At 45.1% G+C, this 144,179-nt stretch overlaps 3 protein-coding genes across 6 annotated transcripts; all 3 read right to left on the bottom strand.

The window, feature by feature from the left end:
* Window positions 1-23,587: 23,587 nt before the first annotated feature.
* On the bottom strand, window positions 23,588-41,531 carry MAP1LC3A (microtubule associated protein 1 light chain 3 alpha). Its single transcript, XM_036395612.2, has 4 exons — window positions 41,418-41,531; window positions 31,610-31,665; window positions 25,324-25,430; window positions 23,588-24,790 (listed from the first exon to the last, which is right to left on the bottom strand). Exons 1-4 carry the CDS (start codon window positions 41,455-41,457, stop codon window positions 24,628-24,630), a joined length of 366 nt encoding a protein of 121 aa, XP_036251505.1. The 5' UTR covers window positions 41,458-41,531; the 3' UTR covers window positions 23,588-24,627.
* Window positions 41,532-47,260: 5,729 nt separating this feature from the next.
* Window positions 47,261-53,072, bottom strand: DYNLRB1 (dynein light chain roadblock-type 1). The gene is given in 5 exon segments (XM_036395696.2): window positions 47,261-47,758; window positions 48,839-49,006; window positions 50,304-50,379; window positions 52,888-53,028; window positions 53,031-53,072. Coding segments are annotated over 5 exon segments (471 nt in total). The 3' UTR covers window positions 47,261-47,714.
* Window positions 53,073-55,785: 2,713 nt separating this feature from the next.
* On the bottom strand, window positions 55,786-114,020 carry ITCH (itchy E3 ubiquitin protein ligase). Of its 4 annotated transcripts, none has more exons than XM_036395601.2 (24): window positions 113,956-114,020; window positions 88,466-88,556; window positions 85,655-85,793; window positions 83,673-83,797; window positions 82,359-82,496; window positions 80,251-80,293; window positions 78,050-78,219; window positions 76,710-76,944; window positions 75,366-75,461; window positions 73,936-74,110; window positions 73,016-73,082; window positions 71,471-71,555; window positions 69,866-69,994; window positions 69,157-69,229; window positions 67,689-67,760; window positions 66,954-67,042; window positions 66,158-66,317; window positions 65,745-65,878; window positions 63,450-63,590; window positions 61,629-61,749; window positions 60,578-60,682; window positions 60,262-60,358; window positions 59,823-59,895; window positions 55,786-59,171 (listed from the first exon to the last, which is right to left on the bottom strand). In XM_036395601.2, the coding sequence occupies exons 2-24, from the start codon at window positions 88,533-88,535 to the stop codon at window positions 59,072-59,074; spliced, it is 2,637 nt and encodes an 878-aa protein (XP_036251494.1). In that variant the 5' UTR covers window positions 88,536-88,556; window positions 113,956-114,020; the 3' UTR covers window positions 55,786-59,071. The 4 variants fall into 4 exon arrangements, with proteins under 4 accessions (XP_036251494.1, XP_036251492.1, XP_036251493.1 ...); XM_036395599.2 differs by lacking the exon at window positions 113,956-114,020 and having other exon boundaries at window positions 55,786-58,252; window positions 59,033-59,171; window positions 88,466-88,638; XM_036395600.2 differs by lacking the exon at window positions 113,956-114,020 and having other exon boundaries at window positions 55,786-58,194; window positions 59,033-59,171; window positions 88,466-88,638.
* Between the last annotated feature and the right edge of the window lie 30,159 nt (window positions 114,021-144,179).

Raw genomic sequence — 144,179 nt, 5'->3', positions numbered from 1 at the left:
GGGACACAGAACTTTCTAGAACAGGGGAGTTATATATCATTTGAGTGGCAGGGCTGTTTTACATAGAAGAAACAGAGGGCTCTGGGTAAAATCCAAGTCCCTCACCCTGAACTACATGGTAGAGTCTTCCCAAGGCATCCCTGCTTCAGTGTCTGGCCCATGACCTCCCACACCTTCCCACTTCCTTCTTCCACATGACCAGCCAACCCACTCTTTTATAACATACAGCCTTATTGGACATAGCTGCGACCTATTAAGGGCAAGGCTGTTTGCACGCTTTGGTAATTAGTACAGCTGGAACTCATCAGGGCAAGATTGCCTGCCGCACTATCTCTATTCATTGTCCCACAAACCATCAGTGTTCCTGTACTAGAAATGGGGGCCATATCTCAAAAGGGAAGAGGAAAGTTTTGAATATTCCTTCTTAATTGCTCTAATTCAGCAGACCGAGTTCTCTGTATTTTTTAAATCAAAGGAGCACGAAGACCTGACATCTCATTTCCTCTATGTGATCAGTCCCCCTCCCCCCCATCAGCCTCCCCTTCTAAAGCTATGGCCTTCAGTTCTCCATCTGGTGCATACGGAGGGAGTGAATGACTTAAAGGGTCCCACTTGTCCCTTTTTCTCTCCTCCTTACTCTCCTTAAGATTCCTAGCCACAAAGAGAGAACAGCTCCCTTTCCAACAGGAGGCATAATCACATTTGTCCTGATTGCAAGGTCTCTTGGCATTCATATACTAATTTAATGCCTTACAAATCTAATCCTCTGATGACCCCCGTTTTGGTCAATGGGTCAGACCTAGCAGGTCCCCTAGTCCACTCAAACATACTATTCTGTATAATTTTCTTTTTGTCTTTTCCTTGGCTGCAAGACACATCCATTTGCCTCCAGCCCCTGAACATTCTCCTCAAACAACTGCCAGGAGGTATGCTCGGACTGAAGCCTTTTGACATCCTCTCCTTTCTTTTCATTCTACTTACTAGGCTTATTTCCCATCTCTTAAGATTCTGCAGGACACCTTCCATCTGAACAGTTGGTTAGAGTCATAGGTACAACTAGAATTTGGGGTAATTTGAACATGACAGGCTAGTCCATCTTCAGATTGCCCTGAAAGGATTCAGTTTTATTCTTTGGATCTGATTTTAAAGAGATGGGGCTCAGGAAAGCCAGAGATACAGGCCTGCCCATTGGTCCCTATCATTTTTTATCTGACAGAGGGGGTAACTTTTCATCCCATCTAGATTTCTGAGCTTTCAGAAAAAGTTTTAACAGACTATTTGCACACTCCACCACCACATTTCCCTTGGGACAGTGTATGAAAAACCCACTCAATACACTTGTTTCTGACCCAAACCAATACCAGGACACTGGTGACATGTTATCCATTATCGCTTTGTATATTATCTGAAACAGGTGAAAAAGAGACCCCATTGCAGAGCCCTGACAGAGCAGCTTTGACAGTGTTTTGGCAGCCAGGTAGACCTGAGGTAGCGCTTCCCCTTCGGTCAGTATGTGCTAACACCTCCTGAGGGTCTTGAGAGCCCATGGAAGACACCTAACAGGCTGAGTGGCAGCTGCAGCCTCAGAAACCTTCTTGCCCACCACAACAGAAGATCAAAGAGAACCCCCTGAAATCAGGGAGATTCAGAAGAGGGAAAGGAGCTTTGGACAAGGGCCAAACCAGCTCCACAGCTAAGCTGGGTCAGGAAGATGCCAGCAGAGCTGCTGACTCCCACAAGAAGCCAGACAACACTGCTGACAGCCTCTTTAAAGCTGTCTTTGAGCAGCTGACCGCAGCAGAAGTGCAGGAAGCTCCAAGAGCTGGTTGAGACTGTTGTGCACAAAGTCTTTGGGAGGCTCAGGGTTCCTTGGGATCACTATGTCAACTTTTTAAGGAGGGCCGCCCGGAGGATCAGAGGAATAGCTTTTGGCGGCTGTGTGAGAACAGAGACACCTCTAGACCACCACCAGGAAATAGAACTGGTGGCCAAGGAGCTTATAGCAACAGCATTGGAGATCTTGGGGGACTGTCTGGAGACCAAAGCTTCTGAGACAGGGAGGGCAGCCAGGCAGAAGGAGCAGCCTGTTGATGGAGGAGCCACCCAAGCAGACACATTCAAGGAAGCTGAAACAGACAGAGCACGGTTACACGCTTGCCTTGACAAACTCACCACACAAGTTGTTAAGAATGTTCGCTGCCTCTTGAAATCCATGATAGCTTCTCAGTTTGGAGGAGACTCCAGCTGTGAGTACACCGAAATCCTGAAGCTTCCCAAGGGTAATGTGTCCAACAGACAGATGGAACCAGCAATCTCTGGATCATCTGATGAACAGAGCAAGAAAGCATAGGAGTAAAGCTGCCTGCCTTAGGACCACAGCTTCATGCAGAAGGGACTAGCTATGCCAAAACCATGGAGCCTGTGGATCCTGCAATGGTAAAGGAGAGCTTGGTGAGAGAAGCAAATCCAACAACCCCAGGGAAACTTTGGATATAAGGACTATGACAAAAACAATAGTTCAGTCTGAGCTCCTGCAGTTCTGCTCTGTAAACTTCACTGTGATATGTGGAAAGACTCTAAAACTCAAAGTGAGTTATAAAGTAGGTATGTATTTTCGGCTAGGCTCATGCAGGATACCTCCCCAAAGATATGCACATCTACCTGTTCTCAGCGTTCTTTTTTAGCTTCTAAAATGTTACATATACATTAGGTTTTGCAATACATCAATTCATATTCATTTCCTGGCTCCACCTTGTCCCGCTTCATATGTTAATTATCTTATCAGTTAATTATCAGTCCCCTGTGCCTGCACACTTGTCTCTGGTGGTCATCTTGGGTGTCACAGGGTAATGAAGTAAGTACTCTTCATCAGAGTTGACCTTTTCACCTCATCTTCTTGCACATGCTTACTGATTCTTTGGTCACAGTTCAAACCATAAGGATGGTTTGATCTATTTGGGGGTCCAGAGGAGCCTTGTTATCTTGGTAGCCTTGTAATTTTGTCCTGTTTGATGAATATCATCCTTCCCTTATCACACATCCCTGCATTCTTTGATGTTGCTCTCGCAGGTATACCCTGTCCTCCATATCCCTGTCTTCCCTTTACAGGCAGTTAGCACAGTAAAATGCAGCAAATATTAAACAATATTTCATCTAAGTATCTATTTCTAATCAATACCTCTCTAATTCCTAACCCCATGTCCCAAGTTCATTTCCCTGCAGGGATATCCACACATTCGCAAAATCACCATTTATTCCAGCTGACATGGAGATGTCAGATCCATCTCGGGATCCTTACTGCAATCCCAGCACACTACAAGGATGAACTAGTGGGGAAGAGAGCTGAAGGAGGACTTTAGGTAATGGTGTGCAGGTCTTTCTCTGGCTCTAGTGAAATATTTTCAGGGAAAGCCTTGAACAACTGACACTTAACAACTCTGGAGAGCTCCCTTAAATGCAGCTCCAGGCCAAAAGCTGGGCATGGGGAGCTGCTTCTCCATGTCGAGGCAAGGGGAGGCAACATGGGCTGGTTGGGATTTGGCATACAAAGGAATGCAACAGGTGAGCAGAGTGATAAACCCAGCTGAGTTTTGTTCCGAGGGCTGAACAGCAGCTGCACTGCTGGTGCTTCTAGGATGCTTCCTGAGATGGAGGTTTCTGAAGAACAGCTTTTGTGGTGTTTGAAATAAGGGAATCATCTCCTCTCTGAACACCCAGCAGGCTGTTGGAGCAGAAGAGAGGCAGTTGTCAACTGTCTCAGAGACCATTCTGGAATTTCAGCAACTGTTTGGCAGACCAGAACATAAGACAGGCCCAAAGGCAATGCTGAGCCCAGGAGGACTCATGAGCAGATTAAGTGGTGTTATTAATAAAGTGTAGTGATTGGCTCATGCAAATGAGTAGGGGTTATTAAGTATGGTGGGAAGAAGCTCTGTTGAGGTTTACAGTTCTTTTGACATGCAGTTTTGTTGTTTCAGTTAAGTTGTTTGGTTTTGAACCCTTTTTCTGTTCTCCCTCCAGTCCTCTCCTCCCGCTGTGGTTGCAGCCTGGTAACTGTCAGAGCTCTCAGAACACGTGGGGAGGGTGTGTGCTGGCCCCTTGCAAGAGGCACCCGGGAGCGGGGGTCACGCCTTGCAGGAAGCCTTGGCAGGGTAACACCTCACCCACAATCAAGGTCTGAGAGGGGCTCCACCAACGAAAAGGAACAGAGAACTGGCTGACAGACCTTATAAGGATGAAGCCACAGACCCTAGGAGGAGCCAGGTATACATATATGGGAAAACCACAGTACGAGGTGCCAGGAGAACATATAAGGACTGCTTGCAAATATTAATGTATCTGATGCAACCTGTGACTGTCTATAAAAGGCAAAGACGCCATTTTGTGAGCTGAGCCTCTGGTGAGAAGAAACTGACTCACTATGCTCCCAGCTCTGTGCCCCCTTTGTTTTGTAACTTTAAGGGGTTCTAATTAAATTTTATTTACTCATTTCTACCCGGGGTCTGAGTTGTCTGTAACACTATATCAGTTATCTCTAACACCAATCAGGATCTGCAGATACAGCTGAATGAAACTTGGCTAGGTACAGCTTCCCTCTCCCACCCATAACCCTGTCCTGTCTCACCAACAGGGATCTCTGATTCCATGCAGAGGAGAAGTGCCCAGACATGGCAGAGGGGAAAAACAGCCAGCAGGAGATTTATCCATCCAAGTGCCAGGGAAAGCTTTTTCTTGAGAAAGATGCTGTGGCTGTGCTAGGGCTGATCCTGTGCACAGCTGGTGCCTCTCAGGTGCCGTGTCTGTGCTAAGGAGCTGTAGCTGGATGCCTCAGCTCCATTCCCCCCAAACTCCAGGCCCTGCCAGAGCCTCCAGGCTATTGGCCTCTCTAGAGCAGGGCTGCACAGGCATCCCCTGTGCTTTGTCTCTCTTGGCTTGCTCACTCTGCACAAGGCCAAGAACAAACACACTCTCCTATCCCTCTGAACCCTTGCCCCTTTCATTCCTGCCTTTTTCTGTGCCTGGAAGTTTCCTTCATTTCTGTCAGCTTTGGAGCCTTTGTGTGCTTAGGGCCTGGCAACCACAGGCAGGTAGAGAAGACAGTGCTGTTGTCTCTGCAGGATGCACATCAGTTTGCCTTTGCTTGTCCCCTTCTTCCCCTTCCCTGCTGCAGCAATGCTGAGGGCAGAACACCAGAAGTCCTCTCTAGAGGCCGTTGCCCTGAAGGAAGAGACTGTGGCTCTTTGTCACTCTCTGCCGAGGAAATTAGAAAACCTGCAGAAGGAAAGGAAAGATGTGCTGGTGAGATTAGCACATGCGACAAAGAACCATTTCCTTGCTATGTTTGGATCTTGTGTTAATAGTTCTAAGGAGCACCTTTTTTCCAGTAAAACTTTTCTAATTGCAATCTTCTGAATAAGGAGGAAAAGATGTTGTAGTCATGGCAAAGCCAGTTAATGCTGAGGCTGCTGATTTTCCTCCCTGCTGGGCTTCTGTGCTCTAGAACCTTTAGTTCTCAATGTCCTCACTGTCTCTATTGACATTGCATGGTTTGGGGAATTCCTGGTGTCCAATGCCATGTTCAGATTTCTAAATATCTGGATCTGGAAGGAAGGGGGAGAGTCCCAAGTTTGCTGTTAATAGAAAGGTGTTTGGCCTTGGCCATGGGAGAGCAGCCAGTGGGGAGAGAGGAGAGGAAAGTCAAGTGCTGATCCCCATCAGTGTGGTGAAAAAAGGGCAAGGAGACCTGCTCCTTTTTAACCCCTTTATTTATGAAATCAGCTCTGGGTGGGGGCCCGAGGGGTCATGCATACCGCTGCTGCTCCCTTTGGCGACATGGAGGAGGAGGCAAACAGCTTTGCTATGTAGCAGAACCGTTGCTTCCATCCTCACGAGTGTGCCTAGAAAGACAGCTCCAGGTTCACTGTCTGAAGTCTTCATCCTGGTCCTGCTCTTGTAAGGTTATGGTGACAACCCAAAATCACACAGTTGGAATAGAGCAACAGTTCCTGAGCAGAACATGTCACTCAGTCTCTTACACCACAAGTTGGCTCATCTTTTTAGGGTGTTCTTCTCTCAAATTGTATGTTGTGTCTCAATTTACATGTTACGCATGTGACGTCACCTTCTCTATGGCTAAAGCCATCTGGGAAACAATGGAGGCAACACTCAATGGGGAAAAAAAAGCACAGGCAAGGGGCTGCTGGGTAAGGTGACCAACAACATTGACAGTTAACAGAATTAACACATTTAACTGGGTAATGAACATTTAACAACCAACAAACAGGGCAAACATTGATTTACTGAGTTATCCCATAATCTTGTTCATAACAATCAGGACATGTGCCTGCAAGGGGAGAACTGGTCTTGAGTGGCAGCAGAGAATGACAGACTGATCTGGCCATTGCTGCTCCCAGAGAGGGCAGTGGGGCTCTGGGGCATGGAGCCTTGGGAACTCTACACAGGAGAGGTGGAAAAGCACTGCTGTCAGCCCAGCCCCAGGGAATGAAAGGCTGCGGCTGTTTGCTCTTCCCTTCCTCCCTGATGGAGAGCACATCCTCGTGGCACTGCCTGAATCCTGCTTAGCGGGCACTTGAAATCCTGGCTGCAGTTCTGGCAGCTCCTCCCCAAAGGAGCCCTGGAGTGGAGCTGCAGGAGGTCAGGCAAGGGCAGAAGGGAAGCTGGGATGGGCTGAGTGAGCTGGGAAAGATGCAGCATCAAGGGGAGGGGGGCCCAGCAAAGCTCTGCAGCATCCTGAGAGGCTGAGAGAGAGGGGCAGCCTGTGCCTGCCCCTGCAGCAGGAGTCCAGATCTGGTATGAAAAGCAAAGTGAGAGAGGGAATGAGTGACCCTTTTTCTCCCTGCTTTGGCAGCATGAATGGGAATTGTACCAGCGGCAGATGAGATATCTGGAAAAGAAGAATGAAATGCATGCACCTGACACACAAAGTCAGCAGGAAAACATCCATCAGTTGGACACTGAGAGGGAAGCCAGGCAGCACTAGTTGGAGCATCACACTGCTGCTTTAAAGGAATTGTGAGAAATAACTGCTCACTTGGAAAACTTAAAAAGGTTTCTTAAACCTTAACAAAAATACATCAAAGGACTACATAAGGAAAAAGCTGCCATTTTTTCTGGGAACTGCCCTTGTGCATACCAGGTGGCAGGTTCATCTTCAAGATGGATGCTCAGTCTTTTATACGCCTGGGGGTTGCATCAGCCAGCCCTGGCCCCTCCCAAGGTCTGTCAGCCCGCTCTTCTTTGCCATTTATCATTGGAGACTGCTTTCGTGTAACTGGATTGGAGATCAGGTGTTGCCATGCCGCACCCCTAAGCACCAAGCTTGTCCATTCCCAACTGCCCCATGCAAGGGGCACATGTGCAGCCTTCTTTGTACCTGTCCTAGACAACCCCGGCTGTCTGATGGTAACAATACAGGGGGGGAAAAGGGAACTATGGGGAGAGCAGAGGACATCTGAAGTACAATAGCATTAACTATACATCACTAAAGCTTTTCTTAATATTCACACAATAGTTATCCTTTAATTACAAGAGCCAATCATTTCATTTTCCGTCTATAACAGAATGGACAGAGAATGCTCAAACTGAATGAATGCCTGTCTTAGTCTCTTTTTCGCAGCAGGAACCTGGGACAGGAGATTAGAGCAGCTCAGAACAAGGGTGTCAGCCGCCACTTCTTGACCACTCCACCAGTGCTGCACTCGCAGCTGGCCATGGGAGCGGCAGCGCTGGCAGGACAGCGCTGAGCTGTGCAGGGAGCAGCCAGGAGCCCTCCTGTGCCTCAGCAGCTGCTCCCCTTCTGTAAATACTCTTAATATGTGAATGCTGTAAATATATATAAATAATACCATACATGTAGTAATTTTAATTGTTGGGGTTTGTTCAGCAGCAGAAGTAGAAAACCTCAGCTCAAAGCTGTGGGAAACCCCTTTGTAATCAGGTGAGCAAAAGGCTCACTCCCAAGATCCCTCTGTTCAGTTATGTAAATTGTTGCTAGAAAGTTCTGGGTTCTCCTTGTTACTATTGGTTACTTTTTGCTGCAGAAATTGTAATATTCCTAATCGTTCTCTTCCATTGGATCATTCCTTCAGATCCCGCCTTAGCCCCCCCCCCCCATACTCAAGTGTATAAATATTTTTGCTCTAGCTTGGACCTTGATCCTTTCCAGTTTGTTCCTGATACAGTGCACATCGTCCTGTTTGTTGTTTTTGCCGTATTAAAGTTCTGTTTCCAAACAATCGGATCAGAGTAGTCTCTCTCCATACAGTCACCAGAGCTGACTCCCGAGGAAGCCACCAGTGAGACCACCCAGGCAAGGGCCAGGGAGTTTCACTTAAGAGTACAATAAATGCAGTAATTTTGCAAATTTTTTTTTAGCTGTAAATATACCAATACTTGTTAATAAATTTTCTTTTCTGGAAAAGATGAGACTCGCTTTTCACTGGGCCAATGAGGCTCTTGCCAGCTCTTTTGCCATTTTCCCTCCAGAGGCTAGAGCTGTTCCCTGTGATAAGAAATGGGAATTTGGGGTGGTACTGAACCAAGGGATGCAGAGAGGATGGCAGGGATGGGAGATGGGTGAAAGACAGCGTTTTTTCCTTTCCCTTTTCTGTCTTTTTTTTCCCTTCTCACTTTCCTGTTTTGCCCTCCAAGGCCATGGCACTCTGCTGGGATGGGTACCTTGCCACAGCCAGCTCCCGGGACAGCTCAGCTGCTCTGCACAGGCTGTCAGTGCCCAGCTCCAGCCCTGCCACAGCCCGAGGCCAGGGGTGTGTGGAAAGGGTGTGCTGGGCAGGGGGAGCTGCTCTGCACCCACCAGTGGCTGCACAGGGCTAGGCCTGTGGTCTCTGGCACCTACAAGTCAGTAGCATTGAGAGTCCTGGCTGAGCTAAACAGATCCTGAAAATGAAGTAGCTCCAGACCTTGTGAGGGCCTGGATTTTTTGTTCCCTCTTTGGGCTGGGTCTGCGTTTTTCCTTTCTTTCACTTTTTTTGTTTGAAAATCTCCCTTGAATCAATGAAGGCCATGAAGAGTGTGCTGATTTTTCTTGTCTTTTCTTGTCTTGTCTCTTTTTTCTCATATTTCCTTTTCTTTTCTTTTGTCTTTCCTTCTTTTCTTTTTTCTTCTCCTTTTCCCCTTTCCATTTCCCTTTTTCCCTCTACTAGTGCACACTGCTGCATAGCAGCTGCAGGCTGGTTTTAGGGCTGGAAAGGGGCATGGTTGCTGTGCCATCCTGGTGTTTATACTGGGCCATACTCGCAGGTATTCCAGCTTTTGGGCTGGAAGGGGGGTGATTGCTGATCTATTCTGGTCAATATTGGTTTATATGGGTCCATAGTGGTAGATGCAGGGGGGACATTAGGGCTGGAAGGGAGGTGGTTCCTGGTTTATACTGGTGCCTACCGGTGGCTGCAGGGCCAATATAAAAGGATATTGGCAGGAGCAGTGTCCAAATGCCAATATCCGTTGGCCCCCTGGACATGAGGGCTTGGACAGCCAGGACAATCATCAGCATGAATTTCTTCTGCTTTGTTCAGCTAGCCTAAGTTGTGAGGTGCTTTTTCTGATGCCCTTAGTGAGCCACTTGAGTTTTGAAACAAGTTGTCCATATCCTTTGTGAATCTGGTGCTCTCAGGACAGGGAGGAGTGGAAAGTTGTCCTTTACCTTTGCTCACAGCCTGTGCTGTGGCTGAGTGTGAGAAGCTGTGGCTGTAGCCTCTGACTGCTTTGTTCTGTTTGACTGGAGGTGGCAGAGTTGACATCTCAGCTGGCAGCCTCCCGAGAGTGCCAGGAAAGGACTGCGCAGAGAGCCCAGCAAGAGGGGAGGGAGACACAGGAAGAGTCCAGGCAGAAGCTGTTGGAGCTTGAGAAGATCCAGAAGATGCTGGAGGAGGCAGAACATCAGAAAAAGGAGCTGCAAGTGCATCTGGAGTACTTGGACAGGGAATGGATTCAATGGGAAGAAGTGGCTCAGCAAAATTCAGAATTGCAGGTTTCCTTGAAGGACCTAGAGTGGAAAAAAGCCCTGCAGAGGTTTGAATAAACCTCCTTGGGGGTTTGAGTTTAACTTGCCCCTTTTCCTTTCCTGCCTGCCTGGGGCACTCTGCTGTGCCTTGCCCGGTTTCTTACAGGCAGAGCATGGCCTGGACTCTGCTCCAGCTCTCAGGCAGCCCTGTTGTTAAGGAAGCTTCCCTGTCTGAGCATCCCCAAGGCACTCTGGCAGTCACACTCCCACTACCAGACTGTTCCTGCGGGGACCCAAATCCCCTCTGCAGTGGGTGGCTCAGGTGAGCTGAAGGGGGGGCCCCCACTGACTCCCCGCACTCGCCCCACTCTCACAGTCAGACCAGGTTTCCCACAGCAGAGTCTCACGTGTCTCATTCCACAAAACAATTCATTTGCGGTGCAAGAACACAGAAACAGCTCGAGCCGGTGCCTCCAGGGAGGGACTTTGAACCCCTGGGCTGTTATGCCTTGACAGTCTGAGCACAGCAAAGTCTCAGCTCTTCCTCCCAGGGCTTGGCATCTGCCCTGTCTCTGAGTGGCCGCTGACCTGGCCGTGCCACAGGTCCTCGGGCTCTTTGTCCTGCCAAGGGTCAGCAGGTCATGGGCTCTTCCCTCGAGCTCCTGCCAGCCAGAGCTCAGGCTGGAGCTGGCAGTGCAGCTGCACCCTGAGCTACCTGCACCAGGTGTATTCCTCAGCACCTGCACTGCACACAGCACTGAACTGCACACAGGGCCTCCTGCTCGGCCTCCAGGACCGCACGCTGGAGCTGCCGGAGCTGCCTGAGCCCTGCCCCAGGTGCGGGTGCTGTGAACGCGCCGGGGGCTCACGGCCCCGGGGCTGAGCAGGACCTGGGGCACAGGGAAGCTGGGGCACAGCCGATGCTGCTCCTCCCCTGGCCAAGATGGAGAAGAGCTGCAGCTGGAGCGTGTGCCAGAAAGGGCTTTGGGAGCCCAGGAACACCGTCCCTGAGCTGAGCCCCTCGCTGTTTCCCAAGAGCCCCGTGGTGATCAATCACTGCACCTCCAACAGATTGCTCTGCCTGTCTCTTGCCTCTGTGCAAAGAGCGAGGCTGGCGGGGCTCTGCAGTGTAAAAGCTGCCCCAAGGAACCAGACAGGCTGGAGGAACGGGCACTAGAGATCTCACCAAATCCAGCCAAGAAGGGGTAGGAAGTGATAGTAGATGAGAATACAAAAACCAGGGCAGGGGTTACTGGGAAGGCAGCAGAGAGATGTCTGTGCTGAAGGGCATCCTGAGGAAAGGGGAGGAGACGGCTTTCCCTCAGCCCATGCTTCTCTTCTGTTTCTCAAAACATGACCAAGGAATTTCATGTTGCCAGGTGTGACGGTGTTCACAGGGGTTTTCAGATTAGGGAAGAGATGAGGATCTGACTCCATGTTTCAGAAAGCTTGATTTATTGTTTTATGATATATATTACATTAAAACTACACCTAAAGAACGGAAGATTTCATCAGAAGGCTAGCTAAGAATAGAATAGCAAAGAATGATAACAAAGCTTCTGTCTCGGACAGAGAGTCCAAGCCAGCTGTGATTGGCCATTAATGAGTAACAGCTCTATGAGAGCAATCACAGATGCACCTGTTGCATTCCACAGAAGCAGATAACCATGGTTTATATTTTATTCCTGAGGCCTCTCAGCTCCTCAGGAGGAAAAATCCTAAGGAAAGGATTTTTCATAAAAGATGTCTGTGACAGCCAGGGATGGGCCAAATATGCAGTGTGCTGCAATTTCCCCAGTTGTGGCTGCTTGGCCATGACAAGGAAGAAGGTCTAAAAGGGGGAAAAGCAGCCCCCAAACTGGGCATCTTTGGAGAGGCAATTCCTCCCATTCCTTCCTGTTGGTGAGGAGGCTCTGCCTGACAGAATGACACAACAGGGGAGGGGGGAAGGGGCCTGTGGACAGGAGCTCTCACAGCAACTGCAGCCCTTCAATCAGAAAGGGCTGGGCAGCAGAGGAAAGCTGCAGGCTCCCCGGAACACACAGAAGAACCACTTGTTTGTTCTCTTCATTGGTTTCTGGCAGCGTTCACAAGTACCGCGTGGCACCTCTTTGCTGCTCTCTCCTGCCTCCTTCATACTTTGGGAAATGTCTCTTTCAGCTTCATGGGCTATCTCCTTCTTTCAATCTGGACGACCCCTACATGCACCACCTGAACCTGCAATACAACTGCCTGCATGACCCCCACCTTCAGGACTACCACAAGCGCAAGGACATCCTGCGGATGCTGAAGAAACAGGGCTGTGTCACCAGAGAAAACAAGGTAGGTTTGGACATCAGGCTGATCAAGAGCAGCCCTCTTCAAGCAGGGCTCCCACAGCCCTTGCTGCAGCTGCTGCTGCCAGAGGACAGGGCTGTGCGTTGGTGTCCCTGGGAGCAGAAGCAGCGCCAACATCTCCCTGGCAAGCCCCAGTCCTGCCCTTCTCAGCCTGCCCCACGCTGCCTGTTCAGCCCTGGCTGGGGGCACAGCAGTGGCCCCAACACCAGGGTATGGAGGGAGGGCTTGGGGGCAGCTCCTCTCCCACTGGGCTCGGGCTGTTGTGGGGAAGGCTGACTGCATGGCTTGACAGTTTTTGGGGCATTCTGCCCTTGTCCCTCCATAGGTGATTTGCACTGTGAAGGAGTTCAACGAGTACAGGCAGTACCTGACCAGGACCAAAGTGCAGTCAGAGCAGATCTTGGGGCAGCAAGAAGTAGGCAAAGCGTTGTGTTCAGGGGCATGGGACTGTGCAGGGCGGTGCTGCTGGGCCGGGCGCTGTGGCGGGGAAAGGACTCCACGGCTGGGAGCTGAGCCAGCACAGGGCACTGAGCTGGGCACGGGCAGCAGGGCCACGTGCAGGCACACACTGTGCTGAGGGAAGCCCTTCTCCCCTGCCCTCATGGCCCTCGTGGCCTGGCTGAAGCAGAGTTCCGGCCTGGGCCTGCGGGAATCCTCAGCACGCAGGGGCTGAGTGCTTGTCCAGACACCATGACCCACAAGCTGGTGTCACCTTTCAGGAAGGGTTTCTGCCACTTTTGGCCACATTAAAGGATGGCTCCAAACTGCCGAGAACCACTGACACTTCCAGCTGGGCAGAGTGGCAGCTGCAGCCTCCGAAACCTTCTTGCCCACCTCCACAGAAAAGCAAGGACACCTCCCTGAAATCAGGGAGATTCAGAAGAATGAAAATGCCTTTGGATGAGGGCCAAACCAACTCCACAGCTAAGCTGGGTCAGGAAGATGCCAGCAGAGCTGCTGACTCCCACAAGAAGCCAGACAACACTGCTGACAGCCTCTTTAAAGCTGTCTTTGAGCAGCTGACCGCAGCAGAAGTGCAGAAGCTCCAAGAACTGGTTAAGACTGTTGTGTACAAAGTCTTTGGGAGGCTGAAGGTTCCTGGGGACCAGCACGTCAAACTTTTTAAGGAACACCGCTCAGGGGATCAGAGGAAGTGTTTTCGGCAGCTCTGTGAGAACAGAGCCTGCAGAGACACCTCTAGACCACCACCAGGAAATAGAACTGGTGGCCAAGGAACTTGTAGCAATGGTGTTGGAGATCTTGGGGGACCGTGTGGAGACCAAAGCTTCTGAGCCAGGGAGGGCAGCCAGGCAGAAGGAGCAGCCTGTTGGTGGAGGAGCCACCCAAGCAGACACATGCAAGGAAGCTGAAACAGACAGAGCACGGTTACACGCTTGCCTTGACAAACTCACCACACAAGTTGTTAAGAATGTTCACTGCCTCTTGAAATCCATGATAGCTTCTCAGTTTGGAGGAGACTCCAGCTGTGAGTACACCAAAATCCTGAAGCTTCCCAAGGGTTAGATGTCCAACAGACAGATGCAACCAGCAATCTCTGGAGCCACAATATTTGAGCATGCATATTCCTTGGTTGTGATTTCAGTCCATTCTTATCATAACCTTCAGTTTTTAGGCCTTGGTCCACACTGTCTTCAGATGGTGAGTGCTGATAGTTGGCATATCTGTAGCAGGTGTCCTCATCATATGTTCATTGGATGTTATCCCATTCAAGCAGGCATTTTAACACAAGTATACTTATATCAGCTATTTCACTACTATGTCTAAGCTTAATTAACAACAAAAATAAAAACTGTATTTTTATGTGAGAAATGACTGCTCACTTAAAAAATTTTAGAATATTTATTAAACCTTAGCAAAAAATACAACAAAAGGACTAAATAAGGAAAAACAGGCCTGGCAGCCCCGCCCCATGGCTGCCTTCCACGTGGCTCATTAACAAAATGGCTGCTCTACTTTTATACCTTTGGTGTTGCATCAGGTAACCCTAGCACCTCCCAAAGTCTGTCGGTCAACTCTTCGTTGCCACCCATTGGTGGTTTATCGCCTTCCAGGGGTCTCTGTACAAATCACAAATGGGACGGGACTGCTGTGGAATGTGCCTTGAGCTGTTTTATTTTTCAGCATCAGTCTCATTCCATGGTTATGACAATGGGAAGATGCCACCAGCTCACATCCCAGGCAGCAGACAAAGAATGCAATGTTAAACTTACTTTATAAGTTTTTTGATCAATCACACAAAGCAAAAGCACATTGACAGTAGTTCTATCCAACCACTATAAGCACACATACCTTTGGTTAGAACAATGCTTGCTTATTTTGAATACAATACCTACTTGTAAGCCTTAAAACACAACGCACAGAGCTCCATTATTAAGCTTCAAACTTCCTAATATCTCGCTAGATAAACTTCTCTGTAGCTTAGAGAGTTATTCTAGACAAGCATTAATACACCGACCATTGTTCTATTTGTCCTTGCTTTTCTACTTTTTAAATAATTTTTCTGCTGACCTATCTCATGGCTGCTGCTTAGGTCTAATCACAGTTCTGCTGTCTCTGAGGCCTGCCTTTTGCAGCTTTCCCAAAACCCTCTAATTTTGTGGATTCCCACAATGGAGACTGCTTTCTTGCAACTTGATTGGAGGTCAGGTGTTGCCATGCCATGACTCTTAGTAACAAGCCTGCCCTCCCCCTGTATGTCCCCACTACCAAGGCCATTATGGGGGACATATTACAACAACATCACAACACGTCTTTACATACACATAACATTTATCTCGTAATTGTGAGAGCCAACTATTACATTACTTATCTATAACAAACCCCTCTTTTCTTTTTTCTATAAGTCATTTGGCTTGAGCAATTAACTCTCATTTTTGACTCTGATAATCTATCCTTAGTTTTCAAAAAAAAAAATTTACTAGGATCTGTTGGTGATGGTGAGGATAGTGGGAACAGGAGAAAATCTTTGGTTTCTTAGTGGTGAGTACAGAAGCCAATTAGTCTCTGTTGTATTAAGAGACAACTGAGGAATGATAGAGGTCTGGTATGGCTTTCTTGCCCCCACCTTACCATGACTACAGGGTTGCTACCCACAGCAGGGTTATAATCTTCTACAGGCCTACACTAGAGGCCTACACAGGAGCCAATCACATCTTGCCCTCTTAAGTGAACCACCCCAGTACTTCTCATTGTTCCTCATGTCCTTCCCTCAAAAGAGACTTGTAATCTTCATCTGTTTAAAATAGGACAATTATATTAATTACTAATACAATATACATCCTCTGCTAAAAATGTTACTTAAACAGTTATCTAAATCATGCAGGGTAGCCCTGTGAGGCTTTCACTTGTCTTTCAGAAAGCACAGCAACAGGGGGATAACGTTAATCCATCAGTCTACAAGAATGAGTAGGGAATCCAGGAGAAAAGAAAACTGCTCCTCTGGGAATCCAGTGGGAAAAGGCTGGCTGTGGTGTTCCAAACCTCAGATTATATCCAGGTAGGAATGCTTGGCTCCTCCCTCTGGGCAGAGCATCTCACAATGGGATGATGTAATTTTATCTGTCATGTAGTGACACTCAATAGCCCATGAACAGAAGATATTTTCCAGAGGGAGGATTAGTTGTGGAAGAGATAAAGAAAGCTGCCCAATTAACAAAAGATAACTGCCCCAGGTCAAACAGATGGCAATAGAATACACACCCCCAGCCACATCTTGCATCACACATTTGCAAGTTCTAACAAGTCTACAGCAAAATTAAGGCAAAAGGTAAGAATATATAAATAGCAGCAGTTTAATGGGCTGGTTTGTAGGCATTCTTGTCTTCTCAGAATGGCTCAGTGGAAGCAGTTTATGATCTGTGTCAGTACCCACTCTCTGGGGTTTTGCAGAACTTCTAGGATTTCTGCTCCTTTGGAGTTCTCTGGTGGGTGTACTCTCACTTTGCAGTCAGTGGTGGAGACTTAAGAGCACTTTTGATTCTTGATCTTGGAGTCAGGAGGCTACATTTTGTACTTCTGTTATATACTAAGTTGAACTCTAGATAAATAGAGTGTACACACAGAGCTAGGGGCTACTCTGGTCAGGAGAGCTCAGTAGTGATACATCCACATTGACACACACAAACACACACGTTTGTTTTCTCAGGTGAGACAGCAGCTGGATGCACAGAGCTGTGCATCCAGAGCTGAGTCTCTGGGTGTGCTCAGCTCATGTGTGCACCCAGGATCTGCTCATGTGTGCAGAACTAGTACCCACACACACACACACACACACACACATCCCCGTGCTTACCAGTATGGAGCCCTGGCGTACAGAGGTCCCTGTTAGCAGCACACTCTTGCACACACACACACAGAGCTGTGCATGCTCTGCTTGCATACACCAGCACACGTGTGCCACAGAGACACTCGCTTACACAGAGTCTCTGCTAATGCACACGTGCTCACAAACACGACACTTGTACATAGAAATTGTGTACATTAACACAAGCATATAAATCTGTGCACACTAATATGTGTAGTGTCATCAACACACATATCTTACACAGGGCAATGCTCAAACTTGTAGAGCCTGTGCACATTCACAAACAGAGGACTGTACACAAACTTAGTCACACCTGAGAGGGGGTAGTTTAACACACATGAACATAGTAGTGCACACAACACATGTACACCTTGGCACTTGTGTGTGCACCCAGGGCTGTGCACAATGGCACACACAGGTACCGTATGTGTAGACTCACACACCCTGCACATGGACACACACTGGCATTTACATGCAAAGCACTCCCCAGAGTTCTTCTGGAAAGAGAGTAGTAGGACATCTACTGCCTGCTACCACCCTGCCACTTCTAGGCAGTATTTTACCCTCTGTGCCTTTGGGGTGGGAACAGTGTTGTCTTAAAGGAAAGGTCAAGGAAAGACTGTTGGATTTTTGCCTTCTGCCTCTTACTGAACAATGGCAGGAGGGCACAAAACTGGGCACTTTTTGTTATTAAGTCTTTCCTAGGGGCTTGATCAGCACAAAGGAGAGGATTAAAAGGTTTTATTAAGGATCACTGTTAGTGTATAGCACATATGGCATTCCTCACCCCTTACACAGCTACACTGTTATGTTTTGTCAAGGGATCCTTCTTACCTTTTAACTTAAGGAGGAGGAGGTACTTGTGGAGGGCAGCTCACAGTTCATTCTAACTACAGAGTCTCTAGACAGAACCTGCCTCTCTGATAGACTAACTGCAGGCTTGCCTGACAGAAGCTGCCTCCCAGGAAGGAAGGAAGGAAGGAAGGAAAAGAAAGAAAGGAAGGAAGGAAAAGAAAGAAAGGAAGAAATAAAGAAGCTTTGCCTTTTTCTTGGAAAATAAATCATTAGCTGACACTCTTGGAACACCAGCGGAAGCAGCTCATGTGGTGCGGCGTTTGTGCGGCTTTATGCCAACAGGAAGGAGGGGAAATCTGTGCTCCCAGCTCCCCTTCTCATCACACTAGCGCCAGCACCTGCTGAGCTGTCCCACTGGGCACCACTGCTACTGGAACTCCTGAATCGCTGCAGGCAGCCCTGTACAGACAAGCCCCCAGTACTGGGGTCCCTACTAAGAGGTGTCGATCGCCTGTTGGGCCACCCACAGCCATGTTCCCGTGCCTCTAAGCTGCCACCCGCTCTCCCTTCCTAATGCCTTTTGGTTTGTTAGCATGGGGCGACTGCTGAAAAGCTGGCCACATGGCGCCGTGGCCCCGTGGCTTTTTATGCTGGTGGATATTACAGGGAAGCTGCTGCAGTTTGGGTGCCCCCAGGTCAGCCCTGTTCCTCAGAAGCACCGTGCGTGAACTACGCCCTGCGCTGCTGCCACCCCCGCCTGGTGCTCTGCGGCAGCGCCGCCTCTGCTCCCCACTCCACAGCAGCGCCTGCTGCAGTCCCTGCTCGCTGTGGCGGTGGCTCCGCTCTGGCGAACGCCGCAGGAAGCTGGCACAGCCCCGCACTCTGCTGCCCCTGCTGTGCCCTGGCACAAGCAGCCGGTGTAGACTCACTTTTCCCCTCGGCTTCCTTTGGGCCGGGGGTCAGGGAGACCCCGTCCAGCTTCTCCCCCGCTCCTGGGCACTCCACCACCAGGTGAACCTGCTGGACTGCCCCCCTTGGCACCACCAAGTCACCGTGGCTAGGCGTACGATGCTTTTCAGTCACTGCCCTTAGCGGTCACACTCCCTCCCACGCCTCAGCTGGAAAGCTCTGGAAGTTACTGCGCTGACCGTGCACCAGAAGCTCACCGTGCTGAGCGCGCCGCTGCTCCGTGTGGATCAGCCACACCCGCTGCCCGTGGGTTGGGAAAGCCGCCGTGACAAGCACCGTCTCTACTGAACAGTGGTTTTCAGCATCACTCTAACACCCTCTAAATCCAGTGACCCTCAGTCTGATGTTTCCAGATGCTCTTGGGCCTCCATAACTCTAACATCTTTCTATCACATGCATCCTGCCAACCACAGGGTGCTCCTTCTACAGGATCCCTGCTTTCATCTTCTACGCATCCCACCTTAAATGTCTAACTGTCCACTTGTCCTTAAGCTCCAATGCACTCCCGGAACGGGTCCCATGTATGATTTGCCTGGAGATGGCATTTGTACATCCAGATTACAAACAATTTGGCCAGAATAATTAAGAGGATCTTCTAAGTTCCGTATCTTCCTCAAGCACACTCCCGGAATTACATCACTTATGCTTCAAGCATACATGCACCAGGACTCACAATCTTCTAGATCCGAAGTTTTCAGGGTTTTTTTCTCCCCCATTTACTTTTTTGTTGTTTAGTCCTCTGTTGTGCTGGGTGCTGACCTACAATCACTGATGGTCACAGAACTCGACGGAGCTGCTGAACTTGTAGCAGGGTGCACTTCTCCTTTGAGATCCCCTACAGCCATGGAGACAAGGTGTTGATCCAAGATAACTGCCATTGTGAAAAATGACTGCTCACTTTAAACATTTTAAAGGGTTTATTAAACCTTAACAAGAAATACAACAAAAGGACTAAATAAGGAAAAACAGGCCTGGGAGCCCCACCCCATGGCTGCCTACCATGTGGCTCATTAAAATGGCTGCTCTACATTTTATACGTTTGGTGTTGCATCAGGTAACCCTAGCACCTCCCAAAATCTGTTGGTTAACTCTTCATTACCATCCATTCGTGGAGACTGTGAGAGCTTGGCTTACCCATCCTGGAGACCAGGGGGCTCAGGTGGCCCTGGCAGCAGCATTGTGTGGGTGATTGTCGAGAGGGGACCACACAGGCCAGCACCAGTCACAGCCTGTGCTAGCAGTCACCAAGTGACATGTTACAGTGTCATGGCTCTGGTTGCTGGTGGGTGCAGTGTAACTGTAGGCACAAAGTTTGTGGTAGTTGGGAATGGGGCCACGGCAGAGCCTCTGCTTTTAGTGTTAGAGCATGGAAAGAAATTGGGGAAAGACTACGGGACATGGTATCAAAAGGGGACAAGACAGCTGCAGATTTGGCTACTGCCTGGAGATTGTGCTATGAAACTTTAAAAGAATGGAAAACTGTCCAGAGCAGGACAAGAGAGAGCAGAGGGATTGCAAGAGAGGCTTGCAGTAACCAACTAATGCAACAAAAACTGTAAAAGGAACAAGAGAATTTATTAAAGCAGCAGTGGGAGCTGGGGACAGAATAGCTCTATTGTACAGTACCATGTGGTTTTTTGCTGGTGAAACATGTATTGTGTTTGTGAATTACAGCTATTGATCTTTGATTAGGCATAGGTATAAAAGTTTATATTCCATAGGCATAAGTGCACTCAACAGATACTGGAGTTCAGGGGGTGCCTGCTTATTTCATTTGGTTTGTGTTGGAAAACACCCTTCGGAGCAATGAACCTCGCTTGACTCCCAGAAATAAGCAAAAACATGTGGGTGATGGGAACATATAGACTCTTATCCTTATTTGTTACTTTATGAAGTTGTATAGTTATTGATGTTGTTGTAAAGCTATTGATTGTAGCTACTGATTTTGTTAATATCTTAATATATAGCCTTTAGCTTATTCTTGTGTGTTGCCTTATAAAGTACAGGTATTGATATTCTCAATGTTCTGTAAGTGTAGGTATAAGGATTTTTGATGATGTGTAATGTAAGTTTGGGGAATGAATCAAGGTCAGTACATGGACACATTCCAGAGTTAGTGGAATCTACACAGGGGATACTTGTACCATGTTTGCTATTTCTTCTGCAAGGGCCCTGTAGAGGGATGGTAGACATGGCATTTATTTACAAGAAAAAGAGAGGGGGAATTGTAGGCACACAGTTTGTGGTAATTGGGAATGGGGCTGTGATGGAGCCTCATCCCTAATGGGCTCCAGCTGTGCAGGACAGGTGGCCAGTATTGAAGGTAATGAGACATGGAGTGCTGAGGTGTACTGACCAACCACAAAAGGGTAGAGAGAGCACACAGGTGCAATGCATGTAAGATGAAGGATATAAAAGGTTGAGGAACAAAAACTGAGGAACAAAAAAGGGCTGATGCTTGAAGCCTTTTTTGGTGTCAGTTGTACCCTCTACAGCAACATGTAACATAATGTCCTAGGGTGAATTTATGATGCTGAATTGTATCCCCATTTAGCCCAGAAATAAGTTTTGCACCTTTAAGACTAGATCTGAGAATGAAGGGGGAAGAAGGAGAAGTGGTGGAATGTCTGAGGCTGTTGTATTCAAAAACATATAGATAAGAGCTTCAGCTTTTCTTCTCACAAACTGTGTTGTGTGCAGCACAGACAGCAGGAGCTCTCCTTTGCTTTTTACTTGATCTTCTTAGCTGTTTTAGTTATTTAGTTTGTTTATTTTAGTTATTTTTTCTTAGCTGAGGCAGAGAAGTTCCCCAGACTGTGGCTTTTCTTTTTCTTGGAACTGATTGTCCCTGCTCTGGACCGAAAACCCAGAAAAACACCTGGAGCTCACACCTATGGCCCACCAGGACCCAGGACGTGGCATTTTCCAGTGCAGGAGGGACTGATAGGAGACTGAGCAAGCCAAGCTACACCCTGTGAAAAGGACTTTCTGAATTTGCCATCTCTTCAGAACAGTGAGAGGTTTTATTAATATTATTCATTTCTTATGCTTGTGAATACTTTGCTTGTTATAGAAACAGTTTTTTTCCAGTTTCTCCAAGGAAATCTTTTCCTGAACCAGTAGGGGCCGCTTGAATCTGCTTTCTAGAGGGACCTCTTTGGAAGTTTCCTCCCAAATTTACCCTAAACCAGGACACATGCAGAGGCTTGGCTGAGGTAACTGAGTGATGCTGTGAGGCACAGCCCCAGTGCAGTGCAGCTTCACCCCAGGCTCCCGCACAGCTTCACTGTGGGGTGCCCTCAAGATGAACAGACCAGCATCAGGATGTGCAGCTCTGTGCTGAGACAGATGGGGGACTGAAAGTGCCCTCTGAAACTGTCACACTCATCCTCAGGTCTTTATCCTGTCCTCTGTCATGAGGGAAATGATCAGCATTGCATTTGTATCTTTCCTTGCTAGTGCTCTGCCCTACCTACCCTTGTCCCAGGCTCTCCTGTGTTCCACCATTCCCAGAGGAACCTTGGCCTCCTCTTACCCTGGTGGTTCCATCGTGTGGCATCAGTCATACAGCTGTGCCACAACAGCTGCATGGCTCAGCTCTGGGTCAGGCTGGCTGCCTCCATCAGCTCTGGTCAGTCCTTGGAGCCAGGTTGGCACATTATCATCCACTAGTCAAGCAATGCCCAGAGGCATTGCCCACAGAAAGCCCGGGCAGGTGGTTGTGTCAAAACACTCAGCACTTCCTGAGGGTTGCATATGAAAGGACAGCAGAGCGGGGTGGGGGGGACAAGGAAAGGGGCCCACTTTCATCTCCCCCATGGAGAGGAGGGGACAAGACAGCAGCATCCCCCTTCAGAGACCTTTTGAGAAGCTGCAGGAATGAGAAGCCAGGCTGTGCAGATCCAGCTGAATGCATAAACACAGCTGTGTAGGGATGAGCAGCGCTGCTGGGTGCCCCTGGGGAGAAGATACTCACCTTAATTTCCAACTCACTGGGAGCTAAGGGCAGAGTGGAAGAACAGAGAACAGCAAAGAACTGTCTGGAAAAGAGTAAGAGGAGAGATCCTGGAAGTGGTCGAACCTCAAAGACAACATCACATGGGAAGCAGCCCGGTGCAGCCGAGTGAAGGACGTGGGGATGCTGGTGGATGAGAAGGTGGACACGTCCTGGCCATGTGTGCTGGCACCCAGAGCCCCCTCCGTGTCCTGGGCTGATCCCCCAGTGTGGGCAGCAGGAGTGGGGGGGTTGTGCCCCTCTGCCCCACTGAGGGGAGACCCCACCTGCAGAGCTGCCTCCCGCCCTGGGGCCCAGCCCAGGACAGATGTGGGGCTGTTGGAGCACATCTGCATCTCCTTTAGCACCTCCCAGGGGCTGACCAGGTACAGCCCCATCAGCTGCAGCACCCATCCTGCAGGGAGCTGCATGGGAGAGAACCCTCGCAGGGACTGGAGTTTAAATATCATGAGGCTGGTGCAAGGGGCAACATCCACAGCTGCTCCAGCTGCCAGGACCAGCAGGGCAGCTGTTCTCACCCACTCTGCTGGGAGCTGTGCTCCAGCTGGTTTCCAGCATCTTCCTGCAGTGCTCTGTTGGACCTGTCCCTCACACCAGCTCCTTTCCTGGATAGAGGATTCCCTGCAGGGGTAGGACAGGAACAGCACAGTGAACTGCAACTCGGGCAAGCCCTAAGTCTTTTCAGTGCCCAAACCCTTTTCTGCTGGGCAGTGCAAAGGAAGAAGAGTGAGCTGAGGAGCAGGGAGACACTGACCAGCCCAAGGTCCATCAGCCCCTGCCTTTGCCTGGAGAAAAGTCTGATGGAGGGCTCGGGATAAGCCACGATTTCCTGCACTGCTCAAAGCTTCCCTTAAAAACAAACTTTACAAATGCCTCCAACTCAAGTTTTTGTTCCCAGATGAGGAAGTTTAATCAAAGGACAAGAGACTCTACACAGGCAGGGCTAGGACAACCATGTTTCTCTGTCTCTGTCCAGTGCTCTGTTCTCTAAACCAATCTTCCCCCTTTGTCCCAGCCCCTCGGTCCCAACCAGCTGCTCTTTTAACCAGCTCAGAAGCCTGGCCACGTACACACACACACACACCAGGGAACATGGGGAACACACATCACATTTGATATACCAGAGACATTAACACAGACAAATGAGATGGGAACAGAACATTCCTACAAGACACAAATTGAATTTATGTTTATTTTATATATATATTTATATATATATATATATATACCTTTGTATAGATTAAACTGGGGGGGATTTTATCATATACATTTTTTTGGTATTATACATGAGAAACAGGGACAGGAACATAGCAAATATAAATCAGTACATTCCTTCAGTGAACTCCTTGACACAGTGAGAGTGAAAAATTGCATGCAATGGGGAGACAGAGAGAAGGGAAATCAATTTTATTAGGAAAAAAAAAAGTTTGAAACAAGATAATCTAGGTACAACTGTCAACAGAGGAGCAGCACTATAGATGGCAAACCTGTATAAATTAAAAGAAAATTCCACTCTGACATCTACTATGCTTTAAAGTGCAATGAAGCCTGATTTATTTACCTACAGAATACAGGAAAGTTTCCCCCTCTCCCCATTCCAATCTATCCCTAAAAAAAAACCCAAAACAAACAAACAAACCCAAACAAACAAACCAATAAAATAAATCTAAAGGATATACATTATCCACAGTCCTATAGAGACGCCTACATCTATTCAGTAGCACCAAGAATCTGATATGGGTGTAATTAAAATCAATTAAAACGGGAGCAATGGTAACATCTGTTAACTGCTTCTGCAGACCTCCTGCCCTTTGTGAGTGCCTGGGAAGAGGTGGCTCTCCCTGTGCTGGGTGACAGTGGCCCAGCAGGTCTGGCAGCAGCAGAGCACACACAGCACAGCGAGAGCAGCGCGGGGACAGGGGGACACGGGGACAAAGGGAGAGGCCCCAGCGGGGTCTGCAGGGCTGGCTGGGGGTGTCACACACCTGGGCAGCGCCTGGGGGAGCGGGACTGACCTACACAGGGGAAGGGGTTGTGCGAGTCCAACACGCGCCACGAGCCTCTTTGGTGACAGGGAGGGAGGGAGGGAGAGGAGGGGGGTCAGCACAGCCCCCCCCCCATGAGCCTCTGGCTGTGTTGTCCTCCGAGGCCAGGGGCCTCTGTGCCACAGTTCATCTGTCTCCACACGCCAACTGTCAGCAGCCCTCAGAAGCCAAAGGTCTCCTGGGAAGCATAGACCATGTAGAGGAAGCCATCCTCGTCCTTCTCCTGCTCGTAGATCTCCGAGATGGGGGTGGACACGCTGACCATGCTGTGCTGGTTCACCAGCAGGAAGAAGGCCTGGGTGGGGTTCAGCTGCAAGCGGCGCCTGTGGGGGCAAGGGCAGGAGGGGCAGGGTCAGGGTGGTGCCCTCACTGCCAGCTCCTCCTGCCCAGCAATGCTGTTCCCTTGGGGCCAGGCCTGCACAGCCAGGGCCTCCTCAGGACCTGCTCCCACCACTCAGGACATGGCATCCATGACTCCAGCTGAGCTGCCGGAGGCTCCAAGGCCTCCTGAGCCAGGATTCTGCAAAGCCCTTTTACTCCAAGTGCTGCTAGCAAGGGCAAAGCAGAGGGGCCTCTTCCCTCTGAGCTGAAGAATAAAAAGAGGGAATGGGACTCCTTCCCTGCTCATGAGTGTCCCCTTGAGGGAGAGACCCCAGCCCTTCACAAGGTGCTCAGAACCTGCCCTCCCCTGCCCCCCACAACAGCCTGTACCACACCCAAGGATGCTGCGGCTGCCACGTCCCCACCCCTGCCCTCAGCAGCTGCCCCTGCCTCACCCTCACCCCAGCACCCTGCAGTGAGTGGCCTGTGGGGGAGGACAGGCTCTCAACATGCCAGCTGAGACCACCCCACTCACCGGATTATTTTGACCAATTCACTCATGTTGACATGGTCTGGGACAAGGAACTTGGTCTTATCCAGCACTGGCAGCTGTTTCTCCCCTTTGTAGCGTTCAATGATGACCTGGGGGAAAGGCAACATCAGGATTAGTCATGTTCATAGTGCCCCACACACTGGTCCCAAAGTCAGATACAAATCCAACTAGCATGGGTAGAAAAGCTGAGGTACAGCCTCACTTTGCTTCACTCTCACAGGAAACAAAACAAAAAAAGGACATGAGCAGTGAGCACCAGGCTGGCTGCAGATGGCTCTTCATCCATCACCTGTACCTGAGCCAGGCAGTGAACAGTGTCCAGAACAATGAACTAAAGCACCAAGTGCTCTGCCTGGCTCAGAAACAGTGGGCACCACTGGACTGATACAGATTCTGTACTCTGGCATGCAGGACATCTGAAGAGGAGTGAAGTGTTTTAATATCACTTTCTGTCTGACCAAACCCACAGGTTTTGCTGGCTTGAGCTACAGACAGCTCATGATGCAGTTTCCTTCCTGCTGCCATTCAGCATCCCTCTGCCTGCTCAGGAGCAGCTGTGGATATTCCCAAGCAAGCAGTTTCCACAAATCCCAGTGAAGCCACTCAGGCATTCCTTCAGAAAGGGGCGTTTGGATCTCACCAGTCCCACTCCTTATGTTAACAGCCAGACTCTGAGAAGGATCAGAAACCCAGGGCCACCCCAGCTGTGCACTGAGCTTCCCAGGCACTCCTGCATGGTGTCACCACAGGGACAACTCAGCCCATCCTCCTCTGCCAGACATCTTGCTTGGAAAAGTTCTAACCATCCCTACATTCTGAAATGGCTGAATGATGATTTCTGATCCATTCTCCTGCTATTATAGTTAATGATTTTCTTCTGTGAAGCTGTTTGCTGACAGCTACAATTGCTGTTCTAAACCTGCGTGGAAAGGTACCTTTGTATTCTGAGAAACAAAGTGGCAGGAAGTTAAAATAGGGAAGGTACTTCTAAGAAAAATGAAAATAAGTGAAGAATGTACAGCTTAGTATGTTCCCATTGCAGTGCTGCTCTCTCACATCTCTCCAGCAACCTGCTGATTTCCCCACAGAGAGACTCTTGGATATTCATCAGTCCATTATCCTCTCCCACCTGAGACTGAACAGTATTTTTCACTGTAAGGCAAGGAATTGCCAGAATTTATTTTCCCAGGTCCTTTCCAAAAATACTCGAGAGCTGCAAATGGCTTTTGGCAGCACAGGGACGGAGCAGGGTGCAGAGAGGAGGATCCCCAGGAGATGGCTCTGCGGAGCCAGAAGGACCAGGGAGCCTCTGGGAACACGGATTTCCCTTCCCTTTGATCCCTTGTTGGCACCTCAGCCTCTGCAGCAGCAGCAGTGGAACTCGTGCCAGGCTCCCCCAGAGCTGGATCAGACACCCCCGGCTGGAACAGAGCGGAGTCCCCGGGGAGCTGGGAATGGCCGAGGAGCCCCCAGGCTGCTCTGACAGGGCTGGGCTGCAGGCACTCACCAGAGAGGGGGTGAGGTGCCCTGCTGGGGGCTCTGCACCAAAACGGCCCCTGCAGAGCCCACCCTTGTCGGGATCTCCAGCTTGTCAGAGTGACCCCGAGAAAAGCTGGAAGGTCTCTTTCCCCAGCCCAGCTCTTGAAGAAGGAGTCAGGGCTCTTCATTTCTCGGTCTCAAGGTTGTTTATTGTATCTTATCTATAAAATTCTTTGTCCTGCCCTGCTGAGGTCCATCCAGCAGGACAGTTCCAGGCACTCTGCCTGCCCCCAGGGCAGGGTTATGTCTTTATACTAAAAACTACCTGTACAATATTTACAATTACTTTCCAATACCCATCACCTGTGTTAGACAGAGAGCTTCTACCCTAAACCAATCTGTAAGTGCCAACATCACAGCAGAAGATGGAGGCCAAGAAGAAGGAGGAGAAAGGCTGGACATGCCCAGATCCCTCCATCTTGCCTCCTGAACCCCCATGCTAAAAACCCCAAAATCTACTTTTCCACTCCATGATAACTTCACTATTATTCTTAAACTGTTGTGGCTTGCTGATCTTCATACAAGGTTGGTAATTTGCTCCACGGGTCATAATCAAACCCACAGGTGTTTTGGGCTCTGTGCCAGGGTTTCTGAGCCCCCTGGCAGGGTCCTGGCTGTCCTGGACTGCCAGAGGGATGTCCTGGGTTCCCACACACCCTGGACAAATCTCACCCAAGGGGAGCCCAACACCTGGGCTAGCAGCATGTGAACACCAGGTAGCCCTCCTGGGCAAAGGAGGATCTGATTAAAGAACCATTTTCTGCAACCAACTAAATCATGCATTGGGACATCCCCCACTGAGCTGTTGATGGCCCTCCATCCCTTCAAGGAGGGCACAGGGAGGACAAGATGAGCAGAACCACCCTACAGCATTTAACTTGAATCTTGCAAGGACAGGTGAGAATTTTGGCTGTGGGGAGAGGAGTCCTGAGGGGCTGAGCACTCCCAACACCACAGAAAGGGATGCTGCTGAGAAACATACAGGCAGCAGTGGCCCCTCAGCTTTTTGGTTTGCATGGAGAAGCAGCTACACAGCAGCTGTTTGTGCATCCACCTTCACCTGCAGAGAGGGCCCTGCACACCTGGATGGTGCCTCAGTTCTCACAGGAGCAGGACCAGAGGCTGGTGTCTCTCATTACCAGCCAGTTCCATCCCAAGAGGAACCACCATTAGATTAATCCAAGAAGGGGATGCAATGGCTGTCCTGGCTCTTGGAGCAGCAGCTGCCTTGTGCCCTGAGCAGACACAGAGCCTCTCATGTAGAACAACTCCAAGACTTTCTGTTCCCAGAACATGAGCTGCTATTTGGGTAACCCAGCTATGAGAACAGGTGGCCAATGGACAAAACGTTCTTGTCTAGCCCTGGAGGGAAAAGCATGATCAGATGCTAAAGTTACATCCTTGTGGCCCCAGGGAGGGTGTGCACAGCCACCTCCCAGCCCATATCCTCTTCCAAGCTGCTGCCTTGAGCCAGGGCTTCCTCAGCATGGGACACCTGCTCTTGCAGAGGGAACCACCACAGATCTCTGCAGAAATCATGAGTGGGCACAGGTGGGGAGGGGAAACAGGGCAGAGCCTGAAGTCCTGGTCTTGCTGCAAAGGGGCTTGGACAGTGTTTATGAATACAGCCTTTGTCTGGAGAGATGGACAGGGAGTCTGGTAGGGAATATGGCCAGATGTGGGGGTCAACAGAGGCAAGGTCCAACCAGGAGTGAGGCTGGGAATGTATTCCCAGCAGGCACAGAGGCTCAAGTGTGTGTATGCAACACCTCCCTGACATCCACAGCCAGGCACAGACTGACACAGACACACACAGACCTCACACGAGCACAGCCTGCACCAGCCTCGCTCTGTCCCCCTCTGGCAGAGCAGGGTGCAGGTGCTTTAGTGGCAGCAGACACAGCAGCCCTCAGTCAAAAGGTGCTCTGGTGTTGATCCATCCAGAGTCATGTCAGTGCTGGACACTGGATCTGCAGCTCCCCAGAAGAGCATTCCCAGGAGCCCAGAGAAGGTTGTCCCTTCCTCTGAGTCCATAATTTGGGCTTCCATCCACCCCTGTGCCAGGCCAGGGCATTATGTGGGATCTCCCAGCTGCCACTGTCTCTCCATGCTCCTCTGTGGGTGCCCAGATGAACCCAACAGAGCCTAAATTCCCCCTCAGCCCTCCCTGCCAGCACGAGGGGTGGCCCTGCCCTCACTCCCTGACTCACCAGGCCTGCCTGAATTTAGCATTGCAGGGCTTTGGGAAGGGGTTTGGTCCATTGCTGCCCAGCACCAGCTGCTCCCCAGCAATTTCAGACTCTCTGAGGGTTCAGTCATCTCCAGGACGGTCCCTGGGGCTGAGAGCAGGCAGGGACAGTGCAGGGAGCACAGGCTCCCTGTCCTCTAACAGGACAGAAATTATTTTGAAAACATATTGAGGCTGTGGATGGGAGTCCCAGTGGAAAGGCTGAAGTTCTCTGCTTGCTCTGACTGCCCAGGGAGGAACTACCCTGCAAGGAGCAGCTGGAGATTTCTTCCCAGCAGAGCAGAGCGTGAGCAGCCCCTGCTGCCAACACAACCATCTCACCTTGCCTGCAGGTGTGCCTGTGGTCAGCAGCTTCTGCCAGAGCAGGCAGCTCTGGGGAATGCAGAGACAGCACAGGAGCCCCTGGCATGGACAGGGGTCCTGGCTCCTCCTGTCCTTATTGCACGTGCCAGGGGGGCAGCTGGGATGAGCTTTCCGTGAAACAGAAGCAAAGAACTCCACGTCAGTCCCTTCCTCAGCTTTCCCTGCAAGTTCACTCATGGAAACAGGAGAGATGAGCTCTTCCCTGGGCACACAGCCAGGCCATGCCCTCTCAAATCCTCCTGGCCCCCTCTCAAAGTCAAAGGGACTTGCCCAAGGACTCTGGCTGGAAACTGGAGATGTGGGAGGGCAGCAGGTGCTGCACAGCTTTGCTGTGGTTTCTGTCAGCAGTAAGGGTGTGACCTTGGCTCTCCCTCACTCCCCTGGGCTGGAGGCTCAAACCCCTCTGCTGATTCCAAGTGCCTCTCCAGGGAAGCCAATCCCTGGGAAAACACAGCTCCTGTCTTGCACAGATGACCAAGACCCTCCTACAGCCCATGAGCCTGCAGTGCTTGGACCATGGCAGTGCCCACAGCACCCTGCTGCACCAGGCTCTGATCACTGCCCTGAAACCTGCCCTGGGAGAGAAGACACAGCACCAAGCTGGTGTTGGGCTCTAACAGGGACCAGGCCTTTAGAGACAGCAGTGACAAAACACAGCTGGGCCCCACAAGCCTTCATGACCCTTCTCACCACCTGATTCTTTTTACCCCTCCAGCAAAACTTGCAAAACCTGTGGTGTTGACTCCAACACAAAGAGCCCTCCAGCCATGGGAGCTCTCCCACCATGTCTCAGTGATGCCACAGAACTCTGCCAGTGGATGCACAGCTCTGGCTCCTTCTGTCCATTCCCCAAGCAAAACACATTTGTATGCAGGCACCTGATACATGCACATGTGTGCTTTTTACGTACAACTTATTTCTAGCCTGGCCTTACAGCCAGAGCCTGAATGCACTGCAGTTAGCTCTGCCACAGCTCTGGAGAAATGCAGAGCCAGTCTAATGCCATCAAAACCACGTTAAAAGCAGAGGTCAATCAATGTGTTGATGACCTGGAGCACTGGCCCAGGGTGCTGTGAGGGGCAGCCCTGCCCTGCTGAGCTGGAAACACGTGAACATCACATGAACACCACAGTGCTGGTGGGAGGAGAGGAGAAGAAAGAATTCTTCTGGCTAGAAAATACTGTGCTAAAAACAAAACAAGAGTGAGGCAGAAGTGGACTAAGATGGGCCAAGAGCAGTTTGAGACATTGAGTCTTGAAGGCCAAATGCTGATAGTCTACAATTTTAAGACAAGGCTGATGTTCATCCAACACTGAGAGGGAGCTGAAAAAGGAATCCTGTCTTTTTGGTCATAGATGCTGTGATATAGCAAATAGTTAGCTGAGCAAGCCCCAAGTACATAATTTCATTGAATCATGGAATGGTTTGGGTTGGAAGGGACCTTAAAGGTGAGCAGGGACACCTGCAACTAGACCAGGCTGCTCCAAGCCCTGTCCAACCTGGTGTTGGACACTTCTAGGAACAAGATGTTCCTCTAAGTTCTCCATCTTCTCAGGAGGAGAAGCAAATCCTCAGGTAGGAACTCAAAAGCAGACTCACAGCCAAAGAACAACTCAGCATTTCAGGTGTGACATGGGCAGGAAGAACTGCAAGCTCATGGTGTCTCACCTGTGCCTGTCAACTACAGGTGCTGGGACAGCACAGAATGGGTCTGAATGATCCTAAAAGAGACTCTGTGCTTTCAGAGCAGTGAAGATCAGCCCACACATCTTTCTCTGGGCAGAGAAATCCTTACCAGGCTGTCCAGGAAAAATCAGGTAGCTACTACAGCCAAAACAAAAGCCATTTCAGAGTCTTCTCCTACTGCACTCGCCTGGAAATAGATTTGAGATGAAATCAGTCCCCTGCCTCCAGGGCAGCATGGAGCTTTAGAGCTGTGCTTTGCACTGCAGAGAACACCTCTGCTGCTGGGCAGCTGGCACACACTGGAGGCTCATGGGGACCATCCTGTGTCGATTCCAGGCAGCAAAACTTTGCAAGCTCCGTGGAGGCCACCCAGGAGCACAGAGGGGTCCTGAGAACAAAGCCTGACAGGAAAAGTGAGAACAATTCACTTACTGGGATCTTGTTTGGATGCTGCTCTCGGATCTGCTGCACTTCTTTACAACGATCCGCTGGAGGGAGAGAAGTGAAGAAATCAAGTTAGAAACACCTGGGGGGTAGGGCAGGCAGAACTGAGGGACCCACTCTTCAAGCCACAGCCTGACCCAGAGAAGGACATTTCCCAAGGAATGCACATTCTGCTCCCCAGCCCTTTTGAGCATGGTGTGCCAGGTGTCAGCTCCAGTGACCAACCCTTCACGGGCTCCTACTGCCCCAGCCAAGCCCGGGCTGGGACACTGCCTGCTAAAACTGGGCAGCACACCTGGAATCAGGAGAGTGAAAGGACACCATAAAGCTAACAAAATTAACTTAAATCCACCCTAAGCACATGCAGCTGCTGGCAGTGGGTGCAGGGCAGCAGCACAGCTCTGGGGGCTGTGCTCCTTGTGTCTCCTGGATGCCTCCCCCAGGGGGACAGTTCTCCAGCTGGGGCTGGGTTTCAGCCATTTCCTCCTGCCTGTTGCTCACTCCCAAGCACTCTCTGGCACAGAGCCTGGCTCCACAAGAGCTGCACCTCACCAAGGAGGATTCCTGCCCTAGCACAGATCTGTGGAGCACCTACAACAGCTCTTGGCCTGACATTTCCAGGCCTGGAGGCAGGAAGAAAACCTTAAGCAAGGAGATGACCCACATGCAGAAAGACTTTTCCTGCAGTTGTTCTCACGCTATTTCTATTCCATTTTCCTCCAGAGTTTATTGACACACACAACAGGCAGCAAAGCTTGTGCACTCTTCTAGTTTACAGGAGAATTCCCATACCCCTCACTACTTTACCAGAGGGCTCTCCTCTTTCCACAACCCAGAGCAGCAGAAAGCAGAGGAGAAGCAGTGCCAGGGTGTGCTGCTCCCTCTGTGCATGCTCTTCCTGGAGACCTGCCCTGCTCCTGGAACTGCCACTGCTCTGCGAGGTGCTCCACAGCCTGCACCTGAAATGCCCAGAAACCAAGCCAGGGGTGAAGGTCAGTGACTAAGCACTGCCTAGAAAGGAGGTCTGGGTATTGCAGGGTCTATCACAGGACCATCCTGCCACACCCAGCACAGCCCCAGCCCCAGCCCAGCTCCCCTCAGCAGCTCACACAGCCCCAGCTCCCCATGGCCCACTGGGAGAATGGAGGGCTGGATAAATGCATGAGTGTTTTCTCCTCAGAAACATTGATAATTTCTCCTCTGAGCACTCAATAAAACTTTATTGCTTATATGTTGAATTTGGCTAGATATGACTTTGGGAAGAAACTGGAGTTTCTTTAAAAGCCACAAGACTACAAAATCACCAGATCATAGAAAGTTTTGAGCACCATTTCTGCCTCCTCTGAGAGGAAAATATCACTCTGCTAGGAACTGTTAGATCTTTTATTCTGTAGGACTCCATGGGCAAGCAACACAAAGCAAGATTATTTGGATTTCATGAAAAATTCAGGCATATTTATTTTGGGTTCTATGACTGAAGATGCAGCTTCTCATGTTTCCTTTTCATCCAATCCAGTGCTCCAGGGATCCAGAGTCATCCTTGTGATACAGCCAATTTTCCCCTGAGGTACCAACCAGCCGGGGAGTGACTGAGACATCAGCAGCACCCGTGACACTGGTACAGAGGTGCCAGCAGCCCCCAGCTGCCCCCTCCCACAGAGCCCATTCCCACATGCTCCCTTGTGTCCAGGATGGAGCATCCAAAAGGCTGCAGATCCAGAGATCCAGAGCTCAACTGCACAACACCAATCACCGTGAAATTGCAGCAGCTTGACTGCAGCCAGCTCAGACTTGTGGGTGTTAACAGAGCCTGCAGAGCTGTGTCCTCACATCTGGCCAGTCATCCTGGCTTCAGTGTCACCCTAGCCTGCTTCTCTCCATGCTATCATGTGCATGAGCTTCCTAAACATCACGTGCTGCCCTGCAAGGTCACAGGACTGTGTGCACAGAAGCCCCAACAATGCAGGTAATTGTGAGAAGGGTCAGAGAAGGAATGTGCTGAAGGCATGTTATCATGGCTAGTAAATGAAGGAGCATCCAGCTAGCCCAGGCTGCATGTGCCAAAGGGCAGCCACATGCCAGACATCCCTCCCTGCTCCCTGGAGGCATCACCAGCTACAGCACAAGATGACAGAAGCCATCTCCTTCTCCACCTCCATTTACACAGTGGGAACAGAGGTGCCTCCTGCCCATGACATTGACAAAGATGCCACACAGAGAGGAAGAGGGTCCATCATCACTCCAGCTGCACATCAGTGCCTCAGGATCCCACCCCTGGGACCTCAGTCCTCTGTCCCCCATGGGGAGCAGATGGGGTGCCCTGGGCAGAGGGTGGCTGCTGCAGAAAGATCCTTCCAGGTCTTGCTGACTCCGTGCTCAGGAGGAATAAGGGCACAAGACACCAGTGACAGAGCTCTCAGCTACCCTCAAGTCTGCTGGGCCACAGTGGAAGCTCCCCTGTCCCACCCTTTAAAACCTGCCACACGCCCAGGACCTGCTTCCTTTGGCCAGCAGGCCCAGGGCATTCGCAGCCTTCCTGACCTCAGGGGAGCCTGTGGTGACACAGGGCATTGGCAGCAGGTGCTGCTTTACTCCAGGGGCTGCTGGATCCCTCCAGCAGGTCCATGGATTGCAACTACAAACACCTCAAGCACTGCACTTCTTCCTCTGCAACTGCTCACTTCAAAAACTCCATTCGGGAAGGCAGTTGGGAACAATCCCACCTAAGGTGCTCATGTTCCTGAATCTACAGGCAGAAGCGTCCAGGCCACCTGAAGCACTCCTAAAGAGCACACTCTGTCCCATCCTAGCCTAGAAGAGCCAAGGAAGCAGGCCTGGCAATCAGGAATAGCTGCATCAATCTCTGGGTGATTCCTGTGCACACAGGAGTTCAGGCATGAGGGATCTCCAGCAGGAGACAGTGATGGTCACCCACACCCTCCTCAGCCTGGGGTGGGAGCCAGAGGTTGAGCCTGTGACTCATGGAAGCATCAACATCACACAGCAGGAGCACCTATACATACCAGCCTTAATTCAGTGTCTATGCAGTGTAATCTAAGTCACAGGAATACAGAGAAAATGGTTAAAGGGCATTGCAGATAAACCTGGCTGGAGGTGCCAGCCCAGCACTGGAGCCCCCACGGTGCTGAGGACAGGCAGGATCCCCCCACCCCAGCACCTGCAGTGTTTGCACTCTCACATTCACATACAACAGACCTGATCTTATAAGCTTTGTTCTCCTCCTGCAGCTCTCCCAAACTGTCCTGAAGTTGAGACTTTCCCCATCCCTGCAGCACCTGGCCACAGTTAATCCTTAGCCAATGTGCAGAGCAAACCAGAGCTGTTTACACAGCCCTGTCCCCATCCATGTTCTCCTCCTCTGGTCCCTCCTGGCTGCCAGGGCAGCAGGACACCAGCCCTGAGGGCAGGAGAGCATCAGCCCTGAGTGCAGCAGCTCAGGGGCTCCAGGCTCCTGCTGCTCCCACTGACCTGCACGAGAGGGAACAGCCCCATCCATCCCTGCTCCAGCTGTGGGCACCACATCTCTGCCATGAAGGAAGCCAGCCTTCTCCCCAGTGCCAGGACGGCAGATCTCAAGGTGGCAGCACGATAAAACCCACACAATTTTATTGGTTTTTCCCAGGGAAACTTCTCTGCTGGGGCCTATTGAAAGCCAGGAGTATTTTTGTAGCATTGCATATGCCGGGAAATTGCCTATTTCTCCTCCAAGTGCTGTTTCAACTGTTAAGTACCAACAGCAAAGCTTGCAAATTGCCCAAAACACCAGAATCTTGGCTGTTTTCTTGACTGAGGTCCTTCCCAAGCTGTGCTCCAGAAGATGCAAGCACACAGTGTATCCCATGGCAATGCAGGATGAGATCATTACGGCACTTGAGGAGAACAGTGGAAAATTTTGAGGCACACTTTGCAAACATTAACCTTTATTATCAGCTGTGCCCAGGAGCCCTGGCCATGGGAGCCAGGTCCCTGCTGTGCTGGGTGCTGTGCAGGCATGGGATGAAAGGACAGTCCTGGATGCAAAAGAGCCCCAGCAGACAAAAGATACAGATGGTGGGACAGAAGGAAAACACATGGCACGTCCTCCAACAGCGCTGTTGCATAAGGGGCACCATTTTCCAGGAGATTCTAGACTGGTGCTGCCCCAAGGCAGCAGATGGATGACAGGGAGAGGCCCTGCTGCCTGTGACCAGCAGGAATGCTGTCAGGAAAACACCAGTAAGAGCAAATACCACCTGGAAATGTCATCAGTGTGCAGATCAACAGCTCCTGAGCTGGGCAGGGCTGTGTGCAGAGAACAGAGACCAGAAATGCAGCCAGGAGCTGCTGCCTCTCTCCCTGTGTCCCACAGCTCCAGAGTGTACAGACATCCCTGGCACCTCCAGCAGGCTGCTGGCCCTGTGGCTTCTCCCTGCCATCCACACAGCACCCTGCCAGCCAGCCCAGAGAGGGATCTGCCTAAGATTTGAGGCAGATGCAAAAATGAACATGTTTCTTCAAGAAGCTGCTGTGGTCATGCCCAGGGCAGAGTGCTGCTAGAGCATGGACTTCTCTCCCAAGAGATTTTCTGCCAGGAGAGGAGGAATTGGATGGTTTGAAATCAGGATATGTGTGGGATGAGCTGGCAAGTGCTGGAGACACAGGCCAGTTATGCAGGTCATTCCAGATGAACATCAATGACTATTTCTGTAATATCACACCACCCTAAGGCCAGCCACCTCTAACCACCAGGAAACACCCAAATTGTGAGTGTGTATGGCTCACCCAGCAGCTGACCTGACCTGTCCTTGCCCAGTGCTCCTTCTCAGGCCAGTGGTGCTGCGGGAGCAGTGAGAGGAGATCCCCACATCCAGGAAGGAAGGAGGCTGTGCCCAGGGCAGGTGTCCTCAGCACCCCAGAGGGTGCTTGTCCCAGGCTACACAGGACAGCAGCACTGCAGACCTGACAGTGATTCTGACTGTCAGCTTTATTTTATTTGTCTGTCTGGAAAGCTGGGTGCTCCACACAGAAGAAATGACTCAGGACCAAACTTACACTGCCCTGAACCTAAAAGCTTTAACCTGATAAAAACATATCTCTGCATCACAGAATAGGTGGAGCCTGAAGCTCCACTGTCCCTGGACCTTATTACCAGCATAAACATGGAGCAGTGGATGCTCTGTCTTCATGACTCTCCATCCCATCACTACAGTTCCAATACCAGATGTGCAGTGTCTGGGAGGATTTTGGAGTGCCAGGTTCTTGGGGCCCTGTCACTGCAGAAGCATCTCAGCAGCCTTATTCATTTGCAAAAATTCCCAATCTTCCTGGCTCCAGAACAGAGCTTGAAAATGGATTTTAAGACACAAAGAGGAAACACCTTCATTTTTCTTAGTTTAAAAGTGTAACAAGAGTATGATTTTGAGCCTGGCTCCAGGAATGAGCATTTGCATCTGGAAAATCATGATAAGGGCTCAGCTCGTGATCAAGCAGAGCCACACCACAACTGTGAACTCTAAATACATGTCAAGACACTTGTCCTCTGGTTGTACAGTACCACTGGAGCAACAGCACAAGGCAGAATGGCATTAAACTGACAGAGAGCAGGGTTAGATGAGATATTGGGAAGGAATTCTTCCCTGTGAGGGTGTTGGGGCCCTGGCACAGGGTGCCCAGAGCAGCTGTGGCTGCCCCTGGATCCCTGGCAGTGCCCCAAGCCAGGCTGGATGGGGCTTGGAGCAGCCTGGGACAGTGGAAGGTGTCCCTGCCATGGCAGGGGTGGAATGGGATGGACTTTAAAGCCCCTTCCAAACAAAACCATTCTGGGATTCTGTGATCCACCCCTGCCATGGGCTGTGTATGATGAGCACTGGACCTCCAGTCATCCAAACAGCTTAAAACTCACTGCACCCTCTGGACATGAGGGGGAAATGGGCAGCACCTTCTGTGTCATGTCAGGACGGCAAACAGAGGATTTACATCACAGTTTCAGATAAGGAACTGCTTTTTTACTCAACATTTAATCACAGGTTCACTATCCTTGGTAAAGGAACAGCAAGTTCCCTCTGTACCCTGGGGAGGCTGTGCCAGGGTTTCCCTCTGCCTGCTGTGTGACCTTCCACCTTCCCATCCATCCCCATCCATCTCCATGACAGCAGGAACACTCTCAGATTTCTCAGGACTACTCAGGCTACTTCAAACTGCTCAAAGAAAGCACTGGCACTGCTGGCAGGATTGTATTTTGGTGCAGCCCCTGTGCACCTGCAGGCACCAGGAGCCTCTGCCCAGCACAGTTCACTGCTGTTTGTGCACAGACAGGCCTGGACATGCACAGCTGCTCTGGGGACACATGCCAGACACCAGCCTTGAATTCATTCCTGCATTTTCTCTCACAGCCTTAAAGCACCTTCTGAGGACAAAAGGCAGCAAACAACAGCATGACAGAGCTGTAGGTGTTTACACACTGCCAGTCACCCACAGAATGTCACCCGAGCAGGTGACACACTGTGAGACCTCCCAGGTGACTCTCCTGGCTGTGATCCCTGCTGGGACTGACCACAGAAGGAACACCAAAGCCAAGGGACGTGACTTATCCATGGCTCATGGCTACTCCATGGCAGAGGTGGCAAGGGCCTACCACCCTGACAGCCCCTGCATTCACCAGTCTCCACCCTTCTGGTTCAAAGGCAGATCTGAAGTTTTTATAGTGAAAAAAAAAAATCAAGTAATGAACAAAACACACAGGTTTTATTATTCCTGGCTGCCAGTCAGGAACTTGTGTTATATAAAAGAATAATAATAAAAAAATCAAAATTTGTGGTCTTACATGTCAGTTTGGCTTTTGTTCTGGAAGCCTGTTCAGTTCTCCAACGCTGATAATGACCCCCACATCCAGTCAAGTCACAGAATGTCCTCAGTAATTAATCCAAGACACAGGCAGCTAAGCAGCAGCTTGGAGCAGCATCCTCCTCTCAAGGAATCCCAGCTCTCAAAGCACAACTGCCAGAGCACAGACACCCAAGGGCCAGGGAGGGCTCACAGACCCAACCTCACATCAATATCCAGATGTTTTTCCAAGCCAACGAGCAGAACTGTTGTGATAAGCTCAGGATGGGGTGTGAGGCAGACAATTCAGGCCCTGCTGGTCTCTCAGTGGGTACAGGCACCGGGTGAGTCCCCAGGGACGCCATTCCCCAGAGCCAAGAGGGGATTTGCTCCACACCCACCCCTGCCTTTCCTGTGAAGATGAGTGGCTCCCCAGAACCAAGGGCAGATCTCCCAGAGGATGGAACCTGGGATGGGAACACTCTGTCCACAGAGGATGAGGTCAAACCTCTGTGTTTGTCCCCAAGGCAGGGGCTCCAGCTGAGCCAGCAGACACACGTGGGTGTGTTCCTGCCTCTGTTCCTGCCAGACACGGGGACACGGGACCGAGGTGCTCTGGGATCCAGGCCTGTGTCCATCACCACGCTGGTTTTGTGCTGCACTGAAGACACAGCTGGCAGCTGCTGCCAGCCCAATGCAAACCCAGCTCAGGAGCAGTGGGACAATGCTCCCAAGGACTCGTGTTCCTTTCGGGAAGTGCAACGGTGTCGTCAGGCTGCTGCATGCTCTCAGCACTGCCAGGACAGCCTGTTCCTCTGACACAGACCACAGCTTTGTTCTGGGAATTGTTTTGGACTCCTGTAACAGATCTGAACACGCCTCAGCCTCTGGGTTCAGCACATGGATGCAGAGGGTGCTGCCACATTTACCCCCTGCACCCACAGCAAGGAGGTTCTGCTGCCAAGGGCAGCCCACAGAGCTCACCTGCCCCCAGGGACAGCAGCTGAGGCCACGGCAGAGTCACTGCCCCGTGCCCTCCACACACCTCAGGTCAAACCCCTGCTGTTTCCCAGCCAGTCCCCTTCTCAAGTCCTCACAGTGATGAAGAGAAATCAGGAAAGTTTACTCAGGAGAGACCAAGACCAAGCAGATGAACAAACATAAGGAATTCACAGAAAGATTCCAAAAATACAAGAAGGGGGAACACAAGCACTGAGGAAAGCAGAATCTTCGCTGAGGAGCAGCAGCCCAAGACCTAAGGCAGCCACTTGCCATGAAACTGGAGCCTGGGTGCCTTTTGTAAACAGCCATAGCCCTGACTCTGCCTTTTCACTGCTTTTTTGGAACTGTTCCATTTCTGTAAAGTTTTGAAGCCTTAAAAATCAAGCCATTCTGAGGGTACAGAATCGCTGGAGATGTTTTCCACCAGCCCTCTCCAACTGCATTGTAAACAATCGCTTCCTGCTCCTGTTGTGTAATGATTCAAAGACAAAAACAAGCCGTATTTACTTTCTCCAACAGAGTAATTCCAGCCCTGACCCAAAGCAGCTGCGGGGGCTGCCAGGCCTCCTCCTCCTCCTGGCTCAGCTCTGCAGCCCAGTCAGCTGAGAGAGCAAAAGGGCAGAGGAAAGCACAGAGAAACAAGGAGCACTTGCAGTCGCCGCACCAAACTCCCTCACCCCCTCTGTCCCTCCTGGGCTATTTTAATCCTGCTTTCTTTCAACTGCTCTGAGCCTCAGATTTTGTTTTCCTTCTGGCTCAAAGAAAGTCTGAGCAATCCACAAAGGCAAACCAGTCTCCTCTTAACCATAATAAGCTGATTCTCACCAGTTTAACAGTAGGTAGCTACTAAAGGGCTGATTTAGGACTTTGCTGGTTTTAAGACATTGCTTAGGAGAACACAGCAGGGTTCCAGCAAGGATCCCAAGCTCCCAGGCTTCGGCTGGTTCTTGTTTGTGCGTGTTCCCTTGGCTTGGTCCTGTGGCAGGGGAGGGCTGGGTAAGCATTCAAGGCCAGAAGGGTTGTGCCAATAAAATACCAAATATTTACAGTTTCCAAGAGAGCAGCAAGGGCCTGGATCAGCAGTTTTCAGCAGGCAAAAGCTCCAATTTTAAAACTCATGTAGGAAACGCCCTCACCTGTGTTCGGACAGTCTCTGGCATAATATGAGGGTTTTTTATGGCATGAAAACACTGATTTCAGCACTATACAGCGAGTAAAGCTCAAATGCTACCCCTTCCCCAGGAATTTAACCTGCCAGAAACACACACCTCTCCCTGCGCCAGCTGGCAAAGGTCAAGGGAAACAGCAGTCGGTGTTTCCTCGGATTCCGCTATCGGGTCTGGAGATAAAAATCTGGCACTTTCTACAGTCACCTCCTCACCTTTTGAGCGTCCCCAGCACGCACCTCTGACAAAGAGGTGGGGAGGATGTGAGCATTGAGCCTCCACAACCATCACAGAGGGCGTGCGGCATCCTGCAACAACAACTGCCCCGAGGCCGCCGGGATGGGGAGCGCGGGAGGCGATTTTTGGGGAGGTCTTTGTGTTCTGACAGCCAAAAGGGACCCCCGGCCACCACCCTCGTCCCAGGCACTCCACGGCCCCTTGCGGCCGCCACCGCGCCCCAGTGACGGCCGTGCCCGGGAGCAGCGGGGACACGGCGGGGATGGCCCGGGGACACGGCGGGGATGGCCCGGGCGCGGCGCGGCCCCCCCGGAGCGGGCCCGGCCGGGATGACAATGACATCACCGCGCGGCGGCTGCGGCACCGCCGCCCCCGGCCCGGGCCCCGCTGCTCCCGCGGCCGCGCCCGGCGGGACCCGCGGCGGCCGAGCCCCGGCCCGGGCGGGGCCGCCCCGCAGGGCAGCACGGCGGGGGCGGCGCAGGGCAGATCTCCACGTCCGTCCGTCCGTACGTCCTCCGTCCTCCCTCCCCTCTCTCCCGCGCGGCCGCTCCCGGCCGGTCCCGGCTCACCGAAGGTGCGGCGCTGCTTGAAGGGCCGGTCCGAGGGCATCGCGGCGGGACCGGGACGGCACCGGGACCGGGCGGCTCCGTCTGCGCTGGGGCTGCGGCGGAGCGGCGGTGACGTCACCGGGAACCGCCCATATGGGGCGGGGCTGCTCGGCCGGGGCCCCACCCACCCTCGCGACCCCGGAGCTCGCCCCGGACGGGCCCCGCAGCGACCCTGGGGCCACGGACAGCACCGAGCCACCGCCGGGGCCCGGACAGCACCGAGCCACCCCCGGGGCCCGGACAGCACCGAGCCACCCCCGGGGCCACGGACAGCACCGAGCCACCGCCGGGGCACGGACAGCACCGAGCCACCGCCGGGGCACGGACAGCACCGAGCCACCGCCGGGCCACGGACAGCACCGAGCCACCCCCGGGGCCACGGACAGCACCGAGCCACCGCCGGGGCACGGACAGCACCGAGCCACCCCCGGGGCCCGGACAGCACCGAGCCACAGCCGGGTTTGGGCCGTACAGCCCAGCCCGTGCCACCCCTGCCATGGGCACGGACACCTTCCACTGTCCCAGGGTGCTCCAAGCCCTGTCCCACCCGGCCTTGGACACTCCCAAGGATGGGACAGCCGCACCTTCTCTGGGCACCCTGTGCAAAGCCTCGCCATCCTCACAGGGAAGAATTCCTCCCCAAATCCAATCTAAATCTCACCTCTTTTAGTCTAAAACCATTCCCTCTTGTCCTATTACTATCTGCCCCTCTCTTTTTTATAAGCCCCAACATGGCAGAGAGCAGCTGGTGACACGAGGACGGCTGTGCCATAGGAACACCGTGGCAGAGCATCCCCATTTCCCAATGGGACATAATGGTTTATTCAGAGGTGGCCCCAAACACGAGCATTTTTTCCAGTTCTGATGGAGCAGAGCACCTGAGGGCCCTGCTTAAGGCAGCAGAAGTACACCTGGGCTGGGATTTCCAGAGGTCCCCAAAGGACAGAGGTGTCCGTGACTCTGGCCTGCAGTGGCATCTTCTGGCTCAAACCTTCCCAAGTGCCACTGCCAGCTTTGGGCAGCAAATGTGGCTGTTGTGAGAAGGGTGCAGGAGAAGGAAGGATTGTGTGGGGAAGAAGCCACAACAGCTCAGACCACAGGCTCCAGCCAACAAACCTGGACATAAACTACTCTCTCACAGATACTCCAAGATTTGTGATTCCCACATCTACCCCAATCATCTCCCCACTAATGAGCCCCTTGTTCTCCCTCCTGCATTCAAAGCCATGGCTGTGCTGAATATATTAATGCCTGCAGCACAACTACAAATAGGGCAGCTATTTCTGGAGCTGGTAAATGAATCAAAAAACAACAGCAAACAGAGCATCAGTGTTTCACCAGGTCCAGTATCCCTCCTCACTGCATGCCACAACAGGAGCTGTATCATTTGGAGCAGTGTCTCGTTGTTACAGTGAATTGGCACAAAACAGAAGGGAACACAAAATATTAAAGGATTAAGTATAACCTTGGTAAAAAAAAATACATGAAAGATGCAGTTTTGAAAGAACTGCTGCGATTATTGTGTCACCAATTTAAACAAATATATGTTTAGCAAGAATTGAAGATATTCTTGTTTCCTTTTTGAGTTTACCCAAGAAAGAAAACACTTTCATGGCCAATATAATGGATTTTCCTTGACCAAGCAGTAGTTAAACAAGCACACACTGGTGAGGAAGTATAAACTCTTCAGATTCACTTTCATAATTAAGATACAAGTAGAGATATTAATCTCTGATATAGGTCCTGTTAATCAGAGAATACTGAAGGTAAAGCAGGAATGTTGAATCAGACCTGGCAAGTGATGATCCTTACAGACTTCATCCTCAGCAAAGGGACTTGTTACTGTTGCTATAAAGTGTGAACCTCTTTTCCATGAGAGGAATGTGAAAGTCTTTCCAATTTAGTGATGTGGCCTGTTTTATCCGTGCAGACCTCATTGCAGGACTGGGGCCATAATTCCACAGAATATTATTCAGACACCTGGAAAGGGAGAAAAAACTCCATTTCCTAGGAGCTCTGGAGCTTCTCAGCATGTTAGTGTGCTTCCAGAAGTGGGATATGGATCAAATAAGTTTGATTTAATTTATCCACTTCTTCCTTCAGCCCTCAGCTTCCCGAACAATTCTGCACACATAAATGCCTCTCTTGCCTGGTCTTACTGATGTCACTGGCAAAACTCATCATTTAAGGAGGTGCATTTCAGATCCAAGCCCCCTCTCCCCCAATCAGTCAAAGGTTTAAGGCACCAGCAAGCTGTCCTAACATGACCTGGAATCATCAAGGAGCTTCCCACATGCCAGCATTCCACAGGGTAGCACCACTGATAAGGAGCACTCCTGGATCTTGTGAAACCACAGCAGTGAGGGAAATCTCCCTGAAGGAATCCTGTAATCCTGGCAAAGGAAGTGTATTGTTGCCAACAGAACTGTGTTGATGCTCAGGCTCCTGCTGGCCAGGGCAGTGTCCTGAGCTCCTGCCCCTGCAGCCCCAGCTGCTTCTGCTTCTCCTGCAGCTGCTGGGTCCCAGGATTTGTGTGGCTCTGCTCACCTTAGCCCAGCCTCTCTTGGTGTGAGATCTTTGCCTTTGTCCCCTAGAGAAGTAGCTAAGACAAGATCAAACATAAATCACAGACTGGTTTGTCTTGGAAGGGACCTTAAATCAGTTTGGGAAGGACATTGAGATGCTCAAGTGTGTCCAGAGGAGCAACGAGGCTGGAGAGGGGCTGGGAACACAAACCCTGTGAGTGAGGAAGCCCTGAGGGAGCTGGGGGTGCTCAGCCTGGAGAAAAGGAGACTCAGGGCTGCCCTCATCACTCTCACAGCTCCTGAAAGGGGCCTGTGCTCAGCTGGCCCTGGGCTCTTTCTCCAGCAGCACTGACACAACCAGAGCACACAGCCTCGAGCTGCACCAAGGGAAATACAGGCTGGAGATTGGGAAAAAGCTTTTCATGGAAAGGGTGATAAAGTTCTGGAATGGCTGCCCAGGGAGGTGGTGGAGTCCCCATCCCTGGGGGTGTTTAACAAAGCCTGGATGTGGCACTGGGTGCCAGGGTTGAGTTGAGGGCTTGGGGCTGGGTTGGACTCGATGATCTTGAAGGTCTCTCCAACCTGGTCATTCTGGGAATTCTGTAAATCTCATCCAGTCCCACCCCTGCCTGTCGCTATAGGACACAAAACAACGCAAGCACACACCGCTGCTCTTAAGACAAAGGGAAGTTTATTTTCTGACTCCAACATTTATAGTTTTCTAAAAGTGACTGGATTGGAGGGTGACAGTGCAACTTCTCCAATGACACTGGACAAACCAACAGTCTATCAAATTTCTCTTGTTCCATAAAAGAATGCAAAACAATAAGTTATTTACAGAAAGTGTGTGAGAAAGTTTGCTACAAGAATGTAAACATCAGAAGGTTTAGAAAATATTAAAAAATCAGGGCAACACCTGCTCACACTTTCCACTGTCCCAGGTTGCTCCAAGCCCTGTCCAACCTGGCCTTGGACACTTCCAGGGATGGGGCAGCCACAGCTCCTCCATGTCCTGTATGTGAAGGACACTCATCAGCCACCTTAGGCAGGGGAGGAGTTTCCTAGGAGGGCTCTGGAGCCAACACCAATCCACAGAAGGTGTCTACAAGCTCAGCTTTTACAGTGTTACCTCCATTCCTCTGTCAAAGCCCTATCTCAGCAGAGGCAGCACATCCTGGGGCCTCAAGTGCTGCCCTTCCCAGCCCAGAGCCATGCCCCAAACTCCCTTTCATTACCTTGTTAATCCATCAGGGTTTGTTTTCCCAGCAGAAGATGTTTCCCCAGCCTTCAACAGGGATTCCCCAAAACCAAAACTGACTTTTCCAAGACAGCAAACCAGGCCAGTGTCCAGCCCCAGCACAGAGCAGCTCCAAGGTGCAGGTGGCACAGGCTGCCCAGGCCTCCTGTGATCCTGGCTACAAAAAAGGACTGGAACCAAAATGCTCATTTTTCTGCTCTTCCTCAGTTTGGCAGTAGTTTTACCATACAAATAACCAGGCTCAGAGTCATGAGCACAGGACCAAAATCTGAGCTCCATCCATCCTTTTTTTGACCCTGTTTATGATAGAGTAGGAAAGTGAAACCCTCCCCTAACTTTCATACATGGAAATTGCTGCCAGCTCTGTGACCCTCTAATGGTCCTGATCCAAATAAACTTTAATTTATTAGTTTAGTTACTATTTAGTTTAGTTACTTTGTTCCACAGTAACTAAATGGAAGCTGTTGTTCTTCAATTTCCTTCACCTCGTGCCAGTTTTAAAAAATAAATCTGAATTAATTTTGGGTGCTGGTGTAAAGGTGGCACTTCATGGTCTAAGTAAGACCCTGCCCAGATGGATCTGACAAACTCCTTGACTCCAAACCCAGCTTAAGAGCCTTTCATTCAAATCCCCAAGTATATTTCATGCCAGGCTCTCTCAATCCTTGAGAAAAAAACCCCAAACCAACCCCCAACCCTCCAACCAACCAGCACACAGCAGGAGCTCAGTCATTTCACTGCAAGTTTATGATCTCAACATGACAGAAAAGGGCCGTGATCTTTGGTTTTGCAATAGGTTATTTATTACAGCTTGTTTTAAGTAAAACCAACACTCAACACTCTCTGTCCCAAACTACTGGTAGGACAGCTGTCCTTAAGGAAGTGTCCAAAAGAATGCAGGACACTGCAGATTTTCCACTGTTCAGAGAAGTAGCACTGCCACCTACTCGGGAAAGCCAAAATCCATAAGCAGGTCACCACTTCCAAGGAAATATTTCTCTGGGTTACAAAGAACAGAGAGAGATCACTGAGGTCACTTTTTTTTTTCTGCCTTGCCTCACTGTTCAGTTTTTACCCAGACTTCAGCTTGCTGGGTTATTGCAGATCACAGGCCTTATGTAAATTGCTGTGTATCAGGAGCTGCTCCAAAGGCCAGGCAGGATCCAGACCCTATTCCCTGTTTTGATGGAATGGCTCAAAGCAGCTCATGAACAGCACCAACCAACACTGAGTCACAGGGGCAGCTGGGACACCCAGAGCACTGATGCTGCAGGGCTACAGACCCCAACAGGCATTTCTGACCTTCGGGGTCATGGCCAGCACCTAGAAGATCAGACACAGTCTGAAAATGCATGTCCAGGTCTGAAAATGCACAGAGAAAACCCCAAACATGCAGGTTACCCTGGCTGTTTGAGGCCCCACACAACCAGCCTTCCTGGGGCTCTGAAAGCCACAGGTGCCCAAGTCAACACCAACATTTTTACCAAAATCTCCAGAGCTGCACTTACTGTAGCACTCCCCAGCCCTGGCCTGTGTTTTTTGGGTTTTTTTTTTGTTTGTTTGTTTTGTTTTTGTTTGTTTTTTTCTGAAGAAAAAGTCCACCAAAAAAACCCCCTTGAGCATTTTGGAGTAATCATGTGGGGTTTTTTTCTTTTTTCTTTGGTCTTTAATGGCATCAATAAAAAACTACTAAAGGAAAACAGCAGATCAAACTGGCTACTGAGCTGTGACAGTGTGAGATCTCCTATGGGTGGGCTCAATGGCCTTCTTAGCCATGAAAATTCTGTCTGGAGCAGAGGGAAAGTGGCAGGGAAACACTTCAACACAAGAGCCAGTTGTGAGTGCACTGCACATGCCCTTGGGCCAAATCCTTGAGAGAAAGCAACAGGCAAACAAAAACAGTTTGGTTCTGTTTTGGGAAGGTTCTGTTGTTTAGGAGAGTTCTGTTTTTTGAAGAAAAACTCAATCAATCATGAGAAAACTTAAAATCTTCAGAAGAAAAACACATAAGACAAAACCAGTTACTGGTGACACTTTTTAATTTCTTATGGTCAGACTTTTTGAAGTAAAACCAAGAGAGCAAGACAGAACTAGAGGACAGGCAGTCATATTTACAGCTACTCAAAACTAAGAGTGTAAAAGCAGAACTCAGTGGTGAAAGAAGCACAGAAGCATACAAAGAATAGGTTTTTTGGTTATTATTAGAATTTTATTATATTATCTTAGCTATTAAAAGAATCTGTTGCATTTTTTACTGCCCAATTCCAACTCACCAGCTCTCACTCAAAACGACTTGTGATACAAAAAGCGACATTTTTTCTGTTTGTAGACAACAAAACCACCTGCTTTAATTCTCACAAACCTTACTGAAGAGTCACAGCACAGCTAACACTAATGCTCTATCTTTTACCATTAAATAAAAAATAAACCAGGGAAAATAAAACAGGCAAAGGGAAAAAAACAGACCGAGTGTAATCATTCAGTTGGATTCTGGATGACAATCAGGAAATAGTCTTTATCTGGAGAGGAAAAAAAAAAAGAAATTATTCTTTCACTGCTGGTATTTGTTCACAGAAACAGTAAATTCCAACATTTTTCACATTTCTCTGATGTGCTGTGGGAACTGCAGAGCCCTGACATTCATTCTCAATGAGCAAAACAGGCTCCAAGTGTTAGGTCATTTATTTTATGGGTTTTACTGAGAAAAACTCTCAGCTTTAGAAACTGCACATTCCCAAAGCAGCTGAATTTAACCCAGTTAGTGCCAGGAAACTCAGTAACAGGCATGTGCCACACTGGTGCATGGTGGCCACTGCCCTTCCCTCACAGGCACGCTGGGGCTGCAGCTGGTTTTGCTGGAGCAATGCTTATTCCTCTTCCCATGCTTCCTGTGGAAATCTGAGGCTGCCTCAGCACGAACCAGAGCCTGTGTTAAGATCTGCCCTGACCCAAGCCTGCCATGGGGAACTGCCATCCACTGCTTGGCCTCTCCACCAGCCCCATCCCAGCAGGAAGCACACAGGGACAAGGCTGAATTCCTGCCACATGAGCGACCTGCACTCATCCCACTGCTTCCCAGTTTGGAATTCAACAAAATACTGAGGATGTTTCCTGAAAAGAAGGTTGCTGCTGCTGTATACCATCACTCATGATTCCAGCTACATACATTAATAGCTACAGTGTGCTCTAATACTTTTCCCAGAACTGGAAAGTCAGGACTGTCTGGTTTTATCCCTCAGTCCACAGTTCTGCATGGAAATTGCTCCCAGAATGTATTTCTTTCCAAATGCTAGGGTTTTATACTGAAAAACAAAGCATGAGAGGGTGCAGCACCCTCTCAAGCATTATCTAATACTTTCTACTTTGATCTACACAAAATGAGGGAAGGGATTTGCCACATTCAAACATGACAAAGGAAACTTAGGTCAATGATAAAGCTTTCAACTCTCCAGAAAGTAGAGCAGCTTCTTGGAGAGAAGGGATTATCCAATGTGAACACAAGCAGCAGGCAGACTCCTTCCAGGCTGACTGTGTCAGTCTCAAGTGAGAACAATCCAGCTGGATTCCCAGAGTGCTGCTCTCACCCTGCTCTCTCCTACCTGGAGCAACCATGATTTCGTTTTTCTTGGAGCGGATGCGCAGGAAGGTGAGGTCGTTCTGGGGGTCGATGTCCCGCACGGTGCTCCTGGCCTTCATGATGAAGCTGTGCATGAGGCCGGCATACTGAATGGTGGTGGCGTTGTCTATGGTGCTCTTGATGGGAATACCTGCAGGACAGGGACAGCAAGGCTCAGGGACAAACCTCCAGCACCAACCCTGCACTGGGCACCAGCGGGTCCAACCTCGGTTGCCACTGCACCAGAGGGTCAGGGCTGTTCTCTTTGAAGGCAAGAGGAAAACATGAAGAAAAACAAAATAGGAAAAAGCTGAGATGTGGGACCGCAGGTGTAGGTGAGAACTGTTTACCTCTAGTAGCACCAGTGCTTTACTTTTTCATTTTCAGAGTTAAAAATAGAAATAAATTAAACAAAAATAATAATCTGTAAAGGAGAGAAGAAATACCAATGTTGGCAGTTTTTTCTCGTGACAGGGACACTTTTTTTACTACAGAAAGGATCCCCTACACCAGTTAAATGATATTGAGCTACACCAGGCTGGGATCAGTGATTATGGAGGACATCAGCTGCTGCATCACACAGCTCCAACATTCAGCCCTATGAGGAGGTGCAGTCCTGAGAGTGCAGTCCTGGTTCAGTGATAACCAGCCTGGAGGGCAGGCACACTGTTCAGCCAGAGCTTTACAGAGCTCCCTTACACTTCAGCCACCCATTAGATGTGTTTTCCTTCCAAAACCCAGTCAAACCCCAGCTCCAGGGTCAGAACAGAGCAGCCAAGTACCAAATTCTGCTGGGCAGAACCAGGTGTCTGTTCCAGTAACTGCAGCTGCAGCACAGAGAGCACAAACCACTCAACTATCATAGAAAACCAGTGAGCAGGAGCCAAGGTGCATGATGTGATCTTCAGTATATTCACATGTAGCTGCTGTCATCTTTTCTAAGGATTACTTCTAGGAAATATTCAATTTTTGGGCTGCTCACAGTGTATTGAGAATGCTCTGAAGAAGTTGGTCTGTTGAACTCATCAGAGACTCCACAAAGGGACAACTTGCTGATGAGTTCCACAAGCACCAGACAGCGCTAAAGAACTGGAGCCTGCCAGGCCAGCAGGGTTTTGGATAGGCCCAGCAGCAAGATTTCCATCTTGTGAGAGCCTCAGTGTTACTGATGAAAGTTTTTACAGACTCAGTTTCAAACACTACCATAACTCAAATATTACAATGCTTTTGCAAATTATCTTAATGTATTTCCTAAAATAATAATGTGAGCTTCCAGAAATTGGAAACCAATTTTCTTTTGCAGCCTGACTACTGTCTGTCTCCTTGGGCTGCAGGAAAACCTCTCCCAAAGCCAGACTCTAAGCTAAGTGCAAGTGGTACAAGCAGCAGCCCTCAAAGGGGGTGGCTGGAGTGAGTGATAGGTCAGAAAAGTGAGGCTGACACGGCACCTTCTGAATTAACCACGATGATTCCCTGCACTCCCTTCTGGCTCTGGATTCGCTTCAGTGTTTCCTCCACCTCAGCCTGCAAGACAAAGCACAAATCAATGCAGGGTTACAGGGTTACAGCTGCTTCTTGCCTCCCACCAAAGCTTTAGGATAACATGGCTGAACACAAAGCTGCACAAGGATGATTAAAAAGCCACTGCCTACACTGGATTATACAGCCAAGTGTCTGTACTTTGGTGCCACCTTTTCTGCATGACCTTTCATTCCATCTGCCTTCTTCACTCATTTGTGATTATCATCCTGGAACTCCCCTCTCTCCTCCTCCCCAAGCCTCCTGCTGAAGGCTTGCAGCTGGAAGCTGCAGGCAGACTGCTACAATTTAGGTGTCAAACAAAAATCATCTTTGAAAATGGACATGGAATTTATGAAAAAAGTAGGAAAAAGAATACATTGTGGGTGCAAGATGACCTTCCCTTTTAGCAAATGAATGCCAAAAGCAATTACAAATAAGAGAAGTGAGAGGAAAAACAATGAATGAACACTCTTTGTTTGTAATTCTGATTTGTGCTGGGATGGCTGCAAGGCTGTAACCACTGCCAATAATTTACAACTTAAAAAAGGAAAAATGTCAACGCAGGCCAAGGCAACAGTCCTTTATCTGATCTATAGAAACCATCAAAAGAGGTTTCAGTACCTTCTGCACAACATTCCTGTTACAAGACACCCATCTAAATATAACTATGGCATCTGTAGTAGGGTGAGAAACCCTCACACCTGAGCTGATTTCCACAGCTGGATGAGTATTTAGCATTTTTTATTCCCATTAAAGAAAACAGAAACGAGTAGTATCTTTCAGATCTTGCAAGGCAGAGTCCCTCAGAAATGGTTTAGGAAGGGAGACCAGAATCACTTGAACCAGGTGAGACCTACAAGGGGCATTTGGCCAAGGCTGTGTTCCCTGGGCACCCCGAACAGCCCTCTCCACCTCCTCCACAGCAAATGGGCACAAAGATCTCACACACCCTGTTCCCTGGCAAGAGACCTCATCCAACAACCAACACAACAAAACAAACACCAGCTCAGCCCCAGCAGCACCAGCACTTTGCTCAGGGTGCTGTTGGTAACACAGCCCGTGGCTCCTAAGAGATGGGAGCCCCCAGGCTGGTCTTACGAAGCAGAAGTTTTTCTGTGTGATCCAGCACAGAAAAATTCAAGTATTTTCAACAGAACTCTTGATTATTTCTGAATGCTGGACTGTTCTCAAATGGAAGACAAGGGAAATTAAACAAAGAACAAATGAAAGGGTGTATAAATGCTGGGAAAATATAGTGGAAAAATGTTAAATCTATTAAGAAATTAAGATCTGATTTCCTGCCTTCTTACTAGTACTATTTAAGTCCTGATTAAATACTTTCCTTCACAGGACCTTAACAAACCTTTTCAGATGCAAAGCAGCATCCATAAAGAAGGATACGAGTTCTTAATTTCCTCTTAACACCTTCAGCTGATCTAACTCACAGGTGGGTGATCTGCTCTGACAGTTCACTGCTGCTGATGGGAGAAGGTCCTGCTCCTCCAATTCCTCCACAAGCCAGTGCAGCTCACCAGACCAAAAAAATAGTACTGAGAACAAAATCACATATTTAATTCATGAAACACGCAAACCCCATTTTAATGAAGGGCTGGATAACTGCAAGAGATAGCACATGAGGAGGAGAGATGCACTCTAGAAAAGGAGAATAAACACTCCCTCAACACCATTTTGCTGCTAAATATCCTTTGCTATATGTACAACAGCAGCCTGTATCTTCCTGTTTTCATCTGGAATAACTAAACTGCTAGGTTTGCCTAAAAAATACATCTTATTAGATAATTTCAAGTTTCCCTCTGGAACTCTGGTCAGCATTTATTTCTTTACAAATTTTGATATACATTTGATCCCCAATTTCATCAACACGCCATAGCCAGCCATACGTCTGAGCAGGGAGAAGCCTCCAATAAAATCACAACAGAACAAATACAGCCGCGGTTATTAAACATCCAAAACCAGTCTCTTTTTCCTGACTGCTTCCAGCTTTACAGCAGTGCCCTGGCAGCCGTAGGAAATGCAGGTTCCGCAGTGAGCGTTTCCCCGGCACGGGGCTGGGCTGGATCCGGCCTCTCCCCGCGGTGACTCAGGGCCGGGCAGAGCCAGGGCAGCCCCGCGGAGGCAGCGCCGGGACCCGCAGCGCTCCCGGCCCGGTGCTGGGGGAACGGGCGGGACCGCCGGGCCCGCCCCGCACAAACACGGCCCCGCCCGGGAGCCCGACACAGAACCGGACACAGAACCCAACACGAACCGAACCGAACCGAACCGAACCGAGCCGAGCGCTCCCAGCCCCCGCGGTCCCCGCAGCGGGGTCTCGCCTTTACCCGGGCCCCGCCCGCGGGGCAGCGCCTGTGCCTGAGGGGAGTCGGGACCGGCACCGGGACGGGTCCGCCCCGCCCTGCGCCGGCCGCAGGAGCCCCCAAGGCCCGGGGAGGTACAGAGACCCCCGAGGGCGGCACAGGGGCCCCACCCGGACTCCGGACCGGCCTCACCCACCATGATGGAGCCGCCTCCGCCCCGTGTCGGCCCCGGCGCTGCTCCGGAAGCGCTTGGAGCGCGGGGCGGGCCCGCTCCGAGACGCCGCCCCGAACCCTCCACCCCTCGGAGCCCGCACAAATCCCCCCAAGCTCCCGAGGCCGCTGCCGGGGACGCGGTGGTCCCTGATCCCGCTTTAGGGACATCAGCGTGAAACCCCATCCTTCCAGTACCTGAAAGGGACTTAAGGAAAGATGGGACGAGTCTGTTTACAAGAGCCTGGAGTGACAGGACAAATTGGGCTTGGTTCACATTGAAAGAGAGGAAGTTTAGATTAGAGATTAAGAAGAAATCCTTCCCTGTGAGGGTGGGGAGGCCCTGGCACAGGTTACCCAGAGAAGCTGTGGCTGCCCCTGGATCCCTGAAGTGTCCAGGGCCGGGTTGGACACTGGGGCTTGGAGGCAGCTGGGGCAGTGGGAGGTGCCCATGGCAGGGGGTGAAATGAGATGGCCTTTAAAGGTCCCTTCCCACCCAAACCATTCTGTGATTCCATCATAACCGGTGTGGGAAGTTCTTTTCCGCCAAATAGCCGCAAGCCGGAGCCCCCTGGGACAGGGGCAGAGCCACTCCAAGGCATGGTGCACCCTAAAGCCCGGGGACCTCCCTGCCACAGCGCCGGGGATCCGTGTCCCGAGGGTGAAGGTGGGTGCTGCCCCTGCCATGAGAAAGGGAGAGCTCTTTGCTCCCTTGGAGGAAGGACTGGGGATGTCCCACAGTCTGATGGCAAAACAAAATAACACATCCAAGAACTGCATCCCCATAACCCCAGCTCTGTTCTACACACTCAACAGCAGCAGTTGGGACTTTCCCTCTGACCTCAGGCTCTGCTAGAAGTGAAAGAGAGTCCCAGAATAGCTTGGGACCTTTAAAGGCCATCTCATGCCACCCCCCTGCCAGGGGCAGGGACACCTACCATTCCAGGTTGCTCCAAGCCCCATCCAAGCTAGCCTTAGACACTTCCAGGGATAGCCAAAGGTTCTCTGGGTGATTTGTGCCAGAGCCTCATGACCCTTACAGGGAAGAATTTCTTCCCAATATCCAATTTAAACCTACTCCCTATCAGTTTGAATGATCCTTCTTTTGGGACCACAATCCTGGAATCAGCAAACAGACACAGAGCTCACACTGAGCTCCCACAGCGGTCACAGAGAGATGGTATTGGGTGAAATGTAAAACATGTCCTCATAAAGTGTTTTTAGATTTTTTTTCCCCCCTCTGAAAGCCAGGATTTGACACAGCACGTAAGCTCACTGGCCTTTCCAATCTGTCAGTCTGCATTCTCCTTAGAGAAAACAAGATTTCTCCAATGAGCCCTGTCATTTGTGCACTGCTGGGCTGACAGGCTGAGAATCGAAATTGGATCAGGCATTGCCACAGATCAGGAAAAAATCCTTCTTTAGGACCCAAGAGATATGGCCGTTTCCTCTTCTAGTGGCTGTTTACAGCTCTGCGAACCTAATTCAGTTAAATTCTAATCTCTCTGACCAGTCCAGCAGCAAGTTTTACAGCTTGGCTACAAGAAGTCATTTTGCCATGGATTGATTTAATTTCTGGTCTGTGCAATGGTAAGATTTGGGCAATAGTAAGGATGTGGTGGATAATTTGGGCAATAATAAGCCCATAGCTGCCATCAGACACCCAAGCAAACATGGGTTTGCTTAAACAACCATTCCCATCCTGCCATGAACAAAACCTTCAACACTCCCACCCAGGGCTGGTGCTGACATTAGCACCCTCATCATTAAAGTAAATAGAAAAAAAAATGGTGCAGCTGAGATGTACTTTTATCATATACTGCACCGTGATTAATTTTTGCCTTTTTAAAATAAACTTCAGATGTATGTGAAATACCCTTGCAGCTGTATTCATATAAAGCTGCTCAAAGCAGTGTCAAGTTTTGGGTTTACACAACTTACTAGGATGCTTTTAAATGGTTCCATTCAAAGTTTGGAGGAAGTGACTCCTCACCAACCTCCCCACTGCAGAAAAAGGCAGTTGTTATTGCATGTATTTGCCTGGCACAGAAAATCATCCTTGGGATTTGCTGCCCCTGACAAAACTGAGTTAACTGAGCCTGTGGGAACAGCTGGGAAAGTCAGCAGAGGGAGAACCCAGTGGGAAGGTCTGCAGCAGGGAATATCACCCTCAGGGAAGGATGACCACTTCAGGGACCATTTGACCAAACTGGACAGAATCAAGTCCCTGAGACAGAATCACAAAATTAACTAGGTTAGTTTTGGTTAGAAGAGACCTTTGAGATCATCAAGTCCAGTACTGTATGACGCTAAGACCTGATGGGATATCCCTGTGAGCACTGAGGGAACTGGCACCTCACTGCAAAGCCCATCTCAGTTACCTGGCAAAGCTTGTGGCCATCAGGAGAGATCCTCATGACAGGAAGAATCTCAGGGAGGATCAGGGACACTACAAGGCTGGTTGGTCTCACTGGAGCTTTGCCCCCTCCTTTGTGGCATTCTGCCACTCCAAACCCCTTGCAGTGTCATTCCTCATTGTTGGTATCCCTGCACCAGTGCTGCACTGGGATGTTACAGCTGTGGCTCCTGCAGAACCTCCCTCCAGCCCATCTCCCTCAGGCCTCAGCAGCCTCACAGCCCTCAATGGCTCCTCAGGGCAGCATCTACAAGCACTAAAAATCCACAAATTGTGTCCAAAATCTCCTCTTCAAGAGCCAATGCAATCAACCAGGGTGGATGAGGTCTTGGGAAAGAACTGTTCCTGAAGAATCCTAGTGGAAGGACAAGTCCAGGCAGCCTGACCCTCACCCCCAGGAACACTAGGACAATTCATTTCCACCTGGATATTCTGTCACACATAAGGAATAAGGACCAGACCACCAGCTCTTTAAGTAGTTTTATAAAAGTATTTGACTTACTGAGATACTGTTACAGTTACCTGAGTATTTGAAATTACAATGCAAGGAAATATCGACAATGAATTTCAGTACAGTATTTTACAATCCAGTGCTGCTGATCCCAGTTTCTACATGAGTTCACTAGAGCACATATACACAAACAGTGATTCTTGGAGAAAATTAAAAGACACCACAAAAAAGGGGGCTGGAGATACCAATATAACAGAGTTGAGATTACAAATCCAGTGCAGCATGTAGTAAAATAAAATTTTTAAAAAACCCAAAAAAAACCCCTAACCCCCAAACAATTTTTTATTTTTCTCAAAATAATAAAAAAGGTTGTTTTTTTTTAAAGACAAGCAACTGGATTAAAAACCTCAAACTTCCATACTAGATCAGATAAAGAATGTATTTACTGTGCATGTCATTAGTAAATGAACAGTTCCTGAGCTACTTGTAACAATAAGGCTTTGTTAATTCTCAGTATTTAATTTTCTCATGTCATTCTCATGAAGGAAAATTCTAAATAAAATTTCTTTTAATACTTGGTAATTAGGATCAACTCACACTTGCATATGAATGTACATTTGTGACATACTATGAATTTATGCAGCTCAGGTAGCTAAAACAGTTGAAACAATGGGAGACAAATTAATTAATCTCTGCTGAAAATCTCACTTGTAAATCCAATCCACAAAAACCTGTTATCTGGGATAGCAGCTGCTCTGGGCTCATCCCTGTATTGCTTCACCAGATCCCCAGAAAGAACTGAAAAGTGCACCAGTGGCTTGTATAATTCCTTTTACCTTATACACAACATGCTGTAAAAATTTAACAGATTTGTTAGTATTCACAAGTCAAATGCCTAAGGAATCTAAACTTGTGCCTTCAGAAATATTGTCAATGTAATGCTGTAAAGTTGCTTTAATTTTTTTCTATTTGGCCAAATCCGATTGTTTCACTGATTATTTTTCCCCCTCAATGAATTCTTTATTTGCAATATTTTAAAATCATATCTGGTGCTTGGAATATCCAGCCCCCTTTCTCCCATCCTGGTACAGCAGAAAAGACATATAAACATGCCATTTAAATTAAAGAAACAATGGAATAAGTGGAATCCTGGACATCAAAAATATATACAAGCAGGTATGTTTTTCCTGAACTAAACATTTCAACCATAAAAATATTCAACAGCCAAACCCTATAGAACTAGGGCTAAGGCTATTTCAATTATAACTACTCTTTATTTTAAAAATATAGGGCTGACAGCCTTTTGGGTGATATTTATACATGAACAATAGTTCTAGGTTCCCTACACGAATTGTAAAGCAATATGCAGAACATAGACTATTTTTCATAGCTTAACCTTGCATTATCTTGCTTAATTTAATCTCTCTTGTAAATATGTTAGATAACTACATTTCACTGTAAGAATTAATATAAACAGAAAATATATATAAGGCTTTTATTTTTTCTCATGAGCTGTATACTGTCATAGATCCAAATATTGTGGAAGTTGGCAGTTCTCCTCCCAGTTACACCTGAAGGTGAATTCTCACCATCAATGAAACTTTAAATGAGGGGCATTTCTGTATCATCAGCACCTCTCCCCAGGCCTTCCTTCAATTAAGCCTGACAAGTCCCACCCTCCTGCCTTCCCAAAGCATTTATCACTGAGCCCTGACACACTTGTGAAGTCAGCTAAAACCTGTAGTGTCTTGGTTCTTAGGCCTGAATCAGTTTTTCCCTCTTGCAGTTTAGATGGATAAGACAGCGGGAAAGAAATACTCTTTTCCAGACTGAATGTTCAGTGTTTCACTTTCCCACTGTCCTGTTTCAGCTCTGTCATCTGAAAGAGTCTTAAATGCAGCTCCTGCCCCAGTGCTCTGAGCTGCAGGTTTGCTTTAGTATGTGCTACATGTTATTTCAAGTGTCACGTCTCTCACTGTGGCTACAGCTCATTTCACTGGTGTCTGACTTCCTCCCTTCGGGGGAAGGGAAAGGGCTGACCAGACCCAAAAAGTGCATTCAGTCTAAAGGAGCAGTAAAATGCAAAATGTTATTGTAAACCAGAAAAGAATTAACAGATTCTAAAAGGAAATAACAAATGTTAATTCAACAGGAACTCGCTACAAAAGTTACTAGCTGTAAGCAGCTTAGGGTGAATTAGCTTAGAAACCTCCCCAAAAACTTTAGTTTCAAACTTTATAGAACTATTTACTGATGCTCCAGCTTCCCAAAAACCTGTAATCCGTGTCTGAACTTTCTAATCCTCTTGGCCTCAGCCAGTCTCACACATCAGTTCATCCACAGAAATGATGAGTAGGATCATTTTTTCAATCCAGTTGTTTTGTGCTTCTTCCTGACAGCCAAACGAACTCTTCGGAGCAAAGTGACTGCAACATGTAGGAAAAACACCGAGGGTAACGTCCATTAACACTGCTGACAAACAGCCTGCAAACAGGAACCTCAATGGAATCAGTGCAATCCCAGCTGGGCTTGTCTTTTGCAAAACAAATGAAGTACCACAGTGTTAATATTGATTTCAAAGTTAAAAGGTGTTACACAGCAAAAGCTCAGAACCCTTCAGAGGGCACAGAGCAGTGTTCCAACAACTTTGGGCAGGTGTCTCTTTTGCTGACAGGAGCAGGACTGGGATAAACCAAAGCGAAGCTATGCCCTGGATTTGTGCCACAGTTTGACATCCCCTTAACAGCAGCTTCAGTCCAGCTGGCACGTGAGCAGACTCCAGGCAAGGAAAAACAGTCTGGCCACACTTGAGTTAGAAAAAGGAGCTTAAGGATTGGAGCTGCTCACAGCACAGAGGGAGATCCAGGCTGGCCCTGACACTGCTGTTAGGAGGCTTAGGATGCTGCTGCAGCATTGCAGCTACCAATGAACTTCCCAGTGCATCAGTAGCAAAAATGCTACTAAAAAGGAAAGACAAAACTATTGTTAAAAATCTGTCAGTCATTAAGGACACATTCTAATTAATGAATGGTAAAACAAAGCAGAGCCCAAAGCTGTATTAAACCTCTACTTCGGTCATTAGTTGCTTGAAGCCACATTGGATTGCGCATTTGATTTCTGAAAGTGCTCAGCAGAAATCCAGAGTTAAGGTGGATAACCTCAGGATAACATCCATTTATTTACACATTAGTACTGTTAAATAAATCCAAGTCATGTCTACTTTACAATGAAGTGTGCAACAAGCAGAAGAAGTGAAGCACATACATCGTGTTGGGTTCACATTCTTCAAGGTGCAAATTTTAGCTACTCTTGTCCAAATCCTTCTGTTTCTTCAATTGCAAATAACAGCTTTTCCTTCAACTGCTCATAATTTTTATATGGTGGAAGGTCTAAGCGATTGAAACTGCAAAATAAAAAAAAATTATGTACTGAGGAAGAATTCAATAGGAACAAAAAATCCATTATGAATATGGGTGATTAGAATTTTTGCCGTGGAGATTGATACTGGGATTTATACCCTGAGAAAAGCTGACTACTGATATAAATGTATTTCTGAGGGCAGAGGTTAGTATTCAAGTGCTGATACAGAGACAGTTTTCATTAAATTTTCCTAGTTGGAGGAAAACCAGCCTCTAGGTGGTTAATTAGAGTCATCGTTCAGATACAAAATTTTCAATTTGTGTGGTTTTGCCTACCCAAAGAAAAGAGGAGAACTGACCTTTTCTCTGGAAGTGTGTGAATGTGGCTCTTTTACTAAGGAGTGCAGTGATAACAAAAGATAGTCCCAACCTTCTTAGACACTACTGGTAATGACTTTAGTTGTTCAGTAATATATTACACAAATCCATGAATTCCCAGTGGAATCTATTCCTTGCCACAAGAGCTTTTCACAAGTTTAGCTATTATTCAACAACATAGTTCACTGGTGTAATTTGTGTTTGCTTTCACAGAGTCTCAACCATTTCAGCATATTAGCCATTTACTAAAATGTCACAGCAGACTGTGGTCACCAAACCCAGAGCAACAGCAATATTCTGATTTGTTATGTACTCACCAGGTATGACTTCTGGGTAACCAGTTTTCCTTTCCAACTTTTTCGATACAGAATTTTTGGGGTCCATTGCTCCCTGTAACAAATTCCAATAGACAAGGCATAGTCCAGCTACCTTTCTATCACTGTAACACACCTGAAGCATGCAAGGCTTAAATAAAGACAGGATTACACTTATTTGCACAGAGAAGGGACATTTGTCTCACTCTACAGCTCTGCCTGGATCAAAGTCTACATGTGGAGAAATGCAACAATCTGAAGTGATTTTAAAGTGCAATAAATAGGTGTAAACATTCCTTCCATCTCTTTCCATCATAGCTCAAGTATATGCATAGCTTACAAAACAGCATTTAACCTAAAACTCATTAAAAATGCCATAAATATATAATTAGATTCTTTTTAGAAGTGTATCTCCTGCATTAGAAGGGTTATTAATACATACCCATGAGGTCAGCAAATCCTCCCACTGGCAATCTGCAAGTTCCAGTCACAAACTGCAAGAGTCTCATCCTCTTCTCATTATCTATTTCTTTCACAAACTGAAAAACAGTAATGGAAATAAACATTTAGGGATAGATTCAACCTTCAGATTTTTACATCATCACCATCCACAGATGAGCAGTAATGTTGGGAACAGCTGGGTTAGCAGTAACAGTTTCTATTTCCATGCTGCAGGTGTGCTCAGTGTTCTGACCACTGTTCAATGAGCTGTGCTCTGTAACTTCTGCTGGTCTGAGAATAAAGTAAAATCTGCAAACCTGCCAGAACCACACAATCTGCCTGCTGGTCCTGGTGTAGTGCCTGTAGATGGTGTGTCTCTGCCAGTCATTCAGGTCAATTTCTTGCATTCCACAGAGAAGCACCTTTAGGGCAGAAAAAGGGAAATAAGCAGAGGAGTACAAATTTCCACTTTCCTTCTGTGACCTTGCACACAGCAAAAGAGAACAACTGGACCCCCACTTAGCAGCATCTGCAAAAACAGTGCACTTGGTTTTAATTTTAAACTTCATCCAAAACTTCTATAAACAACGACTGATGATGAAGTGGTTCAAAGACTGGTTCATGAAGTGTATTTGGAGAGGTCACAAATTAGAGAGCATCTCTGTTGTGAAAAATGGAGTAATTGTTTGCAATTTTAGGAATAAATTCTCCCCTGTGAGGATGGGGAGGCCCTGGCACAGGTGCCCAGAGCAGCTGTGGCTGCCCCTGCATCCCTGGAAGTGTCCAAGGCCAGGCTGGACAGGGCTTGGAGCAGCCTGGGACAGTGGAAGGTATCTCTGCATATGGAAGGGGGTTCGAACAAGATGATTTAAGATCCCAATCCAAACCATTCTGGGATTCTATTCAAGCCAGTTTATCTTTGCCTAGCCATATAATTCTTCACTAGGGATGGGATATTTTGTTTTGATGGCTTTACTTTTCAAACTGAACAGATTATTCAGAAAGTCTAATTTTGAGTGATCAAACCCAAACCAAGAACTTGGCCCAATCTATATGCAACCATCCACTGCATATCTGGCTTTATCTCTCAGTCTGTCAAGTTACTCATTCTTTGAACGCAGGCAAATCAAAGAATCACTAAGTAAGAAATTTCTGCTGACAGAATCTTGGCATTTAGAAACATCTAAGTTGGCTGCAAAGAGCAAAGTTAAGGAAAACACATTAATCTAATACTATTCCATGAAGTTTCCCGCATATTCCCTATAAAACAGTTGTCAGCCTCAATGAGTTCTGCTCTTCAGATGTACTGACTGGAGTTTATTTTATGGGTAATGACCTGGATCCAGCAATAGCCAAGCAATCCTTTACCTCCAGTTCCTTTGCATCAAAATACTGCAAATACTGTTGTGGCAGTATTTCATTGAAGCCTTCAAAGAAAGCCTGTGTCTGCTCCTCAACACCTCGGGACAGTCTCCATTCTGCCACTAGCCTGGAAAAGAAGACACACCAAGATCATTTAAATGGTTCATGCTAACCCAAGTCCACATCTTTACCTATTTTGAGATGAACTGTAAGCTAAGTTAAAAAAACATGGAAAGTCTGGAAAGTTCTGGGGATAGAGCACCATATAATTTTATCAGCAGCCTTTACTCTTTGCAAATGATTGCATTTTTTCTCTAAATTACCCTAAGTGTTCAACTGTTTTGCTACAGAAGTATTCTGGACTTGAAGAGGAGTCAGCATCTCTTCACTGATTACATTAATGAGAGCACAGCAGTCCTGAGGTGTTTGAAGATTTTGTCTGATATTCTCCCCAGAAATCTCAGTTGTTATCCATGACAAGGTAAAAAACAAGTCAAGTTGTACTGGTGAAGAGCAGCAGGACTGCCAGCTTACCAAGCAGTGACTATGTCCATTTGGAAAGTTCCATATTTGTTTCTGTTAATCATGAAACTTTGCTCTGTGGCAGAAACTCCACTCTCCATTAATAAAAGGGTGAAAAGCAGGCAGGAGACTCGGAGAACCTGAACCCAGGGAGAAGCAGATATTATGCTGAATTCAAGCCTAAGCTATCAGGAGCACTGGATTCTAAAGGAGAGGTGGCTATTTCTCATTTCAGTCCTAGAAACTTGGGGGACTTAAAGCAGGACTTGGAGTAAGACAAAAGAATCTGAATGAAACTGTAAATCGAGCTCTCCCTGGGTTCCTAGGAACTAGAGAAGAATGATTTCCTGCAGATCCTCCCTCCTGCCAAATGCCAGTATGTTTCTGGTGCAAACACCACCTCTTTTGTGAATCACTGAAATGTCTGCAGATTCTCAGGCCATGAAAACAGAGCTCACTCCAACTCCCTCCTCTGCCCATGGAAAAGCCTTCACAGAACACATTGTAACCAAGAGGAAAATTCTCTGTGATTCAGTTTAGTTTGTGCCCGCAATGTGTGACAGCCTTTTTTGCAAGCACATCCTCCAAGCTTTTATGTTGAAGTTCACACCTTAAATCAGAGCTGCTGTATGGCTGCACACTGAGGAAGGAGGGGATATTTCAGGACAAAGCAGGTCACTGTTCACATGTTTATTCCTTAATCACTCTTAGGCTCCTTCACTCTTAATCTATTGCTTTAAAACATTTTGGTGCTGCAAGTATGATCCTTACTTTATGACAATACAACCTATGACATCATTCAAAACACTGTTACAACTACAAGACCAGTCCAGATAAAACTAATAGCAATTCCAAGTATCTTTGAAAAATAAGAATCTTCACAAAAACATCCAAAAATGTTCTCAAAAAAGCCCCAACAAAAAACAACCCCTCAAAACCCCACATGAACCAGAAATGGCTGGCTAGAAGGTCAGCAGGCTATAAAGCAATATAATTACAGTAATAAACAGATGTAACATTTCATTAAATATATGACAGCCACAATTCTTGTCATGGTATTCTGCTAAACTGAGATAACTAGGAAAAAAGTGGACTTTCTTCTAACCATGATCATTAGGAAAAGCGGATTTTAGAAACTTATTTCTATCAATATTCCTCTTTCAAATATGGGATCCAAACACTTGCCACTTGTTGCCAGCATCAGCAGTTTCTCAGCAATGCTTTAGATGACACAGACAGTCTTTTGTTGCTAGAACTCAAAGAAAGAAAATGACAGAGAATTTTAAAGTCTTCACTTATTCTTACCTGATGTAGTCTTCTTTATTTTCTTCTGTGACCAGAATGTTGCTACCATTTGGCTTCAAATCATGGCTTTTGATTTCACCTAGTATTTCTTTATCAACAGAAAAAAACATTTCCAAGCCACATTCTTCAATATCATTCTCTCTGGAAAGAAAAAAATACCGTTTTAAATAACTGTGTTGAGAACTTGCACACAGCAGAGGAGATGAGTATGAAGAACCTAAAGGTAGAAGGTTTGGAGTTAAATAGTCAAGATAAGGAAATGTTCTTTACACAGTAATTATGGCTTTGGCAGAAGTCCTGGAGTTTTTATGTTGATTTATGCTTTTGGGAAGTGAAGAACTGCCTATATATACAGAGTTTTTGATGATGGTTTTCCTCCAAAATCAAGTGCAAAATCCAGATATTTATTCTGACTCATAACACAGCAATGCCAGTCTTGAAAACATAGCTGTGGTTTATTGAGCCCCATGATGCAACTGCACTTCTGAACTTCATCTTTCCAAAATATACAGTACTGCATGAAACCTTGGGTGAGGAGGGAAGGCTTCAGATGAAAGGCTGATTTTATTTCATTATCCATCCCTTTTAAAATGAAAGCTACATGTTCTAGCTCAGTTTGGGCACCGAGATTTGTCAGGTGACCTCTAAAAGTCTCCTTCCAAACTCAGCCAATCTCTGAAATCCTCAAACTTGTGAGAATGACAAAAACAGCCCCCTGATACAAGTGCCAAGGAATGCTTCCTACAAAGTTATAAAATTTGCTTTTTTGTGAGGAACAAAATTATGCCTGTCCTGACAGCCATGGCTCTTCTCCGCTGTAAATGTGCAGTGCTTTCCTCAGGGGTACCTCAGCAGCACTACAGAAAAGCAGCCCCAGCTACACTGAAGTTTGGGTCTGGACTGAGAGGACTCTGCAGCCCTTGGAGGTCTGAAGCCTTTTCTCCAATTTTCACATCCTTAAGTGATTTTTCAAAGGGGCAAAGCCTTTTCTGCACTCCAGCCTAGACTCCTATCACTACAGAAATTGCTTTGAATTAAAATGAAGGCACATTATCAGCACATCCACGGAGTACAGAACATACTACTCTGAAAACCCAACAAAATTCCCATCTCAGTTCTTAAACATCTCATGCTGCTTTATCTGCTCCTCAGTATTTAATATGAACCTTCCAAGAATCACCACTACAGATGAAAATCTTGGCTTTTATATTATTTTTGCATTTCAAAACCCTATCTATTCTCATACCTTCTATGAAGTTTTCAAACCATGTTTAAAACTATTCTTCATGTGATTTTTAAGTGGAATGTTTAGTCACAGGAAAGAACTAACTTTTCTGCAAAATTGTTTTTATTATAGCTGAAGAAAAAAAATTACTCAGTTTGTCTTTTTCTTCTAATATATTTGTTAACATTTTTAACTGAAAGAAAAAAAAATCTGTTACTGAAACAAATGGTGCATATCAACCACAGATTAAAACATGGGACATCCTCCTATGACAAAAATCAGTACAAAATTACAATGCTTTAGATCAAAGGGGTTTTAAAAATTATTTCTTAAAATATCTGTAACACATAATTCCAAAAGAACTGTGGTGTAGAAACTCCACATCCTTTTACTTGCTAGTCTCTGGAGAGGAATTTGCAAAAGAGTGCAAGAGAAGGACTCCACAAGAACAGGGACAGAGACGGTGCCTGACCATGCAGACATGGAAGGCTGCAGGTAGGAATGGTCTGGAATCATTAAGCTTGGGGCAAAAATACCAGCACAGCTAGAACTTCTTTAAAGCATTAAATCTTCAATACCAACCTTGAGGTCAAGTTGCAAGTGTGACTTGCAACAGAAGAATTGTGTGGTAGTAAATAATAAACTACATTTGTTAACTTCATCTTCTTGTAGCGCTAAACATTTTGTTTTCTAACTAAACCAGTACTAGAGAAACATTAAATGATTTCTTTTAATCAGTTATCTGAAAAGTCTCAGTCAAATTTACTCAAGCCATTTTATTTGTAACCACATTCAACACTGCCAGAGCTGTATGTCTACCTGGAATTAGTAACAGCCAATAAAAACACAACACAAGATGCTGCACGGAATAGTCAATGAACCAGAAAGGCTCTGCATGAAGAAATCATTCTTTGTGTATCTAAACTCACAGTAAAAATTCCATACTGCTCTGCAATGTCAGATCATGTTCTTCTGTGGGGTTGTTAGTAATAGATTTACACCTACTTCCTGGCAGAAGTGAAAACCAAAAACATTGTATTGCTATTTCAAGAACAAAAAGTCAAACTCACTTTACCCAGATGAGAGAGTTGTAAAACTCTGGGTCAACAGATTCTAAATCCTTGAGTCCTACTGCCTTGTTTAGGATACGTTTATAGAATGGCAGAGAGAAACCAGTGTCAATGAACTTCCCATGGAACAAAGCCTGAGGAACACAAAAACAGACAAAATAATGCAAAGGATGCTTCAGTACTTAATATGACAACATTCTGTTCTCTGTGCCCATGAAATCAGCCAAAGAATTAAACCAACCTGAGTACCATCACTGCCAATATGCTGAAGTAGCTTATACCAACAGGAGTTGTAGCCAAAACACCTGATACTGTCAGCTCAAAAATGGATTTTTATCATTATCCATCTGATGGCACAGTATTTACTTATAGGAAAATTACAAGACAGACCTGCTTCCTGCTTTAGGACTTACCATGGCAATGAACCTCCCGATGAATCTGAAGTATTTCAGGTGGTCTGGGTTGATGTAAGAGGCTGGGTTTATCTGTAAGCAGTAGTTATCTTTCCCTGCATATTCAAACAGGCAATACATGGGGTTCAAGACTTCGTGTGACAACAGAAAGAACCACTCCCTGAAATCACACAAACAAAAACACATTTCAAAATAAATCACAGCAGGAATTACTGTAGCTAACTCATGTTGACTCAGGCCCTTGTTAGGCCTCCTTTCCCAGAGAGCAGCTGACCTACACTGACACCAAAGGGAAACTACAGCAAATTACAAATTAAAATGCAAAGTTGCAATGATACACAACTGTCAGTGGCTTGGATAAAACCCACTGTTATCTAAATGAGCACATTACAAGTGTACCCCTGATCTAAACATCCAGGGCTGGGGAATGCCAATTAACATATGCACTTCTCATGTACATTCCAGTCAAGACTTTGTATTTAAATGTAGATTTCTGTTCACTTTTTCAATAAACTCTACTTTGACATTAACAGTTGGGTCAAAGGGTCACTTTAGTTCAGTAAACTGCATCTCTTTAATCATGGAGATGATTTAAGTAACTCCTAATGCAAACTGAAAATAATTTTACATGGTTTTAAGACATGCAAACATCTTACAGAACTGCCTTCCTCAGATGTTCCAAGCTAAGGAATAAACTTCACTCCTATTGTGAAAGCACTGCCGTTAAGTACTCTGGGGAAGCTTCACATCCCCACTAGCAGAACAAGTTGTTATCTGCCATTTCAGTGTAGTTTACCTTGCCACACCTCCATAATCTAAACCTTCTTCACCAGGGAAAATAACCCATAAACGTCTCCGGAGATCCTGAGGGCTGAAGCTCATTATCTTAGTGAAAGAAAAACAATCAATTATTTTTAAGAAAACAGCTATAAGCACTGGTTAGAATTATTACTATTTTCTAGCAAGCACTTAATAATTTGGAAAAATTTTAATCAGGGTCTACAGACTTTAACAAAACCTTAATATTTTAACCTTGGGTCTACAGAGATTAGTAAGAATTTCACTCCTAATAATGCAAATAGAATTAATAATTTTTGCTTTTTTAAAAATAAATTACTCATTTCAAGACAACCAGACTAAGATCAACTTAATATATTTTTTGTATGTAGACCATGCTAGCACAACACATTGTGAGGAAAAATGCATAAACATAAGCACAACACAAAAACATCCTGAGAATGGGGTGCTGCTCTGTCCCAGCAGTCTCCTCAAAATCAACTCAGATTTTACATCATTCTGAGGAGAAAAAAAAAAACCCAAAACCACCTTTGTCAGATAAATCAGTGCCAGAATGACATATATTAGCATGATCTTGTAAGTGTGAATGCAGCCTAACTATTAAATAAATATTTTTTGTTAGTCTAACTTAAAGTAACATTAGCAAGGTATCAAAGGTTCAAAAATGACATGTGAGAATAAATGTAGTAACACTACTTCTCATACCCATTACTCCCATGTTTTAACACAATACCTGCTGAAATGAGTCCTCAAACAATGTTTTCCTGCTCACTGTGATCTTTATGTGCTGTGGCATTGCAAGTTGCTGAAAGGAAATTTTTTAGATGTGAAGGGTACAATCACTTAAAGTTTCCACTGCTCAGTTTGGACTGCTATTTGCTGTATATATTAAAAAGTACAGTTGAATTTCACCAATCAATATAAAACAAATCCAGCAATCAAGGTATCTGAATTGTAATTTAATCCAAGAATAAATTGGTTCCAATACTGCTATCTACAGTGACAAGAACACACCTCCAGATGCTGCTCAGAACAGGTTAAATACTGCACTCCTACAAGATACTGGAAAACATGAAGATCAATAACATGTCCCAGCTGAGGAAGCCTTTCTACCCCAGAATTGATGAGACACATGAAGAACCTCTCCTTAAGAAAAGGCTGAAACAATTTGGATTGTTCCACCTGGAGAAACTTCAGGGTGACCTAATTGTGACCTTCCAGTACCTTGGAAGGGACCAACAAGAAAAATGGAGAGAGACTATTGACAAAGGCCTGGACAGGACACAGGGAATGGCTTCCCACTGCCAGAGGCAGGGTTAGCAGGGATACTGGATATTGGGAAGGAATTCCCAGCACCTGTGAGGGTGGGCAGGCCCTGGCACAGGTGCCCAGAGCAGCTGTGGCTGCCCCTGGATCCCTGGTAGTGTCCAAGGCCAGGCTGGACAGGGCTGGGAGCAACCTGGGCTAGTGGAAGGTGTCCCTGCCCATGGCAGGAGGTTGGAATGAGATGATCTTTAAGGTCCTTTACAACTTAAACCATTCTGTGATCCTATTAATTTAATAAAAAATTAGAATATTCAGGCTATTATACTGCACAAAGTTCCAAGTGAAAAACGAGGCTCGTCTCTCCACTATTTTCAAAGGGTAATTGACTCTTGAAAACTGGAACATTTAAACCAAAAACCTTTTTCCCAAACATGAAGTTACTTCATCTCTTGATATAAGGAGCTTAGAGGACCAAGACGGTCATGCTGGAATTTGATATTATGTTAGAGCACCCTATGTGCACCACAGCATATTCCTCAGTGCTTAGATATGTCTGTTGTGTTGCAAATGCCCTGCATTTTCTGCCAGAAGTGGATATTCACATAGAAAGCAGATGTTGTATTAACTCTAAACTGTGCCTCCATATATTCCTGTGTTAACAACAGCAAGACAACACTATTCAGAAACCCACCACTTTAAAAAAGTAGGGAAATTAATGTTTTCCCTTATTCTAAAATATTTTAAAGCCAAAAGTTACATCACTTTAAAGCTTACATGAGATTATACATTTGCTGCATTTACTCCCTCCTAATTTAACTCGCCTTTAACCTTAGAGTAGTTTGATTCCCTTTACTGAAAGGCACTGAAGAAGGCATTAAAAGAGTGTAAGCAAAACCAAAAATGCAAGCAAATATTGCAAAAAAAAGAATCCATACCTGACACCAGAATCTGAAATAATGGACCTTGGCCTTGAAATCACGCACATAGGCTATCTGGGGTCCATTGTCTCTGCAAACAAAAGGACGAAAATAATGAATTTCCAAGTGTTTTTGTAACTGAAGTAAAAGCCTACAGATGTATTAGTTATACAGCTGTATGGTATAGCTGGCTATCTAGTCACATTTTTTGATTTTGGGGTGTAATTTCTTGTTTTTAAACTAAAAAGAAAAATCTTCCTTTGTAAACTGTGGAATGCTTAACAGTACATTTAAAAAACTACCTGAACATTAAACTGTAAAAAATGATTCTAACAATAAAGAAGGGACGACATTCAATTAATTTAGGAGGTAAATTCTGGTTTCAACTTCATTCTGGCTCCTAAAAAAAATATCAGAAAAAGGTTGGGTCTTTTTTAAAGAGAGAAGGAAGGGATTTGGTCATCAACAAGACAGATGCAGCTCCTCCACTACTCTCAAATCTTATATATTACATGGCAAGAAGGATTCTGCAGTGTTTAGAACTCTGGCTTCTTCAGGGACTTTCAGTGAATAAAAAATCCTAGGTAATTAAGAAGCACTGCTCCATGTAAACCTTCCTGCCTAATAATGTAGTAAGAAGCAAAAAATAAATATTTAAAAATATTTTATAAATTATGTGTGCTAAACTCGACTTTTGAAACCTTAGTAAAATGTTAAGAACACTTACAGAGCAGACTTGCCCGTGCGGGGATCTATGTATGTAGTGGTTCTTCTATTGTGATCCACAAAATAGGGAATTCCATCCACAGTAAATCGCATTTCCCAGCCCTCTGGCAAGGGCTTCTCATTTAACTGACTATGGATACAAGAAAATACATGGTAACTGATCAACTGAATCCATTATGTCAATGGTGTAATACCTGACACAGTAAACATCTTGGAAAATCTAGAAAGTCTACAGATTGAGAAAGTTTCTCTTTGGTTTTATTTTAGCTTCCCTCCCTCGCCAAAATTTGCAGTCAACTCTCAATTAGATCAAAAGCATTATCTCATTTGCTTGCAATATCTTAAATAAAGGCAAGAAAAAGCCTGAAGGGAAAAGTGTAAGTAAGGTTTATTGTTTCCTTCACAAACAACAGAATTTTATCTTCTAACTATGAGGTTTTTACTCAAAAACTGATATAATTTTAATAAGCAGTTTTTGGTACCTCATGAATAATCACAGCAGCCAAAAATGTTTCAGAATGACAAAATTAAAAGAAAATGCCAATCCTGATCATGTAAAATTTTTTGCCAATTTTTTCCAACTCGGTTTTGCTGTATACAAAACTAGATCTCAATATATCTGGAAGATCTGAGTGGTATCACTGTGAAGTGCTCCCCAGTGGCTTCTCTCCATAAATACCATGTCCTGACTGTGCAGCCCAAACATTCTGTTGCTGGGCTGCTGCAAGAGTAATTTCTCTCCACAGCTGCAGAGGTGAGTGGCTACAGCTGTGACCCTACTCACACAGCCTTGGCTGTCCCCTTTCCCCTCCTTCATGGAGGACAGGTGAAGCTGCTTCACCAAACAGACATTTTCAGCTCAAACAGCAGTTGGGATTGAACACCCTTCACCCTCAACTTCCTGCCTCCATTCCTTACCTCAAAGACTTTGCAGTGACAGAGCTCAAAATAAACAAAACTCTTGTGCTTCTAGTAGTGCCTCAAGTTCTCTGTCTCCTTTATTTCTCCTTTTTTAAAGAGATGTGAGGAAAGGTGCTACAGTTTTTTGGGTCATCTTCTTTCTGTCTCCTATCCATCCCCAGATGTGTCCAAGGCCAGGTTGGATGGGGCTTGGAGCACCCTGAGATGGTGGAAAGTGTCCCTGCCCATGGCAGGAGGGTGGAATGAGATGGGCTTTAAAGTCCCTTCCAACCCAAACCATTCTGTGATTCTGTGACTGTGTGGGAAACAACCAAAGTCTTACTCTAGACTCTGCACCATCCCATCATCATACAAAGGAAATCTTTTCTTCCTCTAATGACACAAATGTTTAGACAAATGTAATTGATTACTTGTGAAAAGCAGAAGCTTTTCTACTGGGGAATGAGTTCATTGCTTACTGCTGACCAAGACTTTCCTGGTAGTTGTAGGATGATACAGTAACATTGTGACAGTTTCCATTTTGGCCAATATCTCAACTTTTTATTATGCTCTCTGATGTTTGCATAGCACAATCCATGCCTCACCTGTGGGCAGCAATCCTTGGCTCACTCTACTCTCACTAACTTGGCTACATTTTAATTTAATTTACATTTTTATCATACATGCAGCTTCAACTTTTTCTTACCCCTGACTCCTGGGGTCTTCCCACTGAGTGATTCGTGTGTTGTGATTGACAAAATACACTCTGCCATTGCTGTCAGTTCTTTTTTCTGAAAAGATGTAAAAGGAGAACAAATTCAATTCCCTCTTTAATATATTGTTGAGACTATACCAAATATACAATATAAATCACCAGACTCAGCCTCTCCTGCTCTCAGGTTTCTCTGTACCTCCTCTGACCCAACATATTTTCACTTTCATTGACGTTACTCCTTACTATGTAATTTATTTTTCAATTGTAGGAGAAATTAATTGGAAACTGAAAACTGTGAGCTGCTTTGTCCACAGGAAACTTCAGCTGTTTCAAATATTGTGATGTGCCTGACAAGCAACACAAAAAGCAAACACAGAGGAGGGAACAGATATACACAGAAGTATCCAGAAGGTACAAAGGGTCTTCAAGTTCAATTTATAGCAGGGAATAAAACACAGTCAAATGCAGTTTCCAAGAAAACCCATTTATATTTTCTCTCAGATGAACCATGGGCATACACTGCCTATGAGAAATGCCCTCTGTACCATTCTGTAGCTCATCATACCATTTTTATTTAGTGTTGCAAGAGAAACAAACTACAAAAATGAATCAAAATCTGACTACCACAGCTCAAAAGCTTCAGTTTCCAAGAGAAGTCTGTAAGTAGGCATTTGCCTGTGAGCCTGACAGCAGAATTCCACACGATGTGGAGACTCAGTTTGCCATTTCCTGGACACTGCCAGCCTCGAGACCTTTCTGTGAAATGTTATATATAATGTGCCTAAGCACAAGGGTGGGGAATGACAATTTCATGGCATGAAGTTGCAGCAATAGCAGGACTAAAGATCCAAATAGCTCTGTTTGAAAAGCAGAGGAACCCAAAAACTCAGGTCCAACTCTGCCAAGTAATTACCTTCTCCAAATTCCACAAGAGAATTCTGAGAGCTTTGCTTACGTATCATAAAACTTGAATTTTTATATTTGCTTGATAGTCACACCAGAAAGCAGTTTTACACTTCTATTTTTATTACACCCTGCCAAAATTTGTATTAATTGTAAATTCTCAGCCCTGTAAAGTACAAGAACAAATTTATTCCAGGGAGAGGGCCAAATCAAGAAGCAGTTAGTTGTCACTATAAAAAACATTTTCAGACTAACAAAACTCTTCAAGAGTTGTCTTGGAGAGAGAATTTAGCAGTTTGATTTAGAGAGGAATTGGAGCCTGATTTAGCAGGAACAGGATGGTGGGGGGAAATGAAAAAGTCTCAAAAGGATGACAGTGTTAAAGCAGCTATCACACTTGTTACCAATGCAGTAAACCAGAATACTTTATAGTTTCTAAACCACTTTGAAATGGCATAGCCTAGTCAGGATTCTGTTTTAATAGCACATTTGATTAGATCTGATTTTAAAATATTTTAAATGTAGATTTTAATTTGCAAAATCTAGTTTAGAATAGCTGACAAATAATTTGGCAGAAGTATGCTTTAATGTTTAATTACATTGCATTACAAAACACATTCAAGTTAGTCTTACCCCATCCATGTGGCAGAGGGCCAAGAGGATCAAACTCTTTGTTCTGTGTGGATGAAAAATCCTGGTTCTGCAAGTCACACGAACAAATGAGGCATTAATGACTAGTCATTTGCTTTCCAGATGTTCTACCATAGCCATCCTGAATTATTGAAGTAAATGCATTTTTGTTAATGTTACACATAAGCAAGGATGCCAACTCTTTCTTTTCCTCCACAGAGAAGGCCCATTTTACTGACCTTGGCATGCTTAATTAACTACAGTGCCAAGAAATAATTATTCTTTGTTTAGTACCCCTGCCTAGGCAGGAGGAAATTAGTACAGTAGCACCCAAAGCAATCAGAACCTTCATTCCTGCACTCAGTACAGTTCTCCCTACCACCACTTACAGGCTCCATTTTATTCTCACATGTACAGCAAATCAGAACCTCCATCATTCTTGATGAGCATGAGTAGCATGAGTTGGAGTGATCTAATGTCTGCTATTCATCAGAGACAAATAATGGAGTAAAAATGCTGGAAGGATTCTTTTCAACTTCCCTGCTCTCCTAACATTCATTGTGCATAATTTATTTAACCCAGAGCAGAAATGCATTGCTTACCTCCCGTGTGTTTGGCCAGGGTAATACAAGATACAATACAAATACACCAGCTTATTACTAAGCTGTAGTTTGAGCCAAAGGCTTTATCAATATTTTACATAAATTTTAGCCAAGAATCCCTATATTGAGGTCACAACTAAACCCCATGTGCTGATTGGAAGGAGATGAACTAACATTACAATGAGCCCTCCCTGCCATGCTACACACAGAGACATTATCATAAACCATAACAGAGTCTGCTGCCTTTATGGGGAAAGGTGACCCACAGGCACGCCCAAACCCCAAAACCACCCTAACCTCAGTCACCCCAGTAGTCCTTACCCCATATATGAACCTCTGGTTGAACTGCTGCATGGCTCCCTGGAGCTGGCTGCGCTGGAGCTGCCACTGCTCGTAATTGCGGACGGACTCGAGCGTCGGCCGCTGCCACGTGGTCGTTCTGGTGAAGTGGTCGACGTAATAAATCCTGCCCATGTTGTCCACTCGGCGCTCCCAGCTGTGGGGGAAAAGACAAGCCCCCCAATTGCCAGCTGTCAACAGCTGGCAATTAATGGCTCAGAGGCACTTGGAGGCCAGTGTGGTGGAAGGGAACAGAAAGCATGGGCTCACCAGTAGCTTTTTTCTCCTTGTAACCTCTGCTAAAATTATGCAAGAGCTAGACTTTTTTAATGAGAATCACTTTTATTTGTTGCATACTATACAAAGTCAGACCCATGCAATTTATTGTATTTTCAGGGCTTTTTGAAATAGTTGTCAGAGCTGTCTAGACCACTGTCCATACTGTGCTGGCATCACTGCAGTTTTCCCACCCAGCTGGTTTGTCCCAGAAGACAGCAAACCTTCTGACATTTTAAGCTATTCAACACAAGACTTCCTCACACTCTGATCTGGCAGAAAAGAAAGGTTTGGGCATGGGGTTTGGTGTTTTGCTTTGATTTTCTTTGGTTGTTTTTTTTTTTTCTAGGTTTTCAGTTCACATGAGATCAGTACTACTTACAGAACTTGAAAGAAAACATTCCTATTCTAAGTAAGCTTAAGCAATATACAAGTTTATCTGCTGAAAAAGTTCAAAATAACTTGAAACATGACAGGTGGGCTCCATTTATGAGACTGCCAGTTTTTGTTCTTTAATAACAAGTTCTCTTTACCATCCCATGTTTTCACTTTGTAATTCTTTATAGCATGTGAACCATTTGAGGATGAAAAAGTGCAATAGAACAACTCTTGTGCTTTTCTTATACTGTTAAAAAATAAGAAACAGCAACTGTGAGCTAACATCACTAGCTGTTCTGATGCCAAGAACTGGAAACATTTAATAATGAAAGCTGGTTTCTACGTGCATAATAAATTGGCAGCTGGGAGCCCTGAGACAAGATCAAAGGCCTGCAAACAGTAACCTCAGGATAAGAGGTAACCAAGAGCATTGCTGCTCAAGCTGATAGTTACTTCAATGCCAAAATACTTTTCTGTGGTTTTTGTTCCCTTTTACTCTGGGGGGTGTCTACTGTCTTTAACTGAAATCTGTTTCTTGGTCACTAAAGATGCACTTGCCTCATCTTTGACAGGAAATTCAGATTTGGCTCTTTTTGACATTCAACTCTTTTCCATATGCATTCCTTGGAGACAACTCAGAGCAACTGGGTTCACATTTCTGTTTTCAAATATTTGTTCCAGCTTTAGAAAACTGTCAGGCAATTAATTCCTGAAAACCCCAGACATCTGAGATGATTGCATGGCTGATCCCGACTCACCTTGGAGGAAGAGGCTCTGGCCGATCCCACGTTGTTCTTTTTTCAACATGATCCACGTAGTACACTCGACCATGCTGGTCTACTCTTTGCTCCCAACTGAATAGAGATCAAAAGGTTTAATCTTCCTCCAGATCAAACTACTCCAACCATGCATGTACAGCTTAAAGATGAGAACCATCTGTTTTCATAAAATGCTTATTTCTAAGAAAAATGCTTCAAACTAACCCTTGGCTCATGAAATGCACCAGAACAGTGTGCAACACACAATGGTACCATTCATATTAACAGTGATTCTATACCAACTAAAATAAAAAAAACATTGTACATGACCACCTTTCTGGGAAACAGAAGCTCAAATTCATGCCTAAGTGTAAAATTTTAGCAAAATTTTGTATTCAATATCAAGTGTATCAATAACCTATTGAACAGAACCAACTACAGATAATAATCCCCTTTCAGAGTAGCATTAATCCAACACATGCACATTTTTCAGTGATAGTATATACAGAGTATATTCAGTATATTCAGTGTATATTCAGTGAAGTATATACAGAGTATATACTATATTCAGATAGTATATTCAGTGAAGTATATACAGAGATCACCATAAGAGCATTGGTCACATTTTCTGCACATGCAGTATTTGGGATAATGACTTACCCCTGTATTTACATCAAATGTAACATCACAGGGGAAAAAAAAAAAGCTATTTGCCATTTCTGTTGAATGAGAAAATGAATAAGGAACAACTGCTGTTTTCAAGACCACTTCTTTATTCAGAGCACTCCTACCTTTTGCTTCCACTACATGCAAATCAAGGCAGGTAATTCACCAACTTCACCATTCACATTGGGAAGCTTTTGATTTCCCTCACTCAGAGAGTCCAGAAATGTTTTTCCTGCTGTTTTTTTAAAGTTGAGAGCTTTGAGGCAAGAGGTCAACCATCTGACAAATTCCATAGGTACCCAAAGTACAGCAGTATGTCCACACTACTCAGGAGCTGCAGTATGAAATCCAAACCTTCAGGACTGCAATAGCAGCTTTTCTTCTACTTATCTGTACCAATATCTTCCTACCTGAGTTTATTTTAATTTGAAGACAATAAGCTGCCACACTATTTTAAACTTATGTTCCACTGACATGGGAACATATAAGTATCAGAATTCTTTCCTTGAATACTTGAATATAAAATAGTTATAAACCCTCCAAATTCATATTGGGGGATTTTTGTCAGGCAACAGAAGGCAGATATTATCTATGGTTTCTTACACCTACTGCGAGTAAAATAAAGTAAAACCAGAGAAGTCAGCACACATAGGGAGAAAGAAGTCATTAAACCCATACCCAGGTGGAAGAGGCCCTTGGCTGACTGTAGTAAGAGCCTGAGGTGAAGGATTTACTGGCTGGACTTGTCTGGACACTGGAGGAGTGGTGAGTGCAGGAGTGGCAGGAGCTGTGCTGGCGGCTGTTGCCCCCTCAGGGCTCTGCTCTGAAGGTGTATTTGAGGCTGTACCTGCCAGTGATCCTGCACTGGCCCCATCGCTTTCTGTGGATGTGGATGAAGGACCATTTGCACTTGCTATGATGTCAGAAAGAGAAGAGAAAAAGCCTTTAACTGACATTTATCACCAATCTATTGTAGAAGTTACACATTACAAAAGCAAACCTGCCAGAACTGCTGTTTCCACAGCCACATTTTGTAGCTCAAACAAAAAGTGAACAGCAACTCTGTCTCACTGTAAAAATGCTTTATTCCAACAACTGCCACAAACAGCGTTTTGGTATTTCTGATAAATATTTACCTTGTCTGCATTCTGTAAACATGAAATGATGATAAAAAACTACTTCTTTGTACCAATGAATTAATTCTTTTCCATTTATTATTTGGAATAATAATTTAAGTGATGATAAGCATAAAATTTTCAAGAGGAGATTTGATATTGCATGGAAAGCAACAATCACAATGGAAGGGGAACACAGACATTCTTTAAATGTTTTCAGTTTTATCTTAATGCCATTTGGTGGGTGGGGTTAGAAGTTGAACACAGGTCAAGTTTCATTAATTAACTGCATTGGATTAATCTTTTAAAGTAATTACTGTATTGCAGGGCCCATCCAGATCCAGCATTTATCAATTGTAATAACGAGACTACAGAAACACTGCATTGTATGAGGGTAAAGGAATTACTTCAAAAATATCAAGTAACTTTTCAGAATTAGTGGCCTTCATGTAGTTTTTAATAGCTAGATAAAAAAATCTATGCATTTCAGCAGATAATGAATGTGTTTTAAGTGCTGCAGCTTCACAGAATCTAACTGCAATTGTAGAAACCAGTAACTTTTATCTCAGAATGCAGTATTATCAACTTGAGACAATTCTGTGAGCCTTCAGTGGATTTCATGTCACCCTCAGTGGATGCCTCAGTGCAGCAGCAGCACTCACTTGTGTTCTCCTGGTCCCAGCTCCACTCTCTGTAGCACCATCACTGACTGCCACCACCCCTGAGCAGACGTGGAAACAAGAAATTTCCAGTAATAATGACTAAACAACTTGTACCAAATGCAAGCTAAAAACTACTCCTTCAGAAGTGACCTGCCAAAGAATTTACCATCCAAAGTGCAGTTAAACATCAGGAGCAGAAACAGTTATGTTCACTCAAGGAATGCCCGGCCCAAGGACGTACCAGCGACCGACGGGGGTCTGCGGGGAGTGGGGGGCGGGGGCCTGGCAGGCCTGGGGGGTCTGGCAGGTTTGCAGGTCCCATTTGTGAGCAACGGAGAGTCACTGCCATTAACAGTCTTGTTTTCACTGGAAGCAGCATCCTCACAGTTTTCAAGGCCATTTGAGTTAGTCCTTTTGCAGGAAAAGACACAGAGAAGTGTTCTAGTAGTGCACGGTGACATGAAACTTTGCAAATCACAGAATCACGGAAGAGTTTGGGTTAGGACAGGCCTTAAAGATCATCTTGTTCCAACCCCCTTCCACTAGACCAGGTTGCCCCAAGCCCCATCCAGCCTGGCCTGGGACACTTTCAGGGGGGTTGAAAAGACATGTGAAAGACACTAGAATGCAATAGTTACAACGAGGTGAGATTTGTAACACTCGCAATAATTCCAAGTATCTAGACATCTGTATAAACACACAGAGTTTATCTCCTGAGGTACTTGAAACCTCAGTTGATGGAACAGCGGTGAAATAGATGCATATAACATCTGTCATCAAAATCTCCTCTTTCATTTCCCAATTTGATACACTTGCCCTTAGGTCCAGGCTCTGGATTTTGCTGCTCAGCTATTTCTGCCCATGAGTCCCTGATGAGATGAGAGGCTAACACCTTAAAACAGCCTGTGTGCCTTTACTCCACAGGGCTGGCACATGCTCAGAACATACAAAATGCTACAAATTTCTAGAAATCTTACTAATGCGTACATATTTTTTCCTCTAAACTCAATTCTGGAACAGGCTGGAGAATTTAGCACTAAAGTTTTAACTAGCAGCTATGAATATAAACTGCTCAACCTTACAAGACATAAGAAACTACACAGCAGTACTGACCCATGCTGTGCTGTTCACTTACATCTAGCAGAGTATTATTCTGATACATCTGTAGCTCCTTAAGCAGAGTTCGAGGTATCCACATCTTTAGTCAAAAGCATTTTATTTTCAGAATATGTTGGGCAAAACAAAAAGGCTGTCAACTAAAATTCTAGTGGATTTACAGGTCAAGCACATAAGACATCACAAATGAAGGAAGAGGTTACAGTTTCAACCCAGTACCTTGAAAATTACATTCCTTCAAATGTACACAAATTAAAACACAGTAGGTAAGGCTAAGTAAATCCCAAGTTGTAAAGGACCAAGTTGTTGATTTAACCTCAGTATCATGGTCAAACACACTTTTGCTCTATACTAGGCATGGTGCACGTAATTCATACTATACCAACTTCAAAATAAATGGGTCCAAATCATCAGTGACCTCAAATCTGTAGGAGGCTTAGCCCCACCTCTTCAACCATTCCCCCTTGTTCTTTCACATCATGCCCTTGTAGAATGTCACTTTCCTGATCATTTCCATGATCCTCACAATGACCACCAGAAGCCCCCTGGTTGATAGCAAAACTGAATCATTATAATTATTATTGTTATTATTATATAACATTCAGGTATTCTGAATATCCAGGCATCTAAGAAATCATTCAAGCACAAAAAGAAAACAGAAAAAAACCCAAACTTTCAAGGGAAGACTTCAGACAACATAGCCAAGAACACAAACTACTGAAAAAAAGTGAAATTTAGCTTGGTTACTCCAGATGTCATCCAGAGTGTTGTGCTTTGTACAGATCCTTAAAATACTCTTAGTACTGGGAACTAATTAAAGTAACATGGTTAACATGGAACTAATTAAAGTAACATGGCTGGGCACACTCTTATCCTACCAGGCAGCAAGATTCATAATCCGATATCAGCCTTAGCACACTGTAAGTGCCAGACAGATTTTGGGATCTTAACAAAGCTAAGTATAATTCTGATACCTCCATACTATAAAACAAACCAGTGTAAAAACAACCAGTGCCATTTGTTTTGGGGTTTTTAAAATATATATTTTACCTTGGGTAATCACTGGGAGAAGGATGAGGAGCACAAAGGGAAAACACAAAAAGATCAGTCAGGTATGGAGGCAAAACTGCAGCCAGACAATGGAGCAGAGCAACAGTTCAGTACTTCTGTTTAGGGCATGCTCAGATCTTAACAGATACTGCTGCAGGGCATATTCATAAAGTTTTCATTGTCTTCTTTACAAAACACACAATTCCTCTCTTTCAAAACTGTGAATATTAAAAGACAGAATAAAAAAAAAAAAGAGAGAGAGGAAAAATGTCTTACCGTGTATCACTCCTTACTCTGGAGCTTTCACTCTGTGTAGGACCTTAAATACCAGGAAGAAAAAGACAACAGAAGCATAAGCAACACTCTGAATCATTTCCAAGGAAAGGAACAGCCTTTAATGCTCACACTTCTTTCAAGTGTGGAGGTGAGACACGATGTGCTGCTTATCTACTGGGTTTCAAAGCTGTATATATTTTGCATGTCTCTACTTGTGTGTGTGAATACAATTTTTTTTAACCACTGCCACTGTAATACTTCCACCTTATGGAAGACATAACAGGACATCATTTGACTGTGTGAATATTCCCAAATAAACACACTCTCTTTCTAGCAGTATAAAGCAGTGTTCATTCTTTTAAGCGGAGCTGGCTTTTCATACTCTCTCAGTGATGGCAGGCAGAGCAGAAAGGACAAAAACTTCACTGGAATCTCCTCTCTGGTTGGCTGAGGGCTTTGTTTACTGGACTCTCTAGCCCAGACCCTTCCCTTCTCTGTAAATTATTGAATATAAAGGCATTGAAGCAGGTACAAAATATGGCTGTACTCCAAAAGCATTGCAGCAGCTCAGCCTAGATTTGCAAATGTTTTGCAACTGCTTATTCAGACAGCTTAGAAATATTTGCCTTTTGTGCCAGCATTTGCAAACCTTGGATATGCAGCACAGAACTGCTCATTCATGTAGATAGCACCAATACTTTATTTCCATAGAGTTAAACAAATGTGATTAGTAAAGAAATCAGTTTTCAGTTCTGATAGGAACTGTGGAGAGATCTAGGCCAAAGACAAGGATGTAGTCACAGAAAGGCTTAGGATAATGAGCTGTTAGGGACTGTGCGTGGAAGGAATTAAATCCCAGCAAAAGAAATCTTAACTTAAAAGCAACTCCATAAACAATGTGCTTGCCTGAAGTGCCTTTAGCCTGTACAATGTGCTAGACTACTTTAACATCTAACTCCTTTCTTATGTGCTCCTGTCCCCTGATTATCTGGGAACCTTCTGCTGAGCCTGGGGCTTGCTGTGTTGTGCCCAACTCTGTACTCAGTTCCACTACCTGCATGGCTTTTCCCACCTTTTTCTCAGTGGCTGAATTTTGGGAAATCCAAGAAAGCACAGATGAAAATCAAGTATTGGATAAAAGGAAAATTTGGTACTTTCACTAGATACTTCTCTCCCTATACCTCAGCCCCACTCTGTAAGTCCCACAAAATCCCACCATCTGGCTTTTATTTATAAACAAAATTCCACACAATCAGTCTGTGCAATTGATCCCTGTAACAAAATGCAAAGAAAATGGACTAAAAGCTCTAAGAAATATGGTTACAGAATTTGTGTATTAATTCCATTTTTCTATGATACTCAAGATGAAATTTCAAAGCAACTTCCTCTAGGACTTTAACACCCCCCCCAGCCCAGAAACCTAGAACTTGCCAATTAAATGTCCAGCTGGTCACTACTGCAGACAGTGTCTCTTGTTGCTTTCTAGGAAAATAACCCTTACCTAGTTCTACTTCTCAATGTACAGCATTTCAGAAATGCTCCACTGTCCTGCTCCAAGGGAATTAAAATTACCTTTTTATTTTACTGCAATTAGATATTTTACATGTATTCAAGTTTTCAGTTTAAAAGACTGTACACACCAACAAAACAGAAAGTGGATCCCTCTCTGCAGCTCTCCACAGGGAAATAAATCTATGAATACATTTAAATGAGCTATTTTAAGAAAAGTTAATATAAACTTATGTCTCCTAGTAAGCAGAATACTTATTACTAGGATGATGATGAGATCAAACCAACTTTGCATTTTTCTGTTTATGACGTTATAAAATTCAGGGAAGCTAGAGACCTTCATGAACATTTGGGATCACTAGATAAAAGTTTGCAAAGTTCAGAAAATAAAGATGCTGATCTGGTTTTTGTTGCAATAAGGCTGAAGGTCTGCCCTGTGAACTATGACTCCACCTCAAAATGCAGCAGATTTCTGATCTCTATAAACAGAGAGTTACAGAAATTGCTGTTATTGTGCTTATTTCAAGACTGTGTTAAAGCTTCTCCAAAAATGGCTTTGCATAGCAGATATATGTAGATTTGGACTCAAAGGTACTTACTTCTTGTACTTGAGGCTTCCCCATTGGTGAGGAGCTCAGGGTCGACCTGCATCCCATCCAGACAGACTGACAGATCTCCCACCACTTCTGCTGGCTCCCTGTCACCGACGAGGTGCAACGTCACCACTACCTGCTCCACTGGAAAAGAACAAAGAACAAAGGGAGCTTATCTCACTGCATGAGAAAAAAGGGCCTTTTATTCAAGAAGCCAATTGCAAACCTCAGTGATCAAGGGGGGAAAAAACCCCAAACACCACCCCAGACCTACAGCTCTACCTCTCCATTATTTTTTTGTGTGGTAAAACTGAGCATTTTCATACATCATTAGAAAGTTATTATTTCTACAAAAAGGGCAAAACTGGAGCGTAATCTTGTTGCTGCCTAGAAAGGATTATCATGACAGCAGAGATTGACTCTCACATTTCCACAGCAATTAATGCATCTGCCCTCAATATAGAGTTAGGAAGTGTAATTCACTTTAAGAGCAGATACAATTTCTGTCTTCTGACTAAAAAGCTTCACATTTACCTAATGACATCCAGATTCACATTCAGAATGTGAACATTTTCCATCATAACCCCAGACCAATGGTATATTCAGAGTTTTCAGTGAAACAGAACTGTAAATAAGCATTCTTGCTGAAATGTTTGAAACAAACCCCAGTGAGCTCCAACAGGTGCCTGGTGTCAGACAGCAAATGCACTGATCCACAGGGATTTTCACCCAGATTCAGCAGAACAGACACTGCCAGGAGAGCAGCTCTCACTGCTGTCAGCACACTCCATCTGCAACACCCATGTGACAGTTGGGAAGCCAACACTTCCTTAAAGGATGGAACAAAAACAGGACAGCACAGAGCTCTGTGCTGCAGCCCCCTGAGTGCTGGAATGGGTCTGTAGAATTCTGTATTTCTCCTTCAAGCTGTCCAGGATGCAAATACTGCCCAAAGCCTAAATAAATCCAAGATTAATAATACAACATACCCCTGTAGCACTATTTAGAACAAAAATAACTTTACACATTTCCTGTCTAGCACCAGAATGCCAACCACAGTTTGAATTTTTAAACTATATGAAAGAAACTCCTTTCTTTCACTCAGTCTTGCACACACTAGCAAAGAAAAAACATCTTGTTTTTTGGGACACCATGGCAGCCTGTGTATAACTAAAATAGATGAAACTGAAAACGTAGTAGGAAGCTCATAAGAGCAACCAGGAGCACCCAAAGGAACCCTTAAGGGCCATTTCCAGAGGTGCACACAGCACTCATGCTCACTAACAGACAGTTCAGAGGCACCCTCCATCTCAGACTTACATTTCATACTGTTGGATTTCAGTGTCTCCTGAATATCCAGAGCAGCACTTCCCAGCAGGACGTCAGACTTCAATGTTTGATGGCTCCAGACTCGAAAGTTTAATTTACTTACAGGAGTGACAATTCTGAAAAGAAAAAGTTGAGCACTGTAAGGCAATTCTTGGTGGGGAAGGGGGTGAACTGAGCCATCTACTTCCACTGTCACTATAAGTAATTTAAAAACAAAGAAATAATGGTGGTAACATCAAACCATTTCCAATTATCACATTCTCATGTCACCTGGATATGTCATGTCAATCAAGACTGTTGCAAGACAGTTCACAGACCAAATACATTTTTTATTATTACTATTTTAAGGGAAATATAGAAAAACTACCAGCATATACAACACAGTAAGTTCTGTGACAACAACTTCAAAGTAACTTCTAATACTGATTTCTTTTTCTATAAGGAATACTCTAACATTTATATAGTTTTAAATTATTTTCATTGTGAGTAATGGGTACAAATGACTGCTATTTTCTCAGTGGATAATTTCAGCTGTATATGGTTGGTAAGTCCAGACTTTCACAGTCAGCCAATCCCTTGAGAAGATCCACCTAACAAACTCCACAGAGAGGAACCCCAAGAGGGTCTAGCCTCATTTGCAGAAGCCACTATACTTTTCCTTTTTATCCTGAATCCAGATATAGGCAGCTGTGCCAATATATTTCATAAAAACCAATTTACTTCACTTAGCTCCATGCAGCTTTAGTGTAATTTCCAATGCAGTTGATATATAGGGGGTGCCTGTGCTCAGCTCTTACTCAAGAAGAGTAAAAATGGCACATGCATTATTGTGTGGATTTGCACAGCACAAATCACCAACATTCCCATTAAAAAATGGAAGAGAAAAAGGAAAGCTTTCAAAGGTCAAAGAAAATTCTGCTCTTCTACACTTACCTCCATACAAAGTGCAAGATTTTCTTTTTCTTAATATATCTCAGTGCAAAGCAAGGCAGTAAATAGTAGTAACTAAAACTTCACAACAATCTAAAGTACAATAAAAGTACAGATACAAAAATGGTTTTCCTCAGGCAATGTTCCGGATGCTTCAAGAAGAATAATCTACAATTTAAGTACAAGCAAATCACAGAACCCCTGAATGGTTTGCATTGAAGGGACATTACAGCCTGTCTCATTCCACCCCACTTTCTGCTATCTCAGATTGCTCCAAGCCTCATCCAGACTGGCCTTGAACACTCCCAGGGATAGGGCAGCCACAGCTCCTCTGGGCAAGCCCTGTGCCAGGGCCTCAGCACCCTCCCAGGGAAGAATTTCTTCCTTGTATCCCATCCAGCATGCCCTTGTGAAAAGTCCCTGTCCAATGTGCAAGCACAGACTGATCTTTATCCCAGAGTTCCATGTGACATTAAGAGAAAACTAAATTTTATAGAACTTGTGTATCTTCTTTATTCACAACACAAATACTGGGCCAAGTAAATATCAACAGCTGTATTCATCTTGAATCTGATGTTAGTTTTGTACTAACAATTTGCAGGAATTGATTGGGAATTTTGGATTTCTGCTTGAATTTAGAGGTGCACAAGAGAGCCAACTACCTGTGTTATGGCATGGTACACCACAGTGGGACACAAAGAACAGCTACACTTTTCAGCAACAGAACTTTTGAAAGCTGTAACTTTAAATATGACAACAAAAATGGGCATGGGACCATCAATTTTAATATCAAATTACTGTCCTTACTACTCACAGAATTAGAGCTTCTTTAATATGCCACACATAGCAATACAAAATATAAGCACAAGCAGTGTAATAGTTTGTAAATATCTATTTCAGACTGTATTATATTTACTCTAAAAATTATACAAATGTCACCACCTCATGCAACACTCAACTCCTTGCTTAAAATAAAAACATAATCTTCAAGCCCACTGTCAATTGCTTTAATCAAATAAATTGGAAAATAAAACCAAACCTACACTGTAAGATGCTGTTTCCACTTTGGACTATTTGTATTGTTGCATTTTTCTGTCTTCTTTGACTGTCCATCTACTGAGACTTCCACATAAGGGCTAGGTCCAAACCATTTATTCTTTTCTTTTAGTTTTGCTGAAATAACTGTTAAGAAAGAGAAAAACCAGTAATTCACTCAGAAAGATTTCAATTACAAATAGTATTTTTCAGTTGGGTGCTTCAGTATTCAAGTGTCACATCACTGATGCCTGATAGTAGGCTCAAGAATAAAACCATTACATTAATAAAAACCCTCTTGTCCCTGCAAGTTGATATGGGAGAGAATTTGGAAGAGGAAGAGGAACACTCAAGAATAAAACCACATTACATGGATAAAAACCCTCTTGCATTCCAGCTCATTTACAATGCCACAGCTCACACAAACACCTAAAACATGCAACAATACTTTTGCAACATCAGACACTTATTAATCATAACTAGTACAAGATCCACAGAAGTGCTTAGGTGTTGAAAGAGAAAATATCCTGCACAAGCGTCTCCTGTCTATCACCAGCCAAGAGAATTCCTGGAGTTTATTACACTGCTTGTTAAAAAGCTCAAAACAGGATCTGCCTCTCATCAAGGCACTGTGGAAAATTGCCACAACTTCTCATGGACAGAACATCACTGAGAAAATGAATTTTGTGTAAAGTTTTCTGCAGCTAAGCAGATTTACTGAAAAGCTGAATCCAAACCCTGGGTTCCAGTAGCTACCTCCTGTTCTAACAACAACAAATCTGGGCAAGACTTGCAGCTCTAGAGCTTTAATTTTGGTGGGGAGGGGGTGTGGTGGGTGGGTTTTGTTTTGGTGTTTGGATTTTTTTTAAAGCATTCAGTATTACTGACTGCAGCATTCCCATCTTTCCAAACACCACTGCTATGCTGCCTCCTTTATGATGCGTGTCTACCCTGATATTTGAGTCCCAGGTGTCTTGGACTCTTGGATTTTTTTGGTGTTTGGATTTTTTTTAAAGCATTCAGTATTACTGACTGCAGCATTCCCATCTTTCCAAACACCACTGCTATGCTGCCTCCTTTATGATGCGTGTCTACCCTGATATTTGAGTCCCAGGTGTCTTGGATTCACTGGCAACACTGAACTCACAAAACAGTACTGAAGACAAAGATATTATCATTTCCAGTTGGCCCCTGAATTCACTGTTGTGGCAAAAAACAACTTGCTCTTCTGTGTGTTTGTCACCCACCACAGCCTCACTACATCCTTAAAAAGAAATGACTAATTCAGGCCCATCTGGCTAATCTCCCCAGATTCCCTTTATAGCCTCTGCTCCTTTAGAGATTTAGAGAAGTAGCTTAGTATAAACTGCTCTGAAATACTCACAAGGAAAACTCTTCCTCTGTGTATTAGAGACATCTCACAGAATTTAACTCATTAATTTTCACAAACAGCTCCCCATCCTTCCCCTCCTGTCTCCAGTACTTCTATGCTATAGCACCTCATACCAGGACATCTCTAATTATCCCAAAGACCTGCCTTGGAGCAGCAGAAATCAGCAGATTTGTACCTACTTTCCAAGTTTGTTCTTACCCAGACGCTCTGAAACTTCATTTAAAACTAATGAGGGCAGCAGAATGGAGATCTGAGGGTAGGACAGGAGGGAGGTAACACCAGCAACAGTTTGCTGCAAATCATGGCTGAACATCTACAGAAATTCAGACCTGAAATTCAAATACCTCAGTAATCTCAATTCTAAACACTGAGGCATTTATTCACTGTTCTTGTGCGAGTCTCAGGCCTTGGACAGCAGTCACCACTTCAATCCTTGGCTCTGCTCTCCATCCCTGAGTGCAGGAGGTACCTCTATGAAAACCTCTTCCAAATTCTCTCCAATATCAACCTGTAGGGACAAGATTTCTCTACAGCCTCACAGCCTACTGAGGAAACACAAGCTTGTGACCTCAGAGGGACAGCTACAGCCTGTGTAACAGTGAGATCCAACCTCCTTCCTAATCTAAAGCTTTTTATCTATTTTTGACCATTCTTTTCATCCCCACAATATTCCTTTTCTGAAACTGCTGCATATGCCCACAGGTCTTCACACTGAGGGTGCAAAATTTACTCTTGATGCTTCTAAACAGAGACCTGCACAAACCCCTGATCTCCCATTCAGTTGTTTTGGGTGTTTTTTTTTTTTTTTTTGATGCCCCAGTTAAATTTCCAGAAAGCAGAAGTGAGAAAACTTTGATAATTAAGTTTCAACTGCTGCTCTGTTGGTAAGGCACTACAAAAAGCAAAGGCTGTAATGTAAATCCATCTCCAAACAATCCAGAGGTGTTCAATTACAGTGATATTCTCACCAACACTTTCATTAAATTTTTTATCCCCTTTTTAATCCATTTCAATGGTGGCCATAAAAACATGTAACAAGGGAGAAGCCATAAGTCAACTTCAATGAACAGCAGAATCAGGAAAAAGTGTTGGATTTGATATTATGCCAAGATGCAGTAAGTGCAAGCAGTATCATAATACACTATTAAATTTCCAGGAGGACTGTCTGTACAATTAACAGCAACCAAAAAGAATGATTCCTTTCTTTTTTCTTTTACACCAATATGTATCATTTCAAAATGCATTTTAGATAAAATCCAGAATAAAGCAGTTGCTAAGTAATGATGGCCTAACATCAATCCTGACTTCTCTTGGGTGCTTTAAAATGTAAAACTTCCTGAAATGCAACATAGTAAATTCTGTTTAATTGTGGAAAAACACTGTCACGTTGCTAAGCCGAAAAGACAGATAATTTCAGAAAGCTCACCAGTGATCTGAAGCTGCGATTTCATGGACAACCCACTGGCTGGTCCTGATCTGGACCCACTGCCAGCCATAATATGGGCTGGATCTTGAATCTGCATGAAGAGAGAATGCAAACATTTCAATACTCAGAAGCTCAAAAATTCATCTGGCTTTTGACATGTGGATACATTACAGTGCAAACAAACCCACCATACTTGGTTTTTGTCTAGTTCCTTTCAATTTCCCAAAGTACAGAAAATCCTTTACAAAGGGCTCAGTCTCTGTTACATGACCTGTAACTATTCAGGTTCTAGGCAAAAGAGGTCTTTTGATTATGTCACTTCAATCTGTGAATTAATGAGTGAATAATGTTCTAATTCCAAAGTTTGCTGTACCTCTTATGTCTAAAACATCTGCCTGTCTTGGTGTCATAAATCCTGGGTAGCTTTATCTTTCTGTGTCAAGTACTACTTTGTTTTTAAAAATAAACAAACACCACAATCCACAAGCATAGCAAAAAGACTGAAAATAAATTATTAAATTAAATAGGGAATTTCAAATTTAGAGAAACCCGCTTTTATACCTTGTTTGATTTTACCTGGTCAGAGCAAGTCTACAGATAGAGGCTGTAACACTACAAAGCACTTAAATAAAAAAGGAAATGCATCACTTTTGAAAGAGAGCAAGACAACTTCCAGTCACTGCACAACTTTTCTTGGCACCCCCCAACCCTCACACCAAGGCTGGTCTGATCCTCCCAGCCAAAGGCAGCACAGGTTCCTCCTTGCAGTATTTGGTTTTGGGGGGGGCAGACAAAGTGGGCAGTGTGCATCATAGAGCTTCCAGAGAAATTAAATTGTGTACTATTACATTAAACACAGTCATCACTCTGGAAATACCCAGATACCCCTGTCACCTATTCATTTTTAAAACACATTTCACCTCAGCATCTCTTACCAACTCCACTGCAAAAGGAACAGCTCGCTGGATACAACTTCCAGAGCACTCCCTGCATCCCTGTCATGCCCTGCTCCCTCCTCCCACACCATCTCCCTGCTCAGAGCCTACTGCAAACCATTTGTGCACCTCTCTGGGTGCCCCCTCTCATGGGGCTCAGCTGCTGTGGCCAGGGAGCTGCTCTGCAGCCCTGAGCTGCCACTGATGCTCTGCTTTGGGCAGCCACCAGACAGGATCCCAATGCAGAGCAAACATCCCCTGCCAGCCCTCAAGCACTTTTCTGCACACATGACTTCCAGCAAGGAAGGAAAAGTGTTATCTTAGGCTGCTGCTATCTGTATCGTGAGTCAAAAGACTCCATTTATGAACCTGCAGCTGCTAACACCACAAGCAGTTTATCTAACCCCAAACATGTTCAGCCACGCCAAGTGTAAAAAACACCACTCACTTGTGTTAAAATGTTAGAAGTTTAATAGTAATAAAATAGTAATAAAACTTAGAACAATAAGAATTTGGACGATGCAAGTTAGGACAATAAATGGCAACAAAAAAGCAAAGAATTATGGACACCTGGGTGCTTTTGCATTCTGCCACAAAAGAACACCTTGCTAACAAAGGATTAACCCTTAAAAGCAATAGCCTATTGCATATTCATCTATCTCATACATGATACAAATATTCCTTTCAAACTACGGGTATTTCTGCTTAACTTCAACTCCCCCCATCTTGTAGATCAATCGCTGAGGTTCCTTGAAGTCTGGGTTGTCCTGATAAGGAGGCAATAATTCTTCTCTTGGGATTTTTGGTGTCTTGTTGCTGTTATCTCTTTGTGAAGAATTTCTTGATTATCTTATCCATTCCTTGAGCTACCTACAAAAAGCATCTTACACCACATAGTTTCTATTTTAATATTATGTTATAGCCTCAAAACTATAGCTACCACATTACTTTAAAATAGATTAATACAGCACTACTTAAAAGAGACTAATAGAGCATAACTTCCCAACATAACACATATAGTATTCATTTTACTATTTGCATTTTTCACACCAAGGAAACCAGAATTTGTGCAAGGAGATCAGGTCTCGGTATGGCAACTTTCTTTTTGGAGGCTGTGATTTGAAGCAAATGTCTGTGACAGTGACTATGGGAATTGTAACCCCATAAGTGTTTGAAAGTTGTGAAATGGGTAATTTTTGCATCCTGCAGCTTGCTGATGCCAGTGTTTCCTATTGCAAAATGTGACCCCTCCAAAAAAGGTACTAATGACTTGCTCAAATAGTATTTGGTGTTATTAGTATAGTTCAATACTGTTACTAAATTTCAGATGTGAATCACACAAATTTAAATCATGTTAGAGTGAAAAAGATTTTTACCTAAGTTTTAAAAAGTAGCCTAAATTTAAATGATTTAGAGGGCAATTTTTAATTCTGCTCCTGTGACTGGTTGTCCCAACCTCCCTGGGTATCCTTTATGCTGTATGAAAGCAATCAGATCACATCTAGACCAGCACAGACACACTGGATAGTCTGAAGGAGGTCAGATTTACAAAAGAGCTGCCAGTTCCCACCTGGAGAAATAACACTGCACAGAATACACCTGGGATCCCTGAAGGGGATCCCTCTTTACTGAACTCCCACACTAAGCATTTACAGCATACAACACTCATTCAGAAGCACGTGTTAAAGCCAACTTTGATTTCTAACCCAGCAACTACACTCATTAAAATTATTTTAGTAACATTTGATCATTTTCATTGAGAACATGCAAAGAAAATCTAGCAGCTTAACCAATTCTGAAATGAAAGTCCTGCAAATGCCTGCTGAGCTAACACATGTGGAAGGATAAATGTCTATGATGGGAGACACGGCCTTCACCAACAACCAGCTTCAGGAAAATTCCAGGAGTACACTGCCTGCCAAAACTTCTAAAAAACAAGAAACTGTACTACACATTGTTTAGTTCTCTCAGCTGCTAGAAAGTTTCTAATTATTTTTGACCAATAAAACTGAAGAGACTTATTTTATTGTACTCTTGCTAAAATCTAGAGGCTGCACACCTATGGTATGCTCCATTAATTAACCAGGAAAAGCAGAGTTCCAGAGGAAGAAGAAGGAAGCAACAATTTACCTCTGCCCTGCACTTCAACATCCTTACCTCTCTTTCCATGTTTTCCAATACCTTGACTCCAGCTCCTCTTCTACTCCCCCTAAGTGCCTGCTGAGAAAGACTCCACAAGCAGAATAGCTGGTTCCATGCCAAGCTTCCAGCAAGGAATCATCACAGAAAACACACTGCAGCTTTTCTCTCAGCTGGGCACTAATTTAAGTCCCTTCCCTACCATGCATATATATATTCTTGATCTGGATTTTTCACAACTCATAGAAATTTCATCAACTTCTCTACCTCCATCTCCATCAGTTTCTAGCTGGAATGAATTAGTAATTTAGAAAGTCTGTAGTGCAGCACATGGGAGAATGGGAAGAGAGAAGGTGGAATTATGTACACCTAATTCTGTTAGGAAACTAAGCTAAAATATACTGATTAGCCAAAGAAGAATCTCTGGTGATTAATGAACTAGACTTAGAAAGAAGCAAAAGAGTGCAAAAGGCAGTAATGCCGTCAGTCACACATATTCAGCTATTGTCTATTTACATTTAATTTTTAACATTTTACTTGCCTTGATTTATGTAACAAATACACCAAACAGATTTTGTTTGTGTGTAAAAAACTACTCTATTAAAAGCTGCAGACGATTTCAACTCGGAATCAGCCCAGGGCTACTTGTAAGCCTAATCACAAAATTAAAAAACCACTCCTCAGTCATTATTAAAATACTTCCATCTAGTTTTATTGTAATAGAAATGGTACTTAGGAATGTGAAAAGCAAATGTCTTTATAAAGTCACTGTAATGCTACAAGCACTTTCACAAGTTGAAACTGCCATTCCAAAGCTGAGAATGCATGTTCAGGTTTTTTTCTGCAGTAGAAAATCAAACACATCTTCATGGATATTTAGGATTTTGTGTGGTTTGGGCTGGGTTTTGAGGTTTTTTTGTTGTTGTTTTGTTGCTGTTGTTGTTGGTTGGTGTTTTGTTGTTCTGGTTTTGTTTGTTTTAAATTATGGAAAACTCCTATTGCCATTTTTCTCCCAGATGCTGCAACTCACTTCCAAGAAGCCGTCAGAATCTGAAATTTAGGAACATCAGCTGAAAGGTTTGAGAGCTGTGACAGAATGACTGGGGCAATGTAATGGATGTTCAGAGCATGATCAGGTAAGTATGATTTTCTCAGAAATGAACAAGACAAATTATCTGGCATATAAAAAGATAGAATAGAGACAGAGTATCTTCTTGCAACTAAAAATAAACCATTGAAATAATTGTCTGAACTTCCTCGGTGGCTGCATACCTGCTCCAAGGGAGGTTTGGTTCTATAACATCCTACCATAACATGTAAATTATTAGATAAATTATACTCATCTTCATAATTGCATGCACCATTGTTGGTACTCAGGCAGGTTTGAACAAACACTGCTTAAAATAAACCTGCCTCACAGCAGGAACCTCGGACCATCCTTTTGGTTCCTGTTCTCTGAATCCCACCTGCAGTGCTTTCCCAGGAGCTTCCCCCTGGCCTGGCCCAGTGCTGCTGGGCTATTTTCATCCAAGACAACAAACTTCCACCACAGTTTACAGTGTGAGGGGTAAAAGAAAGAGGAGAGTGCGACCCAAATGCTACACTGGGAGAAAAGAAGGCAGGAAAGGAGGATCTCAGTTATTTTTCTAAGAAATCACAAGAAAGCTGCTTTTATCCCCACCCTTTTTAGTGCTTCGTGGTTAAACCAAAGGAAGGGAAGAGCTGGGCAGGAGCTCCTCAAACCACAAAAATCAGGGATATAGACAGAAAAAAAATGCTATAAACGGATTGAGAGACCTTCAGTGTCACACCAATTTAACTTGGGTGACTTTATTCAGCACTGGAATTTATCTGCTAAGGAACCAGCTTACTGAAGAAGGTAATTTTGTTTTGTATTTATTTGAAAGGAGACACTGAGGTGAGAATGAAACCCTGTGACTGTATTCCACATGCATAGCTTTGGAAATATGTTGGCACATGCTCTTTATAATTTAAAAAATACTGAAATAATTGCACATTGTTGGCTGCTTTAAGTCTTATGTTTAGTAATTAATTTTAAGAATAGGCTAAGCTGCTCTTTGCAGGTGTTCCTATTCAAAGTGCATTTGCAATTTCAATAATGGAGAAAAAAAACCTGCATAATGAAAAAAATTCTATTAACATACCCAGTAATTTTAAAAATGGTTTTGAGAACCTCACTATGTAACAGGAATACAGACTTTTGGGAGAAACCATAAAATATACAAAATTTTGTTCAGAAAACTGCATGTAAAATGTAACATGCCCCCTTTATCAACAGGTACATGATAAATACATGCACTTTTTTGTGTGGGAGTAATTATAGAAATGCTTCCTGTTCTTCCCCCCAAACACTGAAGCCTCTCTTTAACTGAAGGCATGCATACTGGGGAAGAGGTTTTTCTCTTTAATGTTAGCTATAACTACACAGTGAGACAACAGGGAGTTTGGCAACTTACTTGCTTAGCAAATTTGCAGTTACTTTGACTGTTCATCTTTAAAGTAAAATGTGGTTTGACAAAGCTGGTTTTAGTGGTTTACACATTTTTTTTCCCCTAAAATAAGTTTTAAGGACGTGGTCAGGTTTGCTCAAACAAGTCAAAAGACAGAAAGGAAGAAACTGCTGAATAATCAACCAGGGAGAAAAGAATAGACACAGATTATAAGAGTGTTGAGTACACGTTGGAAAGGGAAGCAATTATGAGGTTTGCATCACAGGATATTTATATAAGGAATGGATCAGAGAGGTTTAACACAGAATGCAGCTTGGCTCCCTTTGGCCATTACTTTGTGAGCAGCACTACATCCATCTACTTCACCAAGAAGTCTGGAGAATCCAAGCAGTCTGTGCCAGAATACAACTGCTGGAATTTCAAATGCCCAAATTGGTTTTTATACAAATGTCAGATACATGATGGGTCTGAAAACAGGCCATGGGCTGGATTACTGAGCTGTGTGGTCCTGTCTCTCCTGCCATCAGAGGCACAGCTCCCTGCAGCCTCCATGCTCAGGTTATCCAGGTACAAAGCCAACATCCACACAGCTGCTCTGAGAGAAACAAAGAGTGATCCTGACTGAAAGATAAGACTGGAGCCAATTCAACACACAGGCTAAAAATATGTTTGTGGGGAATACAGTTTAATCAGTTTGGGAAGCAAACCAAGTGACATGACCTTCAGAGGCTGCAAGGAGGGACAAGCAAGATAGATCAACCACAAAACAAATGAAAAAGAGGCGCCCAACTTCTGTCCTGGCTCTACAGTAGACTTACTAATGAGAAATCCTTGATGCTGAAGTAGAAGCTTAATCTACTACCCTGTCTTAAAATTGTATATTTTTTTTCATATCTGAACCATATCTACAATATATATGACCTACTGTACTCCTGGCTCAACACAGGAATCACTTTCTTGTTACAGCTCCGTACAGATGATCACCCCTTCCAAGGACAGTGGTATATCAAGAGTCAGAAGTTACATCTTCTCTAAATCAACAGGTGAGATCTCTAATTCCACAAGTGAGATTATCTGTATCTGTTCTCCAGAGCCACCATTCTGAACTTTTCTACTGAATCTTTTACTGCTATGAACAAACATACCTTATAGAGAATGTAATGAAGATGCTAAATTGAGATGAACAAAGTAGGGATGAAAACATGCATAAATCAGCTAAACAAGAGTTAAAATGGCTTTGATTGATAACAAAGGGCACTTCTTACAAGAACAAAACAGGAATGTTTGTGTCAAGGCCAGGATGCCTTCACTCTGATAAGACTCCAGCACAGATGCCTGACCAGCAAAACAGCCTGTGCTTCAAAGAGGAGAGTGCCAACAGGGTTATGTCACATCACATATGTCATTCCATTTCCTGTCAGCCCAACAGGAAAACAGACTGTAGCTTTAAAGAGATGGGTATTCCAAATAAGGAAAAAAACAAGCAGCAGTAGCCTCCACTGAAGATTTATGGAAGCTGAAGTAAGCCAGATTCTGGAGCAAAGGACTAGCAAAAAACAACTCCTGACTCCCAGAGGATATAAAATATCCATATGTGAAGTAGTTTGTTATCACCAACAGGAACCTGGAGCACAATGAACAGTGACAGACACCATTAGTTCCATCCTCCCCAAAGCACAAAAGAGACACTGACTATCCCACCTCAACACCCAGAAATGTTCTGGTGTCTGAGAGTACACATGTGAGAGCATGAGTTAATGAAATGTGTGAGAGGGTGTAAGTAGTGTGAGATTTTAAAGATTAATATCACATTATCCCTGGTAAAGAGAGTGAGATTCTTTACCCTGTAAACTCATAGTGAATTTTGTTTAACTAACTTCCTGTGACCTCAGTGCAACATGAATGATGAGTGTGACACTATATTGATATACAACAATGGCATCAAAAATGATTGTCATAAACAGATCTTAAATTACAGCAGCAAACACTAAGAAATTACATACTATCAACCTTAAATACCTTTTCTAGAAACAATTATTTAGGCAAAAGTAATCCTCAGCACTGATTCCTTGTTCCTAAACACCTACCACTTCAAGAGAGAACTGAGCATGGAAAACTCTTCTGAATCTGAAGTTTTTAAGTTGGAAATGTTGAAAAAAATTCCTTCTGCCTACCAAAGCAAAGACATTGCCCAATGAAAGGCAGAATAACTCTGGAAACGTTGTGGGCAGACATCCAGTGATACTCACTTTAACTTTTCCCTGAATACCTGGGATCACCAGGTAGGGTTCCTTGTGCAAATGGCACAGGTTAGAAAAACTGGTCTATCAACTTCAGCCTGAGGAGAAAAATGCTTCCTACACTGCAGTCCAAATTCAACTGTCTTCAGGCCTCCCAAACTGGAGACTTACAGCAAAATTATAAAGAATTCAGTCATTAGCATTTCTCTGGAACAAGAAGCCTGCTTGTGAAACCTGCACCTCAGCAGAAATAGTTCACACCACTTTTTTCTACACACATGTAGCATTTGATTCTGAATAAAAGAATGGGGAAAAGACAATGTGTAAAGAAACAGAACTGCAATATAAAAAATTCCAAGAAAGACAAACATAATTTGACAGTTTTTCACGCTTTCAGTAGATCAGAATTTCCCCAACCACAAGCTGTTCTTAGACTAAAACCGTGGCAGGCAGGATAGAAGGGGTAAAACTGGTATTGCCACCAACTCAGACAACTTCCCAATGGATTTCCTTCCTAATTAGGAGGATGTTAGCTTTTACTAACTTTTAAGAAATGCTCAAAGAAGGGAAAAAAGGAAAAATGTACATGAACATCATATGCCTTCTGCTTCATTTCCAAAAGCCTGGCAAGAGCAGACACTGCAGAGAGCTGCACAGGATAATTAAAACCATTTGTAAAAACAAAGAGATGGTCTATTTTTGTTTCAGCCATTTCCTTCTCATGGTACAATCCATTTCAAAGAGGACAACAATTCATATATGCAAACCAGTAAGCTAGAACTGGTTCACTGCTGTAATCTTCAAAATACAGCAATACTTAAACTGGCTGGTTCTTAAAGGCTGCCACTGGAAAACATCTATGAAACTTGGCATGCACAGTAACCCCAGTACAGAGAATTAAACTAGTATTAAGATGACAGAGGAGAAGGCAGTGAAACTGGAATAGTTGTAAGTCACTACCACAAACTCAAACAGATTTTTGAATTACTGGATTTACCCATATAAACTGGACATTAACTGGATTAACTCCTGCGTTTTACAAACCACTGCTTTTAGAAATTAATTTTGGCCTTTAAAATTCTTTGCAAAAAATCTTTGGTAATCACATCATTACAACACAATGCTGCACTGACTCAGAACTCTTTCATTCTAATGCTTCTATGATGAGGTTTCAGGAAAATTTCCCAGGGGGAGTTCATGACCAGAACAAAGTCACAATCTGTGGAGTGGAAAGGTAAGTAGTTACCTTGCTACCTGCACAAGACAAATTGCTTTTCATTCAAGAAACCAGATATTCAATCCTGTTCCTTTATAGATGAGAGTTCCCAGGTGTTATCATGGGCTGGCAACACACAAGGTAAAAGCTCATTTATAGGGCACTGTGCTATTTTATCTAGCTCATGATGGGTAGAACTCTTTCCTAGGCCCCCTTTTCTGGAAGAGTTTTAACTCACTGCTGGCTGCCTTTTCTCAATGGACACTCCTAAAGGTGTGAGCACACAAGAGTTTCACTTATCAAACACACCTAATCACAATTGGTTGAGGAGGCAGAGTGATCACCTGGCAGCCGGCCATGGTTAACCCACCCCATTGCTCTGCTGTGACCATCACATTTCTTACAGACTGGTTTCAATGAAGTTCAGCTTGCAAAACACAAATTAAACCCACAATCTGAAACCCACCAGGTGACAGTATTGTGAGCAGAGAGTTTATGCCCTTGAAAGGTTAAAGTCCTAGAACTGGGAATGATTTGACTACAGGGAACCAACTTCTCAGAATGAGCAATACTCTTCTTCCACAGGGAAATACCCTTTTAGCATCTCCAAAATCCCTCTGACCTTAAATATTCCTGTTACTAGGACTGTTAGATTGTTGGTCTAGATCTCTAACAAAAAAAGGCTAAAGTTCTAGCAATCAGAGCTCTCATATCTTGTAGAAATAAATTACAGCTTCCCTCTTAATTCTTCCACTTCCTTGCACTGTGAACCATGTCCTACATGGAGTTTTGAGGAAACAGAGGTTAAAGAAATATTCTGTGCTATAACTTTAGGGATATCCTTCCTCAGAAATAAGACAGACTGAAGCAATGTTATGAACAGCATGTATTTCCCTAACAGGCAATAAAACATTTTGTATTTCACTTTTAAAAACTCACAACTGTTACATTTTGAGGTTTCTATAAAGAAAGTACCTAGAAAGTATAAACAGTATTTTTTCACTGGTAACCTTGGAAGAGAATTTTCTCCAGGGAAAAGCACACAGTGTGGCCAGACACTTCCAAGCAGTCACTGTTAAACTGCTCTGACATTAACCTGACCAGGTATCTGAGAACATTTAGTGCTTTCTGTAAACTGCAGCTGCTTGATAAACACAAAACCCTACAGCACACAGCCTCAGTTATGGCTCACCCAAGTAACATCCCACCCTGGCTGTAGGAATACACGTATCTGTTTTGTAATTCAGAGATCAGGTTTCCTAACTCACATTTTATCAGAAAGGACGACTTTGAGACCTAAGAAGCACTGAAGAGAAGTACCACGAGGTAGTTAACAAAACAGTTACCCAAAACAATAATATTTTGTTCCATCTGCCCTGTAAAAGCTTATTTAGCCCTATAGTCATATTTAGTTTCAGTTGGCTCAGAGGCAGAGAGGCTCCTACAAAGCAAAAATTCCAATCTTGAGCATCTCAGTCAAATATTCATGGTGCTGTTCACAACAGGTTATTTTAGACCCTACCATGACAGCAGGCAAAGGCATCTTCTGAAGAACTTTACCCAAAGTCCCTTCCTGCCTGTTGCTATGGGAAGGGGAAGGAAAGAATTTATCTGGAGGCCTCTGCTTATCACTGCTTCAGCTGCATGACACAGTAGTGAGAAGAGACAGTCACATAAATCCACAAGCTATAAGCTACTTATTCATGTTATTCAATTAATTTTTGATTAGGGCAATGAAATGCCCTAATTATCTTAATGCGATCACTCAGAGGAAAAACATTAAGTAAAAATTTTACATTATTTCCCCTCCTTTAGGCAATTTTCTTACTTATAATCTATTAACTGATGACTGCCTGGAAGAGGTATTTCAACAGTTTTCCTGCAATCCAAGAAGTCAGTGGAAGCAGTACGGAAAAACAAAAAATTAACACTTATATATTTAAAACAAAGGCATTCATGGATTAAAACCATGAAATACATGAACAAAACTCGAAAAGATGAAAAGACACCAGAGTAAACCCCAAAATTTTGCCTGTTATGAAGCACCCAGATAATTAAGGAGAAAAAATACACAGAATAGGCACTGACTTTGAAGTCAGGGTACCTAATCTTGTGAAAATTTTCACTGAGGATGAGAAAAGCATGCTTGGTTTAAGTCTTGGAGATTCCTGAAAACAGTCTTAACAAGTGCCAAGCTACATTTATATCTTTACCTCTCAGAACCTTTCCATGCATTCCTGCTCTTCCCTATGTTGTGCGCTTAAGCAAAACATGATCTAAGAATGATCTGAAAATAACATAAATGAAAATGGGTTACTAAAAGACCATATGAGGATATCTTAAAACAAGAACACATTTCTAGGAATTCCTTTAAATTTCTTCCTTTTATTTTTTTTTAATAGAAGCAAACAATAATTTGGGCTGGAAAGGGCCTCTGGGGGTAATCCTGTCCAACATCCTCCAAAACAAGGTACATCACTGTTAACCCAAGCTGCTCAAGTGACTTGTAGAAATGTTCACTACACTCAACTAAGAGCAAAATACAAGTTATAATAAAGGCATCTTAACAGACATTTATGCTTGCAGATACAACGAGAAAAAAGTGAGTGGCTCTGAGGCTTTACACAAACACATACTAGGGCATGAATGTGCATAATGCCTTCCATCCTTAACATGTCAGCCATCAACATCTCCATACCACACTGCTGCTAAAACCTACCAAGGAAACTAAAACACATTAAAAATGAAATTGCAAAAAGATGCATTCCTTAGAAATTTTATTCCTCTTGATATTGGTGGTAAGAGATTGCTCATGGTCAAGATTGCTTACTTCTGTCAAAACTTCATACCACAAATCAAACAGCTTCTCTAAACCACAGGAAAAATCTAACAGTTAAAAAAACAGCCCAAACATTGTACATGACAAGATTTATTTTGCTACATGATTTAATTCTTAGAAGTGCAATAATTTTTTCAGTGTATGCTTGTACATTCATTTCAGATGGCTTTGAACTGAAGGACTGAGAAGAGTTTCCAAGCTAACTCCTTTGGAAGGATTCTCCTGCTCAGTTTTTCAGCTACTCCTTTAACACCTTAGGATGTGTATTTCTCTGCACCTTTGATTAATAACAATCTATATAAATGCTTCAGTTATTCTCAATTTAGGTGGGTTTTTTTTGTTTGTTTGTTTCTTCTTGAAGACTTTCACTGCTGCCTCATTTTCAAAACTTGTTCATATAGTACACATTCAGAGAAAATTAAAATAAAAAGAATACTAAAACCTGTATTTAAGAATAAGACTACTTCAGCTTATCCCAGCTAATTGCATTGTCATATGGCTTCTAAGCTTCACTGCAGGAATTACTTGCCAAAACAGATTCCTCTTTTCTTACAGACCCATTTTCACCTCCTGCACTGTGATATTCTGAAAAACTCTGTGCCTACACCTTTCAGAATCACTGTAGTCAACCTGTCTCTTTTTTGCTGCAGCCCCTTTCACAATGGCATAGCCATTTCCAGTGACGGTCTCTGAACTCCCTCATGAGGATTTGCTGTGCCCACACTCACAAGCAGTGCAGTGCAACAGGAATGGCACCAGGCAGGAAGGTCTGCACATCTGAAACCCACATGGGATATGTTCTTGGAGTTTTAGTTTGACAGCTCCAGTGGGATCCCACAGTCCAACACGAGCAAGACCACAGCTTCCAGTTTACTTTCATCCAAAAGCAACTCAGCTTCCTTGATCCAAGCAGATTTCACAAGTCAAATCAAGTGCAGTCTGTGAGAACATTCAGTGGATTAATTTCCAAAGTGGACTCCTTGTCCAAATTAAAACAATTAAACCACTAATGAAGATTGTTTCTTTTCCTGTTCTCTCTGCTATGCATTCTGGCCATGAGGAAAACCTCCACAGGTCTCTCATATTCACTGACTCAAGTTCACTCTTTTTGCATTACTTCTGTTCTTCTTTAATTCCCTGCACATGGACATGAGTATTTTCTTGTTTGTCCTTGCTGGGCCCCTTTCTTTCTGAACTGCCACCTTTCATTCCATTCCATTCTGACAGCTTCAGAGGAGATTTTTTTCAGAATATTTTCCTTTATAAAATTATAAAAAGGAAATCCCAAAGTTTCTCACTCTCCATCAGTGGGACAGATGTGCTTTTTCTCCCTTCTTCTGTGCAAAATCAAGGCTAGAAAATTGCTTCTACAAAACTACTAGGAAGTTTTAACTGCTGTGCTCTGGTCTAAGAAAAAACAGAGTATTTAGTCAAAGAGATTAAGATTACATTTAGACTGTATGTCTATTCAATACAAATGATGAATGCTGTAGGTAAAAAAAGGTCTGTCATAAAGCACAACATATTTGTGTCATCAAACAGGGTAACAGATTGTCTCCCTGAGGCCTAAGTGATGAGCCAAACTACAGAATTGCTTGTTTCATGTGGAAGGAGGAGCAGTCACTGAGTACCACTATCTGTATAAGCACAAATGGTTTTTTACCACAAGGAGTATAAATTTCCAGAAGTATTCAGCATCTAGAAAGATGGTGAAGAGCTGAAGTTTCTTCTCCTGTTTATTCTATGCATTAGAGAAAATCAGTGAAGCCCACACTCTGTGCCACACTGAAGTGAAAAGTCCAACTCCTATCAGTTGACTCTCCACATTCCTGGTACTGAAAAAACCAAATGACACTCCTTTCTTTGAAATAGCAAGAAGGATGATCCAAGACAGACTGATCAGTGTCATCTCAAATCCAGGGAGGTCAGGGAGCAAATTCTCGTAGGAGCCATTCCAAAAATAATGTGGACGAGAAAGTGATTTGTATTAGTCAGCATGGCTCTATAAAGAGGAAATAATGTCTGACAGCTTTCTTTGAGAAGATGACTTGGCAGCTGGGACAACACCATTTTCTACAACATCCTCACACAAGGGGATGAAGCAGGGCCAGGCAGGACTAGGGGGTAACTGCAAGCCTGGATGAAGGGCAAGGTTCCCAGGGCTGGGATCAGAGGTGCACTGCCCAGTTAGAACCCAGGCACTGGTGCTGGAGCCCAAGGGTACAGACTTGACCAGCACTGTTTAAGTTCCCCATTTATGACCTGCACCCAGCTCACCCTCAGCAAATATGCTGATGGAACAAAAATTCCACAAGGAGAAGTGCAGAGTTCTCTACATGGTGAGGAATAAACCCATGAACCAGTAAAGGCTGGGGGGCAGCTGGACAGACACAACTCTGCAGAAGACACTGGTGCTGTTGTACATGAAGCAATGCTTCCTCACAGTGACAACAAATAAAAGGGTTGCCAGCGTCCTGGATTAGGAAAAAGCATCACTTGCAGCATGAGAAAGGTGATCATTCTCTTTCATTCTAATTCTAGAATTAGAACCACTCTTTAGGTTCCCCAAATCAAGAGTGACACAGATGGACTGATGTGACACCAGCAAAGGGGTACAGAAACAATAAAGTGATTGGGAAGAGGCTGAGAAAGGTAGGATTGTTAAGCCTGGAAAGGAGAATGATCAGGAGGATCTAATCAGTGTGTATAAATACTTGAAGGGTTAAAAGGCTGAAGGCAGACTCTCCCTAGCAGTACTCGGGGATGGGACAATAGCCAGCAGGCACAAATTAAAATGCAGGAAATTCAGCCTAAAACCAGGGGATGGAGTAATTTATTTTTCTGTGGGGTGGCTGAAGAGCAGAGAACTTGTCAAGAGAGGTTAAATCACCTTTCTCAGAGCCATTCCAAACCTGACTGAACACATTACTGACCGCTCTAACAAGCCTCGCTCTAAGAAGATGAATTTGGATCAGCCATGTCCAGGAATCCCCGCCAACTTCAGGCATTCTGTGATTCTTTCGGTTCCCTAAAACAACCTCAGTAATTCCTGTTGTACCTGTCCTGTTTTTCTTTTTGAGTCTCTGTCCTGTAGCAGATTCCTCCTCTAAAGAGACATCTATCAAGCTGGTCATGTAGGCTATTTTTGTTTTTCCAAACTGAGGATCCCTTTCAGTGCTCAGTTATTAATACAGCTTTACTAGTTTGAATAGAAAGACACAGATTGCATAAATCAGCATTGCACTTTCTTCAAGTTCAGTAATGTTCATCTTGAACATCAAGATTTTAATTTCTACAGCTTTTCCTATGTCCTACACTAAAATTCAGTGCACAAGTCTGCACCAGGTATTTCTTCTCACTTTTAACAACTACTTCCATTTCCCTTATTGCTGCTGTGTATTATAACAAACAGAGCAATATGGCTCGAGTGAATTTCCTACATGTCCAGCACTATGCAGACCCAAGTGTTAGCCAGCTCCAATTAATGACAATCAGGTTACATGAAACTGAAAAATATCCAAAAGTCAACTGGTTCAACTGTCCCAACATAAAGCTGTTAGTGGACACTTTATATGCACACTGGTTTCCTGGTTTATTTTCTTTTGCCCTAATAAAAAACCTCACAAAAAATTCACATATCACTGCCTTGGAACCTGTGCTATCCCATCGTTATAAAAACAACATCAGTGATGAGAAAGTCATTAAATATCATGGGTGATACTCTGTTTATTCAAAAAGATATCATAATTTGTCCATGCTTTCATGTATTTCCTTCATGTTAACTTATATGGCTATTATTTACCCAAGCAAATCTGGACAGTTACCTGTATGTTGTTCCCTATCTCTCCCATGCTTCTTTAAAGCCACTGTCCTGGTACTTTCAATCAAACTAATTACTCTCTTTTACCTACAAAATATCCCATCTGTGACAAATTTAGGCTGGAGAGTCGCTTAAAGGATCCTCTAACAGTTTCTAAAAGCTTCTCCTGAGTGTCTATATAAATTAGTCCAAACCTCAGTGGGAAAGACTGGCACTGAAGTTTCACTTATGATACTAAAACTAAACAAACATGATGCTGTCAAAATCCCCACAATGTCTACGCAGGTAACTTGATTTTGGAGGTATAATATAGCTGCATAGCATAACATAGCTGCCTTTCCCATCAATGTGCTCTTCTACCACTTTAGCCTGATGATTTTCACACATCCACTGAATTTCCCTCATTTCCCAGTGCCTACATTTATCTTCCCTATCTCGTTAGTACAGACATACCCACTCAGCATCACAGCTCACACTACTGCTTTAAGTTACTTTCCAATTAAAAAGGTGGAAATAGTCAACCTCCATGAGCAATTTTCAGAAACTACAGAACTTAATTTGATGCTTATGGGAAGAGATAAAAGACTGGTATCACTGGATATGTTAAGAGAACCACTTTAACTTATTTGACACATTATTTTGTGACTTGTCATCAGGAAAAAATCCATGGTTGTTGTATTACAGCTATTTTTAAAAATACTTCAAAGGCATTACTTTTGAAGTGTGTTCTGCCAGTTGATGGGGGCAGTTTAAAGGACAAACGCCAATGGAAAGAGTGGTCTTGTTTGACTATGAATATTAAGGCAACACAAAAGTAAAATAATACATTCAATAAAACTACACTCTTGGCTTTAGCAACAAGCAAAAAGAAGCAAGGTAATGCACCTAATAATTGCTGTATGAGAGACAGGATAATGATTTGGAAAGATACATCACCAATTGCCTAAATACTCCACCATCATCCAGAGCCCACAGTCACTGGGGAGCCCCGTTCTGCAGGAAGGACCGAGAGAACACCTGCTGGCAACTGGGAAAGTCCCACGTGGTGCATCCACCCATGAGTGAGGTCTCCAAATTCCCTGAAAATGGGTTTTTATAGGCCCAAATCAGCAAGTCAAAGTGACCTGATGATATTTTTAGCACAGAAACTCCTGGATCCAATGGCACACTTCCCAAGCAGCAGGGGCCAGAGCTTGGCCAGAGCCCAGGCCTTGGCTGGGAGGGTTTTCCCCTAAAATACCCTACAAACCAACCTCTATTCATGGCAGTTGGGAAAGTTTCTTAAAATGATACATTTCTTGCAGATAACTACACACGGTTATAGAGAGCTAGCATAAGCATCTGTGTTATTTATTTTTAGCTAAATAATACTGATTGTGTTAGTCACATAATGCCCAGGGTTCATCTTTTAAGTCAACTCTGGCTGAGGCCTGCTGCTCAGGCCTAAGCACATCAAAGTGTCAATAAGAAACATTTTCTCTGCTGTAAAATAACACAGTAAAACAAAATATGAGGCCACCATCTTCTGTTTCACCATCCACCTTGCAGCTCTGGAACAAGTCCCTTCAGAAGCAGTTACACATTCAGTTATTAACAGAGGGCAGCACCTACAGAGGATTTCATAATCTCCGGCCATTAGTTTTACCTCTTATTTACAGCTCAGTGCTTGCTTCACATTATTTCCCCATTCCTTTCTCAGAGCTACATTTCATTATCAATGGTTCGTACACACACCTAAACAAACCTGCAAAAAGCTTTTAACTCTGGGGAATGAAAAAAATCCAAAAGCTTGACCATGCAATTACCCAATTACCTGTAGTGATTACTAAGAATGACAACTTCAGCAGCCATTACAGTTGTTGTACATGTTTATATGGTTGTAAAATTGTACAGCCGTAATGTTTTTAAAAGTAGCTTCTGGAAAGACTGTTGTCTAGCAGCAAAATGTCAACCCCGACCATCTCACCTGGAAGCCTAAAATGGAGCAGATGCAATTTCCAAAAGTGCAATGCTGGTGTCTACATGAACCTTAACACAATTTTTCAGGATGTTCTGTGCAGGACTGTTCAGTACACAATGCACCTTGTTTTAAGTGTCCAATAGCACCAGTGAAGGTTTAATGAGCACAAAATTACCTCCCTGTGTGGGTATAGCAATGAAGAGAGCCCCCGACACAGCTCCACTCCTTTGCTCCCAAGAACACAGCTAAAAAGGCCTATGGAGCTTTCATGAGATATTGCCCATAAAAACTTGCTAAACAGATCATCACTGCAGGTACCTGAGCAATAAACGAAATCGAAACAGACTGCACAGCTCTGCAATTCAGCCTGGCAAGGCTCATCAAAGAAATGATGAATCATTCCCTACTACCAGCACCAACCACATATCTGAAATGTGCTGATGACTTCAAATCTCTTGAAAAAGAAAGCTCTTTGTCGCTTGCTGCTTGTACCTGCTTCAGCAAAGTAGAGGGTGTAAGACAGTTCCTGTTGATTGACTCAGCTGTGGGAACAAGAACTGCTCTAGACAATGCACTGAAATTCTCACAGGTAAGGTATGACTACGCATGCACTGCCCCCTAAGAAAAAGAAGCTGCTTCTCTGAGTATTCTTGAACAGTAGAATCAAAGAAACTAGAAGTGGAAAGCCAGTACTTGGAACAAAATGAAATGATATTGCTATGTGCAAAATTCAGTGTCAGCTGAAAATAAACGCTGCATTTTTCCAAACTAAATTATTTATTACTTAAGTAAATCCAAAAGATGCAATGGAAAATAGAATTTCATGGAGGGGAGAAAGTATTGAGATTATTTAAGTCAACCCTGAGGTATCTGAAAGTCTGCTACGGGTCATTGTCTTTTCCAAAACCGCAAACTGCCGCAAGCAAAACCTTTAATTCCAGAGGAGTCATCTTCATGTTTTCTAATTTCACCAGAAGTCCAATACCTGCTCCTAGAAATTGTTTACAAGTGACCAGATGGCAACTGGTCAAAGTACAGCCATGGGTGGACAACAAAGGCATCTCAACCCTGCAAAATCTGACAGCTTGCTAAATTCCAGCTCATGCCTCTCTGTAAAATAAAACAGAAACTATAGGAGAAAGGTGGCCTAGAATTGTACCACTATTCCAATATTCTCAACACTTCCATTAACCTTGGGTTTTCTGAGGCTGCCCTAAGACTCCTTTAACCTTTATAAAAAGATAAAGCAGATGTCAGAAATCTTAATTCTTTCAACTAAAGTAATAAGTAAATTCCTTAAACAAAAGTTTCAGTCTTTACATCCTAGATCTTCTATGTGAAAAACTGACAATTGCACATTAAATAAAAACAAAAGAACAAGATTATTTTCTAACAACAAACATTGACTGTATCCTTCAATTTCAAGGGACTTGCCTTACAGCTGGGATACAACTGGAAGCTCAAAGGTGGGTGAAGAAGCACAGGACTGACTCCTAAACCAAAACTTGTAAGTGAACCAGAGGTAACTGCACCACCTACACATGTCAGCAGTGCAGCTACTGAGCAGTGAAGATGGGGAATTATCCTCCTGCAGCTGGATACTGCCCAAGGAGTGGGCCCCCTTCCCCGTGACACTCCCCTGTCTCACAGTCCTTCCCTATCTTCGTGTCAATTCTAGTCATAAACTGACATTCAAGGACCTGTTTAATCCAGGAAATCTTCAGGAAAAAAACCCTGATAACTGTGAAACTGTGTATTTTTTAAAAACAAAATAGGCATACTTTGTATGCCCTGGCAAAATATTCTATGCGAGGAGAGTAATTTATTGTGACCACACTATACCATATATCCACCCCTCATGGCTTCCCTGGCCATACATCATGTGGAACACCAAAATGGAACCCACACACTGGAGCAAAAGAACAGGCTCATAGGGTTAGAACACTGTGCAGTGACCACCTCAATCAGCAAAACATCCTTACAGATACAAACCTTGAGTCTGAACCATGTGAGGAGTACTGTGACAACTTTCTTCTAAATTCTGTTCAGACACTATGTAGCTTGCATTACTGTGTGAGATTAGAAGTCATGAAGGCAGAAATACAGAATATGAAATATAGAGTTTACTATTTTTAAAACAGGAAGTGAAATTCCAAAAAGCAAAGAAATCCCAGCTGTGATGCAGACTCTTAGAATAAATCTCATCCCTATTATTACTGTGTCTAAGTCCCCTCCTCTGTCACCTCCCACATCAGCCACCCCTAACTATGAATTTCACTTTGTTGGTGTCTTCTCCACTCAAACACAGAGTGCACTGGGCAGCTTCCAGCCTCGAAACAAACAGGCATTAGTCTTAAAATATTTTCACCTCTAATATCCCCCTCAGGACAGTGTTATTTTGTCCACCTTGCAATACCCCTCAGGACAGTATTATTTTGTTCACATCACAGATGTGAAAGCAAGATGTTGCTTAAATGTTATTTTTTTCTTTAATAACTCAAACTCTCACTAGTGCCTTAAATCTTGTAGTCCAGAGAGCCTCATGATGAGTGGAAAGGAAGGGAAAGCAGAAAAAAGTCATGAGATGCCACGCCACACCTCACAGGGCTATGTTTAAAACCTTTAAACCATGGAGAATATCAAATAAACCACCAGCAATGTCAACAGGTCTCCACATAGAGCAAATCCACCTGCCCAAACCAGATTTCAGAACAGGAGTTAAACATCCTGATTCAATGGGTGCACAGGAGAACAATGAGAACACCGCTGCCTCACGACAGCTTTTTCATTGACCTGAACTCAGTTTGGTTCAGGCAAACGTTTAATAAACGCAGCGTTGCTGTGGAAATTGGTCTTTTTAATACTCACAAAATGCCTCATCGGCATAAAGCAAAAAAAAGGTATTTTAAAATCTTACTGGTAAACTCAATTTAATATGCACAATGTGGAACATGCCAATTACATGCAGGATTACTGCCTGTGGATCCTAAGTTTTCCTCTGTATCTTTGGGTGATGATCACTCAAATGGAATTAGAAATGTTACATGTGGTGAGTATTCCATCTGAAAACACAGGTGAGAGCTGTTTAGTTTGGGCAGCTATGGAAACTTCTTTCAGGTAGAGGTGAGGTGATCAAAGTGTCTTCCTTCAGCATTTCCCTCCTCTTTACCATTACCATTATACACGTTATTTCCATTCAAACAGCTGGAAAAAGAAACTGCTCTGAAAGCTTCATCATTGAAGACATCACATGCACTGGGTCAATCACAGACATTTAAGAACCAAAGCAGCTTTGTGATCTTTGAACTGGTGTCTTTAATGTTCCTTCCAACCCAAACCATGCTGTGATCCAGATACAAAAAGCAAGTCAGTGTCACACAAGTCTCACTTTTTATCTTCTAAGCTTACAAATTCTCCTTTCTCTCATTTCCTTTATAAAGTGCCCTTCACATGCAGGATTGCCCAGGAAGTTTTAATCTGAACAGAAAGTAAAGGGTGTTGAGGTAAAATCTGGTGAAAATATGCAGCTCACCACTTTCACAGAAGTTAGCAAGCCTGGTTAAAGATTAGCCCAAATAAATTACCATTTTATGAACATTTTTATATATTGGTCAATACATTTCTTATCTAGTCTCTGAAATTATATACTTACAGCAGTAGAAAATACACATGTACATATACAAGGCACATACACTTGTAGAGACAAGCCTTAAGAGAAATGAATCAACAGTGATCCACAGATCACTTAACTCAGGCTCTGATAAGCCAAAGTAAAAGAAAAAACTTTAAGGATGAGGAATCCTTATCCAGAACAAACTTGATCCATCTATCTGCTTTACAAATAGATGAAAAGAGCAACACTGACAGAGCAAAAACCTCAGGGTGTCAGAAAAGTAGAAGAGGAATATTCAGAGCAACAAGTCTTAATACATTCAAGTGCTTATGAAGCCAGCAGTGAATAAAATAAAAAACTGGATAACTGAGCATTCTAACTGTTAAGCAAGACTAGTGATTATTAATACACAATTAAAAGTTAGCTAGCACTGGGGACTGGGAAGGCACTAAGCATGGATACTGACCAAAAGCATGTTAAAAATTAACACAACCCACTCTTCTGTGTCTCAGTCCACCTCTTCAGCTTGCTCAGCATTGAGCTTTCCTTCACTTTTTCCACTGAATGAGGCAAGGTTAAAAAGGGTAGTAAGTTATGAATGACTTGCCCAGGCAAAAGTTCCATCCCAATCACATGAAACTGAAGGGATCAAAGAGCCTATTTTATTTTTCTGAAAATTAACATGCTTCCAGTCACAAATTTTATATTCCTAGTGGATATTTCACTGTTAATGGCTATTTATTTGATGAATTAATGAATAAATCGAAGCAGATTGCAGGCCTGTCTTACCATCTTTTTCTGTTTAAAGATCACCTTAATCTTTCACTTGATCTTTCTCTTCCTTAGTAATAAACTTCAAAAAGATTACTAGGTATCCAGTAAATACTTAGGAAAGAAAAAATATGTGTAAAGGCTACCACTGAAAGAAAATTAGACCTATAAAGAATAGAAAACTGAGAACATGAAGATTTTATACAGGCTGATAGCAACACTCCTCTTGAAAGTTCCAGTTTCCATATTATGGGCTACCAAATCCAGAACCTGAGACCTGTACATTTCAGGTAAAGAAAGGTAAGTCACCGAACTCTCACTTCCTGATTAGAAAGGTTCTACACAATCAAATTGGAACAATCCACCTGAAGAGCATTGGCCTCTTCCTGCTGAGCAACAGCACCATTTGAGTCTGAGCTCCAGCTTCAGAACCAATGGTGTAAATGCAAACATGACAGGAGTTCTGTGCCTGACTGAAACAATCGGCCTCTCCCAGCAGCAGAGAATAGCTTGGGCAGGTGGGTGCAAGGCAGGAACTTTAAAAAAAATAAAAAATAAAAAAAAAAAGAACAGCAACATACCGCCAAATTTGAAAAACTATTTGAATAACCAGCACAACAAGATGTGGTATCGTGTTTCCTCAGAGGGGAGAAAAAAAACCTGCAGTGCTTTGGTGTAGTAAAAGCAGAAATTCCAGACATAACTTGAGAGCTGGTCATATGAAACAGGGCCCTGGCTTCTTCAAAACACTCTTTCCCAGTTTGTTGTAATACTTTCATTCCTATTATGCGTAATTTGCAATTCTTATGAAGAAAAATATCAATCCTTCAGCTCCAGCAACTCTGCACTACAGTAAAACCTGAGTGTCAGTCACTTAGAGAAACTCACCAAGTCTCTATTGCTTTAGTCTTCTAAGAGAAGGATGAAGCACCTTTCTCTCACCAAAACGTGCACTCAGAATTAGCTCAGCTAACAGTCCAACCAGGCCCAAGAAGGACTGCCTACAGTCTTTCAAAATACTCAAGTTACAAGACAGTAAAACTAAATATCTAGAATACTCCCAAGCTAGACTATAATCATGGTTTGTCTACTTCCCCTTTGAGGCAAGCACTCACTTCAAAATGCTTCTGCATCTGGGCAAAGTGCAGCCACAGCAAGGAACTGTGGCCAACAGTCCTCTGGGTTAGGCACACACCTTCACCTTCCTCAGTTGTGAGGGAATAAAGAAATTCCTGCAATTACATGTAAGTACAGCAGAATGACAAAAACTAGAACGTTACATGAACATAACTGGACACCCAAACAGAAAAGCTTAAAAATAAACTCGCAGAAGTGTCATCATTACCATGTGCAAGGGGTTTTTCTTCTACTCTCAGCCTACAGACTATTTTCCTTGCTTTTAAGAAGAAATCAAATTGGGTTTATTGCTTGAAAAGTACTTCACTATGGTCGAATATATTTATCACTTTGTTTAAACAGCTTAAACTCACAAAAGATGTTTATTCAGATGCTATCATTGACTGATACTGATAATGCTGCTGACAAACATCTCTTTCACATGCTGTAAAACAGAATAAAATTACGTTGTAAATCTCTCATGAAACATTTTTCAAGCAGTCTGTGACAAACTCTCTGAAAAAAAAAATATCAATTTAATCTCCTCAAGACAAACACCATGCTACTTTACTGCCTTTCTTCCTATTACCTTATGCTGTAGTTTTCCCCAAACCATTTTGAAACTTAAAGAAATAAGATAACTCATGTTTCAGGTTGGTTTCACAACAGAAGAAACAGAACTTTAAGAAAGGAGAGAAAATTGAGGGAAGAAAAAGAAGTGATGCTGCTTAACTAATAAATTCATATAAATAATCTTCTCTCAATCTCTCTTAAGCCCTAAAATAACTTTAATCTGTAAGAAGCTTTCAAAGTTAGCACTCAGAAGTCTCAGTTATTTTCCACTCTCGAATTATCTCTCACATCTACTGTTGTTTTAAAGACAAGAAACTCACTTTGGGTCTGAATGCTACATATTATTCCAAAGATCATTTGGAGGTGAATGCATTCAGTGCAGTGATTAAATGTCAGCTAAATCACAACTAAGAATGCACACTAGACACAGTCCACATTTAAACAGCTGTAGTGAATAGCAGGGTAATTGTAATGAAATTACAACTGCTTTGGACTTTCACTTCAAGAAAACAGAAAAGAATTTACTGTTTTTTCAAACAATACATTTTTAAGCATTAAAATCCTCAGAACCAAAGATGGCCTGTGATTCATGTTTCATTCTTAAACGCCTGTGCCTTTTCTCACGTAAATACAAGCAACTGCTGGATCTACTGTCACTCCCTCAGCACAGAATGCCTTCTTTCAAATACCAGTCCAGATTTCTCTCCACTTCTCTTCAAAAAGGTTGACAGGCAGGGTAGCAGAGACCAAGCAAAACAATGAGAAACTCACGCCAATAAGCAGCAATATATTGGGAAAAGACAGTCTAAAATACGCTGGTTTCTGACTTCTTCATGCCTAACTAAGCTATAAAGGTAAGTTTTGCTGGGGGTATTTCCTCAAGCATCAAGGGTAAAGGCTGCCACAACACAGGGATCCCAAACGCTACACCTGCCCCTTTCTCTGCATCACACTCAGATCAGAAGGTCTTCTGATAACATCACAAATTACAGCAATTAAAACAAGCTGAATTCTCGATTATTAGAGCAAACCCATCCTCGAACACCTTTGTCTGCTTTTATCTCGACAGCACTAGCACACAAGGTCAAAGAAAACCGGCGTGGGAGCGGAGGAGTTAACAGCCAGAACTTGTCCATGTTTCCAAAATAGAGCGGTGGCACCAACGATGCCATTCTGCCGTGTTTACAAGAGAGAACAGTTCGGGATAAACCTCTGGCTGTAGTCACGCTTTATCGCTAGGACACATTCCTTCAGCGTCCGACTGTACTCGGCCGAGATAAAGACACCGAAGCCCCGTACACCTGGAAGGAGCCCCGGGACAGGGGGGACACACACGGGGGAAGGAGGCTGTGCTGGAAGGGCTGCGGAAAGCACAGCCCTGAAGGGAGCGAGCCTGCGAGAGGGTGAAGGTTTAGGGGCAGATCCTGGCGACCAGGAACAGGGAGAGGCTGGCGAGGTCCGGGCGGGCAGGGACGCAACACTGCCGGGGACGGCTGAGGAAAGACTCGGAACTGGAGGCACCGGGGTGCGGGCAGGTGCCCCCGGCAGCCGCGGAGGGGCGGCGGGGGCGGACAGCGCGGGGGTCCCGGGATCGCCGCCCGCGTCCCGGGGAAGGAGCGGTGCTGCCCCGCTCCTAGTGCTGCCCCGCGGGGCCCGGGGGTACAGAGCGGCGGGTCCGCCCTTAGCGAGCCTCTCCAGATCCGGGCCCGACCGCGGGGTTCCCGCGCCCCCCGCAGGGTCCCCTCCCCAGCGCTACCCCCGTGCTCCCTCTCTACCCCCCGGCCCCGCTCCGCTCACCGGCCGCGGCTCCCCCGTCCCTCAGGTCCAAGATGGCAGCGCGGCCCGCCCGGCCTCCGGCAGCGACTTTGCTAAGTCGGGCGCGACGTGCGCAGGCGCCGAGTCCCCCGGCTGCGGCGCAAGGACCACAGCTCCCACCGTGCCCCGCGCCAAGCACTGCGCATGCTCAGCGCGGGCCACGGGAGCGAGAGGCAGGGACGGGAGGGGTGGGACCGTGAGGCGCTGTGAGGTGCAGGGTGACGAGCCGAGTTCCATATCCTCTGGAGCCAGCCTGGGGGCTGGGAGTGCTCATCCGGGGAAGAGAAGGCTCCAGGAACAACTAAGAGCGCCTTCCACTGCCTAAAGGAGCTCCGAGGGAGCTGGAGAGGGACTTTGAACAAGGGCCTGGAGTGACAGAACAAGGGGCAATGGCTTCCCGCTGCCAGAGGGCAGGATTAGATGGAATATTGAGAAGAAATTCTTCCCTGTAAGGGTGCTGAGGCCCTGGCACAGGTGCCCAGAGAAACTGTGGCTGCCCCTGGATCCCTGGAAATGTCCAAGGCAAGGTTGGACAGGGCTTGGAGCAGTCTGGGACAGTGGAAGGTGTCCCTGCCCATGGCAGGGGGTGGAATGAGATCTTTAAGTTCCCTTCCAGCCCAAATCCATTCCATGAATCTATGATTCTGTAAACAGACTATATATATATATATATATATGTGTGTGTGTGTGTGTGTGTGTGTGCGCACATACACTACAGTAAAAATCTTGGATCATCAAAGCAGCCCTGAGGGCTCACTGACACGAACACCTTGAGGAACCCATGGCCCCCCCTGGTCCCACATTACTGCAGTGACAGCAGCCAAGGGAAATCTCTGAGTGCACAAAGGGACATCCTGGCTAACATGAGTCTGTAACAGTCAAGCAGCTGGGACATCACTGCTGTCACTGTGGGCTTTGGGACACAAAATAAAGCCCTTTGAAAATAAAATAACTTTTGTGATTTTAAAGTATTTGTTGCAGGTGCTTAAGCCACTAATATTATTTAACCTTTACATAAAATTTTTTCTTGTTTCAAGTGTGTTTTTTCTTAACATGAATGCACTATTGCATAAGTGAATGCATAGAAATTACAATACACTTCTTCTTTTGACAGTGAGGAATGAGACAGTGTAGGCTCTGAAATCAGAGGAAATAATACTCAATATTCAGAGAGTAGGAGAATATCCTCAATAATTTTTCAGAAAAATTATACACTTTGCAAGTGCAAAGTTTAGCATTTTCTTACAACTGGCAGGGATGTGAAAATCCATCTTGTCTTCCACACATAAACTCCAATAAGATCTCACAGCCACAATTAAGTGACTGTTTCTGTTGATAAGGCCTAAGCAAGAAAACAGCTCCTACTGTTTCCCTGACAGACCAACACATGTGTTTTGATGGCAATCAGCCACCTGTGGTTCCGACTGACCAAGGTACATGTGCACCTCACTTCAGGCACAGAAATCACTTTAATTCCAGAACAGAACAACATGTGCTGCTCAGCTAGCGGCTGAGTATGGAAAAATCAGGAGCGTGGGGCTTTGTCAGAGAGGTGGGAATACATGGGAAGCAAGTTTGGAGCCAAGGTTACAGCCCAGTATAAGGACAAGCAAATTGATCAGCTCATATAAGGTCTGGAGGGTTTTTTATTTTCTCTAAACATTTTCTATGCACCTTTAAGTCTTTATGTTCCTTTAGAGATATTTTACCCGATACACATACATTTAAATTTCCATAGTTAATGTTCTATTCAAATTAATAATGATAAAAATGAGTTGTACAAGCCTTGCTTAACAGAGATTTCTGTCTCATGCATCACCTACATAAGCAGTGGTCTCTCATCCAATTCCTGTCCTGGCCAGTGACGCTCTGGCTGACTGCAGCTGGAGTTCCACATCTGCCCAGCTGGGCATCCTTTGCTGTGGGTTTGTTGTCTCCCAGCTGGCACATAATGTTGGAGAAGATGAAACAGGAAAGCCTTATAAATATGATTGCCTGGCAAAAGATTTTGAGAATATGGAAACTATAAGCAAGACTGAAATGAAAGCAAGCTTTGAGATACCAAGCCTTAGTTATTCTGTTTTCCAGAACAACTGGAAAACAATGGTGTGGCCAGCTGAAGGTGATCCCCTTTTGATGGAACAACACCCTCTGCTTGCAGACACGTCCAAGGGGCAGAGCAGACCCCACTAGCTTGGCAGAAGGGGCCCAAAGAGGAGTTTTTAGGGTTTAAATGTAACACAGTATGGTAATATAGTGATTCTTATAGGCTGTATGGAAATGCTGTAGGATTTGTACCTTGTACTAGATTGGCTAGTGAAAATTAGAATATTCAGCAGAGAAGATTTATTGTATTGTAACAGGAACTTTGCTCTCTTTCCCTCTTGCTTTCATTCTTCTCTCTCTCTCTCTCTCTCTCTCTCTCTCTCTCCCTTTTGGGCTCCTCTCAGTCCTGCTCTGAGCTGTGTTTGGCAGCTCCCAGCAGGGCCCTGCCCCCAGGCCCTTTGCAATAAACCCCAAGTTCCAGCCCTGGCTGCAGAGATCTCTGGTCTCCGTCCGTCCCGGCTGTCCTACCCCTGTCGCTCCTACAACATAACGGTGTTTGGTTTTGCAGACTGGTTTTGCCTGTGGTTTGATTCCCAACAGTGGGATAATTGCACTGTACCCTTCTCCCCAGCCACCTGGGTTCATTTTACATTTAGCAGAGTTGGGTGTTTGCAGGAAGAAGCTGAATGCTGCCCCAAGGACACATCCCTGTAGCCCCTGTGGAATCCAGTAGGTTTGCATGTACCCATCCCTAGGGCAGTGTGGCCATTTGCAGTCTCTTTTTGTGGTACTGGGTTTTGGTAAGTAAAGGTTGCTAAAGCAGATGTGAATAACACTCAGTGTCTCTTTTTAAGAACATTACATCAGTTGTCCTCTGAGTTAATGTCTTCCCCCTCCTTTTTCCAACTGGCATTTCAGACAAAGTGCTTTTTTTCAACCTCAGCAGCCCTAATCTCTTTGTTTTCCAGCTTCTGATGCCTCCAGTCTAGTTCCATTTGTTCCATCTGCTCTGTAAAATTCATGAGAAAAAGAATGGATTCCAGGTGCAGACTACTGATCAGCTTGTGCTTGCCAGGACAAGAGGAACACAGAGCAATCCTCACATTCACACTCTTTCAGATATCATTTGCCCTGGTAAAAATCATGGCCTGTCAGTGAACTGGAAAAACAAATAAATAATTAACACAGAATACGTGGTGAGTGAAGATGAATATAATTGAGTGGCAGAAGAACTATGTATCCAAGATTTTACCTTTGGGGAGAGGAGTAGAATGCTTGATTATTGTCTTTTTTTCCTCCTATGCTTTTTATAACTACAAGATACTTAGGCAGGACGGAATTTTCTCTCTATTCCCTGTCATAGCTTTCTTTTGACAAGTACAAACCCCAACAGATAGGAAACCTTCCCACAACAGTGCAGGATGATCTTGTGCAAAGGCTTTTCAGGAAAACTGAATGCTTAGTAGCTTTCCACATTTGCTGGGTGAAGCTGTTCTTCTGGGAGATAATTTCTGAGAATTAATATTTAATAATTTTCATAATATTTTTCTTTTATTTCTCAGTTCAATCCAGACTGGTCAGTGGGATTTGTGCTTGTGGCAAAATATGTGTAGCATTTATTCTTGGTTGGGCTATTGTAAGTAACAATATTCACATTCCTAATGGAAACTTATCCTGTTGTAACAGAACTGCCACACTCAGTGAGTGCTGTTGGTACTGAGAGCTGACTAGAAAGCCACTGAGGATAAGGGTCTGTGTGGCAGAGTGGTGTAAATGACTCCCATGTTTGACCCTTTCATGTGATAATAAAAATAATCCTGCAAGATCATTAAAATATTGGGATTCTATTTGATTTTTGAGCATAAGTCTGCAAATGGACATTGCTCTCTGATACCTCTGGGCTCTGGGTTCCCTCAGCTAAAGGGCTGGGACAAGACTGTGTAACAAAAGGACTGAACACTCTTATTATTCTCCTATCCCTAGAGTACAGGATTCCTACTCCTGAAATAGACCCTGCCTTCATTCCCTCAGTTTTCCCACTCTCAACCAACTCCATTGACCTCACACGAGACAACCTTTCCAACATTACATAATTTCCTAAAGGTTGCACACCAAATCTCTTGTCAAACTTGGAATCAGGGCTGGATTTCTTAGCTCCTTGACAAGTGTAATGATTTTTTAGTTTAGTGGTGTTGGGATTTTTGTTGTTGTTTTTGCATTTGTTTTGGTTTGGTTTTTGTGTGAAGCACACAAAAATCCTGACAGAATCACTTAAATACAAAATAATTCAGGTAGGAAGGAACCTCTGGAGGTCTCTAGGTCCACCCCATGCTTGAACCAGAGCCAGCTTAGATAATGCAGCACAGGTAAGAGATAAATACCTTCAAGGCTGGAGATCGCACAGCCTGTTCGTGCCCTAGTCCAGTGTTTGATGCCCCTTAGTACATTTTATTTCCTTATGTTTATTTGTGATTTCACAGCTCTGCAAAGAATACAGCTCATCCTCCTCACACCTTCCCAGCAAGCAGTTTTAGGCATTAGTAAGGTGCCCCTTCACCTTCTCTTCTCCAGGCTGAACAGATTCAGCTCTCTCAGCAGCTGTTCATGTGTCCTGTGCTCTGTCCCTGATAGCTTGGTGGCCTCCTCTGGACTCTGGTTCATCAGTGCCTAGACAGGACAGGCACCAGGGAGCTTGGGCTGGTGCCAGCACTCACAGGTGAGTTCTTATCACTGCAGAGTAAAAGGTGAGGTTCCTCACCCCGCTGGCTGCACTCTTGGTGACACAGCCCTGAATGTACTTCTTTGTCACAGGGCACTCAGCTGGGGTCCTACTCAACTTATTGGGACCACAGCACCTCTTCCACCAAATTGCTTTCAAGGCAGCATCCCATGTCCTGTTGAATTTGAGTTACTTCCTCCCAGACCCAGAACTATCTTTGACACCTGCATTTGCCTTTGCTGAGTTTCCTGAGGGTGTTTTCCACCTTCCTGTAGGAACTCAGTCCCTATTGCTGATTAACTTCACAACATGAAGCTGGTGCTGGGGAGACCACAGTGGCCATATCTCCATGGAGGCAATTTTGGTAGTGTGGATGTTTACCTGTTTTGGGATAGACACAGCCCTGAGCAAGTATCACACAATGACTATGGAACAGTCATCAGGTGTCATCAGCACCAATTAGTGCCTAAGCAATTGTCAGTCTTTAACTATGGCTTAATGCTGCTGTCTGACTTAAGGCTGTGTAAAGTTGGTGATTTATAAATGCAGGAGTACTTAGTTTTCACATCCTTTTTCTGTACTGTTGTTAAAGCACTTTGTAAGTACTATAACGTCAATCTTCTTATTCTTCTGGAGCATTTTGTTACTTGGGTAATTATTCCAGGAAGTGCTTTATATTTTAAAATCTGACTTCTTGTCTTGAAATTGTCATCCCTAGAAGGAGAAACTTTGTTGAGCTGCCTTGTAAGGAGAGTCTGAATTCATTTCACTCATGAAGATAATGGTGTAGTGTCAGAGTGTATCTATTTCTAATTGACTTTAAAATCAGAATTGATTAATTTGATTTAGGATTTAGAAAAAATACCAATAGGAAAAGATAGATTACTTCCTGTTATCTGCAGAGAGAATTAATGAACCCTTCAGGTTGGCGAGAAACTATTATTATTTCCAAGCAATCTAATTAAAGGGTATAAAAAAGACATGCGGCTATTTAATTGTTTTATTACTCAATTGCTCTACAGTGCATAATCAGAGAAGTGGGAGGGAGTGATTAGATGTCTTGAGAACGGAAATGACACAACCAAGATATATGTTTTGAAGGAAGGAGAAGCTACTGGGAAAACTGAACCTCTCTTACCCACTCAAAAGACTGAAGATTATTTTTCCCTGGCAGTGAAGAACATGACACTGTAAATGTGCTGCAGGTTTTTCAGAAGCAACCATGAGGTGTTGGTGCTGAGAAAGGTAAAATACACCAGACAGTGCTTAACTGGTTGCTCTGTCCAGCTCTTGTCTCCACAGGGGCCTTGCAAGCAGGGTCAGCTGGGCCCATGGGAGGCACCACAGCAGATCTGCAGGGTGTCCACAGGCACCACTTGGATCCCAGTTACAGCTTTGCCCTCTGGATGATGCATTGAGGATGCACGATGGGAGCAGACGCGCAGTGTCAGTGTGAGTTGGATGCCTGCTTCTGCCAGGCTCTTTGAGAAGAGTTTTTGACATGCAGATGTTTGTAGAGACAGAACTTTTTGTTTAGACCCAGGTTTATTTTGTTCCACCCTGATCACGTCCCTCATTTCTACAATTGTGACTTAGCTACATCTGAAAGGCTGACTCATCCCCTGAGTGGTTTGCCTCCTTGCAAATCGCACTGGTATAAATCAGCTTGTATTTCAGAGAAGAACAGGTGCTGAAAAAAAGCCATGTAACATCAAAACTAATACAAAGGGAGGAGGTATGATTTAAATACCTGGAGCTTGATCCAAAGCCAAATAAAGCTAATGAACTGGTTTCCATTAATAACTATTTAATAGTCCTTATCAGCTTTAGGGGTCTGTACCTTCCTTACCTTATGTAGCACCTTGTAACAGGATACCTGAATGTCCTTTGCTAAAAATTGAAACCTCACACAAGCTATCGATTCTGATGAGTTAGAGGTGGAGTTATGCATCTCACTACATCCCTCTGTCCCTTGCAGCTGCAGCATTACACCTGTGAGCTCTGAACAAAGCCTCTGGTCTTGGACTGACAGTCCAGGTTTGAGAGATCCCTGGCTGAGCAGAAATCTTTCTCATTCACTCAATTTCTTTTATCCAGCCTTTCTTATGCTCAGTGTGCAGTGAGTAACTGGGCACTGAATTGCAATCTGAGGGTGAGTAACAGCAGGGGCAGGAAGGTTGTTTTACCAGTCCCATCACATGCCATTAACATACCAGGTGCAGTGCTCATGATTTTCCAGACTGGATTAGGGGAGAATTTACTCGGTTAAACTTGCTCTGCAAGGCCCAGGGTTTGGTCCTCAGCAGGTGTTCTGTGCATGCTTGCTACAACTGGAGAGGGAGGAGAAGATGGTGCACTTGACTTACCACCAACCCAGAGCCTGGGACTCTCAAGGACTGAACCAGCCTCTTGTGTAATAGGCTGGCCCCAGGATTCCCATAAGGAACAAAATGTTCTGGTTTTCCTCTTGTTGAGGGTATAAGGAAAATAAGAGGCAAGAGGTAATAAAATTAGTCAAAGCTTCCCTTCACATCAGTTCATTTGTTGTCTTCTGGGTCTTGCTTCGGTTTCTGCCTGCACTGGTGTACACGCAACATGTTTAGGAGTAAATAATTTCTAGTGTTCTTGAAACAAAAACACAGCCACCTTTTAACCCTGGGACTAACTATGCTCCTCCCAAAAGGCATTAGCTCCATCATACCCAACTTTTGAATGCGGCTCATCCTCGTTCCCAGGGAAGCAAAATGAAGGCTCTCTCTGCCCTCTGTTGGGCAGTTCATGGTAGGAGGGGATGGTACCATTACAGCATTAGGATCTGGCTTGGTGCAGAAGCCTTTACTGAGGACAGGGTGGGAGAAAGTCTGCCACAGTAAAACTGGAATGTGTAAAAATTATTATCACTGGGGCAAGTGGTGTAATCATCATCATGCAAATGCTTGCTACACTAATAGAAACATTTCGTGGATGGAGACTGTATTAACTGAACTGGATCCCAGCCATTCTGTACTGCTGGCTGGGGCCCTCACAAGTGTGAGGCTACAGACTTTGCTTAGAAGACATCACTGGTGTCTTCACTAGGCACTTTTTGACATTTGCTCTGGTGTGATCTAACTGGATCACCAAACATTCCATGTGTTCCTCTGCACAGGACAGCTGTGCTGGCTGGAACAGCAGTTAGACACCTTTCATCTGCATCATTCACCATGGGGATTCTTCTTCACTCCTCACCAAGCCACTATGCAGGGTAGAACAACATTGATTTCCTAACCAGGGTCTCCTGAAGGCCACCACCGCAATATTGTAGTGCCTAAAAGGCAGAACTGAATTTGTGTTTGAAATGTGCATCTGAGTTTGTGGAAGGGTGAAATCATTGCAGTTTGCATGCAAGGGCAACCTGAGGTACAGAATATAACATTAAGTGATTTTTTTCTCTGTGGATACCACTTTCAGACATACAGGGAGTATTTGTCAGAGTATTTGGCATTGTGCTACATTTATTGAGGTCAGTGATATACTCTGGACTTCGGTCCATGCAGCCTGACAGACATTGATCAAGAAATAGGAAAGAGCAGAGGACACTTGTCATGCACACCTAGAAAATGAGTATGAAATAAAGGATCACTGCAAAAGCTGTCCAAGGGGCTGAGGCAGCACCACAAGGGGATGATGTGCTGTGGAGGATAGAACCCTGTTCTCCATGTTCACACAGCACTGTGTTGTCAGACCATCCTTGCCACTCTTTGGTGTCCATCTTCTTCCTGCTGCGACAAATGAAATCCTGTGAACAACAGCCTCATTTTCTGTGTTTCTAATTCACACTCACACAGATCCTCCCAGTGTCCTGGCAGGTGAAAATCCTGTTGAACAAATTATTCTTTTTATAATAAAAATTCAGGTTGCGCAAAATCCGTCTCATAATATTTATAGCATATCAATCGTCCCAGTCGAGCCACTAGGTGGTTTTGTATGGAGCACCTGTGTCAGTATCACCTGCATTACAGAGGCTAGACTGATCTTTTCCTCTTGGTCTTGTCATCTACAGCACTCCCTAGCCATACCAGTAAGCCCAGGTTTGTTTTTTTTTCAATATACTTCTGAAGAAATGTCATATTCTTAATTTTAAAGCAGTGGGACTTTCCCCCCTGAGTTCTACAGCATTTCAGTGACTGTGAAATATGTAAATTTACATCCCAGAACTTCCCTCCTTTAACTACTGCACCAAATGAAACTGTCACAGGATATATAACATGAATAACATTCTGTTATTGTGTCATGGACTCTGTTGGGTTATAGGGTTTTGTACTCTTCTTTTTCCTGTCCTTCTTTTTCACTACACCCTATTCTCTTCCTTTCATGACTATCTTGTGCCACCTGGTGTCCTAAATTTACCAGCAACAGCAAAAATGAAAGGACCAGGGTTTATAGGAGCAGTAAAGGCATGAGATACTTACACGAAAATGTAATAAAATACTGTGTGCTGTGAGGTATTAATCTCCTAAATTAGAGGGTCAGGATGAACCACACAGCTAGAGAGGCTTCGCCTTAAGCATTCCTTATGCACTCAGAAGCCACTGAGAATGTTTTGTCACAGGAGTACCTTCACACCAAGTGGAGCTGATCTGTCCTCATTTAATAAAACAAGTGATTGTGAACGTAAGAGAAAGAACCTGTAAATGCCAAAGGAGAGCATGACCCAACACCACTGTTGGCAAAAAGATCATTTGCTGTAGTTTTTCCACTGCCTGTAGTGCATCCAGTGGAATCTGAGGAGCTGGCAGGGCCCCAGATCCCATCCTCAAACTGTAGAGCAAATACCCCAGTAGCTACAGCTACCTGTAGCCAGGCCAGGCACAGAGCTCCAGCAGCATCCTTAAAACACAGACTACCTTGGCTGCCCAAAACTATTGCTGTGTTTTTTAAACATACCCAGAAAATTCTTGCAAACATTTCTCTGTTCCAGATACTTCCACCTTTGTACCAAAGCTGCAAAACGAACAATGCTCTGAGCCACAAAGGAGACAAGGGGAGACTGTGCTTATGAGCAAGAGCAAGGACAAATAACTTCTGCTGTGCTGTTGTCTCTACAACAAACTTTAATACTCTGGAATTACTCATTCTACCCACAGAGCTGCTTACAGGTACCTCAGGGAAAGCTTTAAAGCAGAATAGTTGCTATAAATCCCTTCTGTCCTGTTAACTTGACAACACTCCCTCTTCCCCCAAATATTTTTGATCTTTATGTCCTTAGAAAAAGGATTTACACATAATGCAGGAATTATTCAGGAATCCAGACATGTGCAAGAGACGAAGTCATGCAACTGTGATTATTCTTCAGCTGGGGTTTCACCATGTCCTCAAAGAAAATAGTCCAGACAGGACAGACATCATCCCTTGCAGCTCAAAAAACAGTGCTAAAAATGCCCATTTATTTTCAGTGCCTAAATCAAACACTTGGAGAATTGATCTGTTAGAAAAAGTCATGAAAATAAACAGATTTCCTTCCAGTAGCCATGGAAGAGTGCAAAAGACATTCATAATTTTTCTAGCATTCATAACTTTTCTAGAATTTATCATTTTTTCCCAAATCCTCTGCCCTGTATCTACAAATTCCCAAACACTCCACACAGTCAGATCTGTGCCTTCTGCCTTCAGCACCAGACATCCTGAGTGTCCCACAGAGGTGGCAAACAAAAGCCCACCCTGTCTCATTTATCACTTTCTTCAAGCTTTCTCCAAGCAAAGTCAAGGGCAAACAGGAGCACAAAACACAGAGAAGGACAAGAATTCTGACAGAAAATTGCAGCTTTAACTGAGGTATGGGCAAGGCAGGAGGAGTTATCCACTGTGTTCTCATTAGATTCATCCCCATTCATCTGCTGGGTACCACCTAGACAAGTAGAAGCTGTTCAGTGGAAAGAGGCTTTCGGGGACCACCAAAGAAAAAACAAAGACAGGCAAAGAAAACCCACAGTTCTGTGGGAACAAACCAGGAGCCTCTCACTGAAGACACACCTGGCTGCTTCCCCTGTAGAAGCAATTTGGATTTTATTTTCTCTTTCAGATCCAGAGCTAGGACAAGGCAGGAAAAAAGCCCACCAGAAGTGGTGCTGAAAATCACAGCCCAGGAGAAGATTCTCAGGAAGAGCACAGTGACACTGGGGCCACCTCCATCGGATGACTCCATGCTGCATTTACCCAGAGCAGTATCCATCCTGCCAAGGCTTTATCCCTTCTCTGAGCACCTCTGTTATATTTGGTGAGCAGTGTGGTGGCCCTGAAGAAACTGTTTTTCAGCTGTTTCCAGTGAGCTCCCTGCTGAACATGCCAGGCTGAAGAGGGAGGGCTGTGCTCCGGCTGTGTGGGGACTAGAACAGGCTGGGCCATGCCCTTCTGTGTGGTGGGGGAGGACCAGAACAGCCACCCCACCCGTTTTCATTTTTGGATGTTCATTATGGGAAGCCTAGACAATACCATAGTCTCCAAAACCTGCTCTAGGTGCTGCTCTGGGACAGGCAGTGCACCCAGACCCTGGCAGGTTCTGTGTCCTCCTGAAAACATCTGTAAGTCCCAATACAGCTTAATTCAGAGTCGAAGTCTCTTTTTTCTAGGTAGGGTGGTGGTTTGACAGGAAATATGTTTTCTGGGATGCTGTGGTCAGGCCAATTGGTGCTCAGATTTTAATATTGGCACCTAATGTGGCCATTGGGACATTGGATCTGCCTCTGAGAACACAGGGTTAAAAGCAGGGCTCTCCCCTGGGAGCCTCTCTTGGGTTTCCGGCGGGAAAGAGTTTGGGTCTCTCCCCTGGCCCAGCTGCTGGCTGGGCGGGCAGAGGGGAAAGCCATGTGGCCGGGAGAGGTAGGCCTGAGCCCGGGGGTGGAAGGGTGGAAGAGAGAGAGAGAGACACCGGGAGCCATCGGGCAGCCCCCCTCCCCACCCCCGGGAGACAGAGAGAGAGAGAAAGAGAGAGAGAGCCGGTGCCTGGGACTGTAACCTTGAGACTTGATAAACGCGTGCCTGTGCCAGCAGCACGGCTGGGAAGGAGAAGAAGGGGGGGGTGCAGCCGGCCGCTTGTAAGAGCTTTTAACCTCTTTTCAGACAATGAAGACTTTACAGAACATTAACCTTTCCTAGAAGAGAGATAGAGTGGAAGATGAAGAAGGAAATGGGCAAGTGTGAGAGAGGTCTGGGCAAGTGAGAGATGTTGGAAGAATAGAGAAGAATCTTAGTGGGAAGAGATGATGGAGTGGCTTTTGCTGGACTCTTTTTGTACAGCCATGGACAGAACCATGTTCCTTGTGATACAGAGACTGCATCTAGGGGGAGGCAATGCCTCAGAACCAAGAGGGTTCAGTGTTGGTACCCCTCGGGCCCAAGAGGTGAAATATGGAGGGGACAGATGTCCCAAAGTTGAGACTGTGCCTTTTTGGAGTGGGACAAAGCATCCTTAAAAGTTGACCCTAGAAGCAGCTCTGGTCCGTGTTCAGTGGTGAGAGGGCTGGACATGAAAGGAAGAGGTCCCCATTGGCACAAGAAGGACTCCTTCTCCTCTTGATGAACTGAGGATTGAGTATTCTGAAGGGTGGTGCGGGACTGAGAGTCGATGATTTGGGGGATGTATTGTATTGGGAATTTGGTGGGGAGGAGGAGGAGATGTATTTGTGAAGTTTTCATTTTCCTTGTGTGTTTTTTTTCTTTTTTTTTCCCTTTCCCTTGTAGTTTAGTTAAAAATTTTTTTTTCCTAAGTGGGAGCCTGCTTTGCTTATTCTGGGTCACATCTCACAGCAGAAACCAGGGAAAGGGTATTCTCATGGGGGCACTGGCATTGTGCCAGTGTCAAACCCTGACAGTACAAACCCAGAAAATAAAATGGCAGGAGCCCAAATCTTAGCAAATGCCACACGAACCTCTTCAAAACAAAAACTTCCCCAAGGGATGGATAAGGTTTGTGCCACACTTGCCACTAACTTGACACTGTTACTTCTTTCAAACAGAGTATCTTATATATGAAAGGTAAATCTTGGAAGCAATGCATGCCCTGATACCCAACACCAGGGAAAGGCAGGGAGCACCCAAAGGCAGCACCCCGAGACACAGCGCCATGTCACAAAGGGCCCTTGCACACCCTGCCACCTGCCCTGGGGCCGCCCCCAGCCCCCCCCAAAGTGGCCAAGGTTGGAAGGAATGCCTTGCCCCAAGTGTCTCAGACAGCCCGACAGGATCTTTAGGAACGGCTCAAACCATAAGCAAAGGCTGCCCTGCTCGGCAGGCTCAGGGCAGCAGGAGCCCCTGTGGCTGCTGACCCAGCCGTGGCGGGAAGGGCACGGGGCCTTCCACAGAAGCTGGCACGGCCTCCTCGGGACATGTCCCACATGGTGTCCATGCTAAGCGTGGCTGTGTGACAGAGACAAGGAGCGTGTGTGCCAGGGCACAAATGCTGCTCTGAGCCCTGGGGCCCAGGGAGCCCTGATATCAGCAGGTGTGGCAGAGTCCCCGCCAAAGCAGAGTCCCCCTGAGCCCCTGGCAGCGCTGGTGCCCATCTCCTGCCCCAGAGACCTGTGCCTCCAGAGGGCTTCTCTACCAGAGGGCAGCCAAAGCCGACTTTGTGCACTGGGGCCTGGGCTCCATCCTACAGAGGCTCTTGGTAGGAGCACCTGGAGCAACTGGTGGCAACACTTGGTACGTGTCAGATGATGTTGCTCCGTCCTGGAATGATCTTTTCAAGGAAGGGATTAGCAATAGCACAGAAAGACCAGTAGCTACAGAATTTCACAGGAGAAAGAGACTCCACCAAAACACTGTCATGTTTCCTTGTGCTTTTCTGTCTTTCTTGCACTCAGAAAGAGAAAGAATTGGCCCAGCCTCTGCTATTCAACGCTCCACTTACTGTGTGTCTTCCTGTGGCAGCTCACATGCAAACACAACTGGCTGCCTGCTGAGCATGGCAAAGGACGGCCACAAACATGGAGGTGCCCAGTGAACATCAAGACAGACACCTGGGGAAGTGCAGAGGATAGGGATAACTCTGGGAGGAGAAGCTGTTCTGTGTCTCTGATGATGCTGCCAGCCCCCTGAAGGAGCGGCCAAGACAAGTGCTGGAAGCAGCCATGTCCTGCTCTTTTCTGCTCTCAGATGCACACGGGAGAGACTCGTTGCCCACAGGTCCACCAGACTTGATCCGGGAACGATGGAAGCCCCTGCATTGGTAGGGAATGGGCTCCAGCAAGAGCAAAGCAGGATCTTCCAGCAGCAAAGCCTGAGCTTGTGAAGCGAGCCATGTCCTCAGCAGACACCAAAGTGCTTCTTTCCAGCCCTGAGCGGTGGCCACAAGTGCCTGCCTTTCTTCAGCGCCTGCTGCTGCTTCCTTTGTTCCAAGCCAGTCCAGGATTTAGGTTGGAAGCTCATGCAGGTGTTTTTAAGGTGCTTGCACGGAGGAGAGGGACGGCAGCTGCAGCGCAGGGCTCATGCTACCTCTCATGATGGCATCAATGCCGCTGCCTTGGGACGCCTTCCAGTGGAAGGCGAGTCTGCCCTCAAGCACAGTCACTATAGTCAGTCAGGGGCACAGGCTGCAGCGGCAGCTGCCAAGCATCGCCGTGAGGCTGGCAAGCCAAGAGAAAGCCATTGAGGCCGAGTGCGCTGAAGCCTTTTGCTAAATCACACGCAATAGCACCCAGAGTATGGCCCCTTTGGAATGGCAGCTGGTGCAGACGCCTCCTGGAGCAGGTGCCGGCGTTGGGGCTGCTGCTGTTCCTGGGTGCGCTCTGGTGCTGTTTCTGTGGCGTCCAGAGCCGCTTTGGCAGCAGCGACTCAGCAGCCCTGCTTGAGGAGACATCGCCGCCCTGGCCATGGAGGCAGAAGCTCTGTGGGCCCAGAGCTCTGTGTCAGCAGGGCCTCATCCTCAGCACCATGGCCTGGGCAGCTGCGGGGGCCTGGGCTGGCCGCCAGCCCTGCTCTGCCCACTGCCCTGGCAGCAAGCAGTGACCGTGCCCCGGCAGGGCCCCCTTGCCCTCCTTGTCCCCAGCCAGGCCAGTCTGGACACCTCGGGAGGTCCCCACCCTCCTGCTGAGGCCCAGCCACCAGGGCTTCTGCCCCAGGCGTGGGAGCCTCTCTGGGGAAGCGCCCGGCTGTCAGGAGCAAGGCTGACACCCAATTCCTCAGGGCTTCCCAGCAGCCCGGCCCCTCAGGGGCCTCCTGTCCCTTTGGAGTCTCCTGCCAGCCACTCCCTCCCACAGGGCCCTCGTGCCTTCCCAGCTCCTTGTCCCATCAGGGCCTCCGCAGCACCTCATCCCTTCACGGCCTCCCACCACCCCATCGACCCCTCAGGGTCTCCCCCAGCCCCGCCAATCTGCCTGGTCTCGGGTAGCTGTTGATAATTGCTGCCCCGTGATGTGTGGGATGTCTCTGCTTTGGTCCGCGCAACTGCAGAACGAGTCTGGACTCTTCACCTTTCGGTCTTGAGGTTGTTTATTAATTCTTATCTATAAAATTTTCTTCCTGCCCAGCCAAGATCTGCTCAGCAGGGCAGCCACAAGCACTCTGACCGCCTCTGAGGTGGTGTTGTCTTTTTATACTACAAACTACTTATAACATATTTACACTTAATTCCCAATACCTATCACCTATGTTAGACAGTGAAATTCTACTCTAAAACAATCCCAAAGTGCCAACATCACTACAGAAAATGGAGAACAAGAAGAAGAAGAAGAAGGAGAAAGGCTAGACAAAGGCCCATGTTCCTCCATCTTGTCCCCATAACCCACATACCAAAAATCCTAAAATCTACATTTTCACCCTGTGATAATTTTATTATTACACTATTGAAACCTCTGTGACTTTCAGGTCCTCATACAAAGTTGGCAACTTCCTCCAAGAGTCAAAATCAAATCCCCAGGTTTTCTAGGCTGCCTGCCAGGGTCTCTGAGCCCTCCGGCGGGGTCCTTGGCAACTCTGGACACCCAGAGTAATGTGCTGAGTTCCAACAGCCCAGCAATGGCACAGCCCCGAGGGAGCTCCAGAGGAGCCACATCGAGAGGCACCTCAGAGGCGTCAGCAATGCAGCCAGCAAGACACGGGCAGGAGGACACACATGGCCCTTCCTGGCTGGGCAGGAGGGCTTGTGGCCATCTCCAGGCACCAGTCCAGCAGGGATCCCTGCAGCTCCGGCCCCTGCCCGGCTGCTCTGTCCCAGCACAAAGGCTTCAGCAGAACCACCCAAGGCCAAGGGGCTTCTGGCCATTTCTCCTTCCCCACTCCACACACCAGGGCTGCTCGCTTGGCACAAGGACCCCTTTTCCCCTCTTCCCCTGTGCCCTGTGGACCCTGGGCACCAAAGAGAGCTCCTGGGAGTCTGGGTATTAGAACACATTCTATATTTATATCCTAAAGAACAATGAAAAGGAAGGAATAAAACAATCTTAATGAAAAGAAAAATCCCCCTTGAGGCTCAGATGGCCCCAGCAGACAGAGAGCCTCTCAAATCAGCTCTCCTCAGAGCTCCAGCAGCACAGCCAGCTGTGGCCCCAGGGACAAGGCCGTTTCTTGCGGGCCCTGTGAAGTTGATCTTGCAGCTTCTGCAAGATGGAGCCCGGAGCTCTCTCCACAGCCCAGAGGACAAAGGCCGTTTCGAGAGCCAGGCTTCTGGTGGCAGGGCTGATGTCCTCTGCCTTGTCTTCAAGGGCTGTGAGAGAGAGGAACAGAGGCACGGTCAGATCCCGGATCTTTGGGGAGCCGAGGAGACCCCCGAGGCAGGGCCATGCCAGCCAGCTCTGGCCATGGCCAGGAGGGAGCAGGGAGCAAGGGATGAGCCCGAAGCTAGCGGACACTATTGCCCCACCTGGGCCTGAAATGGGAGCGTGTGCTGTGGCCACGGCAGCCCTGCTGCACACAGGGAGCAGAGCCCTGGGCAGCGGGACAGGGATTGCAGGGCAGAGTGGGGAGGGGCAAGGTGGGGTTTGGTTGCGTGGAGTAGGACAGGGCAGAACAGGGCGGGGCAGAGTTGGATGGGGTTGGGTTGGGGAGGGAGTTTGGGGCAGCGCACGGCTGGGTGCGGCGGAGCATGGAGGAGATCCTAGGCTTGTGGCTCACCGATGAACCTGATGGCTTTCTGTTGCACGGACTCCTGTGGGCTGTCCAGGCACAACAGGGCTTGGTGCAAGTGCTCGGCTGTTCGGCTCCTCTCCTCTGCCAGCTGGAGAGAGCTCCAGGAGGGTGCATGTTTCATTGTGGGCTGATGGTTGGTTGCTGCAGTCTTCCTAAAGTGTCCCTACAAGGAGAGCGCACCACCAAGCACACAGCAAATACCACACTCACACACAGCAGCTTAATATTGACGATGGCAGAGGCAGGAAGGGTCATTGTATAGGTTTCCAGTGGTAGTTTATTTCACCTACCTGAAGGTAGGGAAGGCTCTGAAAGGGTCCAGGAACAAAGGCAGTGAGATATAGAGGTCCAGTGTTATATACTGCTATAAAAGGGCAGAGCCAACAGCAACAACCAATTGAATCATCATTTTAAATGGTTAAGATTTCAGCTGAAGGTTAGAGCCAATTCATATTGAAGTTAGATACACCAGCGATAGGTTAATGATTATTAGATGCTTAAGCTAAAGCTAATTGTTATATTCTGAGCTCATTTGTAAAAGAAAGTGGAGCAAGTGAACCATTATAGGAGCCATTATTGAAACCAGGAGGACAATGCCCATCACTTGGACTCTATGTCAATCCATCATGAAGCAGGGGGGCTTGAATCATGCCAGAGGGTCCCAGAGACCTGACAAAGACTTTCCTGACTTAATCCCTGGGACCACTGACCCAGTTTGAGATCACCCACCCAATTCAAGGGAAGAATTGTGCAGGCATGAAGGACTAATAAACTCATTTTAATACAGAGCGGGGAGTGGAGGTGCTGGGGATATGCATATGTATTATTTTGGGAAATAAATGGAAGGCAAAAATCCTTGTGCAGCGCGGTCACACATTTCAGGGATGATCCCCACGATGCCGCCCGCTGGCGTAATAAACATAACACTTTCTAACTTTGATGAGTTAGAGAGTCTTTGTCTGTGATTTTTGCTTTTAACGATTCAATTGGTGAGCCAAGGCAGGAGGAGACACTGCTCGGCTGTGAGAGCAGCTCAGGACATGGACGTCCTCGGGGTAAGCCCAGGGATATTCCTGGAAGAGCAGCCTCCGCTGCCCAGCCTGTTCATCCAGCAGGAGACAAGGACCCCTGACTACTAAAACTCTGGACAAAACGGTATGTTTAAAAATTTAAACAGTTTTGAGTAGTGATCTGTAAGGCGTACATGTGGTCAGGAAAGGCCATTTGGTAAGCTGTGGGAGACGTTCCATGTGCAACTTGTGCCTCTGTAGTGTGCTTGCAGGCTGAAGTTGCAGTTGAAATCTGGTTGTCAGCAGAAAGAGTTGTTGAACCATTGTACTGAGCTTGGGCTTTTGTTGCTGAAAGAAGGGGATTTTGCCATTTGTTTCATCGTAGAGGGCTCAGTTGGGTAGCAATTGGGGCTACCAGTCATAAGGGCAAATCCTGGTCTAAAGTGGTTCTGTTGTTGTGACAGTGAGAACGATTGTGAGAGCATTTGTTGAGACGTGCTGTTAGCATGATGCAAGTTTGGACCCACGGTTCCCTTTTTGGGCGACTGAAACAGCTGGGGAAAAACAAAGTGAGTGGGGTGCATGATCCTTAATAAAATCCCCTCCCCACTGTGACTGTGCGTGTGTCTGCGTTTTAGTTATGGGGGACGGAATTTATGGTAACAGGTGGAGTTCATGGTAAAAGGGTGTTTATGTTTGTGGAATTTGAAATATACAAGTTGAGTGCTTCAGTGTAATGTATTTCTATATTGTTAGATTGTATGAAGTGTTTCCTGCGGGAATAAGAAGATTGTGTTGTTGTAGTCGTGTTTGGAGCTGTGATGTATTTTTGAGGCAACATTGCCAACTTGTGCCAAAAGTTGTAAGTGTAGCACACATTGAGTGTGAAGTCGTTCAACTGGTTTGTTTGGAGCCTTTGCTAAGGGCTCACTTGTGGTTTTAGGTACGGGGTTTGTGTTTGTAATTATAATAGGGGTAGTTTTGGTCTGAGAATCCAATCTGGCCAGACAGACAGGAGGAACTCCTTTGCTTCATTGGTTTGGGCTCGATGGGAAGCAACCAGAGTAAAGAGATCCCTAAAAGTAGTCCTTTAGGTTGTATTTGGCACACTGGAAGGAACTAGTAGAGTATGGAAGGATAGAAAATAAAAGGACCCTTGTGAAATCTTCCACACAGTGGTGGCCACTCTATAGGCTCGAAGAGGGGGTCAGATGGCCCCCGACTGGAACCCTACATTATGAGACTTTGTTACAGCATATGTTGTTTTTGAGGCAGGAGCAAGAATGGGAAGAGCTGATGTATGCTGACATGTTTTTCTCCCTCCGGAATTACCCTGAGTGGCAGAGGGATTTTGGACTCAGGCCTCCCTCTAACCCCTTTGTGTTGGCCCTGGAAAAAGATAATGAAGCTAACAGGGGAAGGCTGAAATGGTGTTATAATGCATGCTCCATAAATCAGTGCTGCACACACCCAGACGAGGTATACCCAGCTGACTCACTGAAGCAAGAGTTGGGGGATCTGTTTGAACCACCCCCTAGGAGGCAAGGGGGACAGAGAGAGGCAGCAAATTTGGGAACAACCTCAACCTCAACTCCAACTCTTATTCACCTCGTGAGACTACACCTTCAACTCCAACTCCAACTTTTGTTTCACCCCCTGACATCCCTGTCTGGACTTCAGCTTTTGTTCCACCTGCTAAGACTTCACCCTCAAGTCCAACTCCAGCTCTTGCTCCACCCTCTAACACCTCTGTCCAAACTCCAGCTCATATTCTATCCCCCACTCCAATTAAAGCCACTACTATTTCAGCCCCAGCTCCAGCTTTAAACAAAGCTATTACTATTTCAACTCCAGCTCTGATTTTAAGCCCAGCTGAACCAACTCCGGCTTCTATCTCAAGTTCAACTCCAGTTTCTATTCTATCCCCCACCTCAACTACTCCTCAAGTTTTCCAACTACCCAGCAGAGACAGCGAACAAGAGGAGTCCCCTCCAGAGGGTCCTATAGCCTCCTGGACTTGGAAACACACTAAGAAAATGATACAAGCACCTTTGAGGGAGGCAGGAAGCCCTGAAGGGAAGACAATGTTAGTGAAAATTCCTTCTTCTACAATGGATTTAGAGGGTTGAGGAAAGATTGCTAAACGTTATTGGAGTGACCCGATAGGTGTTGCAAAGGAATTAAAGTTTATGATTAAACAGCATTGACTTGATTGGTCAGATCTCCAGTTGTTATTGGATGCCTTAACTGAAACAGAAAAACAATTGATGTTAAAGGTAGCAGGGGGCTTAGCAGAAGATGCTTGTAGAATATACAGAGTGATAGAAGAGATGACATTCCTCTTCAGGATCCACATTGGAATGCTAATGATGGTAGTGATGTTGAAAGACTAGAGGATTATCAAGACTTCAAAGTTAGGGGGTTAGAAAGAGCAATTCCTAGAACAATGAACTGGTCAGCCCTATATACAATTAAGCCAGGTCCCTCCAAAACACCTTCTGAATTTCTAGAACATTTGTGGGCTGCAACGCATCGTTCTACAACCTTAGATCCTGAATCGGAGGAAGGGATACAACATCTAGTGAGTTTATTCTTAGGACAATCTACAGGGGACATTAGATGCAAACTTCAGAAGATACAGGGTCTGACAGCATGAGATTTAGAGACTTTGCTAGAAGAGGCATGGAGAGTATTTAGTAACCAGGAAGAAAAGTGCAAAGAAGGGATGAAAAAATTATTAGCAGTAGTAAGGGAAGAAGAAAAAGGGAAATGTGGACAAAGGCCACAAAGGCAGGGAGCACCTTGGCTAAGGAGAGATCAACGTGCATTCTGCAAGAGAGTTGGACACTGGAAGAACCAGTGCCCGGAACGAAGAAAAGGTGATGAACAAAGAAGAGATCAAAAAGGGGGGTGGTGGTTGCCCATGTTAAGGAAGATTGATGTGGACCTGAGGATCTTACCCTAGGAGACCCTCTGGTTATAATGAAACTTGGGAACAAAGAAAAGGAAATGGATTTCCTGATGGACACAGGAGCAACATCTTTGGTGCTAAATAAAGCTTAAATAAAGCTTTAATGCCAATAACAGATGATGATGTCATGGTAAAGGGGGCAACTGGCCAATTTGAAAGAGCTTATTTTTGTAGGTCATTGAAATATAAACTTGGGAAACAGTGGGGAATTCACAAGTTCTTATATTTACCCAATGCTCCGTCAGCACTTTTGGGTAGAGATCTATTGGAACAATTAGAAGCAAATGGAGAGATTACTGTGGAGGTTAAGGAGGTTAAGTGATGCTGTTGAGTCAGGGACGGAATGAAAGACTCCAGTCTTCAGAAGGTGAATCAGAAGGCAATTTAATGAAGGCAGCAGGTCTTTTATAATGTGACTCACTAACGTGAGACTTGATTGGTCTCAAAGTAAAAACCTCTCACACTATTGGTGAACCGTGAATAGCACACTCTGTAGAACCATATCTATAAACAATGGTTACAGAGAGAGAGAGAGAGAATAATTGTTTTAAATCTTTTCTCTAAGTTTCCCAGGCTCAGCCTGGGAGAATTTATTTTTGTTCTTTCTTTGACTGAACTGAGAATATCCACAGTAAAAAACCAACAATATGTTAAGCCTCATGCTAATAGCCAATGAGGCTAAAGTTGAAAGTGAAGGTGAGATTCATATGAAAATTCTGGATCAGGTATTTCCTGGGGTGTGGGCTTCTAACATACCAGGGAGAGCAAAGAACGCACCCCCAGTGCAAATTAGGCTTAAAGAAGGAAGACGACCGGTTAGGGTCAAGTCGTACCCTTTGAGAAAGGAAGACAGAGAAGGGATTAGCCCAGTAACTGAACACTTTTCACAGATAGGGCTATTGAAAGAGTGTCAGTCTGAGTTCCACACTCCTATTTTACCTGAAAAAGCCTGATGGATCATACCAAATAGTACAAGATTTAAGAGCTGTTAATAAGATAGCTGAGGATTTATACCCAATCCCTACACTATTGTTAACTTGTTTAGCATCTGAACTAACATGGTTTACTGTTTTTGAGTTGAATGATGGTTTCTTTTGCCTTCTTCTCCATAAGGGAAGCCAGAAAGTTTTTGCATTTGACTGGGCAAATCCCAAAACTGGACACAAAACCCAGCTCACATGGTTAGTTTTGCCTCACGGCTTCAAGAACTCCCCTACAACATCTGGGGAACAACTTGCAAAAGATCTGGAATCCTGGGAAGCTCCATCAGAAGAAGGACAGCTGTTACAGAATGTACAGCTGGACAACCTTCTGGTAGCTACCAAAACTCAAGAGCCATGTATAGAGTGGATGGAAAGTCTCTTAAACTTTTTGGGCCTACAGGGGTATTGAATATCCCAGAAGAAAGCCCAAATGGTGAAGCAAACAATTGTTTATTTGGGCTACGAGGTTAGTGCTGGACAAAGAACTTTAGGACAGGATCTCAAGGAAGCAATATGCCAGACCCCAAAGCCCCAGACAGTAAAAGAACTGAGAACCATTTTAAGCATGACCGGGTGGTGCAGGCTGTGGGTTTATAATTACTGACTGTTAGTCAAACCCCTGTATGCCTTGAACACGGAAGGAATCAGAGATCTCCAAGGGACAAAAGAAGCAACACAAGCCTTCAGCCAACTGAAGAAGGCCCTCGTGTCAGCTCCAGTCCTGGGACTTCCAGATGTGAGCAAACCATTCTTTTTGTTTTCTCACAAAATGCAGGGAATTGCTTTGGGAATACTGGCACAAGATCTGGGCCCGTACCACAGGGCAGTCGCCTTCCTCTCTAAGCAACTGGATGCAGTGGCTAAGGGATGGCCAGGATGCCTCAGAGCGGTTGTAGCAGTGGCAGTGAACATCCAGGAAGCACGTAAACTTACCCTGGGCCAGAAGATGACTGTGCTAGTGTCCCACACAGTGTCTGCAATGCTGGAAGTAAACGGGGGACATTGGGTCTCCCCACAGAGATTCTTGAAATATCAAGCCATAATGGTAGAACAAGATGATGTAGAAACTGTGGGATCTAACATTATGATACCCAGCTTCTTTCCTCAGTGGTAGTATGGGAGAACCAGTGATCCATGATTGCCTGGAGGCTATGGAAGCTACCAACTCCAGTCACCCAGATCTGATGGACACCCCTCTCAAGGACACTGAGACCTGGTTTTCTGATGGAAGCAGCTACGTCGTCAGTGGAAAAAGGCACGCTGGGTATGCAGTTACCACAAGCCAAGAGGTAATAGAGTCTGGATCCTTACCAACCAACACCGTGGCACAGAAGGCTGAAAGAATTGCCTTAACCTGGGCTTTAGAGGTGGCAAAAGGAAAGAAAATCAATATTTTGATTTTCTTTCCTTTTGCCGGGAAAGAAAATCAAAATATTTTGATATAATATTTTTTAGTTTTTAGTGTTATCTTTTAGTTTTTTAGTGTTATCTTTTAATACTAAAAACTGGGTGTACTTTATTTACAATAATTTTCCAATACCTGTCACCTATGTTAGACAGTTTGTCTCTACTCTAATAAACCAATGCAAAAGTGCCACCATCACAGCAGAAGATGGAGGCTAAGAAGAAGAAGAAGAAGGAGAAAGACAGAACACGCCCAGATTCCTCCATCTTGCTTCTTGAACCCCCATTCTAAAAACCTCAAAATTCTACATTTTTACCTGGTGCTAAATTCACTATCATTCTATTCAAACTCTTCTGGCTTGTACATCTTTGCACAAAGTTGGTAATTGTTTCTATGGGTTAAAATCGAAGGCATGGGTGTCTTTGACTCCATGCCAAGGTCTCTGAGCCCCCTGCCAGGGTCTCGAGTCCTTCAGGGGAGTCAGAGGAATATCCTGGGTTCTGACATTCCATTAGCATTATTATGAATCCAGACCAAAGCAAGAGTAAAGGAGAAACTGAGTGCCTTTGAAATACTGTATGGAAGGCCATATGGAATTCAAGAAGGGACAACACCCACTCAAGCAGGGGAAGAAACCCTACACAAATATGTGGTGGCCCTAAACAAACAACTTAGAGAAATTGAGAAACATGTGGCTGGGGCTCAAAGCAGAGAATTAGATGGACCAGGTACATGATGTACAGCCTGGGGATTATGTATATGTTAAGTCTTTTGCAGAGAAGACTCTGGAAGTGCAGTGGGAAGGACCATTCCAAGTGCTCCTCGCCATCTTTACTGCAATCAAGTATAAGGAACAAAGTGCCTGGATCCATCATTCCCAAGGGAAGAAGGTTCCCGAGGGACTCTGGAAAGTTATACCGGGTGACAGCAAACTGAAATGAAAACTTTCTCGGGAGAATAAATAAGGTGTGAGTAATATGATAAGCATAGTTTAAGAATAAAAGTTTGTAGTTATAATGGATAATCAGGGGAGTGTAGCCTGGAGACTTGGGGCATATGTGATTATCACATTAGCCACAGCTAATGCAGTATCACTTTTATATAATGTGACTGGTATAGGTAGAGATGGCAATGCAAGTAAATGCCTCTGCCATTTGGCCTGAGTGTGCTCCATTTTTAAGAACTGATTTTATGGACTGGACTATGTGGCTGCAGAAGCGTATGCTTTATATATCCAGACAGAAGAAAGACCTTACTGGATTATTGGGAATGGGACTAGGGCTTCTAAATACAATGGATTCTGAAGTATTAATGAACAAATTGACAGCACCTGGTAGTGATATGCTTAAATTGCAACAACCTTTGCAATCTTCCTTGTTGGCATTAGGTACCAGCCAGGGGAAATTATCCAAAATATTGCCAGAATGGGAAAATAGAGAAAGGACAAGATCATCAATTGATAATTGATACTTTAGGCACAGCTATTTTATGTTTTGGTAAATGAATTGAAATTTGCCCTGGGTAGCTGTCAAGGGCGAACTGGAGGTGTTCGTTGGTCTGGAGCAAAGTGTCCAGACTACTTAAAGTAGCATTCTAAGTTGCAAGGCAAGATGTATTCTATGACTATCTGTATGGGAGTTGTCTTTTGTCAAGTGGGCAGTTTGTCTTATCTCTCTCTCTGAGTGATGACAACCACTACTCCCTTGGGAGGAGACATCTGCTGATAACAGGCTATTGAATGCCACTGCATGACTGATAAAAACTATAGCATCCCATTGTGAGATGCTCCACCCAGAGGGAGGAGCCAAGCATTGCTACACAGATATAATCCAGAAGTTCTGAAACACCAGCACAGCTTCTCCACTAAATTTCCCAGAAGAACAGCAGCTGCCTCTTCTTCCACTAGATCTTCAGAAAAAGCATACACCCTTTTCTACAAGATCCCCTGCTCCAACAGAACCACACCTGACACTTCAAGAAGTCTGCAGCCACATTTCCAATTAGACTGCTACCAACACCCTGACCAACAGGGTGTCGAGTTCTGACTCTGTCAGTGTTGTTCTAGTGTATTACATTGTTTTATATTATCCTTTTATTTTTTCTTCCCTATTAAAGAACTGCCATTTCCTGCTCCCATATTTTTTGCCTGAGAGCCCCTTAATTTAAAATTCATAGCAATTCAGAGAAATTAAGAAGATTTCCATTCTCCATTTCAGGGGAGGCTCCTGCCTTCCTTAGCAGGCACCTGTCTTTCGAAACCAAGACAAGTAGCCAATGGGATGTAGATGCATGTAAAGTCACATCCCGCTAGGGTCCAGAGATGAGCTCTAGCTCTTATAATGGGTTGAGCCATCACTTCTTGTGCTGTTGTTATACTTTTGTTTGGCTGATGGGACCTCAACATCCAATCAGTGATTAAGAGTTGATCTTTTAGGGTGGGATCCCATTGAAAAATCAATCCATGAAATCTGGGTGACGTACCCAGAACTACAAATTGAAATGGTAAAGCAGGATCCACCCAATGAGCCTGCCTCATGGATGGGGCATGAGATACCTTTTGGATAGATTCCCAGGCCTCTGGCGCGATGGGTCCTCACAACCTCGCAGGATATTAAAGAGCGGTGCAAGGTCCTCCATTGTGATTCCCAGCAGTGGACAAACCAAACTTCTGCTCTGCACAGTTGATGTAGGTCCCTTAGGGTTCTTGTGTCGTCCTTGATGGAGAGTTGCTGGGGTGCCATGGTCTGCTTGCCGATTTGAAGTCACAGGTAGGTCCATGGGCGGGTACGTTGGATTTTTCCCTTGGCTCAGGAATCCCTGCTTCTTCGGTAGTTTGAGTAGTCCTTTTGAGCACAAGCTCAACATAAGAGTTAGGAGTTAGTCTCGGCACAGATTAGGATATCATCCATATAATGTAAAATTATTGCATCTGGAAATGTTTTTTGAATAGGTGAAAGGATGTGGGCCACATGCATTTGGCAAATGGCTGGTGAATTCTTCATTCCTTATGGAAGAGCTAACCAATGGCAATGTTTGAGGGGGGCTTGTCTATTTCAAGATGGTCCTGAAAAAGCAAATCTTAGCACATGTCAGGGATGGAATGGAATATTAAAGAAACAGTTCTTGATGTCAATAATGGCTAATTTCCAATCCCGGGGCAACACTGAGGCTGAGGGCAGGCCAGGCTGGAGGGGGCCCATGTCCTCAATGATGGCATTGACTTTACGAAGGTCCTGTAGGAGCTGCCATTTATTTTTTCCAGGTTTTTTGATAACAAAAACTGGAGTATTCCAAGTGCTATTTGATGGAACAATATGCCTTTTGAGTAACTGTTCTTCTATCAGAGTTTTGAGCGCTTTTAGCTTGGTTTCAGTGAAGGGCCACTGAACCACCCAAACTGGATCATCTGTTTTCCATGTGAGCAGAGGAGTGGTGTGCTCTGCACTGTCCCCAGCTAGAAATCCTGTGGTGGAGAAGGGATTTCTAGCCTGGTACCCCATTGTGATAGTATGTCTCTGCCCCACAGCGTGACAGTTGCCCTCACTAGAAACGGTCCAACCGTACCAATTTGGCCGTCAGCTCCTTCCCTGAAGACTGTTCTTTTACTTCTCATAGAAGTGGCTGCTCCTCCAGTTCCTGAGATGACACTATTTGTGGGGACAAGCTCCCATTCTTCTGGTCACACAGAGCGGGCAATGATGGTGGCATCTGCTCCAGTGTCCACCACTCCTAAGAGAAAGACTTTATCCCCTTTGCTAAATAGGCCACATTCTGTGATGGGTCTGTCATGGCCCACAGTCTCTGCCCAGAAAGCAGTAGGATTTTCAGGGACAATATCTGCAGAATCCGGTAATAAAAAAGCCTGAGCAATAGGTGTATGTTGAGGCAAAAACCAAGGGGGACTAGTGCATGCAACAGTCACTGTAATTTCATCATTCCATCGTACAGTTTGAACCTCCAGATACACTTGTAAATAATCATGTCAGAAACTAGAGTCCCCAATAACTAAAACGTCCCTTGGTGTTGTGAAATGGCCGGATTTACCAGTTGGAAGGTGGTAAATGATTTCATTAGAGAAATGGATTGCAAATGTGCTTACCAGTATGCTTCAGGTCCCCGGTTGAACTTTTGGATAGGATTCCTGGAGTTTGAATTCCTTTTTATAATAGGTGTCATCATAAATTACTTCCCTGCATGTTGGCTCTCTAAGGTGGTCAGGAGAGAGGCGTGAAATGGCTTGGCATTTGCTATTGTTGCACAGGCCCACCTGGCACTCAGCTGAAAGTTTCCCAGACGCCGTTGATGATTTGGTTGGTAAGCTGGCTGATGATAGAGCTGTTGGTGGCTTTGAAAGTGGGGACAGTATTTATAATGTTCTCTACAATCTGAACAAGATGCAGATGGACAGTTTGAGGAGGGGTGCCGCTGAACAAAATCACTGTTACATTTGGACCTTTAATTGTTATTTCCACAATGACTCCCACAAAAGGAGTTCAGTAGGCAAGAGGAGGAGAGACATCATGTGCTGGATGTCATGCGGCACAAGAGCATGGGCTGAGAAAGTCACATTAAGTAAATTTTTAAAGTAAGGTGACCTCCATCCATAGTCTTTGCAAGCCTTGCAAAGCTCTTTTAATTCCTTGTAAGGCATTGCTTCCCATTTTGGGCTCCTTCCCTGTTTGAACACAACTGGTGTGGCTAATTTCCCAGCTATCTCCCAATTTCCATCCCAAGCAGCAAACTTCCGCACCTCTGTCCAGTTATCCACAGGCTCGGTATCAGAGCTTGAGGAATCACTGGACTCCTCTGTAGAGGGGGGTGTTTGAATAAGAGGGGTGCAGGGCCTGCAGTTGACCGCTAAGGCTCAATGCCACGGGGTGCCGGTAACCAAGATGGCTTCCTTCCACTCACCATCAGATCTACTTCCAGTCCCAGGGACATGGGAGCCAGAAGTGTCATTGTTGCTAAGGGTGGAGCTGGAGGAGGGAAGGGAGACAGGGCCCGCATTGGAAAGGGAGGAGCCCAACGGAAGAGTGGGAGCGGGAACAGGAGGAGGGTCACGTACGCTATTTTGATGTGACAAAGGGAGAAATGTTGGTGAAGAAGGGCTCCAAATGGCAGATCCCCTCATGAGATCAGTGCCCTTTTGGGCAGCAGGATTTGGTGGAATTCAGTCAGAAGGGCGGGTCCCCTCACGGGCCGGTATCCATTTTGACACATAAGAATCGATGGAGAGAAAGGGTAAATGGGCAGAGGAAGGAGGTTTAGGTTAGAACCCAGGATGGGTTGTACGGGCCCATCCTGAGAAGGGGACAGAGGAGGGCAGGAGATGGCAGAAGGTGGCACTGGTGGCACTGGTGGCACTCCTGCGCCTTTGGGCGGGTTCCAACTCTTGGCCTCTCCTGAGGGGACAAGGGTGATGGTACATGGGGAGAGGGATACAACAACTGGGGCTGTAACCGGCATGTAGGACTATTAACAACTCCCAAACTTTTCCCCAAGCTTGCAATCGTGTCCTAAATTGAACGAAAAATAGGGTAAAACTTCCCAACTTGAAAATTCCCCTCTGATTGTAAGAGATACAATTTCCTCCCCATTATTTATATCCCACAAACTAAGTGAAAGAACAGAATCCTGTGTGGCATCATTAAAATGTCTGAAGACTCAACAAATAAAAGCCTTTAAATCTGCCTTCGAAAATTTAACATTCTTATCGATCATGGTCTTTTTAACTTCTATATAAACTTCCTGCTATGAGAAGGAAAGACTGGAACCCATCTCACACACTCTGCCCCCTAAGATATTAAAAGGAAAAAAGAAAAATTGACCCCAATTGTGCACTTTGCACACCCCACTGTGCTGTGCAAAGTGCTGAGTGTGCCTGTTAGGAGGAATGTTGGAAAATCCCAGCCTTACAGAGATGGGGCCACTGAGAGGCATTTTAAAAATTTTATTCCATTACCAGTCTCACAGAACGGTGAGACATAAGAGATGGAAAACCTAACACCATTCCACCAGAAGCCACCCTGTTTCCCGGTTACGATTCCTTATCAATGTTTTTCAGCCACTTCCTTTAGCCACACAGTGCTGCTAATACTTCTAACACCAACCACCTATTATTTTACCCCACGTGGTCTTGCTGCAATGCATCTTTCCAGTTCTAGTTGTCCAAAATATCAGGTCTTTTTGCAAGGCCGTCTTTTGAAACTTGTTTCTAGTTCAATCTCTCTCTCAACAATGTCATCTTTATTCCATGGCCTTCCTAAGTCAGCACACCTTATCTCAGAGTTTGCATACAGATGTACAAGACCCTGTGAGCTTTCAGTCAGGTTTTGAGAATCCTTTACAAATCCATTTCTCACGGAGGAGCAATCCCCACGTAGCCAGTGCCTAATAAAGCAAATGCCCACCTCACTGAGTCAGTCTCTGTGGTGGCTCTCGGCTCAGTGTTGGAGCCAATCAGTTCTTTTCTCAAAATGTTAAAACCAAGTAGTATCTATGAACGAAAACACAGCATCTGGTTGTGCCAAAACAAACACATTGCTTGTCCTTCCTTCAACCTTTGTATTTGTGGACAGGTTTGTTTTCTTGATTGCTGGATTAGGTACACACTCTTACATACACTGCAATGATGAAGACAAAGCCCATCCCAGTCAGTGCCAGTATCACAACTGCAGGATGTAGCTTAGGCTGGAAAAGCCTGTGGCAGTTGGGGACCATCCAAGCGAGTTTTCCCACCAGTGATTCTCTCCATGCCTCTTCATTTGTTCTAGGACATGATGTGCCTTTTCTATATTGTGATGCACGCTGATCAGTGTCTTCTGACTTCTTCTTCCGCTGTTGTAGCAGTTTGTGCAGGCCACGATGTTCCAACAGTTTTTTGACCATGGTAATGTTCAGTTCAATTGGTGGTGGAGAAAAGTTGACGTGTAGGCTCTGTAACACAGCTTCTGGTAGGTAATAGTTGAAA

The sequence above is a fragment of the Molothrus ater genome, chromosome 17 (assembly GCF_012460135.2).
Source record: "Molothrus ater isolate BHLD 08-10-18 breed brown headed cowbird chromosome 17, BPBGC_Mater_1.1, whole genome shotgun sequence".
NCBI classification, from domain to species: domain Eukaryota; kingdom Metazoa; phylum Chordata; class Aves; order Passeriformes; family Icteridae; genus Molothrus; species Molothrus ater.
This window is presented reverse-complemented; position numbering and strand designations above follow the sequence as displayed.

Coding starts and splice junctions, on each gene's coding strand:
- MAP1LC3A (XM_036395612.2), bottom strand. CDS start 41,457: ATGCCCTCGGACCGGCCCTTCAAGCAGCGCCGCACCTTCG. Junction 25,431..31,609: donor AGCATCCAAACAAGATCCCA/GTAAGTGAATTG, acceptor CCTTTCCCCCAG/GTCATCATTGAACGCTACAA. Junction 24,791..25,323: donor GAATTGGTCAAAATAATCCG/GTGAGTGGGGTG, acceptor TTGCCCCCACAG/GCGCCGCTTGCAGCTGAACC.
- ITCH (XM_036395598.2), bottom strand. CDS start 88,562: ATGCAGATTCAAGATCCAGCCCATATTATGGCTGGCAGTGGGTCCAGA. Junction 65,879..66,157: donor TCGGGAGGTTCATTGCCATG/GTAAGTCCTAAA, acceptor TGTGTTCCTCAG/GCTTTGTTCCATGGGAAGTT. Junction 60,683..61,628: donor TTGATGCAAAGGAACTGGAG/GTAAAGGATTGC, acceptor TCTGCCCTAAAG/GTGCTTCTCTGTGGAATGCA.